Raw genomic sequence first — 144,179 nt, 5'->3', positions numbered from 1 at the left:
CTGTACGCAATGAAATCTTCCAGTGCAGATCCAATAATTCGTCGCATTGAAAATGATTAGTTCCCACGATTCAGTGTTCCCGACTCGATCATGTTTGATAATGCTTCAAATTTCACACCACACCAATGGCGTGCATTCCTTGTTCGCCATGGGATCAAACCAATTTTGATATCCCGATTCCTGCCCCAATCGAATCCGACAGAAGGAATCTTCAAAGAATTTAACAGATTTAGAAGGACGTTCATTCCGAAGAATCAATCTAACTGGATAGACTTCATAACACCTTTCGAACATTATCGTAAGCCACCTTCCCCATCTATCGACCAGATGCACGCCTCATGTCAAGATCAAAGGAAAGGAATGAGTTGACAGACTCTCTTACAAAGTTACAAGATAACGGATCGGGCCTCAATGCAAAAATCAGGCAAGCTTTATTATAATTGAAAAACGATTGCTAACCTCCAAAAAAGGCACTTGGTAAGAAAGTAAACAAAGTTATAGATTATTAGTTATTAGTCAGGACTCACTTTCCACCATCCCTGTTGTTAAAGAAGAATCGTAAGTGGCAACACCTTTATGAAGGACCTTTTATGATAATCAGGAAATCCAACATAGGTAGCTATTTGTTATCTGACAACGTCACGAACAAAATCAAAGGATTCTTCCACTTTCATGAATTAAGAAAATTTTATAACGACAGAAATGAAGTTCAATTAAGCTGTAAGAAGATTCAAAGGCATTGGACATCAAGATTAACCGATGAGTGACAAGAACTAAACTGAGCCAACTACGAACGTTAACTGGTGCTAAAAGGAAACATTATGTATTAAAACAACATGTCTGAAAAATAAAATACAGAATAGGCTGTAGACAAGTAATTATTTTAATAAACTTTATGCAAGCAGGAAAACATGCCCCAGAGACGATTTCCAGTCTTAGTTATAAGTTACTAAGTAAGGAAAATGGTGTACTCGAGAGGTATTACCTCCGAGATACTAAAATGAGGAAAGAGGAAGGAGCGAATAATACACTTCTCTCGCCAAATAGTAAAATGAAAATGATGATTGTATGCTCTTAGTATTAGTAAGTGAAATTTAATCGAGGACAAATCAGTGACATGTTTTGAAAGAAAATACTTAACGTCCAGACAAGGAAGGAAATTAGTGCGAAAAGATTCGATTCCATGAGGTTATTGCTTAATTTAAAACACAAAGTTAATAAGGCACCACCCGTTAGCACAAAGCAGTCGTTAAATTTAACTTGTCAGTTCCAGCACAGTGCTGCTCCAGCGAGAGAATAACATCTCTTTTGAAGTAAGCAGATACCCAAATTAAGTATGAATAGATAGATAAGGCAGCGCAATCATTTTTTTAAAAAAAAATCTGACGCTAACCAAAAGTAAAAGAGTGATGGAATTAAAAGAAAGCTAATTTTATAATACAAAATAAGATGAGGCCAAGTTATAAACAAACCGAGGAAAAGAATCCACGTGTAACATGGTTTATTATGGCTACTTCACGGTACCATGTAGCATCAGCGGTAACTGCAAACTTGTAAGCTGGCAGCAAATAGAATGAGAATCTCGCCCAAGCTTTACAGATCGCCACAGCAGCAAACAACAACGATCTACTGAGAGGCTTGTATAAATATACAAATGACTATTGATACCCAAATACGTAATGCATAAACTTGATTTAGTCTAAGAAATGAACAAGGAGTAGTAAGCAAGCGGCAGCAAGTTTCATATTGAGTAAATATACTTGAGGTGATAAATTTATTTTAATTGCGTACCGCAATGTTAATTGTTTTCTCTGTGATTATGTGAATGATGAACCACATTCCTAAGGGCAAATCCTTTGAGATACTTGATCCTATACACTCCCCAGGTTCAACTCGTAGAAATGGACTTGTGCTTGACAAGTGGGGCACTACTTACGAAAACGAGTAGGTTCGCGACTCGTAAATTGCTTTTGCATTGTGTGATGTAAATTAATCTTCGACCCACGTTGAGGAATAATTTAAATTTCGTCGACGATCCGCGAGTAGGCCCGCGTTGCCCACTATTCTTTTTCCACTGTTTGTATTTCTACACGAAAGCAAGAGGCGGATTTATTGTTTCCAAGTCTGTTCTCGAATTTGTTTTAAAGACAAGCAAACACGAAACGAACTTTGAAATAAACGAGGCCCTACTCACAAGTCACTAAGTAAGATGAGCATTACAAACGTATTGGACGTTCAAAATGAATAAACAAGCATGATAAAGATTACTATGAAAGAAATTAATTTGTAAAGGAGATTGGAATAAAGTTAGTCAAAGAAAATGACTTTTGAATGTGACCATAGACTCAAATGGTAAAAGGACGAATTAAGAAACAGTTCTTCTGATTCAAAGTGGCCAATTAAATTCATCCTAGATTTTAAGTAAACTCTAGTAAATATTAGTACGTAAGGCAACTTGTAGACACCGTGAAATGTTATGAAGTGAGAATGTCAACGAATACAACGTCCACGCACATGCTCAACACAGTGCAAGTAAAGCTATAAGTTCGAAGATTTTCAGTGGCATTATTCTGCTGTACAATACTTGTGAAAAAGTTCATCGATGCGTGCGACGAGTCACATTCCGTGTCATTCCACACAGGGCAGAAAAGAACCACAAAGCCATGATCCGACGAACAAAAGCGACGCACGGCACATCAAACGCGATATCACTGCACCGTAAGTATAAGCTATGGTAACGTGCCCGCGCAGACTGAATAATAAGACCGTTCGCAAAACTGGAGGCCGAAAGCCACCGTGTAACGAAATAATTCAAACATTCCACCGCTAACAGCCGTTGCTGTGCGCTACACCCTGTAGCAAAAACATTGTCACCCAGTACTGAAAACATTTTTGTATATACCATGAACATTCTGAGAGACTCTGAGATAGAGAAATTAGCGTAATTAGTCGAGTGACTGATCATTTACAGAAATAAGTCACAAGATCACCACAGAACACTGGTGAAATGCAAGGTCACGATTCAAATGAAAATAAGAACACAGTAAAATGTCAAAGGATCCGGTCGTTTCTATATCCCATCCAATATATATATAAAATTAGTTTTTTGTCCTAGTCTAACATAAGACATTTATCTGTTTCGTATGTGAAATAATTCGGAGAGCCACTCTCCAGCCCGGAAAGTGAAAGGTACAAACTTCCTTGCCAAAGCCGTCAGCAGTGGCCGCTCTACAATCCAAGTCTATGATAAATAGTGTATGTGTGACAGAAATAAATGCATAATTAAATGCGACCGAACTAATGAAGCTCGACAAAACGACAAAGGAGTAAACTGATGAGAGGATGAAAATATAATTAATACAATTAAAAACAAAGTTATGTACCAGCTGTGATTGCCAGATTACTTTTGCCGTGACGAGAGATGAAGTATGATTTTTTTTTCTTGTAACATTTGTAAATATGTATACCTATAGCTTTAATTTTAAGAATCATCAAGAAAAACTAGAACCATGCAAAGACTGAAAGAAATACACACTGATCAACGGTCAGTAGTTGCAAATTGTAACGTCAGTTCTTTTATTATAGAATGAATATGAAATAAAAACTTTTTCTGTTACCTGTATGTTACATCCGAAAATTACAAATATTGTTCAAATGGTTCAAATGGCTCTGAGCACTATAGGACTTAACATCTGAGGTCATCAGTCCCCTAGAACTTAGAACTAGTTAAACCTAACTAACCTAAGGACATCACACACATCCATGCCCGAGGCAGGATTCGAACCTGCGACCGTAGCAGTCTCAATAAATATTCCAGTGGCATGAGGATGAGAGTAATACTTTCGGTATTCATTCCCTCCTTATGGGAGGCAGTGTAAAATTGGTTATTTTCGCCACACAAACATTAGTATACGTTCAATAGTAAACTCTTGATGGCCTGAAATTATAAAACAATAGCAGTGTAAAGGAAATGGACCGTCGCATAGCCGCTCTGGGGTGGTGGCTGTAAATCTCTATGTACACGTATCGATCAATGATATAAAAAGAATTCTGTTTTTTCAAAACAAATGTGTCCTTGAGCGCTTCAGCTTTTACTGTTCCTATTGCATATAAGGCGGACACGGACTTGCTGCGTTCCGCAATCTCTGTTTTATAATTTGTGCAAAATGGTGTGTTAATGTGCTAATTGACTTCTCAAACAGAAAACAAATAGTTTTATGAATTTTATTACGAGCAGTCACCATGAAGAGGACATTAATCTCAAGTATTGTCTGTGATGTGCAAGGCTTCTGTTAATACGCACCAGCTATTCTAACTGTAACATAAAAAGGTACGTAGCACTAAAAATGTGTGTTATATATGATGAGTGCTTATTTAGACAAATTATCCTTATGTATCTCCATCTCCTCATTACTTGAATGTTAACCGTTTTGTACCATTTTATCTCCAGAAATTAAGGTCACGCTGACCGACCGAACGCAGCATTGAGGCAGGAGAAACATTATCGTTTTCCTATCATTTCCGAAACAATTCTTTACAATTGTGTAGTGTTGATTTCTTTTAAAGTCAGTAAATCTTTTGGTCCCATAGTGTCGACCCAAGTATGACTGCCTCGCGGTCATGAAAACGCATGGAAATGATAATGTTGCTTCCAACAAATTTCAAATAATTTAATCTGATATATATCACTACAGACTGAAGGTCCATTCCTTCCACTTTATCCCAGTATGCGATGAGAAATTTGCCGACATCGAAAAATGGAAGGAGGCAATGAAAATGGAGCTGACAAAGTTTAAGTCTGTCGTTATTTGATGGATTCTGTTAGTGATATACCCTCATGGAATTCATTTCCTGCGCGTGGTGACTAATACTGAAGAAATTTTGGATAATATCATTATCACGACGCTGTGAAATAAAAACCTCGTCTTTTGCGCAAATTTTCTCACTGTTCTGAATGAGGTGTAAACATTTTACCCTTCCATTCATTTTATGAAAGTTGGCAAGATTTCGTGACCACTGTCGAGGTAAATCTTCTGTGTTGTTTGGCCGTGGTATGTGTCTTCTACACAACTGACATTCAGACCATTCGCAGTGGGATCCTCTTCTGGGTCTTGTGATGTTCATTGTAAGCAACACACCTCAAAGGATAACGTGGTTTTCTCTTATAAAAGGGAGATTTCTTGTATTTGTGCTGAATCATTGAGGGGTATTAAAGAAATTTGTGAGCTCCCTTAGGTCGACCATCGTCACTGTGTAGAAAGCGAGTTATACCGACCTTTTGCTGAGGATGAATTATTGGGTAAAATCTCTTGCTGTTAGAAACAGTTGAGCGTCGCCATTAAATTCTTTGCACTCCTCGAGCACCGTGGCTGCGTATTCACTTCCTTTCGGCGGGAAGTCACAAAGCCGGAAACAATCGGTCTTTCAAATCTCCATCGCTTCAAGGAAGCTTTTCCCACACGTGACGGTTTTCTTGGCCACCAGCCATACGTTGTTGAAATCAGTGTCTTGGTTCTGATTCTCCTGATGTGCCGCCACCGTACATTTCACACTTTGTATAATACTATTGTAGAGTTTGTTCGTCTTTCTTAGTATATTATTTTCCATTTCGTACCGTATGTCATGTGTACATTCTGCCACAGGCACACATCATTTCATAGACTTCTCGGAGCACGAATTTTATCTCAGATCACCACTTCCTCAGCACAAGCGCGAGAAACTGCCTTTTATAAGAGAACGTGATACTAGTGTTTAACAGTATTCAGCTAACCATACACCACAAGATCCTGAAGACGGTCCCAGCAGACGCGTCGAATCGTCGATTTTGTAGAAGAAATGTGATGCGGCCTAAAAACCCAAAAGCTTACCATTGTTTTACAGCGTTCTTCAACACAAAGAATATCAAAGTCTTACGTAGCAACTGTGTGAATATTGCTCCAAACGTAATTTTTATAACCTCTCTACACGCGTATAATTTTTTATCGTCATCCTCAATCGTGAATAGAGTGTAGCCATGTAGAAACTTTTTCGCATTGTAAAAGAATCACCTGTTATTTTGAAAGTATTCGTTTAGAAACAAAACTCTCGTTAATTTGATCGGCGCCTGAGTATTTTCATCAATAACGAACGCTACCATTTTGCATATTTCAATAGCCAACAAGTTTAACGATGTGTGAACAGTTCCTCTCCATTATTCATAGAGTACTGATGTTACACCATGTTATTATAGGCTGAATTGGAACCACTGTCGCTAATTGGAGGACTCCATTTCCCGTAATGCGCTCCATCTACATAATGCGGTAACAGGCAGCTTCACACCAATATTTTGAATTTTCATTCGTAATCACTCCGAGAGGTGGAATGTAAATATACGTTCGTCTCCCTCTCAGTCTCTCTCTCTCTCTCTCTCTCTCTCTCTCTCTCTCTTACACACACACACACACACACACACACACACACACACACAGAGAGAGAGAGAGAGTTTTTCCTCAACAAGAGGACATTCGCAGAGAGAGAGAGAACATGTAGCTCATCCACATTCTGAGTGGGCGCTAATAACCCTAGGGTTGAGCACAGTAAACCCATAAAAGAACTCTAGTACTATCAGCATTCTATTTCAGCTACACAGGAATTACTTCCTCCCTTTTCAATTTGCTTCATGTTTCACTTTAGGCTTCTGCACATGAACTAAGTTCCATACTAATATTTAATTGACTAGAATATTCCTGACAGTTTGAAATTTGATTTTTGCGACAACTATTTAAACTAAAATGTACTTACAGAATGAGGACGTTGCAGTACTTCTAAGAGTAAAAGACTGGTGGAAATGGTAAGAATTAGGGACAGGTTGTAAGCGCTTTCCATGTGAATTAGTATACCTTTGTAAGAATATTCCGTCGCATTGTCTACACCAGCACATGACGTATTACTATGAGACGCGTTGTACGTGGTGCTGTTCTGTGTCCGCTACTGTCCAACCAGAGCACGACATAGTTTATATCAGCCACTCACCTGTCTACAGTACATGGGTTGCAATCACTCAGTGTTCACACTGCAACAAGTCGTAGCTGCTAGTGTTACCTACGTAGCTAGCAAGGCGAGTTTCGAACATCATTCCACAATCTCAGAAATTTATTCACGTAAGTGTTTCCATGAAATAACCAACTACATTGTACATTTGGAAACTTCGCGCTTTACTTTATTACCACTTTTCGCACCATACAGATATCTTATCTAAATCATTTTGCAATTCATTCTGGTCATCTGATAATATTACAAAACGGTAAATGACAGCATCATCTGCAAACAGTCTAATGCGGGTAATGATACTGTCTCCTCCGTCGTTAATATAGGTCAGGAACGCCGGTTATTACTTCTGTTTTACTCGGTGACTTTCCGTCTGTTACTACGAACAGTGACCTCTCTGACAGGAAATAACTAATCCAGTCGCACAAAGGAGGCGATATTCCATAGGCACGCAGTTTGGTTAGAAGACGCTTGTGAGGAAGGGTGTCGAAAGCCTTCTGGAACTGTAAAAATATGGAATCTACCTCTTCGGGTTTTCTGCCAGACTTCGAGACAGTTCCGTTGTGGATATTATTTCAAGCATGCTGCATTGAAGAACGCACTATATTTCGAACTTCTGCAAAACTATGCCAGTCTTGGGGATTTCGCGTTCTTTTAAATTTGGCATGCCTTTTTCGCTTCTGTCGATAGCACTCATTACTTCATGAGTATAAAGAGCTAGTTGTATTTCTCAAGAACGATATTTTCCAAATCCGTCCAGACTACGAGTCGTCCGCAGCTCGTGGTCTTGTGGTAGCGTTCTCGCTTCCCGCGCCCGGGTTCCCGGGTTCGATTCCCGGCGGGATCAGGGATTTTCTCTGCCTCGTGATGACTGGGTGTTGTGTGATGTCCTTAGGTTAGTTAGGTTTAAGTATCTCTACGTTCTAGGGGACTAATGACCATAGATGTTAAGTCACATACTGCTCAGAGCCATTTGAACTATTTCACTACGAGTCAATAAATCGTTTTCTTCGAGATACTTCATAATGTTCGATTACAGTATATGTTCCAACACCCCATTTGTTTCGTCTTCTTTTGTGAAGGAATTTAGGAAAATCGTGTTTAATAACTATCCTTTAGTGGCATATCGCGCAGTGAAGGTATTGAGTGTGTCTTGCCTCTGGTGTGCTTTATGTATGACCAGAACCTCTTTGGGTTTTCCGCCAGATTTCAAGACAGAGTTTCGTTGTGGAAGTTATTTCAAACATTCCACATTGAAGTACGTACTATATTTCGAACTTCTGCAAAGCTATGCCAGTCTTGGGGATTTCGCGTTCTTTTAAATTTGGCATGCTTTTTTCGCTGCTTCTGCAACAGCGATCTGACCTGTTTTGTATTCCATGGGGGATCAGTACCATCACTTATTAATTTAAGTGGTATATGTCTCTCAATTGTTTTCGATACTATCTCTCTGAAATCATTCCACAGCTTTTCTACGCTTACATGATCAGATCTGAAGGAGTGCAGACTGTCTCTTAAAAAGGCGTTAAAAACGTTTTATCAGCATTTTAACTAGATGTACTTTGCGTTTCTTTTTGATGGTTGTAGGAGTTACGGTATTCAGCCTAGTAGCTACTTCCTTGTGGTCGTTAATCCATGTATTCGTCACTATACTCACTATTTGTCCAGAATTATTTGTTGCTAAGAGGTCAAGTATGTTTTCTCAACCATTAACGCATCGAGTGGGCTCGTGAACTAATAGTTCAAAATAATTTTCTGAGAAATCATTCAGCACAATTTCGGATGACGTTTCATGACTGCCACCGGCTTTAAACGTATAATTTCTCCAGCATATCGAGAGTAGATTAATGTCACCACCGATTAATATCACATGAGTGGGGTACCTATTTGAAATGAGAATCAAATTTTCTTTGAACTGTTCAGCAACTGTATCTTCTTAGTCGTTGGGGTAGGTAAAACGACCCAATTAATAATTTAGTCCGATTGTCAGGTATTACCTCTATGCATACTACACTCCTGGAAATTGAAATAAGAACACCGTGAATTCATTGTCCCAGGAAGGGGAAACTTTATTGACACATTCCTGGGGTCAGATACATCACATGATCACACTGACAGAACCACAAGCACATAGACACAGGCAACAGAGCATGCACAATGTCGGCACTAGTACAGTGTATATCCACCTTTCGCAGCAATGCAGGCTGCTATTCTCCCATGGAGACGATCGTAGAGATGCTGGATGTAGTCCTGTGGAACGGCTTGCCATGCCATTTCCACCTGGCGCTTCAGTTGGACCAGCGTTCGTGCTGGACGTGCAGACCGCGTGAGACGACGCTTCATCCAGTCCCAAACATGCTCAATGGGGGACAGATCCGGAGATCTTGCTGGCCAGGGTAGTTGACTTACACCTTCTAGAGCACGTTGGGTGGCACGGGATACATGTGGACGTGCATTGTCCTGTTGGAACAGCAAGTTCCCTTGCCGGTCTAGGAATGGTAGAACGATGGGTTCGATGACGGTTTGGATGTACCATGCACTATTCAGTGTCCCCTCGACAATCACCAGAGGTGTACGGCCAGTGTAGGAGATCGCTCCCCACACCATGATGCCGGGTGTTGGCCCTGTGTGCCTCGGTCGTATGCAGTCCTGATTGTGGCGCTCACCTGCACGGCGCCAAACACGCATACGACCATCATTGGCACCAAGGCAGAAGTGACTCTCATCGCTGAAGACGACACGTCTCCATTCGTCCCTCCATTTAAGCCTGTCGCGACACCACTGGAGGCGGGCTGCACGATGTTGGGGCGTGAGCGGAAGACGGCCCAACGGTGTGCGGGACCGTAGCCCAGCTTCATGGAGACGGTTGCGAATGGTTCTCGCGGATACCCCAGGAGCAACAGTGTCCCTAATTTGCTGGGAAGTGGCGGTGCGGTCCCCTACGGCACTGCGCAGGATCCTACGGTCTTGGCGTGCATCCGTGCGTCGCTGCGGTCCGGTCCCAGGTCGACGGGCAGGTGCACCTTCCGCCGACCACTGGCCCAACATCGATGTACTGTGGAGACCTCACAACCCACGTGTTGAGCAATTCGGCGGTACGTCCACCCGGCCTCCCGCATGCCCACTATACGCCCTCGCTCAAAGTCCGTCAACTGCACATACTGTTCACGTCCACGCTGTCGCGGCATGCTACCAGTGTTAAAGACTGCGATGGAGCTCCGTATGCCACGGCAAACTGGCTGACACTGACGGCGGCGGTGCACAAATGCTGCGCAGCTAGCGCCATTCGACGGCCAACACCGCGGTTCCTGGTGTGTCCGCTGTGCCGTGCGTGTGATCATTGCTTGTACAGCCCTCTCGCAGTGTCCGGAGGAAGTATGGTGGGCCTGACACATCGGTGTCAATGTGTTCTTTTTTCCATTTCCAGGAGTGTATTTCGAAGGAAGGAACTATCTACTTCAATTTCACTTCAAAGCAAACTACTTCTGACAGCAATAAATATTCCACCACCTATTGTATTTAATCTATCCTTTCTGTACACTGTTAGATAGTAAGAAAAAAATTTCTGCAGAAACTGTTTCCGGCTGTAGCCAGCTTTTGGCACCTATAGCTATTTGAGTTTCAGTGCTTTCTATTAGGGCTTTGAGCTCTGGTTCCTTCCCAACATAGTTACGACAATTTACAACTACAATACCGATAGTTTCAAAGACTAACTTACTATATTTTACCTGCCCTCATTTAGACAGACGCCCTTTCTGTTGTTCCCTGTGGCCCTCTAGCCTAAAAAACCGCCCAGTCCCTTCGACACAGCCTCTGCCGCTAGTTTAGCCACTTCCTGTGTGTAGTGGACTCTTGACCTATTAAGCGGAATCCGGAAACCCACAACCCGATGGCGCATCCAGGTCTGAGACTTCGTCATCCGCAGATAACACCCCAAACCTGTTCATCCAACGAACTGGGGGAGGCCCTACGATTGTCCCCTCTGAATGTTTTTCGCTGCCTGCCAGAGTTTGGAATGATATCCCACTCAACAATGGGTGTGGGATCAACCACAGTGCAGGCAGTGCCCAGGGCAGCCATAGCAGTGGACCGAATGGGGGACCCATGGTACATGATCGACGCCTCTCGCATCTCTATATCAGCCCCCTACAGTGATGCCTCTTGGCAGTAGCCTCAAGCTGTGTGACGGAAGCCAACACAGCCTGCAGCTGTGAATGAAGGGTGGCAACTCAGCTTGCATCTGTACACAGCAATCACGGTTCCTATCTATTACTACAGTCGCTCCCGCTGAAGCTTATGAAAATATAGAACAAACGAATGGCGTACTCGGCTTATTAACAGCAGGAATTCGAAGTGCTCTCTCACTAACGGTCTGAGCTACACTAACCAAAACAAAGAAAAGCCTGTACGATGCGAGGGTCGATATAAGGGTCGACAGCAATGGCAGTACTGTAGTCTACAGTGTTATTAAAATAAAAGCTGGTGCCTAGCACGCACTCGAATATGCACTAAATTACCAAAATAATCTAGTAACTTCACAGGTACCTGTAAATAAATAAGTCGCTCGTAGTGGAAGCTCGTAAAAATATACAACAAACGAATGGTGTACTCACCTTCTTAGCAGCAGGAACACGAAGTGCTCTGTCACACAAATGATATCTACCTTTACCTCCATGAGCTTCCCCTGCACCGAAGTTATGCTTAATTTTCCTTCTAAGAACAACCTCCATAGTTGAAGCTACAAGCATTGGCAGTCCTGTGATGATTGTAGCCCTTTCTTCAGTGTATGGTTTCATGAGCTGTAATCCCAGTTATTGAAGAAAAAGTAGTCGCATATTAGGTTGTTTCTTATTCCAGTCTGGGAAGTTCCACAAAAATAGTGTATAACTATTTACTGTTGCTATGTCCACAAAAGCATAGAATACAGAGAGCAGCCACCTTCTTGTAGCTCTCTTAGCTCAGTATTTTCTCATCATTTGATCTATCTTGTTAACGCCACCTTCAGTCTGATTATAACATAAATTTATAATTGTTTTGTTCTTAGTGTCAGTAGGCGAACCAACAGCAGCGTCATAATGTCGAGATGATAGAAAGAGCAGATTTAGTATGGGTTTCTCACGAGGGATGTAAGAAACAATTGTGATTGGAATGTTTTCAGTACTAGCATCATTGAAAGCAAATTTGCTATTATATAGTTTTCGTCTTGAGATATTTTTCAGTTCTTGAGGTATATGTTTCCTATTAGCTTGCAATGTTCCCAGCTTGTCATTCCTTCATAGATATTCAGCCAATCCAATTGGAAGTGTAACATCTATCTGTGGTGACATTTTGCCGTGAATTATGTACAGGAACCACCAGGCGTTTGACCACAGCAGAGGCGGAAGTTGATTGTTGTGTACCATCATTTCTTTTCCCAACATAAGGCTCCATGCTGATAACGTCTCTGGTTTTAGCGTCTGTGAGCATGCATATAGGTATACCGCATGTATCAGGCTATTCCATCATGAAGACCTTGAAGGGACACCTGCCACGGAACGATGACAACATTTCACCAATAACAGTGTGAATCCCTACAGAATAATATTTTGGCAGTAATTCATTCATTTTATCTAGAACTTCTCGTACTGCAGCAAACTTGTCACGTTTCCTGCGATCGATTCGCAACAATCAGTCATCAAATCTTATTATGTTAGGAAGCTGCTGGAATTTGGTTCGGCTCATGGAAGCAGTGTAAACAAACCTCCCAGAAGTGTAGGACTGTAAATCTGCAACATACGACTTACTCTCGTTTTCCTTCCCCCTAATAACAAGTAGCCCTATATATGCCACAAGTTCAAGCCTGTCTTTCTTGGTTATTTTTTGCCTCAGTACCTCTTCATTGGTATGCTTTATTATGATGTTGAGAATTTCTGGAGACAATAACTTTTCAAATTCTCTTATTGTTCCTATTTTACCTTCGTCTTTTACGCATTCTCTTTCTGCCACTACGTTTTGTGCTACTCGTCTTCTAATTTGCGGAGGTTTGGAGCTATAAATTTTTCCAGTGCCTCTAATATACTTCTCACTAACCTCTCAAGCTGCGCCGTTATCAGTTTCAGTTGCCCAAAGTTCATCTTCTGCATCTATAGGTTCTCTATCACTGTCCACATTCCAGTGCACAACATATTCCTCTTCACACTCTACATTGTCAATTTCATTAAATTAAATTTGAAAATCTGTAGATTCCTCCAAAATCTGTGGTATTTTTATGTGTCAGTAAGTGATTGTTGATACATTTCCGACCACAGTTGTATCTAACACTGGACTAAGTACCTCTGAACAGGAAACAATAAAGAACCAAAGGCAAATGAATCATTGTTGAGGGCATTGTTGCTGCCAATCCAGATACGATCGATGTGGGAAGGGAGGGGGGACTTTATGACCACCTCACTTTAATTTAAATTTTCCGAAAACTGTAAGACAGTTATAGAATCTGAAAGAAGATTTTGCTAAGGACGATAAATATTTTTTTACAAAATTTTAAAAAAATTTAGTAACTGAATAGATTTCAGAACTTTCCAAAGGTGGGCATAAAATACTCCTCCCTGGGTTTTTCGTGGGTTAAGATGTTTTTAGGTGCTAATGGTACAGGGATTGAACTTAGCAACTAATGGTTCAGACAGGTAATGTTCTTTAGTAATGCTCTTGAAATATCCATCCAGTATATCCACTCGATAGAAATTAAATTTAAATCTTCCCCCTGACCACAGTCGCATAGGGGGAAATGTTGGAATCAACTGTCAATTAAAACCATATACAAAATAATCTCTGAGAAGCCCTGTCTGCAGCTGAGTGCACAATACTAATTTCGGCGTTATAACGGCGTAAACTCTTTCCCTCACACTCTTTTATTCACACTCGTTCATGATAACATTCCTTATCTTGTGGATAAAGCCTTCCAATAGTACTAACCTGTGTTTCTCTTTGCCGTCGTAAATGACTTTTTTTCCCAAGAACGTCAGCTATTTCATTTCCTGGTATCTTGAGAGTAGTTTTCCAGGCAATAAAATTATGCAGTGTGGTCTGTTTCCAGTCATAAAATACATACTGTTCACTATTAAGCAGTCTTCAATAGAGCGTTGGCTCCATCACTGTTACTGTGGCATCTATAGCTTCTTAACACTCATCTTTCTTTCTAATTTCCTTTTCCTTATGTTACGTTCAGCTGATGACTACGTTACACTCATTCGATAAATTAACGCATACCGAAAGGCTTACTGTGGAAGCTGATAAAAAGGACTTATCACTACTTATCAGTTTGAGGTGTTCTATGTACTACGTCAGTGGATGGCGATGGAGAGGATTCAGAAGACACTCGCTACATTAGTACTGTTTAAATAATCTATTCATAATGCAAACGCATTTTAAGGAAGTGAGTTCCTATTCTGTGCTGAATGGGTTGTCAGATTACTGTGCAAAGCTAGTTACATTACATAACTTAGCTTCATGTGCAATTAAGAAGCCTAAAAGAGAACAATGGGACTCATTCATGACGAATCACTGAAAATTTTAAGGAATATTTAGAATACGTTGACTTTGGGAAAGTTTATATTGCATCTAATGATACCCACAAATGTAACATATTGCTTGATGTATTTGTAACCATTTTTGAAAATAATTTCCCTAAAATTCAATACAGGACAGTCATTAAAGAAAGCTTGAAACACTGTTGGTGTCAGAGTACATTCACAATGAAGTAGGGGCATTTGCACAATAATCAGAGCAAGTAAAGATCCAGAAATATTTACATATTACAAATGGCACGGTAACAATATAACAAATTTGTAAGAAATCCTGGAGTATGCACACCTCGTCTGAAATTGACATATCTGATAATAAAATAAAACTAAAGAGGATTATTTAGGAAAGGCTTAAGGAAACAAGCTACAAGAGATGGCATTACGTCTACGAAGGAGAATGGAATTATTGTAGATGACAGTTCAGGTGTGGCTGATATTATTATTAATTACTCTTTAAAAATAGGTGAGTAAAGAATTCAGAAGAGAAAGCAAAACAGTTCACCAAACAGGACATCAGTGAAAAAAGAATTAATCTAACTTTGCCACCTGAAATATGAAAGATTATTATGATCCTTTAAAGCAAAAGTTTCTACGAGCTGATAATATCTACACTAACATACTATAGTAATTTGGCACTGTAATATGTAATACTCTTAGTCACTTATGTCAAGTTTCATCACATCAAGAAATTTTCCCAAATGAATTGAAATATGTAATTGATAGGTCACAATATAAGAAGGGTAGCTCCACATTGTGAATAACTACCACGCTGTGTCACTCCTTAAATCATTTTCTGAAATTTCAGGGAAGGTAAAATTTCAGAGAAGGAAGTGACTGACAAGTGTAGCAATCAGATACTTGCCCCACACAGCCTGGATTTCAGAAGGCTACTCTCATGAGACAGTTATTTTTACATTTACTTACATCTTTGACTGATAAAATGTCACCAGTTGGACACTTCTTTGGCTTACCGAAGGTATTTGATTGTGTAAGACATTAATTATAATAGTGAAGTTCACTTCTTATGGAGTTCATCGTTCAGCTCATGCATGGTTAGCTTCATATTTAAGCAACAGATCACAGAAAGTTACAATAGGCTTTAGACTTATACAATAGGGATATCACACCATCTGCACAGGGAGCAATTAAAATTGGATTACCACTACGTTCGGTCAAACGTCTATTATTGTCCTGTTGATGATGTCCATTTTATGTTAATCAGGTGGCAGACTGAGTCGTGTTTGCAGATGATGGATGTGTTCTTGTGAAGCTGACCAACGAATGATCAACAGAGAAAATAGTAAAAGGTCTTTTATGTGGAAGTAAGAGTTTGGTTTTTTTACAAATGACCAAGATTTAAATTTTGAAATACAGTTAATTCAGTTTGGTACTGTCAGAAATATTCTATCTTCTGTTACTGTAATACACCAACAAGAAATAGGAAACATGATAGAAAGTTCCTAGGAGTGCTTATATGTTATGTTTTAAACTGGGAAAGCTATGTAGTGATCTGCTAATACGTTTAAGTTCACTTTCTTTTGCCATAAGACTAACGGCCGAATTTGGGTTTATAGAAGTCAGCAAGTTAACAGACTTTCATTCACTGATGTCTCTGGCGACAATATCCTGAGGGAACACCCCATTTAAGTCAAAAGTATTCATTGCAGAAAAGTAAGTGATTAGAGTTAGAGTTCACATACATACATGATGCAGGTATTTCTTTCACGACATACTAGTCGCCATCCAAGGAAAAGGAAAAGGGGCAACTAGTGTAGGCAAGTAACGATGAGTCACACAGCATGGAGGCCGCAGATGCTGTGCCATGCAAAAACAGTATTAGATTTGAACTAGATACAGATTTGTGCTGTATTCATTCCTGATGTAAGCACTTCATCTATGGGGCTGTGGTCCACCTTCCACATAAATGCGTTATTGAATCTTGCCATACCACAGACTTTAAGTGCAAGCTGTGGTGGAGTAGCCTACAGGCATGTGCAATGACTTCAAAATCCAAGATCCCTTCCTCCTCCATCTCCCACCAATACGCCCACTTTCCTCTCTCAGCCAATATCAGTGTAATATTTTTGTGGGCATTGAAATGAAATCACACTATAGTCCCAGAGCAACCATCTTGGCAGTGCTCAAAGTTACCTGAACTATATGACTTCTTTTGTACAACTTTCAAAAGTATTTATCAAACAAGTTATGTAAGAGGTACGTCTAGCAGTATTTCTACATCTAAAAAACGCAAAAAAATCACACACACACACACACACACACACACACACACACACACACACACACACAGACATACACAAATAGGTGCACCAATATGATTTTTATTTCGCATGGAAACACAGTCATGGTAAATTTTTTGAATGGGGCTGTTGCCTTTGAGCTGTCATAATTTTTATGTTATTGTCATAGAATCCAGATTTCGATCTTAGGTTACAAAAACTTATACATCAAAAGTCTGAAGTGTTTCGAGTCATAAATAACTTTTTGTACTTGAAAATGGCCTAAGGCTGATATCTTTATTTATAACAAGAATAAAAATTATTGTATTTAAATGGAGGTTGTGTCATTAAAAAAACATACAATAATATCTATGCCACGCACTTGTTTTGGCACTGGGCTGTAGGATGAAATTCCAGGACCAATAGACTGAGTTTAGTTACAAATTGTAAGAAATGTCCATTTACTTAAATAACAACTTTGAAAAGACAAAAATATCACTTAATACGTAGTTACTTAGAGAATTTTAGCAAAACAGCTTTCAGTCACGAAACTTAACTTAGGCTGAAATATTTAAATTTTACACCTATAATTAAGCTGCAAAATAATTAATAAGCACAAGCAAGATGAATAATCTCAACAACTATAAAAACAACACTCACAATCAATTTAACTCAACATATTTAGAAACAGCTTAATAACTGTTAAAACACCATGCTTACAAACCAGAGCATTTTTAAAATTCAGATTAATGTTAGTGAAACGAATATTTAGAACTGAACTTCTGAACGATTACAGAAGATAACAAATATTTAACACAACATTGAAATTCAAACTTCTAAGTCTGATAACTTGCTTTGATGATTCTGGCTTTTTGAAATGGCTCTGAGCACTATGCGACTTAACTTCTGAGGTCATCAATCGACCAGAACTTAGAACTAATTAAACCTAACTAACCTAAGGACATCACACACATCCATTCCCGAGGCAGAATTCAAACCCCTGACCGTAGCGGTCGCCCGGTTCCAGACTGAAGCGCCTAGAACCGCAAGGCCACTTAGACCGGCGATGATTCTGGACTTAGATCCCAGACAGTCTTACTAAATATTGTAGGTTACTAGACATCCACCTGGTCCCACTGCACGTACAATGACGTACATCATAATTTTGGCTAAAAAGTCAGTCGTCATCCATGCATATAGTTTATATCAAAATTAGCCATTACGCAGACGTTTACTGTAAGAGCTCAGTATTAGACACAATACACAACAACAGTCAACAGCATCAATTTAACATACACCCCTCTGGAGCCCTAACAGCTTTAATATTTCAAAAACCTCTTTCAAAGCCATAAAGCTGACCACACCAAGTAATACATTCAAATCACTACTTACTGACCACTGCGAAAACATACATAAATGAATTTAGATAAGTATAAACAATAACTTTTTCAGAATAGTTGCAACCATTGAAAAACAACGAAAGCTCCATTCACTGCGGCTTGTAATCCGCTTACTAACTGCCAGCTCATTTAACAAGCAAGTAACAAAGGATCACAGCGAACTAAGACAGTTCAGTCACTCTGGCCAAACCAGGTCAGAATTAGGGAGAACCCCAGTTTATAGTTCCTGATCGAAATTCAGTCTTTCTGACACATACTCATCACATTTACTTGCAGATCCTGCTAATGCACCGTGTCCAAAATTTCAGAATACTCAGTCACATCTGCGTACTCAACACTGCGTGGGACGTTCCACCCTGCACTCCTTGTAGTCTGCCAGGCAGGAAACTGGGCTGCCTCCACTGCTGACGCCCATCGCCTCGTGTTTCACTGTCAACAAGCCCGAACTTGGCTCACATCCAGCCTCTCCGACACCGCACAGAACCGTGATATATTACTCTCTCTCCAGGGAGAGCAGACTTAGTCTGCCTGGCGACTCATCGACCCAGAGTGGTGCCAACCCGAGCCTCAAATTAATCTAAACTGTTCATTGATGCCTGTCAAGAGTCACTATGTGCTTTCCAAATCCGAAATATCTTCAATAACATATCAGCAATGTAAAATCAATGTAATGTTTGTATCAAATGTTATTTCTTTCAAATTTAATATCTAAATTGCTGTACGCTGCTTGTTCCCTCACTTTGTCGCAAGACGACGTGAAATGGTGCTACAAGGCAGAGATGGTTATTTGATACCTCGAAAATAAAGTCTTTGCACCCAAATAAAATTATCCATCACAATAAGTAATGATTGAAAATACTAAACACATGCAGGCTGCTTATTATAATTTCAGTGTAATTATAAGTCTCTCATTATAAGTGAAAAGCCAGACTTGGCAACAAAATAAAACTGTGTTCATTCTCAGCATATTAAAGCCTTTTCTGAGAAAACAGGCATGACACTACTGTTGTCAATTGATTGTTCTATTACATTAAAAATTACATATTGACACTAGTGACAGAGCTTACAAATTAAGCAGCACTTCTTTAGGATAGAAATTTGATTCTTGTACCACAATTTGCAACCACAAACCCCTTTGAATCAAATATTTGCACATCTGAAAAGTAGGAAACTTGTCTTGAAATAAATAGTTGTAGCTCGGTCATAAGTTGAACTGAGAAGTATTAATACAATTTTAATACACTAATGTACATGTAAGGTATGCACATATGTCAATGTTCACTTTTACAAGCTGCCTTATTAAGTACATATCGTACCGCAAGTGTGACAAATACAGGAGATAGCTCACGTACAAAAACCGCCCCTGCTGTGATCCAAATGGAGCTGTGGCCTACTCAACAACAGTATGATACACCGCACAGGACCGAAATTAGAGAGCTGCTGTGCAGGGACACCAACGGTTACCAGGTAAACCTGTGGAGGCCGCTGAGAGCGGCATGAGTCGAAAAAAAACAGTTTACTGATTAAATGATGCAATCTTTTCCTTCTCATTAACTTATTACATATCTAAAAAATCCCCAATAATTTTTTTCTATGTGCACTTACTGGCCACTACGTCGAATTGCACCTGCAGAACACGCTGCAGGTACGTGAGCCCTTCCCAGTAGTTATACGGCTATGCATTACACATAACTGGTGTCTGGACCCTACAAAGTTACATGTCTGTGCTTTACTTAAACAAAAACGTGCGGCAGCTCCCACTCAAAAAACAAATCAACCTGAGAATTTACAAGAAGGCTGTCGCCTGTGCAGATCACCTCCACAGTAATTCATAGGTTTATACACAGTTCCCGAACGGAGACGAGACGTGTCTTATTTCCATATAAAACACAGTAATACCGCTTTACATACAGTGAACAAAAATTATATATGGTTGTAACAACAAGAACCCTCAATGTGCGGCATTGTGCTCAAAGACAAGAAATGTGGAAGCAAATGGATATTATACCATAAATCACCCTTAATCAAGCCATTTACAACAGATGTACGTAGTTTTACATACTGTGCTCTAATGAGCAAAAAACATTTATTTCTTTACATATTAAATCCATAGCGCTATTATTGCGACAACACGTTTAACACTGAAACTCTTAGTCACGAATATTTACGTAGTTTTACGTACTGTGCTCTAATAAGGAAACATTAGATTTATTTTTTACACACGTGCCTCGTTTGTATATAATTGTCATGTCACCTATAATTTTCTTTGTAGGGTGGCTTGGAAAGGGACACAGGTCTCTGAAATTAACAGCCACCAACAAATAAAGAAAAGATACTTCTCAATGCCACTTATGATGCAGCTACAACCATTTATTTCTTTTATAATGTTCTCTTTTCTATCCACATGACATCTTCGCATGAGATCCAACTTAAAATGAGCAAGTTTCATAATGAAAAGATTTTTTAGGACCTGAAGATGGCAGTAAAGTCTGCCGCAAACGGATGTTTTAAACAAAGAAATACTTATGCAATCTTTTCTTCAGAATGTTTTTAGCAAGTAAAACAGATCGCTCCTTCTGTATTTTCAAAATGAGAAAATTCAGTCGATATGTGTCAAAGGCATACGTGCAAGGGAAAGGTTAGTTGTAAATAATTTGCTATGATTGAATTTATTATGCAGGTACGAGCTCGTAACTAATGTTTATAATCCAGCTTTAATGCAGAGTCAGCAGCAGTAATAACAGAGTTGTGAGATATCACGGTGTGCCAAGAGTAGCAGGCACACAATGTTAGGAAGCGCTAGGGTAGTAAATTACCGTGCGGCGATTCCGTGGTGCTTCCTGAGGAAGCTCTAAGAGTTGTGATATATGGCGTCCAAATCCGTATCGTTTCACTGCTCTCACATCTGAGCTCGAAAATAATCTCCGCGGTATGGCTCCATTACCTTCAGGCTGAGTATCTATACAGCCTGTAAAAGGTACTGTAAATACCATCAACACGTGACAAACAGTTCCCTATCCAGAGGTCAGATTTCCTTTAAGTATAAATTTACAAACAGATGAATATGCTTCCGTTGCTGCTGATGTGATATTCTGTCTGAAAACTTGTTTGATGTAGCTCTCCAAGCAAGCTTATCCACTACAACTCTCATCACCTCTACATAACTCCTTCTTCTGCCTGTCAGCTCTTATCCCCAGCCCCTCTCCACCACACTTCCCTCCATAACCAAACTGGCGATTTCTTGATACCTCCGGATGTATCCTATCAATCGATATCTTCTTTTGGGCAGAGTTTACCATAAATATCTTTTCCCTCAGTTCGATTTAGTTCCTCCTCATTAATTATGCGATTTACCGTTTAATATTCAGTATTCGTCTGCAGCGTCAAATCTGAAAATCTTAGAGTCCCTTTTTGTCTCACCTTTTGATCGTCCGCGTGTCACTTCCACACCTGACTAAGTTTCAGAGACTTCCTTAGACGGAAACTTTTATTTCACGTTCATAAATTTATCTTTTTCAAAACTGTCCTATTTTTGTTGCTATAGTCAGTTTGCGTTTTATCTCGTGTCAACTTTGTCCATCATCAATTGTTTTGCGGAATTCATCTACTACGTCTAGTGTCTCATTTCCTAATATAGTTTTCCTGCTTTGTTTGATTTAATTTGACTACTAAACTATCAAACATACGTTACCATCCCTCTCACAATTGTCTCTGGTTCACAACTGCTTCCCTTTCATGTGGTTCGACACTTACAACACTGACAAAGTCGTAAATAACCTTTGGCTCCCTGTATGTTATTCCAACTACCTCCAGATTTTCAGAGAATGTAGTCCAGCGAGCATCGTAAGCATACTTACATACAGCTGCTATAAACATTAGTTTGTCTTCCTCTAACCTATTTTCTAAGATACGTTTTAGGAACAGCGTTGCCTCGTACGTTTCTGCATTCCTCTTGAACCCCTAACCGATCTTCTCCAAGGCCTACATCTTTTCCCATTATTCTGTAAATAATTAATTATTTTCTTAATATGCAGACCTCTCAGCACACGTCTGGAATTGTTACATTGTTAATGAAATCTAAGGAAACCTTACTTGTCTCATACACTTTACACACCAGGTGGAACGGTTTCGTCATGTTTGGCTCTCTGACGGACTCTGTAATTCTGCGGGGATGTCATCTACTCGTTTCGACTTGGGTATTACAGTGTTCTGTTGGTAATTTTCGCAACGTCCTATCTCCATTTCGTCTTCGGGTCCTGTAATATTGCCTTGAAGTTCACTGCCCTCGTACTGCCTTTCCATACATTCCCTCTGCCTATCAGTATTCACATCGTATCTTAGTACTGGCTTCCGTGAGAGCTGTTTCTCCTCCTGAAATGTCTCTTACATTTTCTTCCCATACTCACTCATGCTTATACAGTCTGGCATTTGTCCTCTACGATTACCTGGTTACTCATTATGCGCTTTTGCTATATGATTAATACATAAAATCTTTCGTGTAAAGTGAGATGTTGGAACAGTTATTCTTCTACTTCTTCTTCTTATTATTATTATTATCATATTTATGCCCTATTAGGGAAATTCGATGTTCTACAAAGTAGTTTCAGAGCTTTTTTGGTTTCCTTCGTCCCCACATCACTTTCATTCCCTCAGAATCGGCTCTTTGCTGCTCGTCACATCACATGTTCCGGTGGTCTTGTGTTTTTTGTCTTTTAAAATTTTTTTCTGGTTGGCATTTCAGGTTGTGTCATTCTTGATTCCTTCATAACTCCCCAGAACCATGTTGTCGCTTCCATTTTAGGTTTAATGCCACTTTCGTAGAAAAACACAACCTTTGTAGTTAATCTGGTTGGTTTCTTTCTTTTAATATGCCCACACAATTTTGCCTTTGGGGTACAAATCCATTTCTTTCTTTGCTTTTAGTCTCTATTTTTCTTCTGCATCTAAACTTACGGTATTTAGTTCCTGTTCTCTGTTTTCGATTCCATCATAATAACACTTCCTGTATAAAGCGTTCGTTTCGACCCCATTTTGTTGCAACTTATTTCGTAACCAGCGTTTTTCAGGCCAGCCTCCTGAATGGTTTCGCCTGTATATTTTAACTGACCTCTCTCCCACGTTTCCCATATACAGTTTTAACAGTCTGGTGGATGGATGTTACAAGACACATGTCTTACTTCACCAAATGATATGCCAACACCTACTCTTTCTGCAGCTTCTTTGAGAATTTATATTTGTTATTGTACAATTTGAATGTCCCTAGGTCACCTCCAAAAACTGAGCAGTCTGTCCTAATATTTGTTGTTCCACATTTGATTAGCTTGGTAATTTTAAGCTCGCAATGTAATTTTGGACCCTATTTGATTACTTTTTCTCAGAGGCAGCTGAAAAGTAGAGAGGTGACTCTATCACCTTCTTCCACTGTTTTTATTTCAAAATGTTTCGAAATTTCTCCCTTCAATTGCCTTTGAATTTTGTACCATTCAGTGTTTCACTAATAATCCCAGTTTTTTTGTGTTCCAAGCCTTGTTCTTTGTAACAATGGGAGAGAGACTTATCATCCACTGACTCATAAGCATTTTTAAAATATAGAAAGGTACAAACTACTTTCTTACGTTAAATTTCTTTATGTTTGAAAATTAGTTTCAGAACGGAATTGTGTTCTGGGAAAATGTCTTTGGTCTAAAACACACTTGGGCGCCAGATGCCGTTTGTGACACATTAGTAGAGTATCGTGATACGTAGTTAGCTTTTACTGCATGCTTTTACAGTCTAACTCTTAAACTACTTTAGTAAGTGTATATTAAGGAAGTGTAGTTTCACGATTCAGTTAACAGTGAGGCGTAAACTGACGTAGACTATAGCACAGTTGTAAGCTGTTTTGAACACCTAGCGACAGTTGCTGACAGCTCAGTCAGGTTCCACCTATCGTTTTTGATACGTCGGGAGAGTAACAAGTTGTCTAGCCATATACCACAAGAGTTTGCAAAAAACATCGTCCAGACGGTTAAAGGATTGCAAAAGTCGACAAGCGCGAGAATTGTCGCATAATGAACGTAACACCTCGCGCATTCAAGTTGCTGACAAGAATAATATAGAGAAGAATGGCAAAGAAAATTGAGGGTTTGTTAGACAACCATCCGTTTGGCTTAAGGAAAGGTAAAGGCACCAGCGAGGCAGTTCTTTCCTTGCAGTTGACACTGGAAGGACGACTGAAGAATGAAGACACTTTCATAGCACTTGTTGAGATATAAAAAGCATTTAACAGCGTAAAAGTTCTGATAAGTTCTTTGAAATTCAAATACTGATAAAAAGATTTTCAGTAATTCTGAAAATTTGAAATCCAAAACTTCTGAAAATTTTTCAAAATTCTGAAAAATTTGAAATCTTGAAAAAAGTAGTGTAGAGCTATATGTACAAGAACTAAAGGGGACGGGAAGAGTGGACGAATAAAAACGTAGAGTAAGACAGGGATGTAGTCTTTCGCCCCCTACTCTTTCGCTTCTACACCGAAGAAGCAATGACTTAATTTAAAGAAAGGTTCAAGACTGACATTAAAATTCAAGATGAGAAGATATCAATGATAAGTTGCGTTGATTAAATTGCTGTCCTCAGCGAAAGTGTATAAGATTTACAGGATGAGTTGAATAGAAGCAAGTGGCTAACGGGTATAGAATATCGAGAGTAAATCGAAAAAAATGTGAAAGTAACGAGAAGTAGCAGAAATGAGAACAAAGCGAAAACCTGGACGTCAAAATTGGTTACCACGGAATATAGTAAGTAAAAGAATTCTGTTTTATAGACATCAAAAAAATCCTATGACGAATGAAGCAAAGAGGATATAAAAAATAGCCTAGCACGAAAATAAAAGTTATTCCTGGCCAATGGAAGTCCGCTAGTGACATACATAGGCTTTAAACAGAGAAAAAAATTTCTGGGCATGTACTTTCGAGCACAGCGTTGTATGATAGTGAAACATGCACTGTGGGAGAAGCGGAACAGAAGAGAATCGAAGAGTTTGAAATGTGGTGCTACAGAATAATGTTGAGAATTGGGTGGACTGATTAAGGTAAGGAACGAGATGGTTCTTCAGAGTAGGAGGGAAAAGGAATATAGGGAAAACACTGACAAGAAGAAAGGACAGGTAAGAATACATGTATGAAGACATCAAGGACTATCTTCTATGGTAGTAGTGGGACTTGTAGCTGATTCGACTTTAACCTGCCGAGAAACGACTGACATGTCAATGGATTCATTGTATATATTACTGACAGGCAGTCTTATGCGGTAGCTGTGAACATGTTTCCTGAAAACTATGTTGAGCAGATAGTTTGGAAACATGCAATGGAGTTATTTTTGACCTTGTAGTTACAAACAGACCTGACCTTATCGGCAGTGTCAGTAACAGAAGAGATTAGTGATCGTGACGATGGTTACTTAAGTTCATTAATCCATCGAAAATGATGGGAGAACATTTAACTGGAAAAATGGAGATCAGCGGTTACTCAGTGAGTGAACATCATTTACTTACAGTATGGTGGGCAGTGAGAAGTTATGGAAACTTTAAACTGACTGTGATTAGCGCTTTGAAGTAGTATTTGTGGAATAAGTGGAAGGACCTCACCCTAAGTTAATAACAAAATTAAGAAAATGCTGAGGAAACGTAGATAGTTGCACTCCCAGGTCAAAAAAGAATTTAAATGTCGACAGACAGAAGTTAGCACAAAATCGTGCGTCCAGACTAAGACTGATGCATGACGCATGGAAATTCCGTAGACAACATCTTAGTGAAGGACTTTACTGAGAAACCACATAAAAATCTATTATTACTAAGCTGGTCGAAGGGTTCTCTCCAGTCACTCGTCGACCTATCTGGCGTGGCAATAAAGACAGCAAAACCAAAGCTGAAGTTTTAAATTTGGGCGTGTAATCCCATTCGCGCAGTGGGATCATACGGACATCATTTGACTTTATGGCATCCCTCTCGTTGAGAAGCAAACGAAAAAGTGGAAAACGAAAAAGTCGCAAGGTCAGAGCGGAATCCTGTTTCGGTTTTATTGAGAGAGCGCTCCTTCGGATGCATTTATCGTGAATCAGTAGCCCAGCGCAATGTACCAAGCGACTAGAAATGAAGGTTCCTGACTCCTGAATATAAGAACGATAAAAGAACCGAGCCGCAAATTTAAAGTCCCATACCCTTAACAATGGTATGCTGAAGAATTCTTGAAAATGTTCTATGTTCGGATGTATTAAATGACACAGAACAGCTTCTGTCCACATTTCAGAACGGATTTACAAATCATCGCTCATGCGAAATTCAGCTCGCGTTTTCTCACTCGCTCGACACCTTGCGAACCATGGATGAAGAGTAACACGCAGGTATCGTATTTCCAAATTTCTGGGAAAACACGAGGCCCCTCTGCAGGCCGTTAACAAAGATCTGAGCAAACGGAACAGGTTTCTAGATGTGTTAGTGGCTCAAACACTTTCAGATATTACAAATCAGTAAGTTGTGGCAGACGCTGAGTGTTCATCAGAAGCAAGGGTATCGTTCTGAGTGTCCCATGGAACTATGACTGGACAGTGACGGAAAATGGTAGATGTGATATATCTGTATAGACAAACAAATGACTACAGTTTCAGAAAAACTGGATGATTTACTCAAGAGAAGAAACTTCACAAATTGAGCAAATCAATAACGCGATGGGTCTACGTCTAGCCCATACGCAAGTAATTACTCGGCTTCCCATTGATTGACAGAGTTCTTGGATTTCCTGAAGGATTAAATTCTGTCCAAATAGCGCATTAGATCGTCAAAATTGAGAGCTGTTTACGGTCTCCACCCGTAATACTTCAAACGTTCTCAATGGGGGAGAGATACGAAGACTTTGCTGGCCAAGGGAGGGTTGGGCATCTAGGAGAACAAGTGGCTGAAACTTCCTCTGTTTGTGGGTTGGCTTTACCTTGATGAAATGTAAGCTCAGGATGCCTTGCTATGAAAGGCAATAAAATGGGCATAGAAAATCTACGACGTACGGCTGTGCTGTAAAGATGCCGCAGATGACAACCAAAGGAGTCCTGCTACGAAAAAAATCGCAACCCAGACCGCAACTCCTGGTTGTCGCGGCGTAGGGCGAGCGACAGTCAACTTCTTATACCACCGGTGTCTGGGACGTCTCCAGACAGGTCTGCAGCCTCTAATCTGATTGAATTGAGCCTTCAGCGATGAATCTCGCTGCGAAATGACCCTGATGGCCATGAGCGATGTTCCTCAAGAGGAGAGCCAACAATTGCATCCATCAATATCACGCCGAATAATTACTTGTATAATTGTCAGCAGTGGACCACCGTGTTACTTACTTGCTCAATTTGTAAATCTCTTAGTACTGAATAAATCATCCAATAATTCTGAATTTGTATTCATTTGTTTTTCTGTAATGTACATTATATCTATTAATGTCCGTGCCATTCCAATAATTCTTTCGTGGTGGGTCGTCTTTGGCTTGTCTTTCCCTTAGAGTGTACATAAATAAGCTGTTGGATAAGGTGAGCGGTTATCTACGACTCATTGTTGATGACGCTATATGATACGGAAAAGCGCCGTGTTCGAGCGACTGTAGGGGCATACAAGTTGACTTACACATAATCTCTTCTTGATGTGGTAAAAGGAAGCTAACTCTAAGTGAATGGAAAATGTAAGTTAATGCAAATGAGTAGGTAAAACAATCCTGTAACGTTTGAATACTGTGTTAGTGTGGTTCGTATGAGATAGTTAGGCCATTAAATAAGTAGGCGTAAGTCAGGAAAGCAATATACAATAGAAGGAGCATGCAAGATTAGTAGAAGGGAAGATGCATTACCCCTCACATTAATATCTGACACAACTAATACCTGTAACTCTACGTCATAAGTTATTCTATAATCCGTTCTCAAAACTAAGTTCATTTGAGAATAAGAAGTTCTTGAAGAATGTCTGAATAAAAATTGTACGGTAATTCGAAGTATTCTTGCTCTCTAAAAGGTCTTTTGAAAACTCTTAACCATTATTCACATGGGAAATTTTTTCTATAAGCTGGTTAATGAACTATCCAGCTAGAAAAGCCTTCATTAACAGACCCAAGTGGTCTATCATCATCATGAGCAACGTATCACTACTAATTCCAGTATATTCATGATGGGATGTGAGCCTCTATGAATTGTGGAGCACTGCTGGTAGGGGCAGAACGTGTGGACACAGCATCCATCAACAGTGTTTTTCATCTCATGGCCATTCCCAGAATTCTGCCGTAATTGCATCCAGCTACTTGCACTAAGGCCATTCTGGTAATACCACCATGCTTACGCAATCGTACTTGTTATATTTCGCCAACATCACTATCAGCACTTCCTTATCTCCAAGCCGGCCGGAGTGGTCGTGAGGTTCTAGACGCTACAGTCAGGAGCCGAGCGACCGCTCCGGTCGCAGGTTCGAATCCTGCCTCAGGCATGGATGTATGTGATGTTCTTAGGTTAGTTTGGTTTACTTAGTTCTAAGTTCTAGGTTACTGATGACCTCAGAAGTTAAGTCGCATAGTGCTCAGAGCCATTTGAGCCTTATCTCCAAGTCATTCTGGAAATAGCGTGTAGTCACGCTCACTGTGCCCCCAGCCCACAATGTCAAAGCTTGGCACCCATGAAAGTATCTGACTTGCCTAAATACCGTTAATTTGTCAACTCTGTTCGTATTACCGACCTACAAAAATTCGTTTAAAGACTCACTCACCAGTCTCATTGCTAGATTCCATTTTAAGCTGCATATTTTTGATGATGGGATACTGGAACAAGTAGGTAGCATATTCCTCTACAAATAATTAACAAGTAGCAGTTTCTTGTAAAGTATAAATAACAAATTAGAAATACACATTTGTTCAACATGAATTTTACGTTTAACACTGTCCCAAACCATAAAAATTGGAAATATAGTCCACTCCTGCTTCAAATCCCAGTTACGTATTGTTACCAAAAATAGCTGCATTGTTGGAAACAAGAATAGTTCGTTCAGGATACCAGAATTTCTTACGGTCAACAATAGAACGCTGCATTGTAACGTGCATGCTTCGTCTGTTGTACCATTACTTCATACTGTTCCCACCAGATGTCAGATCCAAAGAAAACGAAATCTACCCTGGAAGAAAATATAATTGTCCGTTTCTAAGTACAATGCTTCTTTTATGACGCAACAGGTTCGTAAATTAATTATTTTCCACAGCCATAATGCTTCTCAAATGCCGCAATATTCTTCGCAACCATTCTTTACGTCAATGATACTTGTCAAGTGTTACAGATTTTAATGGCTGCCAAAATATGTCTGAGAAGTAAAGAAAATTCAAGTTCATTTTCACATACACACGTAGTGCCATATTAGTGTCCAAAACTCTAAAGTCTGTCCTCCAATGCTACTTTTCGATGCAAAATAACAGCTGAAATTTTAGAAGGTAGGCCTAACGAGCCTATATCACAAAACTCACCTGATCTGTTACAACTGCAGAGAAGACGTTTTAGCTGAAATATTACACCAAGCAGGCAAGCACGCAAGCAAATAGAGAATCTGACTGTGACTAATTAGTCCTTCTCGTGATACGAGCTACAACAATCCTCAGACTAATTATTTCTGCATTTAAATTTTACGAGAGTTGAAGGTACTGCACCAAGTTGTTCACAAAAAAAAAAAAACTGTCGATGTATGAGTAATGACATAGGCCTACTGGAGCCTACGTACAATAACAGTTTTCGACGACGTATGCAATCAGAATTGTGGAGGCAATTCTCTCTAAAAGTTACATAGGCTGCGTTTCCTATATTATTTTCCACATCTTAGATGTCACAATGTTTTAATATATCTCACCTCGCTGTGTGCTTTCTTTCCCCAAAACAATCCAACCCTTTTAAAATATCTGTAAAATACGTCATCAACGCAAAAAAACGCGGTGTTTGCATAAATTATCTAGGGCCGACTTGAAGTTAATCACAAGAAAAACCGCTGTAAGGCTCAAATCAATTACATTACCACATCTGTGATGTCACAATATGCTAAAATGTGTCAGAAAATTCAAAATGTGCAGCTACATTTTGAGAACCTATGCTCACATAAATAATAACTGTAACTAACTGCATATACTGTTAATTAAAGGACCATCACACGCACGCACACACGCATAACACAGTTGTCTAATTACGGAAGCAAGAAATTAAGTAACCGATGATGTGTATTATTACGAAGTAACATTTAAACTGCCGAACAACATGAACTGTTTATTAACACAGTCTCACGGAGAGTCGTCCGTCTCCGTAGCGTAACGGTAGCGTTACTGCCTACCACCCAAGGGGTCCGCGTTCGATTCCCCGTAGGTGGATGGGTGTGGTATGTCCTTCGTTATCACTGACATGCAAGTTACCGAAGTGGCGTCAATTGAAAAGAGTTGCAATACAGCGGCCGAACCCCGAAGTGGAAATCCCGACCAATAAATGCCATACGATCATCTCATTTTTTCATTTTGGCAGAGAGTCAACCAAATTATGGTAACGATGAGAGATGTGACATATCCAAAGACAATGTCAGAGTCGAAAACTCAGAAATAAATGAAATGGTGTACCATTTACTGTGAGACATGTCACACATGCAGGCAGAGTGAAGCTACATATTAAATACTACTGAATCTAAATTGTCTTTATAGTACATTAAAATACGTGCTTATTCATAGTTATATAGTAGTTAAATAATGTTCTATTATTTATAAGATTTCGCACGTATTACCAGCATAATGATGCATCAAATAGATATAATGCATAATGCCTACCACCTGACGTAAGACATTCTCTTCAAGCAAAATACTGTATAGTATTTCCGAAAATGCCGAAAACCATGTCAAAAATGTGCGAACGAACAGTTACAGCGTACACTTTGATGCTGGCAACCATTTTCAAATCATTGTAAAGTAGTCAGAGATGGTATTTCCGAAAATGCAAAATCCATGTGAAAAATGTGCAAACGACATTTTTGACATGGTTTTTGCATTTGCGGATGAACAGCTTTTGCTATGTCAACGAGTGAATTAAATAAGTGAAATTTGCAACTCCGGTAGGTTTTTCGTTGTACTGATTAATAGAAGTTGTTGGCCCACAGGTATCCAGCATGATGGAAGTTCGTGTAGAAGGAGGGTTGATGACCACAACTGTCCAGTTTTCTATGGAAGTGAAAGTGTCGATACTGATTCTTCCGAAATGGTAAACTTTCATCTGCTATTAGGGAGGAAGAGGATGCCAACTGACGAATGCTTTGGTTTGGAGAATGTGGAAAATCGTCTGACAACATGAGTTACACCGGTATATTCCTTGGCAAGAAGAATTTAAATGTCCCTGCCGCCATTAGAGTTAAAATATGTGAACAAATGGACTGTCAGTGAAGGTCAATGATGTTAAAGGAGGAGACGTTTGGTCATTTTCATATTACTTACGTAGTAATATTTCCAAGTTCGTCAATGTTAGACACAGTGTCAGGGCAAAGCTACCGTTTCTGATAAATGGGAATGACAACGTGGCGGCAAGGGGAATATTAGGAAAAGTCGGCAAGAAAGTACTGGCTCGGAGTACTATGGGACTTAACATCTGTGGTCATCAGTCCTCTAGAACCTGAACTACTCAAAACTAACTAACCTAAGGACATCACACACATCCATGTCCGACGCAGAATTCGAACCTGTGACCGTAGCAGTCGCGTAGTTCCAGACTGTAGCGCTTAGAACCGCTTCGCCACTCCGTCCGGCTAACAAGAAAGTACTGGAAATCATTTCGGAGAAATATAGAAATCCTGTGGGTTTATGATATCAAGTAAAATTAGCCGACGTTATAATGGATTTTCTAATGAAAGAGCTGCCTGAAATAGTGGAACATATCAATGTACACGAGTTTACCTTTTGGGTTTAGACATAATGGAACCACGTCTTCTACTTAGGAGGCTAGTAGAAAAATATCTGCGTGATTGTAGACAACGAGAAGGCAGTGAGGACAGACTGTTTAACGTGGTTAAGCTCCGATTTATAGAAAAGATAGATAAGAAACTTATATGCCAAACCACGAGCCCCGGAGTGAAAAAAAAGTGTTGGTAACCACCTTATGGATTTTATGAAGTGTCGAACGATCAGAATATGGAAAATTTTTACATCGTCCTTGGCTAAAGTACGTGGTATTCGTAGGCTGGAGACCAGCTACAGAACAAGTTGTGTGTTTCATCTTGTGCAATGCTGTTTAAGAACATTAAACACCTACAAACAGTATTTACAAATTGCTCCACTCTACTCTGTGCCAAAGCTTCCATGCAGTGTCAGTTAACAAATAACTTACAGAACAGCTACTGTGTAGAGCTTAACAACTTTCTGCAGTTTGTCTACTGGGGTAATAAGAAAACACGCAAATTTGCTGGTGTACAAGTTAGCCTTTCAGAAACTCAAACCCAAGAAAAGCTTATAACCTACATTCTGTTTGCATATAGCTAACATTATCTACCTATAAACTACGTTAGGATTCTTAATATAACTTCTTCAAAGATGTTGCACGGAAGTGCTATATTAAAGCAAGGGAGCCATACTTCTCCCAATCTAGGACAATATTCTAAACAATGCCAACGTGAATAGATAATGTCAGAGTAGGACAGATTGCTACCAGCACTGCTATTCCACAGGTCTTAAGAAAAAGGCTGCATGTATTGAACAGACTTAACCCATCCCAATTACGATGCAGGAAGTGTGTAACGTGCACGAAAACCGAAAGTGGAAATGGAGGTGATCGAAGCCAAAAAAAAAAAAGAAAAACGAAAACAGGAGCATATGCCTACAACTGCCACAAAGGCGGAATGTAAACTGCAGTAGGAAAAAGAAGAAGCTATTGCAGACGTGCAAGCAATTCTTAGACGTGCCTTTCAACACAGAGTATGGAGAAAATGGTGGGTATTGCATGGTATCAGCATTTACTGTAAACAGCGATAGATTTACTACATAAAAGACACACAAAAATCTGTCTAAAAATCTCTATTTCCACATTTATTTGCTAAAAAAGAATGGTTACTTTATATTGAATTGCAATGCACTGGATGTTGTACACCTACCATCAGAAAAACCGTTTTCAGATATTAGAACCAGCAGAATATCAACCTTTCTACATCTAGATCTACATACATACTCCGCAATCCACCATACGGTGCGTGGCGGAGGGTAACTAGCGCCGCAACTAGCATCTTCTCTCCCTGTTCCACTCCCAAACAGAATGAGGGAAAAGTGCCTATATGCCTCTGTACGAGTCCTAATCTCTCTTATGTTATCTTTGTGGTCTTTTCGCGAAATATAAGTTCGTGGCAGTAAAATTGTACTGCAGTCAGCCTCAAATGCTGGTTCTCTAAATTTCCTGAGTAGCGATTCATGAAAAGAGCACCTCCTCTCCCCCAGAGACTCCCACCCGAGTTCCTGAAGCATTTCCGTAACACTCGCGTGATGATCAAATCTACGAGTAATAAATCTCGCAGCCCGCTTCTGAATTGCTTCTATGTCCTTCCTCAATCCGACCTGACAAGGATCCCAAACGCTCGAGTAGTACTCAAGAATAGGTCGTATTAGTGTTTTATAAACGGTCTCCGTTACAGATGAACCACATCTTCCCAAAATTCTACCAATGAACCGAAGACGACTATCTTCCTTCCCCACAACTGCCATTACATGCTTGTCACATTTCATATCGCTCTGCAATGTTACGCCCAAATATTTAATCGACATGACTGTGTCAAGCGCTACACTATTAATAGAGTATTCAAACATTATGGGATTCTTTTTCCTATTCATCTGCATTAATTTACATTTATCTATATTTATAGTTAGATGCCATTCTTCACACCAATCACAAATCCTGTCCAAGTCATCTTGTATCCTCCTACAGTCACTCAACGACGACACCTTCCCTTACACCACAGCATCATCAGCAAATAGCCGTACATTGATATTCACCCTATCCAAAAGACCATTTCTGTAGATGGAAAAAAACAGCAGACCTACCACACTTTCCTGGGGCACTGCAGATGATACCCTCACCTCCGATGAACACTCACCATCGAGGACAACGTACTTGGTTCTATTACTTAAGAAGTCTTCGAGCCACTCACATATTTGGGAACCAATCCCACATGCTCGTACCTTAGTTAGGAATCTGCAGTGGGGCTCCTAGTCAAACGCTTTTCGAAAGTCAAGGAATATGGCAACCGTCTGATATCCTTCATCCATGGTTCGCAAGATATCATGTGAAAAAAGGGCAAGTTGCGTTTCGCAGGAGCGATGCTTTCTGAAGCCTTGCTGATGCATGGACAGCAACTTCTTTGTCTCAAGGAAATTCATTATATTCGAACTGAGAATATTTTCGAAAATCCTGCAACAAATTGATGTTGAGGGTATTGGTCTGTAATTTTGAGGATCCGTCCTTCTACCATTCTTATACACAGGCGTCACCTACGCTTTTTACCAGTTGCCCGGGACTTTACGTTGGGCAAGAGATTCGCGATAAATGCAAGCTAAGTAAGGAGCCAATGCAGTAGAGTACTCTCTGTAAAACCGAATTGGAATCCCATCAGGACCTGGCGATTTATTTATTTTCAACCCATTCAGCTGCTTCATAACCCCGGAGATGTCTATCACTATGTCCTTCACACGGGAATCTGTACGAGACTCAAACGGCGGTATGTTTGTACGATCCTCCTGCGTGAAAGATTTCTCAAATGCTAAATTTAAAATTTCAGCTTTCGTTTTGCTGTCACCCTTTGCCAGGCTAGAATGAACAGTGAGTGACTGGATGGAAGCCTTCGACCTGCTTACCGAATTTACGCAAGACCACAATTTCCTTGGATTTTCAGCAAGATCTTTTGCTAAGGTATGAAGGTGGTAGTGGTTGTATGCTTCGCGCATCGCTCTTTTTACAGCAGCAAGAATCTCTACTAACTTTCACCTGTCCTCGTTCTCCCGATCTTTCTTGAACCGCGAGTGCAACTGTCTTTGCTTCCTGAGCATTCTCCGAATTGCGCTGTTAAACCACGGTGGGTCTTTACCGTCCGTAACCCACTTTTTCGGCACATACTTCTCCAGTGCGTGATTTACAATGTGTTTATAATTTGCCCATAATTCTTCCACGTCCATCGTAGCGGAAGTAAATGAAGTCGATTCATTTACTACGTGGGATGCTAACAACTGCTTATCTGCTATTTCTAGTAAGAATACTCTCCTAGCCTTCTTGACCGACTTTTTAACTTTCGTAACCATAGCCGTAATAACATCACGATCACTAATCCCTGACTCAACGCTGACACCGTGGATTAGGTCTGGTCTGTTAGTGGCTACCTGACCTAAAATATTTCCATACGCGTTGGCTGTCGATTTAGATGCTCAAGACAGTTCTCGGATAATGTGTTCAAAAGTAATTCACACGACGGCTTGTCTGTAAAACCTGTAATGAATCCATAGACATCCCAGTCTATACTAGGTAGGCTAAAGTCGCTTCCGACTAATGTAGCAAGATCCGGGTACTTCTGCGATGCAGAGTGCAGACACCCTTTGAATGATTCTAGAACTGTCACGGTGGAACCTGGTGGCCAGTAATAACACCCAACGATTAACTTTATTTCCCATAGCCCTGTTAAAGTTGTCCACATAACTTCTCGATCACACTCTACTTCGACCTCAGTAGATACAATATATTTGTCAACAGTAATGAAGACACCCCCTCCTACGGTGTCTAATCTGTCTTTCCGATACACGTTCCAACCCTCACTAAATATTTCAGAACTTCCTATCTCAGGCTTCAGCCAGGTCTCAGTCCCGAGAATAATTTGCGCGCCACACGCTTCGTGGAGGGCAGTAAATTCAGTAACTTTATACCGAACACTCTGAAAATTTACTGCTAATATCTTGATAGCTGAAGTGTCTTTACACTGAGCGCATCCTGATTTCCCTGCCTGCACGTCCACTGGTGAGTTTTCATCAGGACGCCTCGCACTACTGCCTAGCCTACAAAAAACCGCATGTGCATGCCACAAGTACTCTGCTACCGTAGTAGCCACTTCCTTTGTGTAGTGCAACCCTGACCTGTCTAGGGGCATCCTACAATTCCCCACCCAATAGCGCAAGTCGAGAAACCTGCAGCCAAGGCCGTCACAGAGTCAACGAAGCCTCTGGTTGAGACCCTCCACTCGGCTCCAAACCAAAGGACCCCGTTTCACTCTGAGTCCTTTTGATGGTAATTCGTTTGGAAAATCCGTAAACGTAAAGTTCTGTACCCATATTCCGCCAAGACTGTGCAACACTGAAGCTGATATTCTGCACCCAGGAGCTTGTGGCATGGGAGTAGTGGGGTGGTGCACTTGACCAGATGCAATTCCTGGGACGACATTGGAGAAGTCATGACGCTGATTTCAGCCAAATACGAAAAGCGCAATTGCATGAGCTTGGCAGGATTTCTGGAAAGGCATCGGTGCGTACTGCTGGATGCAATGTTGGTAGAATTCTGAGAGCGTCATTGGTGATGAAAAAGTGGTGATCGGTGCTACATCAGCATACTCTGGCTGTACTGGCAGTGCCTCACTACTGACGTGCAGTTCGAAAGTCACCATCTATCATAACACATTAAAAATCTAAGTTATTCGTAAGCTGCTATTTGTGCATGTATTTGAAATTTAAACGACGTGACGAACTGCTCAGTCATGGACCTGCATTGAAATGCAGCGCCTGTACGTAATGCAACTACGGAAAGCTATTTTACCTGACCTGGCATCGAATATAAGACTGATTTTAACTGCTGACTCGGCATAAAGAGACGGGTATTATACCGTTTTATCTGGCATCAGTAAATGTGAGTTTGACATTACGTGGCGAAAATCTGTGTACTGGTCTAGGACTCCTATACATAAACTTTTATCCCATTTAACTAATCAAGAAATTTGTTGAACGAGATTTTATTTACAATTAACAAACACAGAAAAGGTAAAAAGTTGTGTGCTGGGTGGTGATATGAAAGTAGCACATGATCATATTGTTAACAATCAAATGTTAGTTATCAAATTTTCTCACCAGAAGCGAGCAAAAACTGAAATTATGAGACATCTGAATAACTTCTGTCTTCTTGTGGCTGGAGCATAGCACTTATGAGCGCTGTTCTCTCGCCACAAATGCACATTACGTACAGGTTTCCTTCAGCAGCACTGAAATGTGCACGTGTTCGAACTAAAATTGTCATGACGAATAGTACAGTGCTGAGTGTAAATCGAATCTTGCACCGATCGTTGTCTGACTACACACGTCATCTATCAAATTGTCCCTCGCCGTCCCTTAGAAGTGGCACTTTCGAATTTTGAAATAACGTGACAAGTCGCATACCTTTACTGTTGTCATTGGAGAGGCGTTACACAATTAGAATTATATTCCACCAGTATTTACGTGTGCTCATCGTTGAGCTTCAAAAAATACTTATGCTGGACCATGATTCAAACCCAATCACACAAACTAATGGCTCTGAGGAGTATGAGACTTAACTTCTGAGGTCATCAGTCCCCTTGAACTTATAACTTCTTAAACCTAACTAACCTAAGGACATCACACACATCCATGCCCAAGGCAGGCTTCGAACTTGCGACCGTAGCGGTCGCGCAGTTCCAGACTGTAGCGCCTAGAACCGCTCGGCCACTCCGGCCTGCCAACCACATAACTTCGTGGAAACATTGAATAGCTTGGAATATTAAGCAAACAACGAATTGATGGAACTGTACCCTCATGAAGGTGTAAGATTCTGCGAATGGGAAGATCCGAGTAAGAATCCCAGTCCAGAACCAGCATATTCAACATCTGAATTCAAATAAAAGGATAAGCATGTTCTTCCCGATCTCACATGGCCTTTTGTTTACTAACTGAAATAAATTTGCTAATGTAAGATAAGTTACTAGTGAGGAACATTCTACTTGCCGCTGTTTTCGCCTCTGTCGTGGCACAATCTGATGTCTAGGCGTTAGCAAAGCGACATCATGATTAACGTGCATTTGGAATCACGTTGCAGTTCTTCTCTTTACAGAACCATAGGTGAAATACATTTGTTAGTGACTATCACAAATCATCACCAGAGTTTGGAATCTAACCAGGGCCTTATGTATCTCAACACAGCATTAATCTACAAGACCACCAAACCCGACGGGTGGGAGGGCCATGATTTTATCGTAACACAAGTGTGCTACACGTGATGAAAATTCTGACACCCTGACTGCCTTAAGTCGATTACAGTCTCTTCAATTCGTTGGCTTCCTTGTTAGATCATATCGCCGTAAACCAACAGCCCTGCCTACCCAATGCCTAGGTTAGACTGGGTATTTTAATCACCGAAATAAAATCATATACTTTCGTATACACAAACTGTCGACACTGTAGGATGCGAAGAGTTCCACAGGAAGTGCGGCCTACCATTGAACTTATGGACTGCACAACCTGTTCGCGGCAAGCGTCGTTCAGAGCAAAAGAAAAGCTGAACCATGTTTTTTCCGTGATTTAGTAAACCATATCTTGTCTGCCTTCTAACATAATCAGTTAGTTGGAAGCTGAGATGTAATTTATTTTATAACCTGCTAGTAATATCAAAATCTTAGAAAAAAATTTGATCGCAGCTGCATGTCCTGAGAACAATTTCTGTTCCACCAGCCTACGGCCGCCTGACGCACATTGGTATTCAGAAGATCATTTCATATTGCCTTACAGCGTGAAATATTTTCGAAATACCGTGCTTACACCATGCCCTAACAACTACGTTGTAAGCAGTGTTCACATAGCACATGGCGTAGGGTGTACTAAATATGCAACTGCGGACAAAATTTGCCAAATGGTGCATAAATTAGTCGCGATTTTGTTTGGTTTTTCGATACGCAAATTGCTATAAATGTATTTGTGAACTCTCAGTTTATATTCGCGGTTCTAGTACAAGCGATGACATTTTGAACGTTGCACATTTGAATGTTATAATTAGTGTTGGTTGTAGGTTATAAAACGGAGTTTTAAAGGAATAGAGTTTAATACTGATGACATTTTTTTTCCATTTGGATTTAATGAACGGGTGAAGGAAGTGGAAGAAGCTCTACAATATTGTCGAGTCCCAAGCATCCTCACATCCCTTGAAAGGCTGATGTGTTCCTTGAGTACGATTAAAGCTTGCAATTCAAACATTCGGTGTAAATAGCCCGGAATTTGTCAGACGATTAGTATACACTGTGTGTAAGCAAATGTTTATATACCAACCGAAACACCATGAATTAAGAGCATGGGAAATTAATTGGATGGTCCAGGACGTCATAGGTGCCGTCATTTTATTTTTCTCTTAATCTCTGGGTTATCCGAACATTCATATGAGAGTTATCAAGAAGATTTTATTACAATGGATTGTTATGTCAGAAATAAATAACACAATAACCTAGCTCTCATTCTAACGGAGTGGATATGGTCCCACTGCAGCATTATGTGGAGCTTATACAGTTGCTGCCAATTATTGTTGCCCAACATCCACAACTTTTGCACATTGATAACCGTAGCAGAAGTTAAGTTTCAAAGAAGTAATTAATGTGAATAATACTAATCAAAACAATATTTAACTCATAAGTATGGCTATGCCATATAAATAATTATTTATTTACACACGTATTACTAATTATGTTGCATACTGAGTGGCACAATTAAATGGGTCTCAAACTGGAGTTTAGCCTTTTATAGATGAATCGAAAATACCACACCAGGTTAAATTCAAAAGACAAATTTTTAAAGTTAGCATTAGATTAGATAATGGGACTCGACGAACGCAAATCTGTAATGTTCTGCTGTAAATGCTATTACAATGACAAGAGTATTCATTATTGTGGTAAGTAAGTTAAATCAGTAGATATTTCAAAAAAAAACGTAGAATCGTCTCCCGACAACTGAAATAAGGGTCGCATTCAGGTTCTATGAGTAGGATTACTTTATAAATCAATATAATGCAATAATTTTATTACTTTTCTGAATTTTCCTGAGTTGTGGTCATTTGAATGAATGGGTACTCCACTATAGTACTTCATTCACTGTTCTGAATTTTACTGATCTGTAGGTGTTGCACTTTGATTTAAGTTAACTTAACGCGGGGTAGCGCCGTCACAAATAATGACCGAGGATAGGAAGACGTTAATGTCCTGTTGCACACATGTCAAAACTAATGTTTACATATCAGTTATATTGTCTCAAAGGTCTAATACACTAACGTGACAAAAGCCATAGGGTACCTCCAAGTTTCATTACGGACCTTCTTTAGCTCCACGTAGTACTACATATCGACGTCGCCTGGATTGAACAAATCGTTGGAAATACCCTGCACAAGTAGTGAGCCGTGCTGTACCTACATCCGTCCTTAACTGCGAATGTGTTGCTGATGCAGCATTTTAAACACCAACTGATCTCTCGATTGTTTCCCATATATGTTCTATGGGAAACATGTCGGCCGATCAGGGTGGCCAGATAATTTGCTCAAACTGTCCAGAATGTTCTTCAAACCAATCGCGAATAGTTGTGGACCGGTGACATCGCTCATTGTCATCAGTAAAAATTTCGTCAACGTTTTGGGGTATGAAATCCACGCCCACAAGTACCCGAACCTGACAATTTCCAGTCAATGATCGGTTCATTGGGATCAGAGGATCCAGTCCATTCCCAGTATAAACAGCCCACACCGTCATGGAGCCATCACTAGCTCGCACACTGCCTTCTTGACAACTTGTTTCCATCGCTTCGTGGGGTCTGTGTCACACTCGATGCCTACCATCAGCTATTAAAAACTAAAATCGGGGCTCATCTGACCAGCTGAAATTTTTTCAGTCATCCATGATCCAACAGAAGCTGTTCGCGAGTCCAGGAGAGGCACTTCAGACGCTGTTGTGCTGTTAACAAAGTCACTAACGTCGGTCGTCTGCTGCCATAGCCCATTAACGCCTAATTTTGCTGCTCTGTCCTACGCTCGTTGCACGTTCCACGTTGATCCCTACGATTATTTCACGCGGTGTTGTTTGCCTGTTAGCACTGACTACCCTGCCCAAACGCCGCTGCTCTAGGTCGGACATTGTGTTGTCCTTGGTGAGAGGTAATGTCTGAGATTTGGTATTCTTGGCACACTCTTGACACTATCGATCTTAGAATATTGTATTCCCGAACGTTTTCCGAAATGGACTGGCCGATGCGCTAGTTACAACTACCATTTCGCATTCAAAATCTGTTAATTCCCGTCGTGCGACCATAATCACTTTCGACACCTGCTTCCATCAATCACCTGAATACAAATGAGAGATCGGCCAATGCTCTACTCTTTGATACCTTGTATAAACTATACTACCGCCATCTATATATGTGCTTATCACTGTCCACTTTTATCATCTTAGTGTAAATGAGTATCTGGGTGGACTACATTTTATTTGTCTAAGAGGAGGCAACTTACATCTGCTGACTGTATTGTTTCAAAAAGCAAAATAAATCATGTCATTTAGCGGATTACAATTCTCTCATTAAGTTTCCTTTAGTTTACGTCTATGGTCACAAACGTTTTGTTAACAGATTACCAGTTTCGGTCTGTAATGACCATCATCAGATCTGTTTATAAAACAGCTCTGATAGTGGCCGTTTGAGACCAAAACCGGTTTGTGACCGTAGACGTCAATTAAGGGAAACTTATTGTATATAGGTGTCACTGTTTTATTCGCGATAATTTCGCAGCTTGTCTGACAATTCTCCCAATTACGCTAAAATGAGGAACTTTCATTTCCTGCACTTAGATGGTAGCTGACAAGTCTTGAGTACCAATGTGTCTACAGCAACACAAACGTTGATGTTTATTTTTTACTATTAGCTAACGCTCTGTGAGTTTTACCGATAATATACTGCAATTTTTCAGATTCCTTTCTGTCTGCTGCTCACTTACGAAACACTGGCTGTATCTGAGATTATGTTTGTCGTAGCACCAAACTGCCGAAAGTTAAGAAGTTGGGCGCCATCAATAATTTACAGTCACAGAGATATGGATAAACTAGCCTTACCATAACAATGGATCATTGTAAAACTTTTACGTAAGAGCTTTCTTCTTTGACAATTACCATATCACAGTTACGTCTTGGAAACACAATTAGGCATTAAATACATAATAACAAAGTTAAATATAACTTAGAAAATTTTGCTTAGATTTACAGCATTCGGTACAGCATTTTAAATACTGAGGTAATTGCAATTATCAGGTGAAATCGATATATATCTCAGTGATGGATTCTGTAGATCCACAGAATTAAGCCTGCCCTCATGTTGGTTTCCAATAATCCCCGTGGGCTAGCAAGATTTATGTAGCAACACAGGAGTGATATTTTGAGAGCCATAGCAAAAATATGTTCCTGCTGTGGGAAAAGCAGAAGCTTGGAAACTTCACAAGGCTTGCTTGACAAGGCTTTGACCGTCGATTTACTCTCTGTAATGGAGATGAATTACCCTTCCTAATACATTTCAAATCTTCGTTTAGTTTTTATGAAATATTCTGAACAATAATTATGTAAGAAGTGATAAGGAGAAAAATTAATTTTTTCAGTTGAAAGGATGTCATTTTACTCGCAAATTACAATAATTTCTCTCAAGTTCCGCCCTGTTAGCCAGCTGCTGTTCTTTCCGACTTAGCTGCTACTTCCGCACTGACAGGATGTTGCTGTCATCGATGCCTCCCTAGCTCTGTGATAACGCGTTCGTTTGCTCATGCGGATGCAACTTTTGCCATAGGGGCGAATATCGCTAGAAAAGTGGTAAATGAAAAGTCACTTATTTTTCCTCCTTCCCTGATGGAACTGAAAAGCGTCAAAATGAAATTCAGCAAGGCAATCTTAAGAAAATCTGAGTTCGTAATGTTGTTTTCGTATAGACTAATAGACAACAATTGATAATCATAAGCTGAATCGTGGAATTACTACTATAATTACTACAGTTTTATTTGTGCTACTCGAATTTATTCGTTTTTACTAAATTCTGTGTCGTATATTTCCACTATTTTTTCGATGATGATTTGAAAAGGTAGAAGCATTGTAGTTTCGCCTCACGCAGTGCTCACCTTTAGCTTTGCTTGTCACTTAATTCTTAGAGTAAAAGTTGAAGTCCCAGTCTGTAAAGCTGATAACAAGGAGCCACTAATGTAGATGAAATTCTGGAGGTAAATCTGGTGATTTATCACTGTGACGATAAAGCAGTTCACGTTGGAACATGTTACGTAATTGCAGAATGAGTATACGCACTACAGCTACAATAAAGCCATGAATGTATTGTCTCGGTTAGCTTATAATGGTATCCTGTTGCTTCATTTGTTGGCTCGATTCTCTTAACTGAAAATGTCAGTAAGCGTTTCATAATGCTGGGAATCTGATGCATTTATAATGACGCATGAGAAGGTTGTAAAAGTGAGTACTTTTTGCTTTTGGGTTCTAGCCACAGAGCTGTTGGCAAATAGTTACTCGTTTGACGTATGATGCTAAAAGGTGTTTACAACTCCCCTGCAACTATGCTTCTTATTATTGTGTGAGTAGCCATGCTTTGGGAATACCAAGTTACTTCGGAAAATATGATCTGTAAGTTCCTATAAACGAATTATTGGAGAAGGAGTACTTTTCGGTCAGTTTATTATTCATAGTAGAAAAGTGATGTCTCTTTAAGAACGAAACCACCTGTAAGAGCTTTAGTGAATTAAACGACCTAGGAGCTGAGGGTACGCAAATAGGAAGCATCCATTTTTGTAGATTCATTCATGACATATGCTACTTTTGTCGCCTGACCTCTAGTTGGTGTTGTGGTTGCCCGTGACGTCAAGTGAAGTAATATTCACAGTGAGGAAATAATTTGAACTTCATAGAGTAGTGGTTTTAGGGTGATACGAGGTGCCAATGAAATAGTACTTGCTGCGCTGACTGTCAAAAATTCGAAGATAACAAAGAAATTCAGGGGCCGTTTTGACCACGCGGAGTCGTTATAACTCGTCGAGGATAAAAGAGAGGTCCCAGCTCCCAGAGAGACCCAGGACTGAGTAATTACCTTCGGTAGTTTTCCGGTCGCATGAGATGGAATCTTGAGATCTGTAGAGAATCGAAGCTCATTTGAAGTGCACACAGACGACAAGACTGTAAGTTATGTTTCCTTGTGTGGAATCATAATTTATGAGAAATGAACGCTATGGAGACTGGGTATGGGCGGATTAGCGGTGGTGTATGTGGTAAATGAGGGTGGATAGTATGTCACTCTTGTTTATCGCCTCCACGATAAGGAGACTGTCGGCTAAAAAGAAAATATCAACAGCAATTAGTAACCGCAGGGAATATTGCTGTGATTAGTTACGATTTGATAGTGTTCCGTTTGGCTTACAAAGGTGTTGATGCATTTGATACACTGCCAAAAAATATATTCAACGGCAGAAATTTAGTTTGTTATGAACTGCAGACAGCGATCACTGTTAAAAATCTGGGTGGTCTGAATGAATCCCAAGCATTTTTCCGCACTGTTTTCCCTTTTATACCATGGCATTCACAACACTGAGTATTTTAGAAATTTCTGATTTAGTTGAGGAAATACTGTCACTGGACCGTTCATTACAATGAGCGATAAAACACTTTCTTACTTACTTTTTTGCGAATCAGTCAAATGTAACAATTACTTCTTGATAATTCTTATATAAATATCCTGGTAACCTACGGACTACTACGAAAATAGTGACATCTATGGCATGAAAGACTATCCAATTAATTACCCATGCTCTTAATTTATGTGCTTCAGTTGGCTTATGCACATTGGCTTACAATTTGTCGGCTGTTCCCGCCGCCTCTTTGAAGCGCAAACTTTACTCCTGGGTTGCTAGTCCGCTGAAGATTCACATCGGCCACTCCGACGTATTCGTTCCCGTTGAGAGGATTAAGAGCACTTGGAGACATTGTACAATTTGTCTGGGGACCTGTGATAAGTGAATTATTTACTGGAGTGAAACAGAATCATCCACATAAATTCAAAGTGTATCTTCTTGGTATTTGAAATAAGCATTCTGAACGATTTTCACTTAAGGTGTATCACTTGTCAAATGCATCTTTTTAGTCGAGAAGGATCATTTCACGCAGAAACTTCAACTAACTGTGTATCTTCTTTGCGAGTTATCTGACTTAATCAGCGGTACGACCACAGTTGCTCGCTAGGTCTGCCCTGTAGAGCCAATGTTGCATTGGTTCTCGGTTTCTGCCTTGCCGGAGACCAGCCTTTTTATGTCTTACGTCACAAGGGATACAATCTTGAGGCTTTCTAATGTGGCAAATAATTCATGTCACGAAGCGAGAAAACATGCCGACGCGGTTTCTGTTGAAAGCTCCGTTTTCTGACCCGTAATCGGAGCAATTCATAACTTTCAAATCTGTAACGTTCAAGATGTCATTGCAAGAATAACACTAGCGCCACAACCAAAAAATGACAACTGTTAAATACACTTACAACAATCTGCATACCAAAACTTCAAATAAAATCGTCACTAATTTATGCATGAGTCCCCTTTTTCCGCGAAAATTAAGACTGCAGCGGTGAACTACCTTCTTAGTATTACCTGCGTTATATGCTACGTGAGCACTGGTTAGAATGTTGTTGTTACTGCGTGTTGTACACACAGGCAGCCACGACCTCTTTCAGGAAAATGTTTTGCCAAGATTTTGATAATTGTTTAGCCCAGATTTTTATTATTACTGGCAGGTTAGAATAATGTAAATTAAATCTGAGATACCTAGAAATTGATAATGTTCGCAGAGAGAAAAGTTAGGATTTACTAAATTACGAAAATAAGTCGGGTTCCATAACATAGTTTTCTTTTGCATTGTGCGAAGTGTACCACGAACAGGCAGTGGACTCAATTCGCTTTCTACAGTTTTGGTAGTTTGCGTATATGGTCGTTATGCGATTCTGTTTGATCGATTATAAAATCAAGTCTAATTTACGCCCTTGTTACGGAATGAATGTACTGAACAAGTTCTAACTGATTGCAGGCAGTTAGGCTGTCAGAATTTTCATTAGGTGTAACAAACATACGTTACGACAAAATTATGACACTGCCACATGTCGCGTTTGATAGGCTGCTGTATTAATGCTGGGTTGTAAAAGTGACGTCTTGGTTCGATTCCCATCTCTGGAGACGGTCTGTGATGATTACAAACAAATCCTCTTCATATTTGGTTCGGCAAGGAATAAACACACCATTCTAGCGACGTTCCGTATTCATATTAGCACGATGTCGCTTCGTTACCGAATAGACTTATGGTTGGGAGATATGCCGAAAGTCCGTCAACAGAAATGTTTCTAACACTGGCAAACTTCATTTCACTTAACGACCCAATTACCGCTTAAGGAAACAGGGCGCTTGTTTCATCATCTATTTGAGCTTGATATGTTGAAAATAATACTGCTTTGGACTGGGATTCTAACTCACATCTTCTCGTTGGCGGCATCTGATCTCTTGTTGTTTCATTAAGATTTCGTACTCCTGTAGGCTTCAACGAGATATGCGTGTCTGGGTTCGAATCCAGGTCTGGACCAACAGTTTCCGTTGTTTTTTGAAGCTCAAACATGAGCATACCTCACTGCTGGTGGAAAATAATTTTGATTTTTAACGTCTCTCTATTGACAACAGTAAACATAAGTGACGGCTTCCACTCTCGAGGAGACACAGGTCTTTTCGCCATATCTTTTGATATTCAGGTAGGCCTCTCCTAACTATTGATGAGAGAGAATTCTATAGTTGACGTTCATTTGCGTACTGTCAACGACGATATGTTCCGGATTCGGTTCTCAATCGTTACGTTGTTTGTAATTGAGACATGCGCTCATCAGACTTTTGATGAAATAAACTTGTTTTTAATTTCTATTTGTGACTAGGAAACAACGGCGGTAGGTGCTGGGCTCGAATCCCGGGAAGGCAGAAATTATTCATGTGTCTTGTCATTTCGGTATCTGACATTTGACTGCTCTTTGTTCACAATGCGATTAGTTACTAGATTCGAAGCTCTGCCAAAACAGAATTTTATGTCATGCCACTTCAGTTTTGTTACTTGTGACTCTAAACCTCTTTAATATCTTACGTGGTTAGTTAAGAGGAACTATAGCTGCTGGACAGGAGTCCCAGTCAGTTAAAGAGTAAAGAGACTTCAATCATGTAATATCAAAATCATATTTTCTAAATGGTACTGGGTAGCAACGCAACTCAGTCTGCATTCGAATTTAGGTCAGACATGAAAACTTTACTTAGACAAGACTGTCTATAGAACAAAACTCTACGCCATCGCTTTTAAAGTTCATGCAGATACAGCCCTACTTTCTCCGAAATAATATAGCTGTTTCATGGCACTTAGTATTAGAAAACAAGAGCGATAAGTCTCTTCGAATTGCACATACATCTGCGTGCCATCAGGAATACTGTAAAATTACTAGTGGTGCATTGTTGATGGTGATGACGGACCGCTTCTTTCTGTTAAACACGTTTCTTTCTGACAGGTTAGTTGATTACCCATCTCTCAGAAAACCAGTTACCAAGGTAATGGCGCCTAAGAGGTGTTCGAGAAACTTTTAGAAAGCACGAGTGATTAGAATTATCATTTAATTTTTAATGAGGCATGCTTGAAAATTTCTTCTTCGCGAATAAATTTAGTTTTGCGTAAGGATTACGAAATGCTTTATGTCGTAGAATTAAGGGCACTAGTTGTTTCAGATAATAATAATAGTGGTAACATTTTAGATAAGTTATTTATTTTAAATTTAAAAAAAATATGAATTTACAAGCGTCTCACATGTAGTAGATTGTTTTCTGATATTTGTAGTATCATGGCATATGATAAAACCAACAGTAACTGACATACAGAGCACTGTTCTCTAATGATCGCTTGTGGTAACCGTTTTGTATAGTGAAACTACTCTAGCAAACTGTGATTATGGTACCTTCAAGATATATGTGTTATATGTGCTGCACGCAAATAAAGGGAAACACTATTCAAGACATTCGGATACTTTTGAGTTTGATAGTATATTATATTCACCTATCAGCCTACAAGTTCTCCTTGTCATCAGTGCAGGAGAAACTGAGATATAATTTTGTGTGGGAGAAGCAGAAGCGAAGTTCCTCTGTTACTGTAAAACTAAGTCCTGTCTTCATCTTTTCTAGGGAGTGCATCAATACTATGTCTTAATCGGGTGAAATTTAATCCATTCGCCCAATTATTGCCTAAAAAGTGTAATTTCTTTCGAAGTTTTAGGACCAGCTGATTTCAGAACTTCTGCATTACTGCCGTGTTCACTAGATGCTTTGTTATTTTTTAGCCTTTTAATTGTATTGGTAGTTTCATTTTCATTTATTGCTCGTCAACCTGCATTGGTCTCTATGTGATTATAAATTAAAAATCTTTCTGTGATCCCATAGCAACTCAGAAGTTTTTCAAAGGTATTTGGAAAGTTCTCTGCAGTTTTCTGGTTGTTAAGTTCCAAATGTCTATCTGTCTTCATCAAGAAGAGATTTTGGGACTGATAGATATTTGGCTTCGTTTTAGATGTTTCAGAAAAGTCTTCTTTACGGTCTTCCTCGGCTTCATGGAACTGACTATTTTCATATTGCCTGTTTGTATAATTAAATCTGAAGCTTCTTTTCTAGTTTCCAGCAAGAATTTAATGTGCATGTTTTGATTTCTTACTATATGATGACAATCTTTATTCCAGCAAAGACGTTATTTCCCCCTTTGTAAAGAAATTTGATTTTGAGTTGATTTAATGAACATATGTTTGAGTTCACTAGTACGGCGTTTTGGAACTGCTGTTTTCACGATTCAAGGATATTGCCATTATTATGTCGTTCAAGGTACACCTCAATTATACAACTAGGAATGTGTTCTGAACACTGCCACCTGGCTGAAAACGAGAGAAGGTTTCATTAATAATATCTTCTTCAGTTGCCTTATGAAATGCCCTGATGGAGTGTATTTTTAATAATTATTTTGTCTGTTTTACTTTTGATCGGCCTGTAGATATCCAAATTCATCGTGTTCTTGTTTGACAATTTTGTTTCTTGGTTGGCTTAAATTTCAGTATGTTGTTTTTTGAGTGTTTCTCCTAATTTGTTGCGCTTGTCTGAATGTTCTGATTTTGGGCACCGGATGGCTATAAATCAACTGTTCCCTCTGCTTTGCGACCTTGATACAATGATGTTTCGTGAACTTCACGAAAACTAATAATCACAGTTGCCGTCTCTATAAGTACACTCAAAGATACGAATTTACAAAACAACTCAAATTTGGCAAGGGGCATTGTACTATTGCAAGTTGTTTAACTGTTTGTGAAGAGATGATTCAGTTATTTTTGCTCCTGCAGATGCAAGTAGTTGAGCTTTAGTTAATGTAGCTTACACTGCTGGTAAATTTTGAGGGCGGTGGTATTTGATCTCAGCTACCAAGTTAATATAAGGTAACGGTTTTTCTGCGGCTGTGGACTCCTACTCCATATTTAGTAGATACTTGCGCTACTTTTAAATTGTCGTTACCGCACTTGACATGTTTTGTGTCTCTCAACCCATCTCTTTATGGATTATCGAGTGCAGAAAAAGAGAACAGTACAGGCCTATTCTCGACTTCATATCTCGACAAATAAAATATTTCACATGGAAACTCTTCAGGGAAAGGCGAGATTTAAAGCAGATGATTATACGAATGTGGTAGAACATCCCTCATTAAACAAAACTATTTGAAAGTGTCGTTAACAGCATGAGAGGGAGTATAAAAATGTTTGATTAATGGAACGATCGAGAAATTTCCAAGTTATTCACTAACATAACTGTCAACTGTGACGGAAACAGAGCAGTGAATTTTTGACAACCAAAGAAACAAGCAGGATCTGGAAGACGATTAGCAAAATTAGCTTCTTAACTGGATATGGGAAATGTGATGGAGCAAAAAGCTATAAATACTTAAATTCAAAATACCTGAGAAATCCTGTAACACAAATGTGACAAAATAGGCAACACCACCGTTGAGAAGGGAGACATTCAACCTACAACGTAATTAATTCTTTGATTATATATCCCTGCTATTTTAGTTGACTAAATTTAAATATGTAGTGCTTCGCAACACATTTTGAGTAAACGTAGCAAGGGATATATGTCCTGATGATGCTAAACAAGACCTAACACTATAATCATGATTTCGTTCGAATCACTGTCGCTTCGTACAACATTGAAGAAAAGTACGAGTAATTGTAAGCAATACTCAGAATAATATGAGTACTTTGCATATAGTCGTTGACTGTATTCTGTTATAATTCTGCTCAAATAATAAACTAAAGCGAAGTCTCGTTCCTAATTTCCTTAAAACTCTACCGAAAAATTCAGTAATTACCGCTTGTGGTTTCTACCAGTTATTCACTAGATCAGCAATATACGCGGCGGTATTTTTAATTCCCTCGCCATGTAGAATATTTAGTCGGCACACACAGTCGCTGTTTTATTTTTACTGTATAATTTTAATGTCCTACTCTTCACTACCCAAATATCGTTACATTCCAATATATCGCTGCGGTTTCCTCTCACCGGCAAAAACACTGTGTTTTATTTTCGTCCTGTATTTTTTCAGTCGGAATGCTGTTCTGAATACGGACGGAGAAACATTTTCATGCAATCTAGTACAACTTCCACAATCAAGGGCGCCCATATTCTAGGGCAAGGGGGGGGGGTGGATGCGTCCCTCCACCCTTTTATCTCTCACAGAAAGGAAAAAAATTAAATTATCGTGTGCCATAATAGTGTGACCAGGTATTTTTCATTCAAGAAAATGATTTAAAAATCGATATTAGACAGGTTTTTAACAGGGTTGTAACTAGTCCAGCCCCGCACCCCTTTCCAAAGACATTACGTTAGTTTAAAAGTCAGAGATTTTTACACCTTTAAAAATGAAAATGAAGAAAATAGAGAAATAAATTTAAGATGTAAAAGAAATTTCTAAGGTTATTCTCGGTACTCTTTGACAGTTAGTTACATTAAAACCATACTATTGATTCCAAAGAATCGTACTCACTTTTATGTTTGAAGTGAGTATTATGCGAAATTACTGTGATATTCGATAGGATATTATACTGTTCGTTTGTATCCTCATCGGTGATCAAGATGTCTTCTTACAAGACATTATTTGATTGCAAAGCCCATACATACGAGTAGTCGAGTTTTCGAGAAGAAATATGCCCGCTTAGAGACTGATCGTATTAGATACCAGGGTAACCATGAGCTCTTTCGCACCAAACTTCTTTTCTAAGAAACTGTCTTTGTTCTGGTCGTACCGATTTGTTATGCAACATATCAGGTTTACTCTCATTCTCTTTGAAGAAAAGTAACACATGTGGACACATATTTGATAAAAACTCTAATACACAGACATACAGAAAGCAGAGCAAACGCTCTCCGAATGTGGACGTGACTGTATACAGTCGAGTGCAGTGCTATATTACACGTTCAAATCAATGCATTTGGGCTAGGTGGTGGCAGCTGTGTTACATGTACAGTCAATTTTAGAACATAAAATGAGATTTTATGTCATGATCGCATATATACCGGGTGATTAAAAAGTCAGTATAAATTTGAAAACCTAATAAACCACAGAATAATGTAGATTGGGAGGTAAAAATTGACACATATGCTTGGAATGACATGGGGTTTTATTAAAACCATGCTCATCGTTTGGTGATGATCGTGTGCTCAGGCTTCACTTTCGTCATGCTTGGCCTCCCAGGTCCCCAGACCTCATTCCGTGCGATTTTTGGCTTTGGGGTTACCTGAAGTCGCAAGTGTATCGTGATCGACCGACATCTCTAGGGATGCTTGAAGACAGCATCCGACGCCAATGCCTCACCATAACTCCGGAGATGCTTTAAAGTGCTGTTTGCAACATTATTCCCCGACTACAGCTATTGTTGAGGAATGATGGTGGACATATTGAGCATTTCCTGTAAAGAACATCATCTTTACTTTGTCTTACTTCGTTGTGCTAATTATTGCTGTTCTGATCAGATGAAGCGCCATCTGCCGAACATTTTGTGAATGTTTCTATTTTTTTGGTTCTAATAAAACCCCATGTCATTCCAAGCGTGTGTGTCAATTTTTATCTCTCTATCTACATTATTCCGTCATTTATTCAGTTTTCAAATTAATACTGACTTTTGGATCACCCGATAGATCTGACATCAAATCAGTAGAATAGAGAAAAATGACGAAGGAATAGATATAAATTGACCAAATATAGACCCCAATGCGGTGACATTGAGGAAGTACTTTGCTATCTTCTCGTTTGCGCCGAACAGTTTGTATATCGGAACAAGTATGTTGCAACAGGAGGAATCCAGGAAAACGTGAACATCGAAACGAAGGGAATAAGGGAGGCAGTCAATTTTTTCCTACTAAGTCAGCATTCTGCCGTATGACTATTGAGGTTCTAGTAATTCCGGATGCATCAATCACATGACATAGCCTGCTTTCTACTTGTATACAGATACTTTTCGGTATGTGTTTTAAAGCACTGTGTACCTGCGATCGTTACGGTAAACCTGTCGGTCATCAGGGGACTTCCATCTCATGTATAAAGAAACTTAACACATTCCTCTAAAGGAGCTTTGATTTTAAGCGATAGCCCCTGTCGCATCTTCCGTGTAAAATCGAGACTGCAGGGTCATAACTGACTTAGCGGTAAGAGCTTGTGATGCCCTGCAATCACTGTACACTTTTGCCTCACTGATGTGCTGTTTACAGAGTTAGTGACGGAATGGCTTGTAATTTTCACATGTCGGACGCTGCTGCTATGCATTTATCTGTTACCTTGTAGGATGTAACCCCCGCTACTATCTATCATTTTATGTAGTCCTGATGGAGACATAGTATAATTTCTGAATCGTGATCAGATGCGAACAGTAGACACTATATGTCTCTGCAAAGCTATATTGTGCTCGCATCATGCAAAGCAAATGAATTACGCTTCGATATGATAGTTCAGCGTATAGAAGCTGAAAAGAAGGATGTTTGTCTGATAGACCGGAAATGTACTCGATCTTACATTATACCCTGTTTTGAAGTGCAGAACGTTGTAGTCTTAGGAGTGTATGTGTAAGGTGTCAGGCAAATCCCACACCTTCCATGAAAACCCTAACATGATAAGCAAATCCAGTAGTATGTCACATAGCTCCGAATAAATCGTGACATTAAATTAAACAAAGTAATACGAGTAACGAGTGAGCAAATGGAATACCACAGACTAACACAAGAATGCCTAAATGCATGTCGTACCTTCCCACCATGAGACCGACGCAGTTCCGAGGGGAGAAACGAGAACAGAAGCCGAGAGCAGAACCCTGTTAAGCTAGAAGGCCCTACGATAAGGGACGGACTGGACACCCACGTCGCCAGCTAACCAGTAGCGCCACACAACCCGCACGTTTTAGCGTGAGACTGTTTCGCGTCTCTGTTACGTCAAGGACCACCCCCCAGGCCATGTTAAAAGCTAGAGCCCTCCAGAAAAACAGTATAGATCTTACGATAACACAAAAAGGGCCACTACCAGCCGCAAGTTTTAGCGTGAGACTTTTTCGCGTGTCTGTTACATTAGGACCACCCCCCCAGCCCATGTTAAAAGATAGAGCCCTCCAGAAGAACAGAATAGATCTTACAATAACGCTAAAAGGACCACACCAGATGCAGGCTTTAGCGTGAGACTTTTTCGCATGTCTGTTACATTAGGACCACCCCCCCAGCCCATGTTAAAAGATAGAGCCCTCCAGAAGAACAGAATAGATCTTACAATAACGCTAAAAGGACCACACCAGATGCAGGCTTTAGCGTGAGACTTTTTCGCGTCTCTGTTTCGTTGCAAACTTTAAAAACATTGCCCCACCACGAAAAGTATAACGTTTCTCATTGGATAGACATAATGTTTGTAGGCGGAGCTTAAGGTTAACATTGAGACCCTGATTGATCAGATGAAAACACAGCCAGATAGTTTTTTTTTTTTAAACCAACTTCGGTAAATGGGAGTAAGGAGAAGAAGGGGAGTTGTTTCCGAGAGGGCGAGCTGGACAGAGCTGCGCCGGCCGCCGCCCCCTTGACGAACACCGACAAGGTAATGAACGCACGCGATGCCGCATAACAGCGCATAAAGCTTCATTTAGAATTGCACAAGTCTCATCTGTTACACCCCCTTTTTGCGTAATACTAGTGTCGATCGTTAATTAAAACTCATGGTGTTCACACTTACCACTTGAAAAAAAGATCTGAAACGCGATGATTTTTCTCTTATATAGCGGTTGAGAAGCCACATCAGCCACTGTAATTTACGACAAGTTAGATAGGTAATTAAAGATAATTGAGAGTCACTATAGACCATTTTGATAATTTTCTCTTTCGCGAAACTTAATTTAAACCTAGATTATAGATGTGATATGGCATAGGTCATCCTTCGATCCCTTGTGGAACTTGGAAACCCGTTCAGGGAATATTCGTTCACTTTTTGGTTGAACGTAGTAGGTTTTTACCATAATGTATTAAAACATCTCCTTTTATCAATAGTGCAGTTTATAAACAATGTTTTGTGAGTAGAATAAAATTTCTAATAGTAAACTTAACTACTTTTTCGACGTTATTTTACCAGCTAACTAAAAATAGGAAAGCATTGAATCCCTTCCACTAAATTTAGTTAGTATTAAGTTTCTTTTACAGGGAGTGCAGTGGAGCTGACGCTGAAATCATTAAGTATTTGGTTATATCATCGCTAGTCTCACTGAACTCTTCTGAATTCTACATGTCATGTGTGGTCTGGTGTCTCCTTACCAGCAACAGGTCCCAGGTTCAAACTAGTCAATTCCCTAAAAAACACGCTCAGAGAGTCGTTGCGCGAAGGTGGCAGGGAGACACGATATAGAACAAACAGAATCCACCATGAATGTTTAGATATGTTCTGTATATAGCAAATACCTTCCGGGTACAGATTCTAGACTCTAGAACAATAATTTAGAGTTGATAGCTTCGTTGATTTAGGTAAAAATGTGTCCAACTCAATTCGTCTCGAACTCCATCGCATATAAAAATGGTTCAAATGGCTCTGAGCACTATGGGACTTAACTTCTGAGGTCATCAGTCCCCTAGAACTTAGAACTACTTAAACCTAACTAACCGAAAGACATCACACACATCCATGCCTGAGGCAAGATTCGAACCTGCGGCCGTAGCGGTCGCGCGGTTCCAGACTGTAGCGCCTAGAACCGCTCGGCCACACCGGCCGTCTCCATCGCATATAAAAATAAGTCTTTTCTTGTTCTTCTTAACTGTATGCTATTAAATTACGCACTTTGAAATCTGTTACTATACATCAATAAGGAGTGCTAAGCTCCGGGACATGGTCACATCTCAAGAAATCTCGTGCAATTGGATGGGTTGTGACTTGGAAAGCTGTATTCCTTCACAAGACGTGGAGTGTAGCGCTCTTCTTCAGATCAGTTGGAGATTAATTCTCTAACGGTGCTGCAGGGAGGGTTGGTCAACGACTGTGTGAGGTTGGTCGTTTACCCTAAGACGGAGAGTATGCTCTGTGTCTCCCATACACTGAGACATGGATCGTAAATTAAGTACTATGCTGTAGGTATTAGAAATGTGTAGAGTGCAGTCTAGTATACTTTGATGATTTAAGTGTTCGAGAATTAACTGTGAATGGGCGTACTGAGTAGTCATCTATCCATGTTCGCAATAATACGCCCAAAGTAGAGAAGGGGTGGTTAACCTATGATACTGAAATTATAAATTTAGGATATCATGATTACACACTATTTTATTTTTCTTTTCACTATCTTTTTATACCGATAAATTCTATTATGATTCAAAGATAACCTAAACACACCATTACATTTTATACAACAATTACACATGAGAAACTCCGCCCAGTGGGCATGGCTTTACATTGGTGATTCTCTATCTTATGGTCTCTTAATTTGATAACGCTATAGTGCACTTTCTGGATAGGATGATGGATCTTTTGCTATATCTCACACTTCGACTCTTACACCCGTCATCACGAAAATTTACTCCAGACCGAGCGGTACAAAAAGGAACATGCATAACTCACTGCCTCTGAACCTATCTTGCTACTCTCCCATGCAAACCACACATAATTAAATTACATGGAATACATCACCCTGGCAACATAGAATACATCACAAAGAATAGTCACAACGTTAGAATAACTTCACTATCAGCTTTCCCACTTCAATTAGTATTCATCCCAGTTTCACACGACACTGCCCCACTTCGTAACTTTTCTTTCCTACTACGAACTCTGGAGGATATATGCACGTCTTCCTGTGCAATGCAAGCCAAGTGGCGTTGCTGGACAGACGGCTGACTCCCCTTGCTTCTCTCTCAGAGTATTAGAGTTTGGATCTAGCGTCACACGGAAACATAACACGCAAAATAATATTAAGATCATATTCGTCACAGACGCGAGTCTGATACCTTGGACGAGTACTTCCCTTCATCCTTTGTCTCACACACAGATTGAGACTCACACAGTACTCACCACATGGAAGTGCTCGTCTCTAATTTCAAGTCCTGCTTACGCCATTTCTTAAATATTTCCAACTTATAGTACACACGCCAGTAATTCAACTTAACTTTAGCACTCGGAAGTATTCCAACCTAGTACTAGCAGTCGCAAGTATTTCAACTTATTGCTACATGTGGTTTCATTGTGTCCGTTCGTCACTTCCGAAGATTACTACGATCCTCTTGATATTACATGCCTGTCATTTAATTCTCCCCCAAAAAGTTCCTGAAATAGAGAAATGATTATTCCAAACTAATCTTAAGTATTTTAGATGCATACCATTCTTTCCACTCTTTTGTCTTTACGGCGCACACCTAAGACAGATCTTGCCAACACGAGACCCAGCGCCAGAGTGCTGAAACATGGCCGTTTTTCACGTCATCTCGCACCTCCGCCGAGGTGGGGGAGCACCATGCTACCGTATTGGTCAGCCACATTTCAGGCGCTCAAAGCTCAGGTAAATTTCATCTCTTTGGTTCCACAGAAGGTGACCAAAGGACCGTCTCAAAGATGATCATATATTTCACATCCACTGTCTGCGGTTTAGCAGACGACAATACATTCATTCATTTCACAGATCTCACCAAATTCGATGTAGGGATTTATTTTGTGGGAGTGCACATGTGATCAATTAAATAAATAAATTGTCCTTCTTTCGTATCCGGCTTCGGTGTATTTAGTGAAATTGAGTTATTATTACAAAAAATATGTTGTTTTGACAAGAATAACAAAGAGTGTTGTACCCATTTTCAATGTCGGGCGGTACTGAACCCTTTCAAACAATGTCAACGAATCGTAGTTGGAAGCTATGTAAAATGGAAGAAACCCATAGATCAATCGTTGTTAAAATATGTGGCACATTTGGGGTCATTGGTAGAATACTAGGGAAATGCAGTCAGTCTAGAAAAGAGGTTGGTTACGAAATATCCGTGCGCCCTACTCTAAATTACTGCTCAATCGTATGGGACCCAAAGGAAACAGGACTATTGGGGAATACCGAACGTACACATAGAAGGGAACCTCGGACGGTCACAGGTTTCTCTGACCCGTGAAAGAGTGTCACTGAGATGTTGAAAGAACTGAACTGGATGACGCTTGAGGTAGACGCAAACTGTCAAGAGATAAACTAATTTAAGTTTCAAGATACAGTGTTAAATTATGAAATTAGTAATATACAACAACTCCCAACGTATCGCTTCCGTAGATATCTCAAGCAAGAGACTGGGCTATTTACAGCACTCACAGAGGCTTTCAAACATTTTCCTTACGTTCTCGACGCGACTCCAACGGGAAAAAGTCTTAATGACGCTCAAGTACGATCTGCCATGCTTTCATTTGCAGAGTATGGATGTGCACGGCAAGGGCAAACGTTTTGCGATTGCCCACGAGATGTTTCTCTAACCCTATCTAAACCACGAGGGTAAGTCAAATGAAAACCTTAAATATTTTTTAAAATATTGTTTATTGTGCAGAAGTGGTACAAAGTTGTATCACTTTCAACATAATCTCCCCCACGCTCAATGCAAGTCCACCAGCGCTTACAAAATGCATAAGTCCCTTTAGAAAAAAATTCTTTTGGTAGTAACCACTCACGCACCGCGTGGCGTACCTCTTCATCAGAACGGAACTTCTTTCCTCCCATTGCGTCTATGAGTGGTCCAAACATATGGAAATCACTTGGGGCAGGGTCTGGTGAGTATGGTGGATGAGGAAGACACTCAAAATGCAGGTCTGTGATTGTTGCAACTGTTGTACGGGTAGTGTGGGGCCTTGCATCGTCATGTTGCAAAAGGACACCTGCTGACAGCAATCCACGTCGCTTTGATTTGATTACAGACCGCAGATGATTGTTTTGGGAGATCTGTGTATGATATACCGGTGACAGTGCTCCCGCATGCAGTACTCCAAAATGACGCGTTTTTCGTCCCAAAAGAGAGTCAGCATACCCTTCTCTGCTGACGGTTCTGTTCTAAACTTCTTTGGTTTTGGTGATGAGGAATGGCGCCATTTCTTGCTCGCTCTCTTCGTTTCCGGTTGGTGGAAGTGAAAGCAGGTTACGTTCTAAAATGGTTCAAATGGCTCTGAGCACTATTGGACTTAACTTCTGAGGTCATCCGTCCTCTAGAACTTAGAACTACTAAACCTAACTAAACTAAGGACATCACACACACCCATGCCCGAGGCAGGATTCGAACCTGAGACCGTAGCAGTCGCGCGGTTCCAGACTGTAGCGCCTACTACCGCTCGGCCACCCCAGCCGGCCCAGGTTTCGTCTCCAGTAACGATTCATGCAAGGAAGCCATCACCTTCTTGTTCAAATCGCCGAAGAACTTCTTTACAAGCATCATCACGTCGTTCTCTCATTTCAGGAGTCATCTGCCTTGGCACCCATTATCCAGACACTTTGACAAACTAGACCACATCATGCAAAATATGGTGTGCTGACCCATGAATAATCTGTAAACATGCTGCAGTGTCATTCAGAGTCACTCGGCGGTTTTCCTTCACTATGGTTCAACTGCTGCAATGTTCTGTGGAGTCACAACTCTTTTGTGCCTGACCTGGACGAGGAGCATCTTCCACTGAAGTCACACCATTTGCGAACTTCCTACTCCATTAGTAGACTTGCTGCTGTCACAAACATGCATCACCGTACTGAACCCTCATTCGTCGATGAATTTCAATAGGTTTCACACCTTCACTACGCAAAAACCTAATAACAGAATGCTGTTTTTCCCTGGTGCAAGTCGCAAGTGTTGCGGCCATCTTTATACTGATACTGCGACGGTATGTGTGCATCTGCAGTATGCTGCCACCTACAGGCAATTCTGCACGTTGTTTGTAGCACGCTTACCAACTTACGAGATAACGTCGCGAAATATTGATTTGTTACTACAAATTTAAGGTTTTAATTTGACTCACCCTCGTATATTTAGGACACCTAAAGTATTTCACGCCGAACATAGTGAAGAAGTGTACCCAGCGACGTGTGTCTCTTAGCCTCTAGGCAGATCAGCACTAAGCAGGTCACTGAATTCCTGGCCAACACGCGTTCTCCGGCAGAGTGAACGGAGCCGGCTGTGTCCACAATGCTGCCAGACCTGCCGTTGCTATGATCTGGCCTGACGCGTCGCCCATGGCACTGCAGTAGCCGGCACAGCAGAGAGCGTTTCTGGGCCCTGTCTGCTCACGCAGTACTTCCTCCAGCAGCATAGTCTCAGGAACACTTGGCCAACCTGCATACGCTGAATGCAGTAGAGCCATATCTATTATCAACATTGTCCATACGTCGTTAGAGTTTAACTACAGAGCTTTACATTTTCATGAGTTTGACCGTTGTTGAAAGCCAGTTATGCCTTAGTTAGTAGGTAGAAATTAGCAATCAGAATGCTGTCCTCCAGACTGAAAGAAACGGGGAACCACTTTAAATGTCTCATCACCCGCAAACGTCTCCTTAAGAAAAAGTTAAAAAATATATCGGCTCAACCACTTGTTTATAGTGTAAAACACTAAGATTGACGCGTTTCAGAAGTCAGACTTTCATCATCAGAATAACAAAAAGTGAAAGAACCTGTGGAAACTCGCTAAAACGGAACATGCACCAGGCACAATAACAATGATAGTATAAAACATCGTGGCTACTTCCCTCGTTGCCGCCGTGTCTTCCAAGCTGGATTTCCACATAGTCGTCAAAATATAAAAAAGTCTATAACGGTGTCGCCTATTGTGTTCAACATCCAACCACATGGCTCGCTACTCTATCGTCGTAAACCGGCCGTGCGTCTTCGTTGATACCACACACCACGTAGCCAAACACGACGCCGGCCGGAGTGGCCGTGCGGTTCTAGGCGCTACAGTCTGGAGGCGAGCGACCGCTACGGTCGCAGGTTCGAATCCTGCCTCGGGCATGGATGTGTTTGATGTCCTTAGGTTAGTTAGGTTTAATTAGTTCTAAGTTCTAGGTGACTAATGACCTCAGAAGTTAAGTCGCATAGTCCTCAGCGCCATTTGAACCAAATACGACACTGAAACGCGAGTGAGCTCACCCACAAGTAAACAAGGAAGTCACAGAGACGTCTATAGAAACAGATAACGTATGCGTGTTCCAAGGACCTCATGAATTAATTGATGGTATCGTACTAATTGCTAAAAATGTAGTTACAAAAGGAAACCAGTGAAATGTTTTAAAAAGTTATTTGTATCACCAGTTAGCTGTTCATTCAGTGTTTCTGATTGTCCACGCCATGTATCGTAATTTCCAGCTGTTCTAGTAGATCCAGCTTTTTGCCTTTGTCCTGTCTGTGCAAGATAACGAGATCCTGATCTATTCCCAACATGGGGTGTCTCGTTTCGCTAATATGCGTGGCTACAGCTGACTTTTTGAAACTATTAAGCCGAAAAGAATCGCTATGTTCTTTGTAACGTACTTTAAAGGACCTACCAGTTTGTCCTACATAGCTTGCCTTGCACGTGTTACACTGAATTTTATAGACCCCAGCTCTCTCATATTTATCGCTTTCCTGCTGGAAATTATTTCTTGGTTTAAACGGCAGCGTATTGCTGGTCTGAAAAACTGTATCAACTTTAAAAGGTTTGAAAACGTTAGGCACTTTTTGCGAAATATCACCGAAGTATGGAATTGTGACTCCCGTAATATTATTTGCGGTATTCTTCCTTGAATTCGCACGCTATTTCTGTCGTATTAATTTATTGACAACGTTTTGGTGATATCCGTTAGCTCTGGCTAGTTGTTTTAGGATGTTTAGCTCAGTCATTCTGTCTTCTTCATTCATAGGGGCTCTAAAGGCTCGATCTATCAAAGATCTAAACTCAGAAAGTTTCTAGCTGTTAGGATGTCAGGAATTATTTTGTATCAACACATCACTTGTGGTTGATTTCCTAAATATTTTAAAAACATGCCTACCATTTTGTTTCCTAATACTTAGGTCGAGAAATTATGGAAGAAGTGAAAAATGGTGAACTGTAATTTCTCGACCTAAGCATTAGGAAACAAAATGGTAGGCATATTTTTATAATTGACATTGGCATTCACAACCACGACCTCTCATCCAGTATGGATAAAATCAAAGTCTTCTTATGTTTCAGATATATTGCTTAGCTGAAAAAATTATTTCTACGATTTCCGTCCCAAACTGATATGACAACTATTGGAATCAAGGCTAGTGTACAAGCCTGACAATAAATGCGACACAGCGATCGTAGAGGTGACGGTGACCCACGCTCTTCAGTGCTTCTAAATAATAACTGCCCCAGCTGCCTCTAATAACGTTTTCTTAGGCAAGCACCGACTATACACGGGAAATGCAGCTTACATGGATGTAATAAATGAACAATTAAATAGTGAGAAGTTGAATGGAACTAAAATACTAAGAAGCCAACAAAGTGACGTCAACAGCTGGGACTCACTGAATACACAGCTCCCCGTCAGATTGTAGAAGTTAAGCAACGTTGGGCGTGGCCGGTGTTTAGATGGCTAACAGCCTGGGTTTGCCACGCATTGTTGGCAGATTACCCTTTGCCTTTCCAGGAAAAGGAAGGAGAAAAAGGTTGCGTGAATATCCTGAACAACAGACTTTGTGCTAATATCCTAGTTTAAATTTCACTTTATACAAAGTGTGTCATGGAGTGAGAGCATGTGAAAATATTGAAAAGTATTCCATTGAATGTGGATGTTACGCTCATCGGCGTCATTGGTGCTATTCAAGACGAATAGTCTGTGTCCCTTCTCTCTTCATCATACAACGCAAAGTTGACTAAACAATGCACGCATACAGACACACTCTGCACCCGCATATTACAGTCATCTACACGTATAAGATGCACTTACAACACGCCTCTCACACCTCGCGAAGGAAAGGCGCCAGTGCGCCCGAAGGACAGCAAATACCTCTCCAATTAGGTGGCTGTGGCTGCCCTTCCGGGTGTACTAGCCAACCATAGCATTCCACTTTGCCGCTAACACAGTTACGTAGTTAAGTTGAAACTATACGTTGTGTTTTAAATTAAAAGACAAAAATTTTGTAATACTTATGGATTTCTACGTAAAGGTTAAGGAATTAACGCTTTAATGCTTGATTTATAACATTCACACATTCGCATACCCTGAGTCAGTGGCACTTATTATGTCTAAAATGACATTTTAAACAAAAGCAAGTGCAAGTGCTTTATTGGGTATTGTTGTTGTTGTTGTTGTGGTCTTTAGTCCTGAGACTGGTTTGATGCAGCTCTCCATGCTACTCTATCCTGTGCAAGCTTCTTCATCTCCCAGTACCTACTGCAACCTACATCCTTCTGAATCTCCTTAGTGTATTCATCTCTTGGTCTCCCTCTACGATTTTTACCTTCCACGCTGCCCTCCAATACTAAATTTGTGATCCCTTGATGCCTCAGAACATGTCCTATCAACCGATCCCTTCTTCTGGTCGAGTTGTGCCACAAACTTCTCTTTTCCCCAATCCTATTCAATACTTCCTCATTAGTTATGTGATTTACCCATCTAATCTTCAGCATTCTTCTGTAGCACCACATTTCTAAAGCTTCTATTCTCTTCTTGTCCAAACTATTTATTGTCCATTTTCCATACATGGCTACACTCCATACAAATACTTTCAAAAACGACCTCCTGACACTTAAATCTATACTCGATTTTAGCATATTTCTCTTCTTCAGCAACGCTTATCTTGCCATTGCCAGTCTACATTTTATATCCTCTCTACTTCGACCATCATCAGTTATTTTCTCTCGAAATAGCAAAACTCCTTTACTACTTTAAGTGTCTCATTTCCTAATCTAATTCCCTCAGCATTACCCAATTTAATTCTACTACATTCCATTATCCTCGTTTTGCTTTTGTTGATACTCATCTTATATACTCCTCTCAAGACACTGTCCATTCCATTGGGTATTATTGTACACAAATGTCTCTTCTTTTATCAGTATAAGGCAGATGAGATCATTTTTAATAATTTTACTAAGATTAAAAGTGTATATTTTTGGACCCTGAGTAGCTTACGTTGAATAAAGTACATCATGAAAGCAAAGCTGAAATTTAAGTAACCACTATTATTTTTCACAAATTGTTGATGATTATGGCATTGACAAAGAACCAAATCAATAACATAAAAACCTTCACAGTTTTTGCAGTTGTTGCACACCACACTGCCATGGTTCTGGCACATATGTCTTGTACACTTGCAGCACACTGTCCGTTTCCCTGTCCTTTGAAGCAGGACGCAATGAACAATTTCTCCTCTGATGGCTCATCATACTGTGGCTGTTGCCATTCCTGTTTTGTGTTTGAGGAATAGTAATGAGCTTCTCCATATCCAGGTTTACAGATTTCTGTACACAACGATTGCAAGACCTGCTGATCATAAACGGTTGGTTCAAGTCCAACAGAAAAAGCTTCCTGGCTCGGATATCCCAGCTTTTATCTACTTAAATATGGACCAAAATTCCCCAGAAGGCGAAGACTTCTTCTTTAGTTACGAGCTCATTTTTCGTGGTACACCATCTGTTCTTACCTCTAGGTTTGTGCACCTCACAATTTTATCCACAATGGGTAAAGGAATATATAAGTCCCAAGCATTTTTGAGGTGTAGGTATTTGTGCTCCTTGCTGGTCCTAGTATAAATCTTCCCAATTAGAGTGGAGAGGTTTTATCTTCACATATTGGGAAGGGGTTGTGGCGTGGGGAGTGGTGTGCAGGTGGGCGACTTTATTCCATAGAATACCATAAGGAGCAATACATATGTTAGAAGATTCACTGAGTTCTGTCCAGATGCATTATTACCTACATATGCATCATCATCAGCATCAGCATCATCATCATAACCACTACTTCTTCGTGCAAAGAGTTGTATGCTGATGCCTGAGGAACACCTTCGTGGTTTTCATGTAAAGCAGAACTTATATCTGACAGGATATCACCATCTCCAGGTACCCATTATGTAACAACCGAATAAAAATTTGCGCTAGAAAAATGGACGTCGTCATCTTTCCCGCTCCTGTTTTTACATGTGCATTCCGACACTGTATCTGAAAAAGAATAGTATGAAGAAATAACTTAAATACACTCCTCTCCTATGAGTTGTTGTTCATGATATTGTTTAGTGTTAGAAATGACATTTACCTTTCTTCCAAATGAGTATCGAATATCAGACACAACACTGCTCCATAGCGAAGTCCTGTCGTGTTCCGAGAGGGAGTGTGAAGGACGCTTAGCTACTGTAATAGGGGTCTTACCTCAGTAGGCTCCTTGTTGAGATGGAGATAGCGTATGCTGCCTCTAGAATTTCAACTATTACTGGCCTAAAAGCTGTAAGTGGTATGGAGTACGGAACTCGATGACAATAAGTAAGGAATCAGAGTTGAAATTGTTAGAAGTACCCTCCACTGTATAACTTCAGAACGCTCCTCTGTCACTGGCTGTCAACCCAGCTACTCATTATTGGCCCATCGGCAGGTGTAAGAAGATATCTCGGCAGCAACAGCTGACATGGAGTGTTGTGTACATAGTTCCGTGTAGTCAGCGTGTACACAACTTTCCCACTAGAGCGCGCCCCGCTCAGCACAACAGCACAGGCGAAGCGCTCGTCCGTCTCCGCACTACGAGATGGCGCTGTCTTAGAGACGGACCAAATTCTGCTTCAGCCGATCCGTGTATTAATATGTAACGCAGCCAATGAGATTGCTGCTAACGTACAACCTTTTCTCCTCATGGATCAGACTCGCGCAGTGATACATGAACGCGCAAAGTATTATAACGAGTATACAGACCTCCAATTACACAGTCTGCATTAGTCTGTAGTCAAGTTTCAGTCTGCGCCTAATAAGATTATCATATTCCTGTTCATAGCCAGGAGGAGAAATGTATAGACACTTTGTCAAGTATCAGAGATTTGTGAGAATAAGATTAATGTACCAGGACCAAAGGAACTTCAGATTGTCAATTGTGAACAGCATCCAGAACCGCCGGCCGCGGTGGTCTCGTGGTTCTAGGCGCGCAGTCCGGAACCGTGCGACTGCTACGGTCGCAGGTTCGAATCCTGCCTCGGGCATGGATGTGTGTGATGTCCTTACGTTAGTTAGGTTTAAGTAGTTCTACGTTCTAGGGGACTAATCACCACAGCAGTTGAGTCCCATAGTGCTCAGAGCCATTTGAACCATCCAGAACCAAATTAGGTAATATCTATGCTTTTTATTATTTTAATAAATGTGTGTGAAAATTAATCAATTTCTGTTTAAAGTTGATCACCGTCAATCTGCTACTCAAAGCGTGCAAGTGGCGTTACTATCGTCTGACCTAACGGCAGAAGATAAACACGCTACGATAATACCACGAGACATATTGGTGACACTCGCCTACTTCGTTAGAGCGACAAGTCAAATAATCTGATGGTGTGTGTACCGAAGGTCTTACAGTATGCACACCACACCAAGGGAGTCGAAAATATCTCGGCAACAACAGCTGACACCGAGGTAGTCGGAAATATCTAAGTCCAGCTTCCAGTGACATCTGATATAGAGAAAATGTCTACTAGTGGCTGTGGTGGCCTACTCTATCTCACTTCCCGAACTTTGTGAGCCACTGGTCCCCTAAAAAGTGCTCTTCCAACCTTATTAGGTTAGGTCTTGCAGCTCTGTACTACTGCCGGTTTTGGCCTTCGGTCAGTCACACAGTCAAGAGTGTACCCTTTCATGTTTGTTGCCAGGTAATGTGAGGACCACTTGTGCTGCTACCTCGTTCGAACAGTGTGGCAATGTTGGCCAGCCACAGTGGAGCAGTACCTAGCTTTTCATTTAAGTGTATGGTGCATGGAAATGTGGTCTGAAAAAGTCCTACAACATTTCTGTATTGCTACTTGTAACCATCTACTGCCATCTTCCTCTGTCTCACATAACACAGTCGTGTGCTATGTGACAACTGAATGGAGTTGTAAGCTGTAATAATGCATTTTATGCAATCACAAAAACGAATATGTGTGACAGTAATGTATTCCAACAAAAAGTAACTGATTACAACCCTATCCTATTTAATGATGTGCTGGCATAAACTGTCGCCAGCACACTGATCGGCAAAGATGTAGCACGAAGATGTATAGTAGGCGCTCGATCAAATGCGCCTATCACTGAGAGGGGCCAGACACCCACCGACAAGCAACAGGCCGCCAACGCCTTCTCGACAGCATGTACACTCCTGGAAATTGAAATAAGAACACCGTGAATTCATTGTCCCAGGAAGGGGAAACTTTATTGACACATTCCTGGGGTCAGATACATCACATGATCACACTGACAGAACCACAGGTACATAGACACAGGCAACAGAGCATGCACAATGTCGGCACTAGTACAGTGTATATCCACCTTTCGCAGCAATGCAGGCTGCTATTCTCCCATGGAGACGATCGTAGAGATGCTGGATGTAGTCCTGTGGAACGGCTTGCCATGCCATTTCCACCTGGCGCCTCAGTTGGACCAGCGTTCGTGCTGGACGTGCAGACCGCGTGAGACGACGCTTCATCCAGTCCCAAACATGCTCAATGGGGGACAGATCCGGAGATCTTGCTGGCCAGGGTAGTTGACTTACACCTTCTAGAGCACGTTGGGTGGCACGGGATACATGCGGACGTGCATTGTCCTGTTGGAACAGCAAGTTCCCTTGCCGGTCTAGGAATGGTAGAACGATGGGTTCGATGACGGTTTGGATGTACCGTGCACTATTCAGTGTCCCCTCGACGGTCACCAGAGGTGTACGGCCAGTGTAGGAGATCGTTCCCCACACCATGATGCCGGGTGTTGGCCCTGTGTGCCTCGGTCGTATGCAGTCCTGATTGTGGCGCTCACCTGCACGGCGCCAAATACGCATGCGACCATCATTGGCACCAAGGCAGAAGCGACTCTCATCGCTGAAGACGACACGTCTCCATTCGTCCCTCCATTCACGCCTGTCGCGACACCACTGGAGGTGGGCTGCACGATGTTGGGGCGTGAGCGGAAGACGGCCTAACGGTGTGCGGGACCGTAGCCCAGCTTCATGGAGACGGTTGCGAATGGTCCTCGCCGATACCCCAGGAGCAACAGTGTCCCTAATTTGCTGGGAAGTGGCGGTGCGGTCTCCTACGGCACTGCGTAGGATCCTACGGTCTTGGCGTGCATCCGTGCGTCGCTGTGGTCCGGTCCCAGGTCGACGGGCACGTGCACCTTCCGCCGACCACTGGTGACAACATCGATGTACTGTGGAGACCTCACGCCCCACGTGTTGAGCAATTCGGCCGTACGTCCACCCGGCCTCCCGCATGCCCACTATACGCCCTCGCACAAAGTCCGTCAACTGCACATACGGTTCACGTCCACGCTGTCGCGGCATGCTACCAGTGTTAAAGACTGCGATGGAGCTCCGTATGCCACGGCAAACTGGCTGACACTGAAGGCGGCGGTGCACAAATGCTGGGCAGCTAGCGCCATTCGACGGCCAACGCCGCGGTTCCTGGTGTGTCCGCTGTGCCGTGCGTTTTATCATTGCTTGTACAGCCCTCTCGCAGTGTCCGGAGCAAGTATGGTGGGTCTGACACACCGGTGTCAATGTGTTCTTTTTTCCATTTCCAGGAGTGTATTTAGGCCGCCGACGCTGACTGGAGGGCCTCAGTCATTGAGCTGATTCCTGTTTGGCGTCTCTCATTCATTTGCAAATGACTCACTCAGACCACGACAGTGCATAGTGACCAGATCGAGACTAGCAGCGAGACTAAAGTTTATAATAGCAAGATTACCGATGCTGTCTGCAAGAGGACTATTAGTAATGACCTTGTACCACTATCCTCTATTCGAGTTAAGTAGGAGCTCCTTGTAAATAAAGAACAGTATAAATCCACTTGTGCTTATGTGTGCCACTCATAACAGCATCCTCTTCCTTGCTCTCTAAGGCACGAGAGTCTACAGTGGTGCTGAGGATTCCACAATGGCGATGAGGTTTCTACAAACGACACTGCAACATAAACCACATGGCCCATCGGACCAGGTTATGTAAATGTGTAGTGTAAAGAAGAAAATTAAGCCGACACTCATAAGAAAATGACACAAACTGCCAATAATACAATCAGTATCTTATTAAATATTGGAGGAGAGCGTATCTGATGTGTGGGGAATCAAATTTAAGTCTTTGGAGGAGCAATTATTAATCGGTCCCTGACCATTGGACCCAGGGTATGCATCCTAGGCTTAAAACTGTAGCTAACTGTAGTTAAGAGTATGTGAATATTTGGCAGAGTACACTTTAAGTCACCTAACTTCATAACAAAACCAATATCAAAGTCTCTACTATGAGTAACAGGAAACGATCGCAAGTTATGCTAAATCACTGTACTTCATAGTGAAGTAACCTAACATCCGTGTCATCAAGTTGCATAAGCATGAAACCGTCTATGTCCTCTCATGGTGCTCAAACACTATCACCTGTAAAATACATAAACAGATCGACTGAGCTGCAACACAAAAATTGGATTCAACTCCCAGCAGATGCCTTCCCAGTTTCATTATCTACTGCCCACGCCAAAAGACGTTGAGTTATCACTGAGAAGGAGTCAGAGATGCTACTTACTAATGTCATTCGGCGTCCTCAACATCCGACAGAATTTTCCCAGTTTCATTATCTACTGTCACGCGAATAGACGTTATCACTGTGAAGGAGTCAGAGATGCTACTTACTGATGTCAGTCGGTGTCCTCAACACCGGACAGAATTCGATAGCCGTCTCAATGCGGGACTTTATTCGGCCAGTGGGTCCGAGTTACGATGCATTCGGAAGTGACTGTGAAGCGATGTTGGACTTCATGGGAACTTGAGGGCGCTCATACTTGTCGGCAACGTTCCGATCCACTATATAAAGCTACTATGAGGTGGGGCCACCATACCATGTACCAACACGTCTTAATCCCATCACATCTGCTCCTACCTTTTCAGAATGAGTAACGGACTCCCTGACATTTTCCGTGTCATCCCGTACCTTTGGCCAGTGATTAGCAGCAGCCACAACTGGGAGTTACCGCCCTGCGCGCAGGCTGTCGTTAACACCACAACACTAAAGGTTGCATGTCAAGTAGTGCTGTGGCAGGGCTACTGCATTTTGTTCAGCAACGAATCACGGTTATATGTTATACCAGGTGACGCTCATCAACGAGTATGGCAGTGACCTAGGGAGAGTTCTTATTCTTCGAATGTTTCTGAGTGGCACAGCAGTGTCACTCCTGATATGATAATTTGGGAGCCAGCACTACAGGCTAACAGGCTAGTTTTTCATGAACTCTCAAGCTGCTTCCATCCTTTTCTTTTCATCATTGCTTGTAATTTTTAGGCAGCGTACAATCAATGGTTTAACTGATAACAGTTACTGTTGGATCACTGACTATACGATTTATTACGGTAGTTATTTCTCGTTTAAAACTAATGTAAATGTACTTAGTATTAGCACCGCCCGGTACGCCAAAATACAACACTGCTCACTTCACACTGATATTTTAAGACTATTAGAATATGGTACGAATAATTACAAGTGATAACATTGAAAAATCCTTAAAATATGCTGTTCAAGAAAAAAATAGGGGAATGAAGTCAAAAAATCAATTATTAACCGCATTTGCTCTTCCATATAGAACTGTAGCAATTATTGTCAAGGTAATCCTTAAACCTCGAAATACAAAAGATAGGTGAGGAGGGTAGTAGTTAACGCCAACTTTTACGAAATATTGTAATCTATTCAGATACTTCATATTTTAAAATTATAAAAAGTTATTGCTTTTAATGAATTATTCTACCAGATTCCATATACAGTATGTTTTAAACTTTTCATCTAAATTTAACGGGAAAATATAAGTCACAGTACCGGAATTAACTTCCGCAGTGAATGTCGTATTTAGTATTTCAAGGTGCAGGTCGTTAATTAGACATTAACATGTCTTCAGGAAGTAATTGAAGTGTGAATGTCACCAACAATGAAAGAAATTTGCAGTTTGTATATTTTTGTGGTGGTCATAAAGCTGATAGATTACAATTTTTTAAGAATACTGATATTGCTAACAGTATGTTAAGAGGTATTTTCAGACCCTACTTACACATCAGTACCCCTTTAAAAAGCATGTTGCTAACATAATTCGAAGTCTGTTAATCAATATTTTTAAACTTTTTAGGGTAATCATAAAGTCCCCCCCCCCCACCCTCTGGCAATGCACGTGATGGCAGATGCCTTCGAATTGCTAAAGTGAATCAATAGGCACGTTTTAATCCAAAAATGCTAAACTACCTCTTCATAAACACAAATGCATGTACATAATGAAAATGTTAAGAAATTATATTATTTGCATGACACCTGTGGTTAAAGAGTAATTTATAAAAAAAGTACCCAGGTCTTTATTTATTCCAATCTTTCATTAGCACATCTCCTTCTTCCACCTCTCTCAGTCTATCTCCTACACTCCCCCCTTCCCCTCACCCGTCTCTCAGTCTACCTGATCCAACCACCTACCCTCTGTCAGTCTTCTCCACCCCATTCTCCTGACTATCTCCTCCTCCTTATCGCTGTCCAACTCCTTCTCCCCCTTTTTCTGTCTTTCTCCTGCTTTCTCCTACCCCTACCCATCTTCTCCTCCAGCCTATTGCTATTCATCTCCTCCCTGCTCTCTCTGGCCATTCCCTCCTCCTTCTTCTCAATGTCCATCTCCTGCTCTCCCCTCTCAGTCTTTTCTCCTTTGTCTGTCCATTTCCTTCTCTCCCTCTCTCTGTCCATCTCCTCCTCACACTCTGTCTCCTCCTCCTCTCATATCTGTGTCCCTCTTTGTCTTCCTCTTTTCTGAGTATCTCCTCCTTCTCGCTTTATCCACCTCCTCCATCCCCCTTTGTGTGTATTCAACTCCTCGTCCCCCCTTACTCTTTCCATGTGATCACCCTCACCTCAGTAGGAGGCTGTTGGTTCTCACTTTTGCTGAGAACTCGTCTACCAGTCGCGATGCTCTTATGGAACGTGTTCGTTACTTCTTCACACTGCTGAAAGAGCACAACCACTAGGCTGATACATGCACTATCTGTAGCCAAGCAAAACACTGCTCTAAGCTAGGGTAAGATAGTATGGGCGCCTCCAACAATGCTGTTTTTAAAAACTGAAATTCATTTTCTGCAGAGGCAGCCCACACCTACGGTGTCTTCTTGTTAGCCAGGCGACACTTCTATGGAGTCGCCAATGTACTTACACTAATAAATCGTTCGTAGAAATTTGCTACACAGGGAAATCCGTACAATATTTCCTAGTGGTTGGTGCAGGAAACTTCACGATGGCCTCAATTTTCTCAGAGTTGATTGTATTCCTTCAGCCGAAATTATTTGCCTAAGAAATTTGATTTGTGAGGACTAAAAGAAGGCTTGATGATATTCACGCCACTTCTATGTTCTTTAAAGACACAGAGAGCCACCAACGAGATCTGATTATTCTCCTTCCATGTCGATCTGTTATACGCAGATCCCCGGCATTGCTCAAGACCTCTTCTTTGAGTGAGATATTCAGAATACTACTATAACCCCGAATAAATGATGCCAGAGATACATTGAGCCTGAAACGGGTGCATCGTAAACTGATAGCATCGCCAAGACACAGCGAAGGCGGTGAACTTCCTGCAATCTGAATGCAAGATGTTTTGCCAGAAATTCGACCTCAGGTCGATGGGGGAAAAGACCTAACACTGAGGAAATTCCTCGGTTTTTCTATGGCGAACAGTCTCGGGCTCAGTAATTGTATTTATTTGACTTAAATCGAGAACTAATTGGAAGGATTTGTCTAGATTTTCTATGAAGCGTAACGAGATGTTATAAGTAGACATGTCAGGCTCAGCCATCACTTTGTCCAACATTCTGTTGATATCAAGGAACAGCCTATAAGGGTATATTCGTACGTGCGTAATCGGACTGGGAAGCCTCAAGAATTTTGTGTGCTCCTAGATTTTGAATTGATACGTGAATCTATTTATCGCAGTCATCTTTGGTGAAAGTATTTCCGAATTGTCTATATATATCTCATGTAACTGCTTTTTTTCCTTCTCTCCAGTACTACGAAGACTGTAGCACTTTTCGTCAGTTACATTTAAATATTTATATCCATGTGTTTTGCGTCAAGTACGTACAATGCACGATAGTATCAAAGTGGAATTACTTCCTCTTCCTGTTGGTGACATTCGTAGCTAGGTTTCAGACAGCTTGGCGGAAGTTTATCCTAAACCGCGTGTCCTTCAAACTTGACGACACGTGGATCACCCTGCCGAAGTGTAACCTCACCTACCTCCAGATCGAAATTGGCTTCACGTTGATTGAAAAAATCTATGCGAAAATATCAAGTCGATACTGAGATGGGGCAATACGAGATAGTCGGCTTCTAATGGATGGCCCTGATACATTATTTCCATTCTTGTTTGTAAGCGCATGTCAGTGTGCTTTCCTATTAGCACCCCCTTAATTCAGATTTTGCTTCAACTCATTACTAAACAAGTCTATTCTGTCATGCATAGTTTGTACGCAGCCGATACTTGACTACCACTGTCGAAAAATGTTTGACAACGAGTGTTTTCTCATGATGATGTTTAACGCGGATGTGTGCCTTTCATTACAGTTGATTGCTCGAAATGGTTCAAATGGCTCTGAGCACTATGGGACTAAACATCGGAGCTTACAACTACTTAAACCTAACTAACCTAAGGACATCACACACATCCATGCCCGAGGCAGTATTCGAAACTGCGACCGTAGCCGTCCAGCGTTTCCGGACTGAAACGCTTAGAACCGCTCTTCCACCGCGGCCGGCGGTTGACTGCTCTCACCGACAATATCTGTCAGATATCTTCATTCTCTAATAAGTTTATGCGGTTCAATCCGATCAATAGGGTGAGTGAGTTTCGAGCCATGTCCTTGCCAGCAAACCTTTACTATTGCTATGCAATCCCAGCCGTCCACTCTGTCGTGACGTACGGTCCACTAACTCCTACTATTTCCATCTGTCCACCGCGTTCTCTCCAATTACAGTAGAACTACTAGCGTTCGGTGCTACACGCATTCCTGTTGTCATTTCTAAAACTGTTATGCCTTTCATACTGTGCACCATTAAATTAAGGCTGGTTCCTTCCAAAGCCACTGCCTCAGTTAATGTGTGTGTGAAATCTTATGGGACTTAACTGCGAAGGTCTTCTGTCCCTAAGCTTACACACTACTTAACCTAAATTATCCTAGGCACAGACACACACATCCATGCCCGAGGGAGGACTCGAACCTCCGCCGGCACCAGCCGCACAGTCCATGACTGCAGCGCCTTAGACCGCTCGGCTAATTCCTCGCGCCACTGCCTCAGTTATTATGTCCCTTATTTCAATGTCTGTCTTCTGTTTACGTGGGTACGCATTAGTAGATTTTGTACCATGTGCCACATGGGTGAAATAAAATATGACTTGTTTGTTATGAAGTGAGAGCTTCATGTAGCAAACTCGGATCATTTCTGATACGCTACATGCTCTGTCCAGAAATATTTTTAATAAGGATTCAAATAGTTTCAGTGGGGTTTTGAAACCAAATGTTTTTAAATCCCGACGCAGCATGTTTTTCCGTATGGTCCGGTCATGCGTCCAGCACGGCCGATAACTGCTGAAACCCGCGTCCCTTAATTCTTTGTGGATACGGCAGGAAGGTGCTGTGTCCCCTATCTTTTCAGTCGCCGAATCTTCGATGTGCCCCCATATAAATTCAAGTTTGTACGCTGGTTGTCCAATCTGGATGCAACGTCTTGTAAAACTGGACGCTGAAACGTTTGGGATAATTCTGAAGATTCTCAAGTGAAAAGAAGTGCTTTTGATCATATGATGGCATAGACCTCAACGCACACGTCCTCTTCACTCAAAATTGCGCACGTATTTCCTTGTCTTCAGATCCGCACTGCACCGTTTACTAGTGCTCTCTGTACAGTTATCCTCATATTCAGTCAAGGATTCGGTACAACGCCTAACGCGTTCTGCACCTTGGGACCACGCTGTCTGGCTAGTACTGACTCATCGCTTCTGCCGCCAGACGCATTGCTCACAATCATAGTGTCGGTCATCGCTACAGATGGTGCAACGTTGTCCACTGAAACCTCTGGCACACGTCTACGACCACACTGCACGTTATCATAATCTCTTCGTTCAGTAACGGCTATACAATACTGCGATCCCTTTAGCTCATGGAAGATGTGCTTTTGTTCCGCACTAATGTCCTCCTGTTTTTCATCAATTTCTATTCCGTTGTACTCTGTTGCAAAGTTTATTGGCTATTTTCTCTTTGGTTTCCCGAACAATCTGTCTGCCCTGTTCTTGTACTTCAGCTATCAGCTTTGGGTCTTTGCCGCTGAGCTACGAACGACTTTGGCATGTTTCTCCGTTAGACCAACACGCTTTTGTGCCTGTACCGCATTTAACCTTGCCACACGAGATTCTTTCTTTGCCTCGATAGAAATAGTTTTCGTTTCGGCTGCTACGCCTTTCACTTCGTTCAAAACATCAGTCACCTTGCTGACCATCTCTCCAATTTCCGTCGTAAATTTTTCCATTTATCTTCTGACCATCTCCTTTTCTAAACGTCTTACCTGTTCTTTTCCCTCCTCTTCCTATCGCCTAGCCTGTTCTTTTCTCCCGTCTCGTATTCCTCTTTCCTTCCTTTGTCTTGCCTTTTCAATCTCTCTTCGGTCCTCGTCAATGGTCCTTTTCCTTCTTTCGAGTCTCCTCTGAGACGCTAAACATTTTTAAAAGCATGTCTATTTTTGACTCAGGCTCTGTGTTGCTTGTCGGTGATGCCCCTCATGAATTACACTCGCTACGACCAGGAGTTGGTGGGACTGATCCCTTATATGAAGTGAAAATATTTGTGTATACTACCTCGTTAACTTTTCTGTGAACAATGACATCATTGTCAAAACTATTATCCACAGAGCCGACTTGCAAATTTCGGCGTGGAACTTTTCCTCTGGGGCTGTTCGCAATACTGCTGTGTCGCTCGGCACAATAATTAATTTCGTCCTGTGACGTGTCAGATTTGCTTTCCCTCTGTGATTCTATATTTTCCACAGAATGCAACTCTCACATTCAACCTTTCAAAATGGTTCAAATGGCTCTGAGCACTATGGGACTTAACATCTATGGTCATCAGTCCCCTATCACTGAGAACTACTTAAACCTAACTAACCTAAGGACATCACACAAACCCCAGCCATCACGAGGCAGAGAAAATCACTGACCCCGCCGGGAATCGAACCCGGGAACCCAGGCGTGAGCAGCGAGAACGCTACCGCACGACCACGAGATGCGGGCACATTCAACCTTACCCCCGCTTCTTGTTGACATACAAAAATCATACACACGAAGTTCGTAACGTAATCATAACCCTTGAAACCTGTCTAACATGAATGAACACGTACACAAAAAAGATATCAGTGTAACCCTACGGAATAAACACAACGCCGTAGACAATGCAACTGCGTGAATCACAGAGTGATGCAGAAACTACAACCCACATAAAATAACTAGAATTAAATCACATTTTTAGTATATTAAGGCCAGCGATACACACTAACTATTCTACGTCACTACTGATAAAACTGGGTCTCAGTTAATTGAAATCAGAACGTGCCTATAACAAGAAAGAGTGAAACAAAGTACTTCGTGCACAATTCATACGTTACTGGCACTGACTTTGCACCAGTAACTAATACAGTGTACATTGTTTCACTGTGGGTCGGACTATAAAAATTATTATTATATTGAGATTCTCCTCATTACAAACGTAATAAATTACTCAGAATTTACTATTCAAAGAATAAAAGTTCTTAAACTATATTTTCAAAGTATTCCTCTAGGTGTTAGGACCTTATGTGTCCTCTTCGTCTGCGCCCATTCTCCTCATTATGTGCAGTACATTTTGGAGCCAAGTGGTCATAGGTCTTCCTCTTCTTCTTCTCCCCTCCGGTTCCCACTCCAATATCATGTCCATTTTCTTCCACTGTTCGTTCATCTAGATATTCTTCTCTGTCTTCATTTAATAATTTTTGGAAACATTCTTCCCATTCGTTTTGTGCTATCATTTGGAGACTGGGTTTTGCTTTTTGTACCATGTTGAAGCCCTTTTAATACTGACCATTCTTATTTTGCTCTCCCAAATTCTAATTTGCTGTTAACCTTGCCACATGTTCTTTCCCATGCTCCATTTTTTTCGAGTCTTGTTTTTTCCATCACTTCATTCTTTTTTCCTTGTATATTCTTCTTCTTTCTTCTGATTTATCATTAAACCACTGAAGGAACGCATTTCGTTTTTCTCTAACGAGGACCCCTATTTCCTCGGACCACCACGCTGCTGCCCGGCTGTGTGTCTATATTTTGGTAGTTTTCGACACAATGTTTTGTGACTACATCACGGAGGATCCGACTTTCCGTGATCCTGGTTAAGGGTCACCAACAACTGAATGAAGTATTTGGTTTGTCAAAATTGAGGTTGCAGCTGCAGCACCAGCAGTGGTAGTAGTAATAGTATTTGTAGTAGAAAAATTAAACAAACTTCTGCGGTCAAACGAACCAATTGACCGCCTCAAGACTGATACCTTCAACTACTTCGGCAAAGCAAGCTGCGATCTTGCTGTCAACTCGAATTACAGACTGAGATAAAATGTGACAGCTGACAGAAACGTACCACTGGAAAAAAAGGAAATGCATCTACAAGTTGGCTCTACCAGGTAAGTGCACTTTCTCACAAATGATATAAATTAGAATAAAATGAACAACCTCTCCAAAATAATGGCACAGACACTATTTTATTGTTAATATGCAAAGCTGGAGTGTAACGAATTCACATTTATTTTCCTTAATTGGTAAAAAACACAAAAATATGAGTAAAAAAATTCATAATTCTGTTTGGCAAATTAGTCTTATGTATATGTACATATATGATGAACATTATTAACAGAGCAAACTGAAGGGATGGATTCCTAACTGGAAATGGAGGAAAAAAGGTCGTATGGAACAGTGTTCGGAAAAGCATCGTTGCCATGGTAGAAAGCGCTGACGAATGAATGACACTTCCTCTGGCCATGTACCGTGAGTTGCTGATGTATTGGAGGCTGTGTAATTGACACAACATACTGTAAGCAGCAGTATGACCCGGTATATGTGTCTGGAACAAGCCGAGATGGTGTTTGTGTACGACCACGCAGACTGTAAGATGACTTCAGAATGCTGACACCAATGCCATGACGACAACCTTTGGTTTCCTTTAGCGTGCCACATTTTCCCATTTGTTTGCGTGAAAAATTGAGACAACTTCCATCCATAATGAGGGAATTGTTCAAAAAATTGTTCAAATGGCTCTGAGCACTATGGGACTTAACATCTGAGGTCATCAGTCCCCTAGAACTTAGAACTACTTAAACCTAACTAACCTAAGGACATCACACACATCCATACCCGAGGCAGGATTCGAACCTGCGGTTCGAGACTACAGCGCCTAGAATCGCATGGCCACCGCGGCCGGTAGGGAATTGTTCAGCTATGAAAGAGTTTAACATAGTTTTGTCCATCACAAAGCTAAGAACAAATATTTTCTGATAAAAACTTATTGTGCGACACTGTGCCGTAAAATGACAAACATATTTTGTTATTATGATAATTTATTAATATCATAATTTATCTGACTCCTTAAATAAGTTAATTTTAACGATCTCTTTTGTCTCCTTTGGCAGAGTGCTGTACAAATTTAATCCTCGATAAAAATAGTCTTTTATTCTTACGTTTATTCTTTGCAGATAAATGTAACTTCAGTCTCAAAGTCGTTTCATGGTCACGAAAAGAATCTTTTACGTAGAGGATTTCCAGGTTATGTTGAAAGACAACCATCTAAAACGTTAATCAGTATTCTTATGTAAACTGAACATGCCCTGTAAGTAAATATCTTATGAGCATTATCCGCAGTGTGTGTGTGTGTGTGTGTGTTTGTGTGTGTGTGTGTATGTTGTTTGATGGTTTGGCCAGCTCCGGATTTTACCCGTTCTGTACACTTCCACATATAACCTTTGGTTAGGTAATATCTGTGAGTTTTTACATGTGTATCAATTGGTGAAGAAAGAAGAGATTATCTTGTGTAGTCCTTACCATTATATCGAATCTCTTAGCCAGTTCCAGAGGAGTCTGCTCGTTTTCTTTTCGACTAATTGAAGCACTTCCGTCCTGATGGCACCGATAACATATGCCAGAAGTATCGGCCGAGTTCTATATTCTAGCAATAGGCATTTTGAGCAGTCCACCTCCCACAGCACTAAAAAAGCTCTCCGGAGCCTAAGGCCGAGTTTCGCCACCTTGCATCTTCGAATTCTCAGTTGTAGCGAGATTCTCTATCTGTAAGACCTACAGTTCCTCCAGAAAGTAATCTAAGATGTACTTATTTCGGTTAGCGCAGCCAAAATGTGTTACTGGAGGTGAAATGTGTTGCGGTTAGTTTCATTAGTGATCGGGAGTGTCATTTCAGTTTTGGTGACCTGATTTAGTTAATACTTGCGAGTAAACGGTGTGAACAAGCGATCCGTTTCGTCTGATATGCAGACGATAACGTGCACTCGTCAATAGTCTCTTAGTTAAATAATCCCATGGTGCGTTACCTTAAATGATGGCGTATTGAATTATTTCTGAAAAAAAATACGTGTCGTTCCTGATTTCTTTTTTCCGTTTCGTGTCCAAAGTACAGTTGGTCAGCGTACTGAGTGTGAAGTATTGCAGTCTAAACCTGACAGCCCTTCTGAAATCACTGATATCAGAAGTCAGTCGAGAAAAAGTGGTGAGCGGATATCTTTGTGTAGTACGGGAACGTATTTTGGCTTGAAGTACGATCGTGTGTACATATCCTTACCATGCGTCGCACGTAAGTTTTGCCTAGCAACCTGTAGACTCCTCCGCCCTTTCAGTGGTCATTTGGTGGAAGAATATAAGACAGCATGCATGTTAAGAGTAACATGATTCATTGCGTACAGGATCGTCTTCCGTTTCCCCGCTTTTCCAGGCATCCCTTCCATGCCCCAGAAGCATGAGCTGGTTTCAGTTACGAGTAGGTTCCACCACAATAAAAAGGCTGCACCAAGAGTCTGTCGTTCTATTTCATCTGTTCCATTTAAAGGCTGGCTGCAGCCTCGACACTAAATATGTTAATGAATGGTATTCGGCTACAGAAAGTCCTTTTCTCCCTGCAGACAGCATTCCTTTAAGCAAAGAATAATGGAATGGGCAGTGAGATGCAGTAACGCACCGTATAATGAGAGACGATCGATTTCTTGCCGGTTCGATGCAAGGGATCGTTGTCACTACGCATAAATCTAAAAGACGAATTCATTTTTAGTCACTCATCCCTATCGACTCCAGAGACAGAAAAAGAACGGACAGCTGCCGTTGTACATTACTGCTTGGGAAATGTAGTCCCGTGGCGTAGATGAAATCCTTAATGGCTTGGACAGGAGTTTACAATGAGGTCGATTACTAACTGAGGGGAATACGTTATAATGTGTGTGTGGATGAGTGAGCGTGTGAATGAACTGACTGTTGTTGTCATGATACTCGTATCATAGTGCGAACCGTTAGCCAGATCTGTGCAGAGCCACGACCACCGAGTGTGTGTGAAACGCAGCGGCAGACACACAAGCGCGCTCGCCACCAGGAGATCCGCCCCTGGCCGTCCTCATAAGCATGTCCTCGTGCCACGGATGCGAATCATCTCTCGCTGCCTCCGGCGCGTCGCCCCTGCTGTGGACACAGTGCGGTCGCCGGGAAATGGACTTCCTACGTGTGCAAACAGGGCCGCAAAGGAGCCCGCCACCGGACTGTCCTCTCACGATGGACCACTCTCAGCGCACGTCCACCCACACTCCCTATTAAACACACACCACGTACGATGCTAGAGCAAACATCATGCAGATTACTGTAAGTTGCTGCTACAACGTATTTCTCTACACGCATTACTCAATTAAAGATCGCCGCCACGTTTTCTGTCCTCGTATGAAAACTAATATCACGAACTACATTACAAAGAGATATTGGCTAGTACCCACGCCCTTCCGCCTCCCCCCCTACCCCCTCGCCCACCATCTGTTGTCCGTCACTCCCCCGCATTATTGCCAACTTTAGCGCCTAGATAAACTGTAGTCTTTTCCTGGAACACTTTGGAATGTCTTTAAAGCGATGAATGATTAATCATATTTTGTCAGTTTGTGTCCGTGTCCGTGTGTGTGTGTGTGTGTGTGTGTGTGTGTGAGGTTAGTGTTGTTTAACGTCCCGTCGACAACGAGGTCATTAGAGACTGAGCACAAGCTCGGGTTAGGGAAGGATGGAGAAGGAAATCGGCCGTGCCCTTTCAAAGGAACCATCACGGCATTTGCCTGAAACGATTTAGGGAAATCACGGAAAACCTAAATCAGGATGGCTGGAGACGGGATTGAACCGTCGTCCTCCCGAGTCCAGTGTGCTAACCACTGCACCACCTCGCTCCGTCGTGTGTGTGTGTGTGTGTGTGTGTGTGTGTGTCAGAACAGAATAAATGATGAAGGAATTCGTGGTCCATCGCAAGTGCTACCCACAACTTCTTCTCAGAAAAGAGAGCTAACTATCCACAGTGAGGCTGCGCACTTGTTACAAAACATTCTTCCCCTGCATTACTCCTCTCGATTGCGGGACTTGGTTGACAGGAACACTGCAAGCCCATTTAAAATAGAACAAGTTCGGATGTGTGCACAGTACTTATTGTTTGTAAATCACTTCATTATTGTACACCTTACCTCTGAAACGGTATAAATTAGATGATTTCAGGCTGTTAATGCTTTGTGTCTTTAACCAGTCTAATAATAATAACAAATAATAACAATAAAATTTTGTACAGCACTGTAGTAACCCTTATGTAGTTGCAGTGCCAGGCTGACAATTAATTCATTTATTGATTTCGAAGCGAGTAATGAAGCAATATCTGGACCACTGAAGGTACTATCTACAGCACTGTAGTAACCCTTATGTAGTTGCAGTGCCATGCTGACAATTAATTCATTTATTGATGTCGAAGCGAGTAATGAAGCAATTTCTGGACCACTGAAGGTACTATCTACACGTTGGAGAAATTTTATTGAAAAATTTAGCATTTGTTACGTATTTGTTTCACTTTTATCAGCAGCAATGTAGGGGACAAAGTACAATATACGTCTTTAGCGGCTGGACTATGTGAGGAACCTGTAACTCCACCAATTATGCTACTTATTGAGAAAAAGTAATTATTGAAAACTTATATAATCAGTATTATAGTTGGGGTGTGGATGTTAAGGACGCACCGAAATCACAATAGTAATCCGTTGTAGTTGCCACACAACTCTTTATTCAGTCACAAAGCATTATCAAATCACAATAACAATAATAAAGGCGATTACCTTATAAAGCCAGATCACTTGTGTTAATGACGAACAAATTTCTTTAACTAGAACAAGACCCATAAAAACATGAAAATGGCATACAGACGCTCATGTGGTCCTGAAATGTAATTTTTGTCCGAAAAAGGAGAGCAGTCGACTCAGATGAGTGTGTTGCACAGTTTACAAACGTCTCTCACTGCTATTTAAATTCAAATGGTTCAAATGGCTCTGATTAGTGTGGGACTTAACACCTGAGGTCATCAGTCGCCTAGAACGTAAAACTAATTAAACCTACCTAAGCTAAGGACATCACACACATCTATGCCCGAGGCAGGATTCGAACCTACGACCTTAGCGGTCGCTCGGCTCCAGACTGTAGCGCCTGGAACCGCACGGTCACTCCAGTCAGCGAAATTTAAGTATAACTAGTTAAACTAACTCAGATAAACTTCATTACATAGATGGAACTAATATCCACAAGATTCCTATCAGAACTCCTAATCAGCAAAAGAATACATTAAGTGTCAGAAGACGTATCTTATAAGATTTCGCTAACTTTCCTAAATAAAACACTATTTCTAAATTCTTTACTACAATAAAGATCACTTCCACGACTGAGGAGGTGTTTTAATTTGACAAAACAAATTTTCAAGTTTATTTAACTCAGTTGATTAATCAACAATGTTGTTAAAATCATTACTACTAGAACAGGACCATATGACATTAGCCCCTAAAATGGGGCCGCTTCAATACTACGTGTGAATTAGTGATGGACGCGGGGAAACCAAAGGATTTTAATCAATACAAGAGATCTATGAGACAGAAAATGAAATAGAAATGTACTCAACTTTGCACAGCAATTGAATTTCAGATACCATAACTCTTGACGGGAAGGATGGTATCACAAGACAGTAACAACATAACCAGAGATCTGTAGGGGGGGGGGGAGGAGGGGGGGGGGGGGGGGTAGCACCACTCTGCCACCGTGGTACTCTGCTACCAGTTTGTTCGCGTGAACCACTGCTAATTATATGCAACACAAAACACATCAGCGGCGCACAGTATTCTGAGGCACAAGATAGACAATCTTGTCTAGAGAACAGCTAATCAATACTTTCAATGAAATCAGCCTCCGTGAGTTACTTGGCCAGTCACGGCCCTTAAAACCTGATTCACCAATTCGCAAAATCACCTCTAAAATAATGTCCTAAAGTTAAAATGACAAGAATTTTATCGGCACACATTTAAATAGTCTTACAAAACTGTGATAATAGTAATGATCTTTTGCAAATAATTTAGTTTCGTGACTGAAATAGAAACGAATCGTTTACTTTTCACCCCTCAGAAAGTTTCATTTTACCACTCAGGGAGTAATTAACACCACATTGGAAACCACTGAGATAGAATGATTCACAGGGAAGATCTTTGTAGGCGTCCCAAAAAAGAAGAACACTGACAACGCTTAGTCTGTAGTCCGGAAGGTCAAATTGATCAGTTTTCAAGGAGGAAGCCATATCCGGAAGCACACGGCTTGGGCGCTGGTGAGCATCAATATCTGAGAACAAACGGTTTTGACGGTGTGTTCGTTTTGGTGTCTGACTACGGAAGATACGCAACCCGGTAGCCATCCGTGCACTTGGGATGGACGACCAGAGTGTAATAATATTATTGCGCATGAGTTACATTCCTCTACACAGTGATTGGGCGCATCCTATCCTGGAGCTTGTGTGGCCTACCAATTCGGTAGCGTTGTTGACAGCAGTGCGACATGTACCGGAACACAGCTGAGGACATCACCTACGTGGTTCTTGCGTGCGGCAATGCGGATTGCGATGGGAGGCTGTTGCAAGATGGAAAGCGGAATGTTTTCTAAACAGGCGTACCCCACATCATTCCACGTTCGCAGTCTTTGAGAGACACCCAGAAAAGCCGGAAAGTTGCACGTAGGTGTTTTCTACCTGAGGTGTGCCCATACTACAGTAAAGCAGCAGCACTTTGCCCTCGGTACTTGCGAATACTTATATTGCTACCGCTTTGCCAGGTCAATCGCCCAGCCACAGATCCTTAGTACTAGTCGTGCGGAGCTCGGGCATTTCGCTAGCTATTACACAAATTCATTATTAGTCAACTAAGAACAATGCGCAGACCATCACAATCATAAGTTCAGACAGAATATGAAGAAAATCAGTTCGTCTTCAGAAGTACCAAAGGTGAAAGGAATGCTACTGAACTGTTAGGAATAATTGCAGAAAGACACCCGCAAAAATGCAGAGAAGCTTGAACAGGTTTTGTGGATTTGAAAAAAGCTATTATAGGGTTTGTTAGATTAAAATTTTGGATGTCCTAAAGTAGACTGTAGTTAACTGACAAGCAAGATTAATAAGCAATTTACACTCCTGGAAATGGAAAAAAAGAACACATTGACACCGGTGTGTCAGACCCACCATACTTGCTCCGGACACTGCGAGAGGGCTTTACAAGCAATCATCACACGCACGGCACAGCGGACACACCAGGAACCGCGGTGTTGGCCGTCGAATGGCGCTAGCTGCGCAGCATTTGTGCACCGCCGCCGTCAGTGTCAGCCAGTTTGCCGTGGCATACGGAGCTCCATCGCAGTCTTTAACACTGGTAGCATGCCGCGACAGCGTGGACGTGAACCGTATGTGCAGTTGACGGACTTTGAGCGAGGGCGTATAGTGGGCATGCGGGAGGCCGGGTGGACGTACCGCCGAATTGCTCAACACGTGGGGCGTGAGGTCTCCACAGTACATCGATGTTGTCGCCAGTGGTCGGCGGAAGGTGCACGTGCCCGTCGACCTGGGACCGGACCGCAGCGACGCACGGATGCACGCCAAGACCGTAGGGTCCTACGCAGTACCGTAGGGGACCACACAACCACTTCCCAGCAAATTAGGGACACTGTTGCTCCTGGGGTATCGGCGAGGACCATTCGCAACCGTCTCCATGAAGCTGGGCTACGGTCCCGCACATCGTTAGGCCGTCTTCCGCTCACGCCCCAACATCGTGCAGCCCGCCTCCAGTGGTGTCGCGACAGGCGTGAATGGAGGGACGAATGGAGACGTGTCGTCTTCAGCGATTAGAGTCGCTTCTGCCTTGGTGCCAATGATGGTCGTATGCGTGTTTGGCGCCGTGCAGGTGAGCGCCACAATCAGGACTGCATACGACCGAGGCACACAGGGCCAACACCCGGCATCATGGTGTGGGGAGCGATCTCCTACACTGGCCGTACACCTCTGGTGATCGTCGAGGGGACACTGAATAGTGCACGGTACATCCAAACCGTCATCGAACCCATCGTTCTACCATTCCTAGCCCGGCAAGGGAACTTGCTGTTCCAACAGGACAATGCACGTCCGCATGTATCCCGTGCCACCCAACGTGCTCTACGAGGTGTAAGTCAACTACCCTGGCCAGCAAGATCTCCGGATCTGTCCCCCATTGAGCATGTTTGGGACTGGATGAAGCGTCGTCTCACGCGGTCTGCACGTCCAGCACGAACGCTGGTCCAACTGAGGCGCCAGGTGGAAATGGCATGGCAAGCCGTTCCACAGGACTAAATCCAGCATCTCTACGATCGTCTCCATGGGAGAATAGCAGCCTGCATTGCTGCGAATGGTGGATATACACTGTACTAGTGCCGACATTGTGCATGTTCTGTTGCCTTTGTCTATGTGCCTGTGGTTCTGTCAGTGTGATCATGTGATGTATCTGACCCCAGGAAAGTGTCAATAAAGTTTCCCCTTCCTGGGACAATGAATTCACCTTGTTCTTATTTCAGTTTCCAGGAGTGTACATATCTCACAAAAAAGAAGAAGATTAAGAGAGAAACAAGGGCTTAAAACTGGGTGGTTCGACGAGAATTTTGATTTTCATCTTTTAAGTCTAATATTTATTTGTATGATGTAGCTACAAACTGCTACCAACAAAAGAGTGATTGAACAGCAAAACTGATAATCAAACGCACTGTATAAGATATGCTCATGACGATTGTAGCGGTTCAGTTACATATGCTTTTTTCCCACCGTTAAAAAATATTAATTTCATCATAAAGCTAGGAAGATGAATAGCAAACTGTTGCTGAGTGATAGGAGAAGGGTGACAGGTAGGGAAAAAATTATTTTATTAATGTTTTTTAATAAAATACTTCCATCTAATCTGAAATGGATTTGCGAGTGACCACCCACCATTGAATATCGGGAAATGTAACACCGGGGAAATTGAGATGCATGGAACTATAGTTTAAGAAGCACGGCGTCCACAACCCTTTTTGTATGTGAACAAACACGAAAACTGCGACACATCGAAACAGTTAGTGCTTGCATTGTATTGCTTATGGACTAAATGGTTTGTAATACTTATGATGCAGCAGTTTCCATCGGTAATTTTTAAAGACCGTAACGAAGTTATTTGTTTCAGGGGCAGTGCCTGCAGTTTGTCTTTTGAAATCAGTAGAAAGTGGTCTGATTTTACGTCCTCAACTAGTATGAAAGTATTCTCATTTCGTACTCAGTAATCGTGCGCAGCGTTTCTTTCTTTCTTTCATCTTTTTTTTTTACATTCGAAAGTGAGACGTACTTCAACTTTTTGATTTATCATTTAGTATTCTTTGGCTATGTTCGAAGCCCTTGTAACGGCGGAATATTGTTGAATGCAATCAAATGCTAAATATAGGGTCCCAATTATGATTCATATACTGGCAACTTAAACTGCCCAGGAGTATTCTACTTTAGCCCCGTATTGTGCTGGTTCATGTGATCATAATTATTATTGAGCTCTAGAATTCGAGATCTGAAGACATCAATTAATTCTCAAAAAGTGCAGGTCCCATTTTACAGAAGGCGAGTTACCACACGTGCTATTATTAAGTGTAAATGAAAAGGGAATTAACAAGTTATAAAAGCTGAACACCAACTATAAGAAAAATGTAATGAAGGTGATGAGCATTACAAGGGAGAAAAGAAGGTAAAAGCAGAATAATACTGAGGCGTTAGTAGGACAAGGTAATAACTTCAGGCACCTAGGATGCAAAATAACGAGTACCATGAGATGTAATTAAGAAATAAAAACAAACATAGCTTTTGTAAAATAAATGTTTTACAAAAATGAAGGAAGTTCTGTGGAGCATTAAATAGACTGTTAAGGAAAATATTTGTCACATATCGAGTATTACCCTGTACGATGCATTAACATGAACATTACGCCGTTGACAGAAAAAAAGTGTACAGTGCTTTGAGACTTTTACCTGAAGAAGTACGGAATGTGTGGAAAGGAATTGGAAAATCAGGTGGTTGCGGTACACAGGGTGAATGAGGAAATGTAAATCGGTAAACATTTATGAGAACGAAATGAAACTGGTTATGGTGTTGGATGAGAAGGGACTACATAGGAAAGGATGCATCAGAAGGAAGGTAACTACGTCGAGGACCAGGGGAAAGAAAGGATAACAATTTATTGACTACATAAAAATAAATGCGTCATACGCAGCTAGAAAAATAACAGTGGTAATTCGGGATCGTTCTGAATCTGCAGTGATGGGCCCTCCAAATGGGCACAACACATCACCATCATCATGATCATCATTAGCAGAAGCAGCGTGCTGCCATTTATTTCACACTCCATAATTTGACAAATGTAGTACAGCTGTGACAAAATACAAATTGATAAAAATGTGCAACGAAGATAAGTGATTTCTCAGCAAGTAGTGCTTCACTGTTAAGCAAAAGCAAGTGCACATTTCAAAAAGTGTTTATAATTACATGAAAGCCCCCATCTTTAATATAAACACGTTTTCCACCAACAGTAAGGCACTTATCACAACGTATAATTACCTTCTGTATTCCAATGTCCTAAATATCTGTCGCCTAATTTGATAAGCGCTACAGAATATCTATTTAAATGTAATGGCGTTGACCTATTTTTGAAGAGCAGAAACGTGTTTATCACCAGAGGTTAAGTCAGAACTACATGGAAAATGATGAAATTGTTCTCAGCCAAACGAGATATTGTGTTCCTTGAACCCTGTGTGGCCAAGCATTCCCATCGAGCAAAACGGCATAAGAAGTCAGCCTCATTCTGCCAACGGCCTTGTCAAAGAGGGCGGAGGAGCGGATAGAGGTTCAGGGCACTCTCTTGTCCTAGGGGTGGGAAATTGCCCCTAAAGGCGGAAGAATCAGCAATGATAAACGACATGAGAAAGCATAAGGCAATGGAAACCACTGCATTAAAGACACGTGACGTGTATCCACAGGACATGTGGCCTGTAGTTGAAGAAGTGTCATGATGATCTCTCCATTGGCAAAAGATTCCGGAATAGTCCCCCATTCGGATCTCCGGGAGGGGACTGCCAAGGGGGAGGTTACCATGAGAAGAAGATTGAATAATCAACGAAAGGATAATGTTCCACGAGTCGGGGCGTAGAATGTCAGAAGCTTGAGCGTGATAGGGAAACTAGAAAATCTGAAAAGGAAAATGCAAAGGCTCAATCTTGATATAGTAGGGGTCAGTGAAGTGAAGTGGAAGGAAGACAACGATTTCTGGTCAGATGAGTATAACAGGTGTAGGATTCGTTATGAATAGGAAGGTAGGGCAGAGGGTGTATTACTGTGAACAGTTCAGTGACCGGGTTGTTCTAATCAGAATCGACAGCAGACCAACACCGACAACGATACTTCAGGTATACATGCCGAAGTCCAAGCTGAAGATGAACAGATAGAGAAAGTGTATGAGGATATTGAAAGGGTAATGCAGTATGTAAAGAGGGACGAAAATCTAATAGTCACAGGCGACTGGAATGCAGTTGTAGGGGATGGAGTAGAAGAAACGGTTACAGGAGAATAGGGGCTTCGGACAAGGAATGAAAGAGGAGAAAGACTAATTGAGTTCTGTAACAAGTTTCAGCTAGTAATAGCGAATACCCTGTTCAAGAATCACAAGAGGAGGAGGTGTACTTGGAAAAGGCCGGGAGATACGGGAAGATTTCAATTAGATTACATCATGGTCAGACAGAGATTCCGAAATCAGATACGGGATTGTAAGGCGAACCCAGGAGCAGATATAGACTCAGATCACAATATAGTAGTGATGAAGAGTAGGCTGAAGTTCATGACCTTAGTCTGGAAGAATCAATACGCTAAGAAGTGGGATAAGGGAAGTTCTAAGGAATGACGAGCTACGTTTGAAGTTCTCTAACGCTATAGATACAGCAATAAGGAATAGCGCAGTAGGCAACACAGTTGAAGAGGAATGGACGTCTCTAAAAAGGGCCATCACAGAAGTTGGGAAGGAAAACATAGGTACAAAGAAGGTAGCTGCGAAGAAACCATGGGTAACAGATGAAATACTTCAGTTGATTGATGAAAGGAGGAAGTACAAACATGTTCCGGGAAAATCAGGAATACCGAAATACAAGTCGCTGAGGATAGATATAAATAGGAAGTGCAGGGAAGTTAAGACGAAATGGCTGCAGGAAAAATGTGAAGACATCGAAAAAGATATGATTGTCGGAAGGACAGACTCAGCATACAGGATAACAAAACAACATTTGGTGACATTAAAAGCAACGGTGGTAACATTAAGAGTGCAACGGGAATTCCACTCTTAAATGCAGAGGAGAGAGCAGATAGGTGGAAAGAATACATTGAAAGCCTCTATGAGGGTGAAGATTTGTCTGATGTGATAGAAGAAGAAACAGGAGTCGATTTAGAAGATATAGGGCATCCAGTATTAGAATCGGAATTTAAAAGAGCTTTGGAGGACTTACGGTCAAGTAAGGAGTTTCTAAATTCATTAGGGGAAGTGGCAACAAAACGGCTATTCACGTTGGTGTGTAGAATATATGAGTCTGGCGACACACCATCTGACTTTCGGAAAAGCATCATCCACACAGTTCCGAAGACGGCGAGAGCTGACAAGTGCGAGAATTATAGCACAATCAGCTTAACAGCTCATGCATAGAAGCTGCTTACAAGAATAATATACAGAAGAATGGAAAAGAAAATTGAGAATGTGCTAGGTGACGGTCAGTTTGGCTTTAGGAAAAGTAAGGGGACGAGAGAGGCAATTCTGACGTTACGGTAATAATGGAAGCAAGGCTAAAGAAAAATCAAGACACGTTCATAGGATTTGTCGACCTGGAAAAAGCGCTCGACAATATAAAATGGTGCAAGCTGTTCAAGATTCTGAAAAAAGTAGGGGTAAGATATAGGGAGAGACGGGTCATATACAATATGTACAACAACCAAGAGGGAATAATAAGAGTGGACGATCAGGAACGAAGTGCTCGTATTAAGAAGGGAGTAAAACAAGGCTGTAGGCTTTCGCCCCTACTCTTTAATCTGTACATCGAGGATGCAATGATGGAAATAACAGAAAAGTTCAGGAGTGGACTTAAAATACAAGGTGAAAGGACATCAATGATACGATTCGATGATAACATTGCTATCCTGAGTGAAAGTGAAGAAGAATTAAATGATCTGCTGAACGGAATGAACAGTCTATTGAGTACACAGTATGGTTTGAGAGTAAATCGGAGACAGACGAAGGTAATGAGAAGTAGTAGAAATGAGAACAGCGAGAAACTTATCATCAGGATTGATGTTCACGAAGTCAATGAAGTTAAGGAATTCTGCTACCTAGACAGTAAAATAACCAATGACGGACGGAGCAAGGAGGACATCAAAAGCAGACTCGCTATGGCAAAAAAGGCTTTTCTGGCCAAGAGAAGTCTACTAATATCAAATACCGGCCTTAATTTGAAGAAGAAATTTATGAGGAAGTACGTCTGGAGTACAGCATTGTATGGTAGTGAAACATGGATTGTGGGAAAAATGGAACAGAAGAGAATCGAAGCATTTGAGATGTAGTGCTATAGACTAATGTTGAAAATTAGGTGGACTGATAAGGTAAGGAATTAGGAGGTGGTACGCAGAATCGGAGAGGAAAGGAATATGTGGAAAAGACTGATAAGGACAAGGGACAGGATGATAGGACATCTGCTAAGACATGAGGGAATGACTTCCATGGTACTAGAGGGAGCTGTAGAGGGCAAAAACTGTAGAGGAAGACAGAGATTGGAATACGTCAAGCAAATAATTGAGGGCGTAGGTTGCAAGTGCTACTCTGAGATGAAGAGGTTAGCACAGGCGAGGAATTCGTGGCGGGCTGCATCAAACCAGTCAGTAGACTGATGACCAAAAAACAAAAAAAGGATAAAGGGTATCCTGTAAGCAGGCCATTCTCTTAACAGTAGAAATATTGCCTTTCGCATAATGTGCCAGCGCCAGGTAACATACATCGAAGAAATTTAAAGCATACATAGGAAGAGTTGCTACGTTACAGATCGAAGTTAACTGAAAGAAATACCCATTGAGACGAACAGAAATGACACTTGTATTAGAAGATCATAATTATACTGAAGTTACTGATGCTTATGATTCCCTGATGATTACAGGCGGGACGTGGTTTTTAAGAAGGTTGCAATGAACATGGACAGCACTGCATGTTCTGCATCGTGCTCCCATGCTGGTAAGGAGTTGTCGCTTTTGAGCGTTCCATTCCAGCAACAGTGCGGGTCACAACTGATGGATTACGTTTTACTAAATTTCTGACATTTGAAAGTAAAACACTAACAGGCACTGAGAACCATGGCAGCTGAAAGTTTAGACAAGAGTTATGATAGTAATTGATGTTTATGTGCAAATAATATTTATGGGCAAGTCACCGGTCTCATAGGTTTCATTCGCTTCTTAATGAAGTCTCAACAAACTGTACTTTGTACAATAAAAGTTTACGAACAAACTGTATGTTATGAAAGAATTAATATTTAAATTACTGTCATTAATATCAATTTACATGCTTCATTTAGAAGTTAGTGACATTATGATATTTCTGACAGTTTTGAAATTCGTAAGTGCAATTCGAATGAGAACGTAAAGCACAGATACTAGATGGACGAGACATCGAAATTATGACCTATTCAACACTTCAAAGTCCCCGTTATCATCACTTTCATTAAATGCATTCTGAGTCTTAAGGTTGAGATACAACTGTCTTTCCACTTCAGGCATGGAGTCTAATAGTTTCGAGTCTAGTAGTTTTGTAAAATCTTTGTGTTTCGAGGTTAATGTTTTTGGCACTAGATTTTGACAGGCACCTACAAATGCAATGCACCTATAATTGGAAAATGATAATTGTGATTTTCCTTGACATGACTTACACAAGCAAGAATATATGCTTTATGCTTTTGGTCCATATGGAAGTCAGTGTCACAGAAATCAGCGAAACGGGATTTCGTGATTGTTAATGTACACAGTGTGGAATTAAAGTACAGATAAAACTGGTTCACCATAAGCTCAACAGTTGTCAGGTGCAGGGATACATGCTACAAACTCTAAATCAGCCATAGTATGTTTTAGGTCCTTAGGGTTCTCGCCGCCTCTATTTATTTACACTACTGTCCATTAAAATTGCTACACCAAGATGAAAGGTTGCTGATAAATGGGTGTTCATTGGATAAATATATTACGCTTTCACGCAGTTAGGGTGCATAGTTCCTGAGAAATCAGTACCCAGAACAACCACCTTGGGCCGTAATAACGACCTTGATACACCTGGGCATTGAGTCCAACAGAGCTTGGATGGCGTGTACAGGTACAGCTGCCCACTCAGCTTCAACACGATACCACAGTTCATCAAGAGTAGCGACTGGCGTATTGTGACGAGCTAGTTGCTCGGTCACCATTGACCAGACGTTTTGAGTTGGTGAGAGATCTGGAGAATGTGCTGGTCAGGGCAGCAGTCGGACATTTTCTGTATCCACAAGGGCCCGTACAGGACCTGCAACATGTGGTCGTGCATTATCCTGCTGAAATGTGGGGTTCGCAGGGATCGAATGAAGGGCAGAGCCACGGGTCGTAACACATATGAAATGTAACGTCCAGTGTTCCAAGCGCCATCAATGCTAACAAAAGGTGACCGACACGTGTGTGCAATGGTACCCCATACCATCACACCGGGTGATACGCCAGTGTGACGATGACGAATACACGCTTCCAACGTGCGTTCACCGCGATGTCGCCAAAACGAGTGCGACCAACATAACGCTGTAAACAGAACCTGGGTTCATAAGAGAAAGTGATGTTTTGCCATTCGTGCACCCAGGTTCGTCGTTGAGTACACCATCGCAGGCGCTCCTGCCTGTGATGCAGCGCCGAGTGTAACAGCAGCCATGGTCTCCGAGCTGATAGTCCACGCTGCTGCAACCGTCGTCCAATTGTTCGTGCAGACTGTTGTTGTCTTGCAAACGTCCCCATGTGTTGACCAAGGGATCGAGAGTGGCTGCACGATCCTTTACAGCCATGTGGATAGGACACTGTCATCTTATCCAGTACGGCGTTCCGTATTACAGTCCTGAACCCACCGATTCCGTAATCTGCTTACAGTCATTGATCTCGACCAAAGTGAGCAGCATTGTCGCGATACGATAAACCGCAATCGCGATAGGCTACAATTTGACCATTATAAAAGTCGGAAACGTGATGGTACGTATTTCTCCTCCTTACACGAGGCATCACAACAACGTTTCACCAGGCAACGCCGGTCAACTGCTTTTTGTGTAAGATAAATCGGTTGGAAACTTTCCTCATGCCAGCAAGTTGTAAGTGTCGCCACCGGCGCCAACCTTGTCTGAATGCTCTGAAAAGTTAATCATTTGCATATCACAGCATCGTCTTCCTCTAGGTTAAATTTCGCATCTGTAGGACGTCATCTTCGTGGTGTGGCAATTTTAATGGCCAATAGTGTATTTCACACTTTCATGAATTCGGCTTTATAGCCATTTTAAAGTGCAAGTTGAATAGCCGACGTGTCTAAATAACCTGTCACCGACGACATTATGTGACATTTTAACTTGCTCTCGAGATGGGCTGTAAAGTAGAAATAAATGAATAGGAATTTACTGCGAAAAGAGGAAATTTCTTTCAAAAAGGTCTTCGTGACTACGGTCCTGCACGTAGAAAAATTGATGAACAGCTGGACGGTCTTTGGTGGATGAGCACGTGCTGCTTTCTATCCGTTTGCCAAACGCATCGCAAATGTGCTGGACGGGATTCAAAAGAGGAGAATGGACAGACCAGCCCATTCATCGAACAGCTTCTCTTTCAAGAACTCCTTCACTTCAGCTGTTCGATAGGATCACCGACTGCCACCCATAAAAACGAAGTCAGAGCCAAAAGCTCGTAAAAAATATCTCGTGTGTGGATGGAGTACAGTGTCACAACAACGTTAACACGCGAGTGCACCGCATTCAAAGATTTGAATGCCCATGCAATATTACGCATCTCTGTAACATCTACACCACTAACAGAATGTTGTTCGACAATGTTCCTGGGTGTATTACGTGTTACCAGCTGTCGTCATATCGGGGTACGTCCTGAATCACTGCCCAGAATGAATCTGCCCTAAACCGATAAGAACACTAAACTCCACCCCTCCCTTGTCGAACTTCCGTTTCCTTGGAATCGTCTCAAACTGTGCCACCGATAAGATAGTGCCACCGCCACGCAGTTGCCGTGCCACTGTGGATCGCGACTCTGCGTGCCTTTCAGACCTGTTAAATGTTGTTTAAACTGCACCCGCTGTTGTTTGACGTGGGTCCCTTCATGGCTGTTGCAAATTGCAGCAGATATTTGCTGTTGTAGCCCACCGTAGTCGACCACCTACTACTTTTCCGGCAGCAGTGTCTGTGATTCGCGAAGCCCCACATGCAGTGAAACAGTGCTGTAAACTACACTAAACTCCTAGGCTACACTCATCTAAACTTTATCTTTCTTCCAGTTTCCCGAAGATCGTCTCCATGTGAAATCGCTCAAATGTTGTCTGTGGGCCATGTTGTAATGAAGAACACCACCACAGTGCACAGACGTTGTTTTTCCCCGTGCCTTTAGCTACAGCTCTTTGCGCAGTCAGTCCCATTTGGCGCTATAGTCACGCTAACCTCTCACCATGTAAGGGCCAGCTTTCCGTGCACGAAAGGGAAGGGAATTCTCTGACCACATGCCCCTACTTTCATTCATTTCCACCGAGATGATAGTACGTATATTATGTTACATTATCTATGTCATCCTTAAGTTTTGAAGAGCAATGTACTCAATTCTAAGGAATAAAGCTCACGGTGCACGAGGCGAGAAATGCAGAATGGATGCAGGTACTGTAGGACAACGCATATGCGAATTTCTGGTCATTCTGAGGAATGTATGTTCTACCATCGACGGGTATTATCCATTATTCCTCTGGACATGGGCTTTACCCTATACAAGTGAACCGAATACGGCCTCAAGACGACTGTAACTGCAGAGAAATTGTAACATTGGGCCATAAACATTGAAGAGCCAAGGAAACTGGTATACCGGTCTAGTATCGTGTAGGGCCCCCGGGAGCACACAGAAGTGCCACAACACTACGTGGCATAGACTAACGTCTGAAGTAGTGTGGAGGGAACAGACACCATGAATCCTACAGGGCTATCCATAACTCCGTAAGAGTACGAGGGACTATAGATGTCTTCTAAACAGCACGTTGCAAGGCATCCCACATATGCTCAATAATGTTCATTTCTGGGGAGTTTGGGGGCCAGCGCAAGTGTTTAAACTCAGAAGAGTACTTCTGGAGCCACACTGTATCAATTCTGGATGTGAGGGGAGTCTCATTGTCCGTCGGAGTCCACAATGGGCACGAATGGATGCAGGTTAGCAGACAGGATGCTTACGTACGTGTTCCGTATCACCTGTATCCAGAGAAGAAATGCTATGCAGTGCAGTGTCAGAAAGAAAGAGAAAAGAAAGGAACAGTCCGAATACAGTGATAGTGCTACAGTACTTCAGCGTCTAGTGAATCCCGTGTACAACATGCACAAGTCCTCAGCATTGAGGAATTCGGATGTTATTGTTCTAGCTCTGGGGCAGATGCAAAAAGAAGCCCGTAGAGCCTTGAGGAAGTGAGGACCTACAGTAGTAATCGTTCAGGGGTTTGACGGTTTTTTCAATCAAGAATCAGCATCCAAAACATAATAATAATCAGCATCAACATAATCATGATACAAAACTATTACGTTTGCTGCCTATTTTTTAAAATATAGCTCTTAATTTCCTTGTAAATTCCTCTCATGGTGGAAATTAAACCATATTTTCGAAAAGAGGTAAGATTTATCAGTTTATGAATTGAAATTAGCTGTCAGTAACTCAATGAACATGTGAATGGCGATATGATTCAGGAACTGAGAGTAGTCTGTACACACATTCTCGGAACAGCTCTGTAATAGTGCTAGACTGAGCAAAAGTGCAAAGCGTACGCAGTCTGGAGGCCATGAATCATCGTGAACTGGCCGAAGGGAAACTGTGTGAGAAGGCACCATTCATCGCCTGTTGAAAAGATAATGAAACGTCCGCACCGTCAGGATTCATTATTCATTGAGAGTGGTTGTCAATCAACCGGCCCTCAGTACAGCGACTGCAGGGCGTCCTTTGGGAAGTGTAATTAAGATAGACGTGGACGCTTTTAGATTGGCAGAGGAGGCGTGAAACGTGTCAGGTCTCTCCGTGACTAATGACACACGGCCGCAAACAGCTTCGGTAATGTGGCCACTTAGTGACCAATACGAGTATCGAGCGAACGATGCTCATCACAGGACCCTTTTGTTAAAACCTGACAGTACCCTTACGAGACACAATAATTAGGCAAAAATGTCGTACAGTCAAGGTAAAAGATTTGGTCATATGGGATCCTACCGAAGTAGTTATTCAATTTTCTAGGTGAACTAGAACTCCACCAACAACTTTCGGAGGTGGCAGTATGGACCAAAACGTGAAAAAACGTGGTGTAAGCTTGGGATTTTTACGTATCTTTAGAGTTTTGAGCACTTTTTAGTCTTCGCCACTGTCTGATACGTCTCTTGCTGAAAGCTGTTTGCCTCCCTTGTTTTGAAAGATGACAGTATGGACAAAAATCAGAAATAATTCCAGGCAACATGGGTTACGAGCAACTGTGGAACATCTCTTACACTGAACAATTGCTATTACCTCTTAAGGTATGAATTTTGGAGCCCTTGTTTACAGGATATGTTCGTCTAATTTTGGTCCATACTACCACCAACCAAAACACGGAAAGCAAAGGGCTTGCAGTGAAAGAGATGTTTCCCAGTATAGGAGATGAAAAAGTACTCATAGCTCCTAACACATGCATTATAAGATGCATTATAAAACCCATGTTTAGCAGATATTTTTATCTTGGTTTACTTACCTGTGGAAGTGTGCGAGGAGTTCTGATTCACCCAGTGTAGGCTATTCCCCTCCCACTATTCTTACGTCGTTTTATCCTGTGGTCACAACCAACAGGGCGATAGGTGCCTGAAACGTATTTCCATTTGGTTTGTTTAATTTCTTCTCAGGTAGATATCCGAGGATATTTAATTTATCAACATGACATCGGCGCAGTACCTTCTAAAATCATTCCTTTTAAATCATAATTGCATGGCGATGTATATTTCATCATGTGTACTAAAAATCAGTACCACTTGTCAAAAGGATAGAGAAGACATATTTCCTGAACGTTGAAACGGTTGAAAATGGATTTGGAAGTTCAGAATAATGCTAAATATCTTGTGGTGACATATCGCGTCGAGCACGGCCAAGTCAAACAGCAAGGGGCAAAACTTAACATGTTGTAAGCTGTGTTACTATCGACAGTGGTATGACGTAATCAGTCGTACTTCTTTCGCCACGCTGGTTCTGTGGAAAATTCGGAACTGAGTTCGCCTTTTCCGTCAGGAGTCACTGGGCCGTATGAATAAAGTGAAGCAGACGCTTTTCCTTCGAATTCCGGAGCTTAAGCTTCGGAACTGATGAATAAAACACGATGCAAGAGCTCTGGCTTGTGGGGACAAAATGGGGAAAGAAGCTTTTCATTCTCATTTAGCTCTGATTTTGGCATTACATAAACTGCATGTACAAAGAGAAGCTCTGACTTACTTTTGGAAGCAATAGCTTCCAAAACGTGAAAGCTGGTCAGTAGCAGACTCACGTTTGCGGAGTGTAGATATGGGTCAATTAGCAGCATTTGAAGCTCTGAAAAATTCTACAGACCACGCCGTGATCCATCTGGAGAATATTATAAGACGCTAAATCTCCTCAACGAAGAAAATTTTGAGTGGATTGGAAATCATTTTCTTCCGCACACGGGGAATGAAGAGGCGGAACACTAAGGTCAGAACAGAGGATGAAGATTTTCCTTCGGTACTTAGCTGATCCAGGATTCCAATACGGCATAGCACATTAAGTGAAGACTTGTCAAACCACCCTTAATAAAACACAGAATAGTGTTTCCAGAAAGATAATGGAAAAAGAGGACCTGTGGATCAAAGTTACGTCGTCACCATATGACGTGATTGTGACAGAGATTAGATTAGATTAGATTACATTAATACTTGTTCCATAAATCATGAATACTACACTTGGTAATGATGTGGAACGTATTAAGTTAATAAAAGATGTCTGTACAAGATATTACATTGCACAAAATATTGCATGTTTTTTTCCCTTAATTTATATCTAAAAATTCAGTCAATGAGTAGAAGGAGTTGTCATCTAGAAATTCTTTTAATTTATTTTTAAATGTTAGTTGGTTATCTGTCAGGCTTGCGATGCTGTTTGGTAGGTGACCAAAGACTTTTGTGGCAGCATAATTTACCCCTTTCTGTGCCAAAGTCAGATTTAACCCTGCATAGTGAAGATCATCTTTTCTCCTGGTGTTATAGCTATGCACACTGCTATTACTTTTGAACTGGGTTGGATTATTACCAACAAATTTCATAAGTGAATATATATACTGTGAGGTCACTGTGAGGATCCCTAGATCCTTAAATAGATGTTTTCAGGATGACTGTGGGTGGGCTCCAGCAATTATTCTGATTACACGTTTTTGAGCAATGAATACTTTTCTACTCAACGATGAATTGCCCCAGAATATGACACCATACGAAAGTAGTGAGTGAAAGTAGGCATAGTAAGCTAATTTACTGAGATTCTTATCACCAAAATTTGCAATAACCCTAATAGCATACATAGCTGAACTCAGACGTTTCAGCAAACCATCAATGTGTTGCTTCCAGTTTAACCTCTCATCAATGGACACACTTAAAATTTTTGAAAATTCTACCTTAGCTACAGATTGCTGTTCAAAGTCTACATTTATTACTGCAGTTGTGCCATTTACTGTACAGAACTCTATGTACTCTGTTTTATCAAAATTTAAAGAGAGAACGTTTGCTGAGAACCGCTTAATAATTTTGTGAAAAACATCATTTACAATTAAATCACTTAGTTCTTAGTTTTTGGATGTTAGTACTATACTTGTTCACTTATTTAAACTTTCTGTACTCTTCCAGTTAAGTATGAATTAAACCATTTGTGCACTGCCCCACTCAAACCATAATGATTCAGCTCATCTAAAAGAATTCCATGATTTACACAGTCAAAGGCCTTTGAGAGATCACAAAAAATACCAGTGGGTGATGTCCAGTTATTCAGAGCGTTTAATATTTGATCAGTGACGAGTAAAACATAAATTTCCAAGTGATACTGGTGTGACTGACTGTACATACGTGAGAATTCCGGAACCTATGTAGTATGGCAACGAATATATCAATAGAAAGGTTTGCGCTAGTATAAATATGTTGGGTAAGTGCAGTATAATGAAACTCTTCACTAGCGTGACACTAGATGGCAGGAGTACGTACATGACAATCGAATGTGAGGAAAGTGTCCGGTAATTACTACGTGAATTTGAGAACACTGGTCTTTCGGGTAATGAAGGCTATGGCCTAGAGCGCCGTTTGATTATCCCCTAACGTAATGCAACAGACTAGACTCACAAATCATTCAACAAACTGTTAAAAAAAGAGAAATTGCCATACAGCGTTGTTTGGACAGCTGAAGGGTCATTTTCCTATTTTGCTACATGCATGTACATTTGCCTTACAAATGTCCCAATAACTGTAACTTGCTTCTGGGAAACACCTACAGGATAAATGTTTTGAAGATACTGCACATATGATTACCATAGACAGGAACCAAATTGGAATTTCTCTCAACGAATAAAGCATTATAAGTAGCTCAATATAGCCTGTAAAAAAAGCAGTTGTGTGTAGCTTCTAAACTTGTTATACCGCAATATTTCTCAAATAAAGCACGATTAATGCAATAAATAATAGAACGTTTGCCAACGTTTAGTGTTAGATACTATTTCTAATAATAATAATAATAATAATAATAGTGGTTACAATAGAGTACAATACAAACGCCTCCCGAAAAGACCTTGAGGCCCAACGGTACTGACCGGTCGCCGTGTCATCCTCAGACCTTAGGCATGACCGTAGGGGATACGAGGAGGCATGTTGTCAGCACACCCTCCCCCCCCCCCCCCCCCTCTATCGTTCAACATTTCCCAAACGCTAACGGTCACATCTCTTCATGCGAGGCCAGGATATTCGTTGTTGAGATCATATCCCCTCTAATCGCACCACAAATTTGTGAGCAATTTGCAGATGTTTATCAAATATGAATTAGGAAACTTTTCGTCGAATGATAGGGCAACAGTGAGTGATTAAACAATTTATTCGCGGAGGGTGCGCGTAATAACATGTGAAATCAACGAAAAAAATCGGTATCGTCATTCTTAGTCATCAGCAACCGTTTACATGTTATTTTGTTATTTTAAAAATTATAAAGTATATCTTGAATTTTTGTAGCGTGACCGTTTAATCTGAAAAAGAAATGCAGCAATAGCAAATTTCAGCGTGAAACCTGAAGTAACTTTAACTGCTAATAAGAGCGTGGTTGATTCTGGCAATGGTTAGGAAGTGTGTTGCTTACGAACCCTAGAAACGAAATAAATTGCAAGTATTATCCTCTCAAAGTATCGTTTTTCACTTAAAACTAAGGAACTTGAATATCCGTAAAGAAAAGAGACATTTTCGCTTGAAGCAACGCTGTCAGGTATCGCATAAAGTGTGATCTCCGTGTCAACGTCCCTTACCTACCGCCGCGAAGAAAACTATAACAAACTAGAATAAGGAAAGTTTAGCACGAGGGAGGTTACGAAGTGATGCGTCGCACAACCCTTCTACATTTTATGTTTCTGGAGAAGTTGACAGTCCAAAAGGCTGAATATTGTGCTCACTAACTTCAGGTACTGTTCAGTAAGACATACGGGTTAATTCCATTGTTAGTTTTCGTTGTCTAATGATGCGTAATCTGGTGAACAGGTCATATTTTCTTGTAAAAGAAGGCAATCGGTACACAACAACGATCGAATACGCCTTGCGCCTTTTCACAACTTCTAAATGTCGAACCGCACGGTGGCATTCAGCAGGACAGTGTACCAATCTGCCAGACGCTGCCAAAATTAAACTTTGTCAACGAAGTGTACTGGCGGGGGTGGATACCAGATGCAGCGAACACTACAGTCTTCTACCTTACAACGAGTAACGCTTTTTCTCTACTGAAGTCTGTAGTATACGTGACCACAAGGTCCCGATCATTGGAACAATAGTAGCATCACTGAGCGGAAGAAGCTTCAATAAGCTAAAAATTTTCAGGAATCGATCTCAGTTATCACTACAGTTTCTTTACATTGACCATTTTAAACGTGATACGTGACTGTTGTATATAGCTTAATATGAACTGTTGTTTTCAAATCAGCTAGTTCACAGATGGCCAACATTCATGACACTGCTCTTGCACGCATGCATATTCGTTGTCGGAACCTGAGAAGGGGGAAGAGAGGGGAAACTATAAACATACAGCACTGAGATGCCATGCAGTCGCGCTACATACGACTTGCTTTCATGTTTTGTGTTTCCCAACAGTGCACATTTAAAGGAAACAAGTTTTCAGTATTATTTGTTTATTTTGGAGCGCTGAAGACATAATATAGCTTTTAACCAGTGCAAACTGTCTCATACGGACGGCACAGACAATTTTATTCATTTTCGCCTTCAGATTGTCACACAATCATGACTTACTTAGTTTCATATTAGAAAAAAGCATTTTAAACTAAAATGTTGACCACAATATTTTATCATGTTGGCAACCTGATTATGCGTGGAAACTTTTACCAAGGGGAGCAAGGTAGACCTACCGCACAGCTTTAAAGTGGAAGAATTTTTCTTTTAAGCTGGAATTACACTGCCAATCAGTCAGTTCCATCCGTATATGTATAGCTGTGCTTTCGAAAGAAACATCCAACTGTCTCAAAAACTACTCGAAAATAGATGTGAGACTATAGTATCCCCAATACGTTTAGAAAACAATTCTTGCAATTCTTCCATGACCACAATGAGCTCTTCTAATCTCGCGTTTTCTTTAACGTCAGCGTTCTCAGGATAGTGGGCGGTGCTTTTTGTTAGATTTTTTCTCTTCCACAAAGCGAGTTTCTTTTTAAACGCATCATAAATAAGTTGTTTCTCACTTTGCAAAGTCTTACTGTGGGCAGTATTCAGTCAAGTCCAACGGAAACGCGAGGTCAGAAATCCATTCCAAATGTTGCAATTTTCATTCCTGCTATCCTTTTTCCTTCATAAATTCAGCAATAGTGGTCTTAAATCAAAACTTCGTGTCAGGTATATCCCTTGAATCGACCAATGTACTATATTGTAATGGACAACGTCTCCATGCTCTTTGTTCAAACCATCAAAAACTGTTGTAACTGACAGTGTAACAACGACAGCTAAAATTAGCTACAACGTCATCGTGCGCTCCATGACTGTAAATTTACCACAAAGTGCTTTTCATTGTGCAAAACAATGAATGCCACCTGTTGGTCGTTGTATTTTTTGCTCCTTCAGTGACAAATAAATCTTTACTATCGTTCTGTATGGTGCTCTAATGTCATTCTATAGAATATTTTCGGTACTTGTCAAACATGCGACTACGTAACAGATATCGAGAATTTTCATCCTTCTCCGTCACTCCCATTCAATTTTAAAAGCAATTAACTATAGATAACTAGACTGCTCTTTACGTGGCGACAGCCACTGAACCTGTCAACTTCATTTACATCACGAACAATTAGCAAAGAGGAAGCAGCGCAAACACCATGATTCTACCGAACTGCCAAGTGGAAAATGCCCCACCACAGTGCTGACTGAAACGTCGTGCTGTATCGAGTACTTTCAAGAATGACTGAGCAAAGCACAGGAAGACCAAGCCTCGGCCGACAAATGGGCAGCTTTGGTTTTGGTTACAAGCTAGTTGGTTAAATTGTAGTACGTTACAGACCAATACTTGGTTCTGTGTGCGTGTGGAGGGGGGTGGGGAGGGGTGAGAGGATGGCGGTGGGAGAGAATGGGGGACAGGGAGTCTGTCGAGCACGTACCCTACATGTTTACTCTATCAACACAAACACGGTTAGACTCTGAATGCTTTGCACTGAGGTCCACATTCCACATTAACTTCCTTCTCGTCTATCAATTAATTCTACCTTCTTGTTGGCCGGCCGCGGTGGTCTCGCGGTTCTAGGCGCGCAGTCCGGAACCGTGAGACTGCTACGGTCGCAGGTTCGAATCCTGCCTCGGGCATGGCTGTGTGTGATGTCCTTAGGTTGGTTAGGTTTAAGTAGTTCTAAGTTCTAGGGGACGGATGACCAGAGGAGTTGAGTCCCATAGTGCTCAGAGCCATTTGAACCATTTGAACCTTCTTGTTGTGGTCTTCAGTGCTGAGACTGGTTTGATGCAGCTCTCCATGCTACTCTATCCTGTGCAAGCTTCTTCATCTCCCAGTACTTACTGCAACCTACACCATTCTGAATCTGCTTAGTGTATTCATCTCTTGGTCTCCCTCTACGATTTTTACACTCCACACTGCCCTCTAATGCTAAATTTGTGATCCCTTGATGCCTTAGAACGTGTCCTACCCACTTGTACCTTCTTCTTGTCAAGTTGCGCCACAAACTCCTCTTCTCCCCTATTCTAGTTAATACCTCCTCCTTAGTTACGTGATCCACCCATCTAATCTTCAGCATTCGTCTGTAGCACCACATTTCGAAAGCTTCTATTCTCTTCTTGTCCAAACTATTTATCGTCCATGTTTCACTTCCATACATGGCTACACTCCATACAAATACTTTCAGAAACGACTTCCTGTTAACTCGATTTTAACAAATTCTTCTTCTTCAGAAACGCTTTTGTTGCCATTACCAGTCTACATTTTATATCCTCTCTACTTCGACCATCATCAGTTATTTTCCTCCCCAAATAGCAAAACTCTTTTACTACTTTAACTGTCTCATTTCCTAATGTAATTCCCTCAGCATCACCCAACTTGATTCAACTAAATTCCATTATCCTTGTTTTGCTTTTGTTGATGTTCATCTTATATCCTCCTTTCAAGACACTGCCCATTCCGTTCATCTTCCAAGTCCTTTGCTGTCTCTGACAGAATTACAATGTCATCGGCAAACCTCAAAGTTTTTATTTCTTCTCTATGGATTTTAATACCTACTCCAAATTTTTCTTTCGTGTCCTTTACTGCTTGCTCAATATACAGATTGAATAACATCGGAGAGAGGCTACAACCCTGTCTCACTCCCTTCCCAAAAACTGCTTCCCTTTCATGCCCCTCGACTCTTATAACTGCCATCTGTACAAATTGTAAATAGTCTTTCGCTCCCTGTATTTTACCCCTGCCACCTTTAGAATCTGAAAGAGAGTATTCCAGCCAACATTGTCAAAAGCTTTCTCTAAGTCCACAAATGCTAGAATCGTAGGTTTGCCTTTCCTTAATCTTTCTTCTAAGATAAGGCGTGAGGTCAGTATTGCCTCACGTGTTCCTACATTTCTACGGAATACAAACTGATTAGTGCATTTAATTAATTTCATACTTGTCCTTGGCTGCAAGATAAACAACGGCTCTCCACCAGTTCTCCAGGAAGCCTACTTCCACATCACTGTGGATAAACCTCTGGTGAAAACGTCCATAAATCTTTAATGGAGACATCACTGACAGTAACAGCTTGAATCAGGTCTTGAGATAATCTCAGATACCCAGATGCTTAAGGCAGTCACTCCCTGTCAGCAGTAAATCCATGTTTGACTACCAGTCTCACACAGACTTTTAACTGTGGCTGCATGTGCAGTAAAAGTGTACAGCTACAGGCGTAACAACAGTGCACTCGTTATTCTCGTTAACATACTTAAGAACTGCTGCACTTGTTACAGACGATTACTTTCAGTGTCTGATGACATTTTCCTTTCTGTGCTCTATTTGTTCATTATACGTTTTTGGTGGCTGTGTATTTACAATGAATATAAACTTGTATTTTCTCTAGTGTATTCTTAACTTTGTCTTCCTTTCTTCTGGGTAACATCTGTAGAAACTTTTCAGTAGTGAATCCATGCGATTTGTCTCTTTTAGATGCGGTCCCCCGGCAGAATAATTTTCTTGTTATTTTAAACTTCCTGTCAAAGATAAATATGTAAAACAGCGTGTGCTAGTCTGCCGATTAGTGTGCAGTAGTTTCCTCTGTTTCCAGTAATTACTACTTTGATAACCAACTAAGTAATGAGCTAACACTACCGAAAGCCAGCTGCTAACGTTATGAAACGGGACGCTGACGATGAGTGGGAGAGGACGCTCTGACTTTTTATGTAATGCATGAATACTGCATGTTCCTTAGTATGGGATGTGTTACCTCATTGGTTGGTTAGCGTATAATGATGCAAGATATTCGAAACACAGAAAAATAGGGGTAAGCAACAGGGAAAGATGGGTAACATGCTATGCGTTCAAGAACCAATGGCGAACTTTAAGAGTGGAAGAAAAAGAACAAAGTGCCCGGATTCAAAAGGGTTTAAGACAGGGATGTAGTTTTCATATCTACTGTGAACATCGAAGAACCTACGAAAGAATTAAAAGAAAGGATTAATGGTGAAATAAAAATTCAAGGTGACAGGACATCAATGTTAAGATTCGCTGATGACACTGCTATCGTTAGCGAAAGTGATGAAGAATTATAGGATCTGTTAAATGAAATGAACTGTCTAATAAGAACAGAAAACAGACTAAGAGTAAACCGAAGAAAGTCGAAAGTAATGAGAGCTAGCAGAAATGAGAACGGCTACAAACTTAAACTAATAATTGATCACCATTAAGTGGATGAGGTTGAGGAGTTCTGCTACCAAGGAAACAAAATAGAAAATGACGGTCTGAGCACAGAGGACATCAAAAGCAAACTACCACAGGCACAATGCCATTAATGACCAAGAGAAGTCTACTAGTATCAAGCAGATGTTTTAATTTGAGGGAGCATTTTCTGAAAATATACGGTTGGAGCACAACATTATGTGGCAATGAGACATGCACTATGGGAAAACCGGAAGTGAAGAGAACAGAAGCGTCCGAGATGTGGTGCTAAAGGAGAACGTTGAAAAATCAGGTAAAGTGATAAGGTGACGATTGAGGAGGCTTTGCGCACAATCGACGAAGAAAGAATTGTACAGAAAACAGACAAGAAAATGGGACAAGATGACAGGACATCTGTTAACACATCAGGGAGTAACTTCCATAGTACTAGAGGGAGATGTTGTGGGTAAAGGCTGTAGAGGAACACAGAGATTGAGATACGTCCAGAAAAAAAACTGAGAACGTAGGTTGCGAGTGCTACTCTGAGATGAAAAGATTGACATGGGAGAGGAATTTGATGCTTGCCCCATTAAATCACTCAAAAGACTGATTACTCAAAAGAAGAGACAGAAAAAGAAAAAAAGAGAATGGATAAAAGTAATTTCCAAACTCGTAGTATCACTCTTTTATACGACTGAACTGTTTGGGAAAAATGATGGGTGGAACGGGGCTCTACGGAAGGGAAAGGGGGAACACATGGTTTCAAAAATTTTTGTTTTTCGTGTAGTAAACGTAAAATTATTTTTGTCTGGACATGAATTGCTAATCGTATTATTATAAACCAAACTACACTCCTGGAAATTGAAATAAGAACACCGTGAATTCATTGTCCCAGGAAGGGGAAACTTTATTGACACATTCCTGGGGTCAGATACATCACATGATCACACTGACAGAACCACAGGCACATAGACACAGGCAACAGAGCATGCACAATGTCGGCACTAGTACAGTGTATATCCACCTTTCGCAGCAATGCAGGCTGCTATTCTCCCATGGAGACGATCGTAGAGATGCTAGATGTAGTCCTGTGGAATGGCTTGCCATGCCATTTCCACCTGGAGCCTCAGTTGGACCAGCGTTCGTGCTGGACGTCCAGACCGCGTGAGACGACGCTTCATCCAGTCCCAAACATGCTCAATGGGGGACAGATCCGGAGATCTTGCTGACCAGGGTAGTTGACTTACACCTTCTAGAGCACGTTGGGTGGCACGGGATACATGCGGACGTGCATTGTCCTGTTGGAACAGCAAGTTCCCTTGCCGGTCTAGGAATGGTAGAACGATGGGTTCGATGACGGTTTGGATGTACCATGCACTATTCAGTGTCCCCTCGACGATCACCAGATGTGTACGGCCAGTGCAGGAGATCGCTCCCCACACCATGATGCCGGGGCCCTGTGTGCCTCGTTCATATGCAGTCCTGATTGAGGCGCTCACCTGCACCGCGCCAAACACGCATACGACCATCATTGGCACCAAGGCAGAAGCGACTCTCATCGCTGAAGATGACACGTCTCCATTCGTCCCTCCATTCACGCCTGTCGCGACACCACTGGAGGCGGGCTGCACGATGTTGGGGCGTGAGCGGAAGACGGCCTAACGGTGTGCAGGACCGTAGCCCAGCTTCATGGAGACGGTTGCTAATGGTCCTCGCCGATACCCCAGGAGCAACAGTGTCCCTAATTTGCTGGGAAGTGGCGGTGCGGTCCCCTACGGCACTGCGTAGGATCCTACGGTCTTGGCGTGCATCCGTGCGTCGCTGCGGTCCGGTCCCAGGTCGACGGGCACGTGCACCTTCCGCCGACCACTGGCGACAACATCGATGTACTGTGGAGACCTCACGCCCCACGTGTTGAGCAATTCGGCGGTACGTCCACCTGGCCTCCCGCATGCCCACTATACGCCCTCGCTCAAAGTCCGTCAACTGCACATACGGTTCACGTCCACGCTGTCGCGGCATGCTACCAGTGTTAAAGACTACGATGGAGCTCCGTATGCCACGGCAAACTGGCTGACACTGACGGCGGCGGTGCACAAATGCTGCGCAGCTAGCGCCATTCGACGGCCATCACCGCAGTTCCTGGTGTGTCCGCTGTGCCGTGCGTGTGATCATTGCTTGTACAGTCCTCTCGCAGTGTCCGGAGTAAGTATGGTGGGTCTGACACACCGGTGTCAATGTGTTCTTTTTTCCATTTCTAGGAGTGTAGTTCTCCCTATCCGGAGAGTTTGGTAGAGAAATTGAAATATGCGCTGTTTGTGCGAAGTAAAGAATTTCTATTGCCGTTTAATGCGCAGTGGATATATGCGGAAGGTCTGTATGAAACTTTTTCCGTCATAATACCTATGTTCTGAAGGAGTAGCCTTTATCTTGCTCAGATCTATTACTCATTCACTGTGTGACGATACTTACTCGTCTATCCATCTGTTTGTTGAAATAATCAGAAATTGTCACATTCATTAAATTCTCGCCTTTTATCTGTCATTATTATTAATACTCAGCCTCATTTCCATAGGAGACGAAATGCACTTTGGACAAGCAATTTAAGACTAAAATAAACTGCAATAGAAGACGACATTATGACTGTAATGAAAATGTCCCCAATGTTGACAGCAAATGTAGCCAGGCGACTAGATGGTGCGTGGATCAAGGAAGTTTATGCCGCATTCCAAGAGATAATGTAAGGCCGAGACAATGACCTAGTATAAGGCGAGTAAACGATATGGAAAGAACATGCAGACCAACATAGCAGACTACAGCTGAAAACACTAATGCATGGTAAGTCTAGAAGAGGCACTTACTGAGCAGTGAATCTTAAATTGTGAATCATGATGACAAAGTACATGTCAGAAGTAAATTTTATCTGCCACCGAAGGATGTAAATGAGGTAGAATAGTATTAATTCAGACTGCAAAATATTCAGTTCCTGTACCTTATTTTTAACAGATGTTTATTAGTTCGCTTTCTTGTCTGTTCAGTATAATTTTTGCAGTTGATTTTAAAGCTACCTCCAAATGCGCTATATTCCCTAAACTTTCAGCAAAGCTCAGATCTTGATGACATCTTCTTCTTTCGATGAATCTGTTTTATGTGGTCATTCCACTTAAGATCGCTCTGGATTGTTTCAGCTAGATGTTTTACGGCAGACGCTGTCTCCAGCTGTATTTCATCAATATTGTAGTTCTACAGTAGTGGATTTCTTTCCCTAGGTATACGTTGAGGGTCAACTGCTATAGCCTGCAACATTCATCAGTTCTTTGCAGGTCGTTTATCAAATTCTCACTATCTTCTGGTGCTGCTACTTTGGTATGGACAACTGGATCATCTGCAAATAACTTAAAGAGAATCTTACGCTTTTTACTAGATCATATATATATATATATATATATATATATATATATATATATATATATATATATATATATATATATTGTAAACAGCAAACAGCAACGGTCTTATCACACTTCACTGTGCTACTCCGGATATTACCTTTACATCTGTCGATTTAGTTCCGTTAAGAGCGACGTGATCATTTCTATCTGCAAGAAAGTCCAGAAACCAATCGCAAGTCTGCTCCGATACTCTGTAAGCTCGTATCTTCTTCATTAAACGGCAATGATGGACGGTGCCAAATGCTTTACTGAAATCAAGGAACACGGCATCAACCTGAGCGCGCCGTTGTCCACTGCGCTGTGGATCTCATGGGGGAACAGGGCGAGCTGGGTTTTGTAGGATCTCTGTTTGCGAAACCGTTGTTGATTTTTATAGAGGAGATGTTCATTTTCCAACAACGTCATAATTCTTTAGCATAAAACATGTTCCATAATTCTACAACAGAACGTCAACAATTGTGTGCATCTGTCTTATGGCCTTTCTTAAAAACCCGAATGGCCTGCGCTCTTCCCCAGACATTAGGCACCCTTCGTTGCTCAGGCGATCTACGAGAATAACTGCTAGAAGGGGAGCAAGTTCTTTCTCACAATCGTTATAAAATCTTATAGGTATCTTCTCTGGTCTTGACGCATTTCCACTACTAAGAGATTGTAGCTGCTTTTCAATTCCGCGATCTGTTATCTCAATCTCTGCCATTTCGACGTTCGTACGACAATTGAAAGGAGGGACACTGTTACAATCTTCCGTGATGAAACAACTTCGGAAGACAGAATTCAGTATTTCTACCTTCCCTCTGTTCTCTGTTATCTTTCGTTTCGGTGCCGGTGTGGTCGCTGACAGAATTAATTCGCTTCCGTGGAATGTAATTTAATTTAGTAAGATATATGTATTGGAAATAAAGAGTAAAAACATCCAGATATGCTATAACATTTTAGAAGCGGAAAACAAATGAGAGATTTGTGACAGTGCAGTAATTGTGGTATAAAATTGAGGAATATGAAAACACCTCCTAGAAGGCTTATATGGTATTCATAATCAAAGCTGAGACACGGATAAATTAAATGGGATCTAGTGCGGTGGGCATCGCAGACAATAATGGGATAAGCAAGAGATCCTTACTCGATTGACCATGGTGAGAATGGGCGACACGGATTCCATGGAGACATACATTGATGGTAGACGTTTGTGTTGCGTGCATAACCTAAACAGAGGTACAGATCTAAAAAATACTGTGTTATATTCAGGATGAGGTAGTCAGTATTAGTGCCAGCGAAACACTTTTGCGTTACTGGTATTGGCAAACATGGACACTATGATACTCAGGGCTATGTATATCGACGGTTGTCGAATGAAGATGTCTTGAGCGAACACAGTAATTTTCTTAAGTTATTGATGACCTTCGAGGCCAGTTAATTATGCTCGCGTCCACACTTTCGTTATACAGGACCTGGACTGAAATTGGAAATATCAGAAACACAACGCATTGCCATTCCTTAATATGGTATGGGGAACACCCTGGCATTCAAAACAGTTCCAGTGGACTCGGACGATACTGAAAGAACATGCAGAGCAACGTAAATGCGTGGGTAAGTCTAGAAGAGGCACTTACCGAGCAGTGAATCTTAAATTGTAAATCATGCTGACAATAAAGAATTTTCACCAGTAAATTTTATCTGCCACTGAAGGATTTAAATGAGGTAGAATAATATTAACTCAGACTGCAAAAAATTCAGTTCCAGCGCGTTATTTTTAACACACGTTTATTAGGCCGCTTTCTTGCCTGTTCAGTATAATTTCTGCAGTTGATTTTAAATCTACCTCCAAATGAGCTACATTCCTTAAACTTTCAACAAAGATTAGATCTTTCCTATTTGGCGTGTGGTGGATGGTGCCTTTTGTACCACTTCCACTTCGCCATTTTCCAGTTCCAGCTGTGAATGGTTTGCGGGAAGAACGATTGCTGTTAATCAATGAGCTCGAAGGTCTACAGTTTTTACCTTCATATTCCTCTTGCGAGATATAAAAAGAAGCAGTACACTGGTTGACTCGGGTGATGAGAAACTGAAATGAACCTGAAATTTACATGTCCCTATTGAAAATGTTTGAAACTGATTGTAAAATTTCAAACATGCAAAAGCAAATCAAACCAAAAGGTACAAAATAATTTCTTCTAGACCCATATGGATTCCTAACGTCACACAGATACTCCTGAAGCTTCCTCATTCTGAATTTTTAATAGCGATGAGAAAATTATCGAAAATGCAGGACGTATGCAATATACAATAGATACAAGCACCCCACATTTTTCGTTATAAACTCGCAAGTATTTTGTCGATCCACTATCAAATAGCACGTGGGAGGGAGACAAAAAATAATCAGATGCAACCCCAAATTTCTACCTTCTTACAGTAGCTCTGAATTGTGAGTGGCTTTGCGAAGCAGCTGCACCAAGATGAAAGCTGCAAAGGACAGTGTGCTGATGCTTTGTGACCCCATTAGAATCTTATTATGAAAGCATACCCATGAAAAGATGAATCACTCACAAAACGCTTCCCTGTCAACTAAGACTTTGGTACCATTATGTCATCGTATATCTAGCGTAGCGACCATAATAATACGATATAAGGACACATACAAGAACATACATAGACATTCATCCAATATCAATGAACTGCAGCTGTTATGGTTATGCCTCTGATTTTCTCTGTGCAGCCCTCTTATACCGAAGGAGCTACAATAAGGCTCCCTTGGTCATTGCACTGGAGAACTGTACTCCTGTTTTCTCTCAGATAAGAAACTTATAACTGGCATAGCTATCATAGAGCAGGTTAGGGTTTGTACAGAGGCATGTCGACAACCATTTTTACTCGATCAGTACGTGAGTGAGCGGAACAGAAATGAAAAAAATCGATAATAGTGTTATGACATAGCCCACACCATTACTCTACAGCGCTTTGTGGAATATGTATTTAGTATCTTGATGTAGGCTCTTATTTATAGGACGCCTGCGACACCAGCAAGCTACAGCGATTTGCGGAGGATTGACGTATGGTGGGAGCTGAATATAAATAAATGTAACCATTAAAGGTAAATAGTAAAAGAGACCCGCAACAGCACTATTGCGTCATTGTCTGTAAAACACTAGAAACAGTATTAACCGTTAAATTCTGGATGCCAGGAACAGCATGGTTGTGACTTTCTTCTTGTATGTTAGTGTTCTTTTTTAGCTCGTTGTACATTGCGAGTGAAACGTAGAGGGCTAGTGAGCCTTCTAACTAACGGGACAGTGCTGTCACAATGTGATGGGATTTGATGTGATTTAGGAGGGCTCTGTAAGTTGCCTGGGGACATAATGAACAAGCCTTACACGTCAATATCAGGTAGAATAAAATGCCGTATGTCGAAGACTGGGAGATTTGTATATTGTGAGAATATGGAGGCTAAAAAATACTCTGACAAAATGAGGTTTGAGAGGATAATCTCTTTACCACTTTTTATAAGTTTATGAGCAAATGTATCACTCCCTCAAGCATGCGTGTCACGAAGTGGCAGCAAATTGAAAATCTGGGCCAATACAAAAGGTTTTACCAAGCGACATTGAGCAACAGAAGTTCCGTCTTCTATTTCTTCCGTAAATATAGATTCGCAGAGGAAATAAAGGCAATATTACAGCTATGTTGTACATTGTATATTTTTTGACGGAGGAAGAAAGAGTATATGGACAAAAGAGGTGTCATCCTGTAACGAGCAGCCCTTGTATATTAATAGTGGTTAATGGCCCACCTCCTGTTAAAAGTCGCTGTGGTGGTTGTAAAGAAGTGATAGTACAAAAAAATAAAACTTTTTCATTTCTTTTCATATAAAATGTGCACTTGATTTAGCTCAACCAGGGGTAATGAGGGGGCAACTCCTTTTTCTCTTTGTTTGCAAGTACTTAACTGACGACGCTAAAGCAGCTGCATACTAGGTTTGCCCGTACTCAGGTATTACAATATGGTCTCCTTCAAAGTACTCGCCCTGAGACCCGATACACTTCTGCCAACGCCGTTTCCACTCTGGATAACATTGCTGAAATTCTTCAGTTGTGATGTTGTTCAGTTGCCGTGTCGTTTCCGCCTTGATAGCTTCCACATCTCCCAAGTGCCACCCCCGAAGCACCATTTTGCATTTCGGGAACATGAAGAGGTCATACACGGTTAAATCGGGTGAATAAGATGGATGTTCTGTCACGGTGATTGAGCTTCGGGCCAAAAACTCAGGCACAACGAGCGACGTGTGAGCGGGCAAATTGTCGTGATGAAGGATCCACCTGCCCCCTTTTGCCAACTCCGCTCGAACTTGGGCCACACGAGCTCTGAGACGTGTCAGAACTTCAACGTAAAAATTTCCGTTCACTCTCCGCCCGGGAGGGACAAATTCCTTGTGAACGGTGCCCCTAGAATCAAAGAAAACAATCAACATTGTCTTCACATTGGACCTTGATTTTTGCGACTTTTTTGTTCTCGGTTCTCCTGCTAGTTTCCATTCCTTGCTTCGAGATTTGAGCTCCACATCGAATTCTTAAAACCAGGGGTCGTCTCCAGTGATGACTCGATTGAGAAAGTCCCCTCGTTCCTCTGCTTTCAACCAGTCCTCACAGCACTCAACCCTCTTTGCTTTCTGTTCTGGCGTCAAGAGCTTCGGTACAATTTTCGCACACAATTTCTTCATTTCAAGTTTTTGTGTCAAGATTTCGTGAACAATTGTTTTGGGGATTTGCAGCTCGTCAGCAGTCATTCTGACTGTCAATCTACGGTCTTTAAGAAAACAAGCCCGAATTCGTTCAACATTTGCATCGTAACTCGATGTCGACGGGCGTCCTGGGCGAGGGTCATCGTTCACATCTTCTCGGCCATCTCGGAACCTTTTTAATCACCTGTTCACGGTTGGTTCCTTCAGAGAACCTGTTTCAAACACTCAAAAATCTCATGGCATTCTTGCCTAGTTTTGCAAGAATCTTGATGTTGACGCGTTGTTCCTCAATCAGAGAGATCTCCATGCCGACGGCAGGTGAAAAAGGGTAACTGTCAACAAGCTGCCGCACACTCCCACCTTCATGCAGAGTGCTCTGACTCGAACTGAGCGTTGATGGGATTGGTTACAGTAGTAGTCCCACCTGCCGACTTCTTCATAGTCGGACTAAATTTACATTGTTCAGCTGTAGATATAAGTTCTGTGAATTAAGTTTTGGCATTCCTATACAGCTGAAAAATTTCGTCTGACGGGCAGCCAGACATTCTTTCCGCAAACTCATTCACTATTGGTACTGGCTAGAGATTAAGGGCAAAATTTTAACATGCTGGACCATTCCTAGGAGTGACGCCGTATTTATGTGATAATTACAACAGTATGAGTGTTGTGAGAGTAAAACACACTGTTCGTCCACCTGATCCATCTCACTTAAAAGTTTCTGTAATCACGTTATTTCCTCTCCATTTCTGTTAATTTCCAAGGTCGAACACTTTAAGCAAGGTGATAGTGTTACTGTTGCTTCTTAATTTGTATTACATTACAAAACTTCAAAAAATGAAGCACTTTCAACGTATGAGACCTCCAGCCCGCTACATCTCAAACTAGTTTGTCACGATTTGTTTTTTTTTTTCCTTTTTAAATGCGGCGAGCGATTTTACTAGTTGATGGATCTAAATTTTAGCGCATGGGTAGTTCCAACCAGGTCACACGTCGGTGAAATGGGAGCAAATTCTCGAATAAGTTTTGTTAAATTTAGAGTTAGCGTCACTGTTTCCTCCAGTACCAACTGCAGCAACAGCATCATCGAAAGCCAAGAGGTTCTAGCTAGCTGCACACAACGAACCTCTGTCTGTACATTGCTTATGTTATTTCATGCGGAGCAGCACTTTATCATCTAATACACGCAACTGCACCTTTGTGTGCCGAAGACAGGGTGTCTTCTGCACTGTGTTGGGAATCACAGTGCAGACAACAGGAAGTTATTGTTTTCAAGTACAGTGCATAGCTCTGTTATGCGTATCACGCAGGTAACGACGCACTTGTGGAGCATACTAACGAAGCAGCATGTACCTTTCTCTTTAAAACGTTCCAGCCGTTAGTTTAGATTTTAAAGAATAGTTTAAAGACTGGAAGTTTAAGTTGACGTGCACTACCATTAGGTTCTTCTTCTTTTAGTGTTCAACCCTGAGGTTGGTTTGCAGCAGAGCGCCATTCCTCTCTTCTGTCTGCTTTCCTCTTCATTTCCACATATGTGTTACATCCAACGTCATTCATGATCTGTTGCATGTATGATATCCTTGGTCGCCCCCGCCGATTCCTTCCCTCAATAACTCCTTCTGCTATTGTTCCAATGATATTGTTGTGTCGTAGGATGTGCCCTACAAGTTTGTCTCTTCTTGTTTGGATGTGCCTCCACAGAGATCTGGTTTCCTGTACTCTTCTAAGCACCTCTTCATTTGTTACTTTGTCTGTCCAGCTGATCTTCATCATCCTTCTATAGCACCACATCTCCAGGGCCTCTAGCCGTCTTCTCTCTGCTCTTCCAACTGTCCAAGTTTCACATCCATATAGGGCCACACTCCAAACGAAACCTTTCATGATGCGTTTCCTTATTTTCAGACTGATGTTGTTGCTGGTGAGTAAGTTCCTTCTCCGATTAAATGCAATTTTGGCCTTTTGTATTCTGGTCGCAATTTCTTTCCGGCTTCTACCACCCCTTGTGATTTTGCTTCCCAGGTAAGTAAATTCCTGTATCACTTCCAGCTCCTCTCTTCCAATTCTAATTCTCGGAGGTTCATATTCTGCTCCTGTACTGCATACCATCACTTTAGTCTTTTTCTTGTTTATTCTCATTCCATACTGATTGTATAGAATTTTTTCCGTTGTTCTGAGGACTTCCTCTAGATCTTCTTCTGTCTCCGTGACTATAGCAATATCATCTGCATAACGTACCACGTCTATCTTCTGCCCATTAATTTTGATTTAGGTTATGATACATTTAAGGCTCCATATTTAAGTGAATCTTCTGGCAAAGGTAAATATTAGCGGGATACGATGAGGTGGGGGGGGGGGGGGGTGGAGCGGACGGGATCGATAAAACTGTAGCGAGCTGCCTAAAAACTGTAAATAGCGCCATTGTGGATGGCGATAGTTTTAAGCCACACATTTACACGTATTTTCTTGAAAATCGATAAAATTACATGTCAAACTTATGTTAATGTGTTTTGTCTTTTAAAAAAATCTGCGAAATTAGTCACGAAACTCATCTTCTTAAAATACGTGAGGAAACTGCAGATGTGCGTCTTGTTAAAATGTCGCAAAATTTAGCCATGGAACACATATTAAAGTGCGTAAATAGCATCGTATGTTGCATCAAATGACGTTGGTACAATAACATGACAATTATTTGCGAAGACTAGGCCAGTAGCGCTTGGTGCTATCTGATGATAAATATTTTTAAAGTCCCCTAAATTTATTGATGCTGCTGCTGATTTTGTAAGGTCCATGTAGGGCAAGATACAGGGAATACCGATGATCGAAGGAGCAGCGGTTGGGGACGGGCCATTAGGAGCAGACTAGTGGAGAGAGACACTATTTTTGTGTCATAGATTAGCATTATTAAAGTAGTAGAAGCATTTGTGCAGTAACCAATAGCGAGTGAACATAAACGTAAGTCACTGGCTATACAGCCACCTTTATAAAAAAAATTATAATAGTTATCAAGACAGCTACGGCCCTTTAGTTGTAATGACCATGACAGTTATTGCCCATTACAACTAAAGGGCCGTAGCTGTCTTGATAACTACCGTTATTACGTCCCAAATAAACAAAACATTGGCAGTGAGCAGTGTATCTACATAAGAGTCATTAAATCAGTCTAAGGCAACTGACTGGTTTGTTTACTTAAGAAGAATGATACCCCTCCTCCCTCCCCCCGCCACCCCTTTTGACGGATGCTAACAAATATTTCGAATTCCAGCTACTCTCGACACTGCATTCGTCACAGTTCATTCTTAGTTCAGTTTTGGTCACTCTCCCTTCCACACCCATCATTTCATTTTTCCTGAATTAACACATTTATGTGCTAAAACTATACACACAATATAAAACCATACAGAAATTGTTGAAAGATATCCTATTCACCTACCTTGACGCATGAAGCCTAATAGCATATAAAGGATAGTCACTTACTATCAGTGTCCTATGAGAGTGGAATCCAGTGATTGATTTCCCATACACCCTGAATGTTTGAGGATCATAAATCGATGCCACAAGGTTCAACAAGATGGCGCCGATGCAACGAGGCACACTCCAGTAGCTTCACACAAAGAGTGATAACGCGTAAGACAATAGCGAGGAAGACGTGTATTGCACCTGGACTCAAGAAAAGCATTTTAGATACTGTGGGGGTACTCAAAGCTCCAAGTACAAGATTAATATTCACCAAAAGCAACAGGAACATCATATCTCGTCTCATGTTCCCCGAATAAGTGAAAGATATTTTACTGTTCAGGAGATGATTCCATCTTCGAAATCGCAGCACGACGAAAAAATAATGCATGGTCCTATAATGACGTTCATTCAAGTAAGTATGGTCGATATGTAAGCTTTCATTTCCTACACACAAGCACATGGCCTGATACCTACTTCAGGACTCATCACAACCAGGCAATATCAATCTAACGTCCCCATGACAACTAAATTTCTGCATCGCAAAGAAACTGATATGGTCGCATCCAATTCCTCATTTATTGTAGAATATGGAAGATCGTATCGTCCTCCACAATACAAAGACGGTCATTTGTCCAAAATATAGAGCCAATGACAAGCATTCATCTGACTCCAAACACAATACACCTTCCAATGTGATGTAGGCAACAGTGAATTCTCCGTCAGTCAAGAAAGATCACTTGGTCTGCCACACGCCAACGATTCCCATTGGTCGGAAGCAAACTGATTCCCGAAGGACATAAAACTGCGCCAGTGTCCAAGTTACTCCATTGCTTGTATCGATTAATCAAAACTGATTATACACTCCTGGAAATGGTAAAAAGAACACATTGACACCGGTGTGTCAGATCCACCATACTTGCCCCGGACACTGCGAGAGGGCTGTACAAGCAATGATCACACGCACGGCGCAGCGGACACACCAGGAACCGCGGTGTTGGCCGTCGAAGGGCGCTAGCTGCGCAGCATTTGTGCACCGCCGCCGTCAGTGTCAGCCAGTTTGCCGTGCCATACGGAGCTCCATCGCAGTCTTTAACACTGGTAGCATGCCGCGACAGCGTGGACGTGAACCGTATGTGCAGTTGACGGACTTTGAGCGAGGGCGTATAGTGGGCATGCGGGAGGCCGGGTGGACGTACCGCCGAATTGCTCAACACGTGGGGCATGAGGTCTCCACAGTACATCGATGTTGTCGCCAGTGGTCTGTGGAAGGTGCACGTGCCCGTCGACCTGGGACCGGACCGCAGCGACGCACGGATGCACGCCAAGACCGTAGGATCCTACGCAGTGCGGTAGGGGACCGCACCGCCACTTCCCAGCAAATTAGGGACACTGTTGCTCCTGGGGTATCGGCGAGGACCATTCGCAACCGTCTCCATGAAGCTGGGCTACGGTCCCGCACACCGTTAGGCCGTCTTCCGCTCACGCCCCAACATCGTGCAGCCCGCCTCCAGTGGTGTCGCGACAGGCGCGAATGGAGGGACGAATGGAGACGTGTCGTCTTCAGCGATGAGAGTCGCTTCTGCCTTGGTGCCAATAATGGTCGTATGCGTGTTTGGCGCCGTGCAGGTGAGCGCCGCAATCAGGACTGCATACGATCGAGGCACACAGGGCCAACACCCGGCATCATGGTGTGGGGAGCGATCTCCTACACTGGCCGTACACTTCTGGTGATCGTCGAGGGGACACTGAATAGTGCACGGTACATCCAAACCGTCATCGAACCCATCGTTCTACCATTCCTAGACCGGCAAGGGAACTTGCCGTTCCAACAGGACAATGCACGTCCGCATGTATCCCGTGCCACCCAACGTGCTCTAGAAGGTGTAAGTCAACTACCCTGGCCAGCAAGATCTCCGGATCTGTCCCCCATTGAGCATGTTTGGGACCGGTTGAAGCGTCGTCTCACGCAGTCTGCACGTCCAGCACGAACGCTGGTCCAACTGAGGCGCCCATTTGGAAATGGCATTGCAAGCCGTTCCACAGGACTACATCCAGCATCTCTACGATCGTCTCCATGGGAGAATAGCAGCCTGTATTGCTGCGAAAGGTGGATATACACTGTACTAGTGCCGACATTGTGCATGCTCTGTTGCCTATGTCTATGTGCCTGTGGTTCTGTCAGTGTGATCATGTGATGTATCTGACCCCAGGAATGTGTCAATAAAGTTTCCCCTTCCTGGGACAATGAATTCACTGTGTTCTTTTTTCAATTTCCAGGAGTGTAGAAGAACCGCGTTCAGTATGCAAACATAAATATCGTGATCTACTTGCAACAAAATATAATAGGAAGAAATAGAAGTGCTAAACGAACTGGCAACTAAAGCAGTGGTTCTTAATCATCCTGAGACCTCTATCCATCGAATAGAACATATGTCGTTCCGTACTCTGAACGAAGTTTTGAACCTATTTACACATTATATTGGAAAAACTTACGTTCCTGTTTTCAAAATGATAACTGTGTATTAATACTTAATATAATGTAAATGAAACTAACATGTTTTTTTACGTTTCAGATTAAATAAAGCAATAATTAGTCACTGGAATGTCTGATTGTGGTTATTTCTTACAATTTATTTCATGTTTGCTTTGGTGTTCGCCATAACTCATGTACCAAGTTTATTTATTTTTTCACTTTTTATTGCTATCATAGTCGAAGGTCTAGTTTCGAAAGTTGTGGTGAAGGCCACAGTAATAATAGCTCATAACCACCAAAGTTACGCCGAAGATAATACCACTGTTTCATGAAAATCTGCTTATTTTTGTATTACCTTTCGACCTCAAAGATATTCTACTTCGAATTCCACTATCTGAAAATATTAATTTATTCACAAAAACTGGTCTTAGAACCCAGACATGTACTTGTTAATTTTCCAAATCAATAGTTTCTGATAGAATTTTGCTATTGGCGACGGGTGACAGCAACCACCGCTGGAGGAACAGCACAGGAAAGTAATAGAAAAGAACAACTAGCCTTGAGTTCTCTAGGTAAAATAAGTTTTTATAAAGAGTTCGAATCACCAGTTTTTACTCGTGACACTGAGATTACGTCTTACAACATGACGACCATTTAAAATCCAATGGCGGCTCAGTTAACAACCATCTTGCATCTTGAAAATTGTTGAAAGAGACAGTGGAGCAAGTTAAAAGTATTATTAACACTCCATAATGGAGACTTCAGTATTGTAGAGATGAAAACGATGAAGTTGGGCTTCACAGCAACCAGGAAGATGGATGATATATGCTCCAAGTATGACAACTGAATACTGAGAAAAAACTAGTAAACGTAACAGTGACTGCTTTAAAAAGATATATAATTTACATTTACATGGACACTCTGCAAATCCCACTTACGTGCATGTCAGAGGGTTCATCAAACTATGTTCATAATAATTCTCTATTATTCCATTCCCCAACAGCGAGCGGAATAAAGGAACACTTATATCTTTCAGTGCAAGCTCTGATTCTATTGTGATGATCGTTTCTCCCTATATAGGTCGGTGGAAACAAAATATTTTCGCATTCGAAGGAGTAAGTCGGTGATTGAAATTTCGTGGGAACCTTCCGCCGCAACGAGAAACGGATTTGTTTTAATGATATCCACCCAAATCCTGTATCATCTCCATGACACTCTCTCCCCTGATTCTCTTGTGTGCAGTAACTTCTTCAGCAACCCTGCATCTACAGTATTCCGATTGCTATTGCGCAGAGAAGGCATTGATTATGTCCTGCCACTAGCATACTTTGTATACGATCAAAAGCTCTTTGGATTTTCTGTCTGTTTCTAGACAAAGCTTCTTTGTGGAAACTGCTATAAGCATCTCGCGTTGAAGTCCGCATTCAGTCTCTAGGATGTGTGAAAGATAGCCACTCTTGAGGATTTTGCATTCGAACTTGGCTTTCTTTTTTTGTCGAGCGAATTTTTATCTGATTTTTTGAATGAATATGCTTTTCGTTTATTTTCCTAGATTTGGGAGTTAAGGTTTTCAGTCTCGCTACGTCAAACCTGTTTTCACTAACTCCTGTATACGTTTTGATGCTCATTATTAACTCAGAAGTATTTGTTGCTAAGTCGTTAATTGTTTTTTCACAACCGTTGCCTATTCGAATGGGCTCATGAATAAACAGCTAGAAGTAATTTTCAGAGAAAGCATGTTACATAATCTGGGGTGACGTTTCATGCGTCCCTCTGGAATTAAAAATATATTTTCGCCTACATATCTGGGATAAATTGGTGTCACCATCAACTATAATTGCATGAGTCAGGTAGATGTTTCAAATTAGACTCATGTTTTCTCTGAACCTTTCAGCAATTGTATCGTTTTAGTTGAGGGATCGGTAAAAGGCTCCAGTTATTATTTTGTTCCGGTTGCCAAGATAGACCTCTCACAGGAACTACCCACTTCAATTTCACTACATGGTAACAGCAACAAACACCTCACTGCCAACTGTACTTAACCCTCATTTTTGAACACCGTTAGGTTCTTCGAAAAAATTTCCGCTGAGCTTATCTCTGGCTTTAGCTAGTTTTCAGTGCCTATAACTATTTGAGCACTTGGAGCTCTGATACTTTCCGACAAAGCTACGAGAATTTACAACTGTTATACCGATGGTTTCAAGATCTAGATTCTTCTTGTGTTAGACCTGCACCCTTTGAGACTGAAGCCCTTTTTGTCTCTCCGTGAGAGCTCTAACCTAAAAAACCTCCCAGCCCTAGCCACAAAGCTCCCGCTATCCGTGTAGTCATCTCCTGCGTATAATGGATTCCTGATTTATTTAGCGGAACCAAACCCCATCACCCTCTGCCGCAAGTCGAGGAATCTGCAGCCTACCCCGTCGCAGAACCATCTGAGCCTCTGAATCAGACCCTCCACTCGGATCTGTACCAGAGGTTCACGATCACTCCTACAGATGATGCTGTAAATGGTGAGCACTGATTTCATCTCGCAAACAAGACTGGCAGCCTTAACCACTTCTAATAGCCCCTCGAAACCAGAGCGTATCTCTTCCAAACCAAAATGGCACACATCTTTGGTAGCAACATGGGCTACCACCTGATGCTTTCTCTCCTTGGCCGGCCGCGGTGGTCGAACGGTTCTAGGCGCTACAGTCTGGAACAGCGCGAGCGCCACGGTCGCATGTTCGAATCCTGCCACGGTAATGGGTGTGTGTGATGTCCTCAGGTTAGTTAGGTTTAAGTAGTCCTAAGTTCTAGGGGACTTATGACCTCAGAAGCCCGGAGCCCATTTCTCTCCTTGGCAACCATATCCCTGAGGACATTCATAACGAGCCTAACAGTGGAGCTCCTAATTAGCGATAATCTCACGTTATGTGACTGCCTGAAAGTTGGAGGCTGAGATGTCTCCTCTGAACCAGGATAAATGACTGCATCTGGCTGAGGGACAGTGTCAGCCACATGCAGCAACTGGCTACTATTTGTCTGACTGACTGGGGAGACCTACACCCCCTCCCCCCAACCAGGAAATCTTTTACAGCCTGCCTTGCCCACAGGCGTCCTCCCACTAACCCACAGGTGAGGGACCAACCTCAATGCAAGTAGTAACTTGGGTGGTCGCTGGTGTGGGCCAATCAGTGGACTAGTGGATCGTGTTGGACGTCGGTTGGATCCCTACAGCTGCCCCATTGCAGCTTCAGGTTGTGTAACTGAAGCCAGTGCGTTCTGGAGCTGAGGCGAAGTGTCACCAACTCAGCTCGCTTCAGCAATTACAGTCCCTAACAGTACTACGGACAGGAGGAAACTCCACTACACAAACAAACAAAGGACTGTCGACACACACTGAAGAAATGTAACGCGCACATGGACAAAAACGCAAGTAATGCGTCTAATAAATTAGATTAACACTCACAGATTCAGAAACTAAAATACCAAAGAAGCAGGCGAGCCTAAACAATTCGCTTCTCATTAGGGATTTGGAATACATCAAAAATTGGTTTACTCTCCTACACAAACGAAAACGTGAGGACAGTGTCTATTAAATATTAACTTAACACAGAGGAATTCAAAAACAACTACCCTATGTGATCAAAAGTATCCATAAACCTGGCTGAAAATGACATACAAGTTCGTGGCGCCCCCCATCGGTAATTCTGGAATTCAATATGGTGTTGGCCCACCCTTAGCCTTCAGTCAGGTGCGGAATGGCAGCCCATTCTTCACGGAGTGCTGCACTGAGGAGAGGTATCGATGTCAGTCGGTGAGGTCTGGCACTACGTCGGCGTTCCAAAACATCGGAAAGGTGTTCTGTAGGATTCAGGACTGGACTGTGTGCAGGCCAGTTCATTACGGCGGTGTTATTGTTGTGTAACCACTCCACCACAGGCCGTGAATTATGAACTGGTGCTCGATGGTGCTGAAAGATGCAATCACCATTCCCCAATTGCTCTTCAACAACGGGAAGTAAGAAGATGCTTAAAACATCAGTGTAGGCCTATGCTGTCATAGAGCCACGCAAAACAACAAGGGGTGCAAGCCCCCTTCATGGAAAAGACGACCACACAGTAACATCACTGCCTCCGAATTTTACTGCTGGCCCTACACACGCTGGCAGTTGGCGACGTTCACAGGGCATTCGCCATACCCACACCCTGCCATCGGATCGTTACTTTGTGCACCGTCATTCGTCACTCCAGACAATGGTGTTCCACTGTTCAATCGGCCAATGTTTACGCTCCTTACACCAAGCGAGGCATCGTTTGCCTTCTACCGGCGTGATGTGTGGCTTATCAGCAACCGCTCGACCATGAAATCCGAATTTTCTGACCTCCCGCATAACTGTAATACTACTTGCAGTGGGTCCTGATGCAGTTTGGAATTCCTGTGTGATGCTCTGGAGAGATGTCTGCCTATTACACATTACGACCCTCTTCATCTGACGGCGGTCTCTGTCAGTAAACCGACGAGGTCGCCCTGTACGTGTCCCTTTTGTGTTTTTGTGTTGTACCTGTCCCTTCACGTTTCCACTTCCCTATCATATCAGACACAGTGGACCTATGGATGTTTAGGAGTGTGGAAATCTCGCATACAGACGTATGACAGAAGTGACACCCAATCACGTGACGACGTTCGTAGTCCGCGAGTTTCGCGGAGCGCCCCATTCTGCTCTCTCACTCCGTCTATTGACTACTAATGTCGCTGATACGGAGTACCTGGAAGCAGGTGGCAACACAATGCACCTAACATGAAAAACGTATGTTTTTGTGGGTGCCCTGATACTTTTGACCACATACTGTACCAAAGCACACAGATGAAACTACACTCCTGGAATTGGAAAAAAGAACACATTGACACCGGTGTGTCAGACCCATCATACTTGCTCCGGACACTGCGAGAGGGCTGTACAAGCAATGATCACACGCACGGCACAGCGGACACACCAGGAACCGCGGTGTTGGCCGTCGAATGGCGATAGCTGCGCAGCATTTGTGCACCGCCGCCGTCAGTGTCAGCTAGTTTGCCGTGGCTTACGGAGCTCCATCGCAGTCCTTAACACTGGTAGCATGCCGCGACAGCATGGACGTGAACCGTATGTGCAGTTGACGGACTTTGAGCGAGGGCGTATAGTGAGCATGCGGGAGGCCGGGTGGACGTACCGCCGAATTGCTCAACACGTGGGGCATGAGGTCTCCACAGTACATCGATGTTGTCGCCAGTGGTCGGTGGAAGGTGCACGTGCCCGTCGACCTGGGACCGGACCGCAGCGACGCACGGATGCACGCCAAGACCATAGGATCCTACGCAGTGCGGTAGGGGACCGCACCGCCACTTCCCAGCAAATTAGGGACACTGTTGCTCCTGGGGTATCGGCGAGGACCATTCGCAACCGTCTCCATGAAGCTGGGCTACGGTCCCGCACACCGTTAGGCCGTCTTCCGCTGACGCCCCAACATCGTGCAACCCGCCTCCAGTGGTGTCGCGGCAGGCGTGAATGGAGGGACGAATGGAGACGTGTCGTCTTCAGCGATGAGAGTCGCTTCTGCCTTGGTGCCAATGATGGTCGTATGCGTGTTTGGCGCGGTGCAGGTGAGCGCCACAATCAGGGCTGCATACGACCGAGGCACACAGGGCCAACACCCGGCATCATGGTGTGGGGAGCGATCTCCTACACTGGCCGTACACCTCTGGTGATCGTCGAGGGGACACTGAATAGTGCACGGTACATCCAAACCGTCATCGAACCCATCGTTCTACCATTCCTAGACCGGCAAGGGAACTTGCTGTTCCAACAGGACAATGCACGTCCGCATGTATCCTGTGCCACCCAACGTGCTCTAGAAGGTGTTAGTCAACTACCCTGGCCAGCAAGATCTCCGGATCTTTCCCCCATTGACCATGTTTGGGACTGGATGAAGCGTCGTCTAACGCGGTCTGCACGTCCAGCACGAACGCTGGTCCAACTGAGGCGCCAGGTGGAAATGGCATGGCAAGCCGTTCCACAGGACTACATCCAGCATCTCTACGATCGTCTCCATGGGAGAATAGCAGCCTGCATTGCTGCGAAAGGTGGATATACACTGTACTAGTGCCGACATTGTGCATGCTCTGTTGCCTGTGTCTATGTGCCTGTGGTTCTGTCAATGTGATCATGTGATGTATCTGACCCCAGGAATGTGTCAATAAAGTTTCCCCTTCCTGGGACAATGAATTCACGGTGTTCTTATTTCAATTTCCAGGAGTGTATATAACTCGTTCATGATTCCTTTTCAATTCATCACAGCCACCGTTACGTCCTCTTTGGTTTTCTGGGTTCTAAGTCTACCGGCATGCGATACTGGGTGACTTACCAGATATTTTTTGCCAGCCAGTAACATGAAGCAAATTATAACACTCAGTTAATATAAAAAACGTTTCTGATTGTTCGCATTCTTTTACCATTCGGCAATATATTCTTTAGTTTTAAATTAATAGTTTGGCGCGAATAAGAGGAGCAATGTAGCTGGCCTGTACGATGTTTCGGGACATCATCACGCAATTCATGTTCTTAAAATTTTTGTACAGGATTTTTATGGACGCTCGTAAGCAATTACGTGTTGAAGACCTTTTATTGTAAGAGGATAATGGACGGATTGAAACCAGTTGTAGATTCCTTCTCCCCCTCTGGTAGTAAGTTTATTGGAGGCCCATCTCCGGCAACCAATATCGGCGGTAACTCTGTTAGGCAGGTACGCTTCACGGCCTGCAAGCACAGCTGCGTGGCAGAATCAGGTTACGTCATCAGGGGTAGTTGGCACGTAATTCGATTATTACATTGCTGCGTCGTCAGACGACAACACAGCCAAAGATCACACTATTATCTCAATGCGTCACGCTTTAAGTGACGGAAACTCTGCAAGATAGGCACTCGCGTTTCCTAGGTAGCTAAAAAATCAGTCGATTGTGAAATTAAGTCCAAACCTATACGCAGTTCGTATAGGACGTAGTAGAAGAACGAGAGTGGCTGCACGTTATCCTTCTTATGACACTGGAACTATATTTATTTCATCTGAGTGAAGTGGTTGCACTGAAGAGGCTTACAAGTTCCATGAGATACGTGGGATGGTTGAAGCTATTGCAACGTTTTCCCGTCTGGTAATCCTGGAATCCTACGCCTATGCTAGGGAACTGCGTACCCCAATTACCAAAATAATTAAAATCCCTATTTTAGTGGAGGACATTAAAGATTTAATACTGTGAATTTATTGTTAACAGTCGAATGAATAGTGAAATCCGTTTTCACGCGATAGTTTACATACAATGCGTGCAGAGAAATCAGGGTGTAGCTTATGAATCTGTTACATTTTTCACGGTTAACTCCCTTCTTTCTGTTGTTCCTCCTGCGACAACTACAACATCCTGCATCAACGATGTTTGTCTTTTTGGTGGTAAGTGGGGATGTATCTTGAGGTTATTCACCTATTACAGCGACGACTATCACAACCTACTGAACATGCTCATTATAACATTTAACATTATAACATTTGTCTTTGTCTATTTTACTTATTTTACTACTTACATATTCGTCTCCTCCTTCAGCGTAACTTTCATTCTCACAGTAAAATATCCGGAGACACTCCTCGTCTGGTATTTTTGTTCTCCCGATTTTCAGCAATTCTGAGAGTTAAAATAAAGGAAATATATTAGTCAGGTCTTTGACAAGTATAAATTATGATTATTACTCCAATTTTTGTTATTATTATAATAGGAATTTTTACATAGGCGTACAAAACTTCACAATATATGAAACGGCGTAAAAATATTTACGGAAAATTATAGAGGGGTGTATGAAGTCCCAACATATTCAGATTAGTTTGGGTCTACTACTCGTTAGTTCTCTACCTTCCTAAAAATTAGATGGAATGTTTAATAACGAAGAGTAGCCAGCTAATAGAAATACACTACATTTTGGAAATAGTGGAACACCAAGACCGAGCGATGTGATCACAATGATATTTGTGATAATAATGGAAACTGAAGAAATGAATTAAAATTTGTACCGCAGCTGGGACTCTAACCCGGGTCTTCTTGCTTACTAGCCACATATGCTGACGCGGGTTCGAGTTCCGGCCGCGACACAAATTTTAATTCATTTCTTCGGCTCCCAACATTACCGTAGATAACGATTAGACTTCAATGTCTCAAGGAAAATTTAAAAATTATTTCCACCAGTTAGGGACATGGCACTACACGAATGACTAGCATTGCAGTCCTGCACATGCAGTGTGAGTGTGTAAATTGAGGACGGAGTAGCACCATCACGTACTGTAATCAGAGCCGTTAGACATTGTGGTACGGAGTCAATAGCGCTTGAATATGTTGCTGAGAAATACTCTGTCCTGCGGTTTTCGGGCATGTCCACAAAAAATTCACAAGTTATCGACTGACCTTTCCTAGACATGTCGGCCAAATGGGCAGGCCAGAAAAGCAGTGCTAGCCGTTGTTCTTCAAAGAAGGCTTGTACATTCCTCCGGGAATTGTCATGCTGAAATATGTAATGTGGAACGGCCTGCAGGAGAGGCAGTACACCGGCTGTGAAACCTCTCTGCTATATCCGTACCTGTTCATATTTCCCCCGATACGCAGGAGACGAGAATGGTGCCGCAAACAATTACACATGGTGTTTATCAGCTAAGCCGCTCAATTGAACAGTCGGTGAGGTTGCGCTCACCAAGGCGCCGTCGAAGGCGTATGCTGTCATCACCGTAGGACAAATTGAGGAGCCATTCGTCCGAGAAAACTGCATTTTTGCGCTCAGCACGCCAGTGTCTGCGTTCACGTGCCCATGACAGCCTGTGGCGTTGGTAACGCCACGTAGAACTCTGTACGAAAATCACTGGCTGTGCTGTGTGCAATCTGCGGCTGGTTGTCATTGTTGGAATATTCGCTATTGTAGTGTTGGGCAGCTGGATGTGAACAGTGTGTAGCGTTGTGCAGTTGGAGGTGAGCCGCCAGCACTTGTGGATGTGGGGAGAAAGATGGCAGAATTTTGAGAACGGACGATCTGGACATGTGTCCGTCAGAAAAATGAAATTCGTAAGACTGGATGTCATGAATATATAATGACTTTTGAACACTATTAAGATAAATACATTGTTTGTTCTCTATCAAAATCTTTCATTTGCTAACTATGCCGATCAGTAGTTAGTGCCTTCAGTAGTTAGGATCCTTTATTTGAATGGCAGTATTGGCGCTAGCTGTATTGCAGTAGTTCGAGTGACGAAGACTTTTGTGAGGTAAGTGATTCATGAAAGGTATAGGTTATTCTTAGTCAGGGCCATTCTTTTGTAGGGATTATTGAAAGTCAGATTGCGTTGCGCTAAAAGATATATTTTGTGTCAGTTCATTGTTGATCAGAATAAGTAACGAGAGAAATGTCTGAGTACATTCAGTTTTGCTCAGTTATTAGAAAATCAAATAACGTAGACGTTTTCCAGCACTGTCCTTTATAAATTTTTTCCTAAGGGGATGTTTCAGAGTCAACGCAATAGTACGGGTGCAACCTGTCCAGCCCACAGAATACGGCATCGAATTCGCCACCGACATGTCCATTGCAGTGCTGCAGTGTTGCGCAAACACTCTGGACGAAACTATTCTGTCCGTTAAGGCCAAGAGGGCCAGAAGCCGGTCATTTCGCGTTGTGACCACATTGTGTCGTCCGCTATCCAGTCAGCGTTGTCTACTGCCCTTTTGCTTTCCATCGGTTCCACGAACGCCTTACTGTTGAAGCAACGTGCCCTAAACGATCCGCAACGCCACGGAATGACAGATACGGCTGCCAGAAACCTATCGTTCTTCCTATTTTAAATGCACTGAAAGGCCGATAATTCACCGTGTTAAGTCGGCGACGTGTAGTGGGATTTGGTTACACGTTTCCCCCTCGCATGACGTCTCCGAACCGACTGATCGTTGCGTGATACTGATTTGTTCAGTCATACAAGAGAGGGGGCTGTTCAGAATACGTACGCGCCATCTCTCGGCCATTTAAATCACTTATCATGGTTCTACTGTTTTACACGTCGTCCTATCGAGGGATGTTGTAGGTCATTGATTCTGAGTGTTTCACTTTTTACAAACACTGGTTAAAAGAAAAATGGGTGGAGACTACAGTACCACACAAAATATTTGCCACACTAACGTCATGTCTGAAATGAAATCGAGTTCCATAGAATTAGCGTTTGATGTTTTTGTTCTAATCGACTGGTAAGTAACATAATCAGATATAACGTGTTCGACAGTGCCAGCCATTAAAATCACAAGATTAAATGCCAGAAATGTCAAATTGGCATGAAGTGTGGTAAATATTTGGATATGCAGATAATGAGCATTACAGCACATCTACGCGAAGTACGTAGAAGTAATACCATTTATATTTTGTATGCGAAGAAATTTAACACAGCAGTTTTTCTCATTCAGAAATGGCATTAGTAATTAATGCAGCCTATTCACCTGCTGACAGTGGCTCACTGAGCTTTGTGCCTCACTATATCATTCCAGGGTCAATGGCCTCCACTTCTGTGGCGACCACACCTTTGTGTCAAACATCAATAAATGTTTAATTCAGTCAGAGATGTCTAATTAGTCGTCTACTACTCGCTTTACTTCTCCACCAGCACTCTCAGCAGACAACCAAATGAAGAACATTCTGAGCTTTACATAGACACTTTCATTGTCGCTGATGAGGTCACTAGCGGCGTCCACACACATTAAAGCGGTGTAATAGGTACACTGTCGGCGTACACTTACATCAATTCATCATGGAATCTTGCAGCATCGTCACTTACTGAAAACGAATTACCTACTGTATCAACGCAATGTCCCATTTCAAACGAACACAAAAATAATTTTCGGAAATTTGTCCCTACAAGGCGATAATAAAACTTCAGTCGATGACTCGTATGATTAGTAAGTACTCCAAAGATAATGTCACAAAACTGTGCACTTCCTTCTTGAAGACAGCAGGGAGGCGAGTATCAAACCTGGCATTCGGCAATCTTCCCCAAAAGATCAATCTAGTCACTAGGCACCCATTACAAACAGCAATACAGAACACTCAAAACAATGGTGTTTGAAGAAACGGGGCAATGGAACACCTGGAATGGTAGGTGAGTCACTGGTGTCGAGATTTCATCACTGAAAATTGCAGGATTTGTCTGGAGTTTGATGGGTGACCTGGGTGAGTGTGCAGAAGGCATCTTTCATTCATAGAGACCCCAACCATCTGCTATCATTTATCGGTGTGGAAACCCCCCACAGTGGGTAGTTTGAAGCTTATGCAGCAGTGGAACAGGGTGCTGAATCAAACCATATGTCAACATGTCGGGCAAGTATTCATTTTCAAAGACCATAACGCTTCACCGTACAGAACTTCAACCAGCAGGAAGGAACCACACGAATAAATAGCCTGCGGTATTTGCGAACATTTACATGTCTGCTGTCATAGAACGCTGTGTTCTAAACGTTCATTCACAGAAATTTCTTCCTCAAATTAAAGCCCGCTTTCACCTTCAATTTCAGTTTCACTCTTGAAACTTTCTTTTACTTCCGTCATTGTTTCTTCGACGTATAACAGTAAGGGCTAAAGAATACATTCCTTTTTAACCCGTGCACTTCGTTCTTCGCCTTCCACTATTACACTGTTGGCCATTAAAATTGCTACACCAAGAAGAAATATACTGTACTAGAACTGACATGTGATTACATTTTCACGCAATTTGGGTGCATAGATCCTGAGAAATCAGTACCCAGAACAACCACCTCTGGCCGTGATAACGTCCTTGATGGGACTAGGCATTGAGTCAAACAGAGCTGCGATGGTGCGTACAGGTACAGCTGCACATACAGCTTCAACACGATATCAGAGTTCATCAAGAGTAGTGACTGGCGTGTTGTGACGAGCCAGTGGCTCGGCCACCATTGACCAGACGTTTTCAGATGCTGAGAGATCTGCAGAATGTGCTGGCCAGGGCAGCAGTCGAACATTGTCTGTATCCAGAAAGGCCCGTAAATGAACTGCAACATGCTGAAATGTAGGGTTTCGCAGGGATCGAATGAAGGGTAGAGCCACGGGTCGTAACACATCTGAAATGTAACGTCCACTGTTCCAAGTGCCGTCAGTTCGAACAAGAGATGACCGAGACCTGTGACCAATGGCACCCCATACCATCACGCCGGTTGATACGCCAGTATGGCGACGACGAATACACGCATCCAATATGCGTTCACCGCGATGTCGCCAAACACGGATGCGATCATCATGATGCTACACACAGAACCTGGATTCATCCGAAAAAATGAGGTTTTGCCATTCGTGCACCCATGTTCGTCGTTGAGTACACCATCGCAGACGCTCCTGCCTGTGATGCAGCGTCAAGGTTAACCGCAGCCATGGTCTCCGAGATGATAGTCCATGCTGTTGCAAACGTCGTCGAACTGTTCGTGCAGATGGTTGTTGTCTTGCAAACGTCCCCATTTGTTGACTCAGGGATCGAGACGTGTCTGCACGATCCATTAAAGCCATGCAGATAAGATGCCTGTCATCTCGACTGCTAGTGATACTAGGTCGTTGGGAACCAGCACGGTGTTCCGTATTACCCTCCTGAATCCACCGATTCCATATTCTGCTAACAGTCATTGGATCTCGACCAACGCGAGCAGCAATGTCGCGATACGATAAACCGCAATCGCGATAGGCTACAATCCGACCTTTATCAAAGTCGGAAACGTGGTGGTACGCATTTCTCCTCCTTACACGAGACATCACTACAACGTTTCACCAGGCAACGCCGGTCAACTGCTGTTTGTGTATGAGAAATGAGTTGGAAACTTTCCTCATGTTAGCACGTTGTAAGTGTCGCCACCGGCGCCAGTCTTGTGTAAATGCTCTGAAAAGCTAATTATTTGCATATCACAGCATCTATTTCCTGTCGGTTAAATTTCGCGTCTGTAGCATGTCATCTTCGTGGTGTAGCAATTTTAATGGCCAGTAGTGTATTATTCCCTCTTGGCATAGTGTGTATCACCCGTCCTTCCCTATAGCTTACCTCTATTTTTCTCAGCATTCTTGTCCTCTTAATGTTACCACCTTTGCTCTTAACATCAACGAAGGCTTTTTTCACTTTTCTACATATTAAGTCTTTCCTACCGACGGTCATTTCTTTTTCGTATTTTTCATATTTTTCATGCAGTCAGTTCACCATGTCTTCACTGCGCTTCCTATTTACTTCACTTCTAAGCGACTTGTATTTCGGTATTCCTCAATTTCATCGAACATTTTTGTACTTCCTTCTTATACCGTCAACTAAAGTATTTCTTCTGTTGCCCATGGTTTCTTCGTAATTACCTTCTTTGTACCTGCCTACAGCGCTATTTCTTATTGCAATATCTGTAACCGCAGAGAACTTCAAGTGTATCTCTTCATTCCCTAATACCTCGATATCCCACTTCTTTGCACATTGATTCTTCCTGACCAGTCTCTTCAGCATCACCCTGCCCTTCATCGCTTCTAAATTGGCACCTGTGTCTACATCTGCTCCTGAGTATGCCTTAAAATTCAGTATCTGATTTCAAAATCTCTGTTTGACCATGATGTAATGTAAGTGAAATCTCCTCATATCGCCCATCCTCTTTCAAGTGTACATCCTCCTCTTTGTATCTCTTGAACAAAGTATTGGCTACTACCAGTTGAAATTTATTGCAGAACTCAATTATTCTTTGTATTAAAGGGTTCATAAATATTTTAGATACGCTATAACGGAGACAGGATGTGTTGTAGCTCTCCAAAAGAATAGAGGAATAAACAGAACATATGTATCTCGTATGGGCTGTCCCAAACCACAGGAGGATGAACTAATACCTACAGTCATTTAAAACATTAACATCAAAATTATTTTCTCCACTTCATAGAAAAAAATTCTCAATCTATGAGGACCACAACCGTTCTGAACTGGAGCGCAGTGAGCTGACATTATGTCATGTTTTCTCATTCATTGCTACTGTGTTAAGGTCATTTTCTGGTTTCCTGATTTTCCAGGTGAGACAACATGCATGCCATTTTATGGCAGGATGATTTTACTGACCATACTTGTACTTGGTGCACAACACTTTCTGTTCTGTATATTGGTTTTGGCATAGGTTCACTTTTACCTTTCTAGTCATAGCTTGTTTGAAAGTTTTTATTTATTAACCCTATTCCCATGGCTTGGGTTCCTTATACATTCGACTCATATTTTGATCACACTTTCTTTTCCCCCATCCCTGTGTCCACATATTCCTCCCTCTGATTGTATCTGCAGCTCGTGGTCTAGTGGCTAGCGTAGCTTTCTCTGGGTCCTAGGGTTCCGGGTTCGATTCCCAGCCAGGTTGGAGAGTTTCTCTGCCAAGGGACTGAGTGTTCGTGTTGCCCTCATCATTTCACCATCATAATGATCATTCGTGACATTGGCTAGATAGTACTGTGTAAGAATTGGACTGTGTAAAAATTGGGACTTTGTATGGACGCTGATGACTGCACAGCTGGAATCTCCACAATCCAAACATCATCATCTTCATCATCATCATCATCATCATTCCTCTGATTGTCCACCTTCTTGTCCCGTATCTATCTATCTTCTACTCCAAATTTTCTATATCCTCCTCTGTCATTCTTTGTTTATTTCCTCCATCTGACCATGTCTTCCTCCCCACTCATCCTGACCATGTTTGTGAGAAGACAGTGTATTCTAGAACAGTATCTCACCTCAGCATTTTTGCATAACCAAAAATTTGGGTTTCATAAGTGTTCCTCTACTGAGAGTGCCCATTGACTCACCAGATTTTGCAAACATTAAATAATTAAATACTGCCAATTGGTACTTCCTGTGACATATCTAGGACATTTGACTGTATGAAACACGGTATTCTCCTGCATAAATAGAAGTTCTGTGTGATTATTAGCATAGCCAACCAATGGATAATGTTACATCTAACCAAAAGAATGCAGAAAACTGTACTCAGCAATGAGACCAATATAATCTGGGGACATATCATGCAGAGGGTCACCCAGGGCTCGGTCTCAGCTTCACTACTGATCCTCTGCCTAATATACAACATCTAGGGCTACTAGGCATGATGTGTTGCAAGTGTATCACATGTCTAGGAAATAATAAATAGACTGAAAACTTCAAAATTCTTTGGTCTGTATACTAACGAGAATTCAAATTAGAAACAGCACATTTTGAACTTGTAAGACAACTTAGATCAGCCTCACTTCCAGTTAGAATAATTGTATATCTTTGGGAGGGACAAATCGGTAAGTTGACATATTTTTCATGTTTTCATTCAATAATGTCGTAAGGAATAATGTTCTGGCGTAAGTAATTTTTAAGAAAAATAGTCTTCATTGCAGGAAAACGCGCTATAAGAGTAATATGTGATGTGCACACATGCTCATCTTGTAGACATTTATTTGAGTTCAGCATTCTGACTGTTTCTTCACAGTACATTTATTTCTACATGAAGTGTGTTGTAAATAATCCACTACAGTTCAAAAGGAACTATGGTGTACATAATTAAAATACCAAAAGGAAAAATGGCATTTATTACTCAACATTAAGGTTGTCTTTAGCACAAGAAGAGACGCACAATGGTGTAAAAGAGCTTTTTATCACTTAACCCAGAGACATAAAATGTCTAAAACACAGAAAAGCAAAATTTGGAAATTAATTTAAGAAGTTCCTCCGTGAAAACTCGTATTTTGTAGAAGAATTTCTACTACTATAATGTGTAGAAGAAGGTGGGGATAACTCACTAACTCACAGCATCTGTATACCTTTTTATTATCTTTTTTTTTAAATCCTTATAAATGTCCAGAACATAACCATAAGTGCAAATTAATTTCTGAGGTGAATGTAAAATGGCACATTCCCATCATTGTGATGTATTGTATAAAATGAGCCATGAAAATGACACTAACTAGCTATCTACACTCCTCTCCCTCTCTCTTTCCATCTTTGCCTCCCACTCTTCCTTTCCCACCAGCCACTACCTCTCTACATCCTCCACTTAAGAATCTCTCTTCGTCTCTCTTTCTAACCAACTCTTCCTCTCCTCTCCCCTGTTCTGTTCATCCCACTGTATACCCATCTCAGCCAGTCTCCAGGCATGCTCATCAACATGTGTAACCCGTGCAATAGACTTCAATGAAGCAACCAGTGCTACTTCCATAACATGGCTGTAATACAGGACAGGCTACACATTAATGGCATGAAAATCATTTATTTGCCCCTTACATACAGCCTACCATGCAAACTATACAGATAAAGCAAGCTCATACTACTCCAACTCAGCATAGCTGTCATGCAGGGCAGCCTACATGTCAGAGCCCCTGACATGTAGGCTGCCACACAACATGCCTGTCGTTCAGGGCAGCCTACATATGCCTCAATCTATGCCCCTATTCAGGCTAGGATTTTACAAATTATATACTGCTGTTTCTGTGAACCTGTTGTTTCTGTACCAAATATAACTGATATCGATCCATGTTCTTAGGAGTAAATCACAGGCCTACACTCATATATTCTGCTTTATATATATATATATATATATATATATATATATATATATATATATATATATATGTGTGTGTGTGTGTGTGTGTGTGTGTGTGTGTGTGTGTGTGTGTGTGTGTGTGTGTGTGTGTGTCTTGACTGACAGAGGCCGCCAACAGTTAAAGAGGGTCGTAACATGTATTAGCAGACATAAATCCAGATCATCACACAGGAATTCCAAAATACATCAGCATTCACTGCAAGTACAATGACAGTTAGGCGGGAGGTAGAAAACTAGGATTTCATGGTCGAGCAGCTGCTCATAAGCCACACATCACCGCCAGTAAATGCCAAACGGCGACTCACTTGGCGCAAGGAGCGTAAACACTGTACGATTGAACACTGTAACAGCGTTGTGTGAAGCGACGAATCAGGGCACACAAAATGGCGATCTGACAGCAGGGTGTAGGTATGGTGAACTCCCAGTGAACGTCATCTGGGAGCGTCTGTAGTGTAAACAGTAAAATTCGGAGGTGGTGGTGTGGTCGTGTTTCCCATGGAGGGGGGTTGGCTCTATCACAGCACTAGCCTACATTGATGTTTTAAGCACCTTCTTGCTTCCAGCTGTTGAAGAGCAGTTCAGGGCTGGTGATTGAATCTTTCAACACGATCGAGCACCTGTTCATAAAGCATGGCCTGTGGCGGAGTGGTTACACGACAACAATATCCCCGTAATGGACTGGCCTGCACAGAGTCCTCGCCTGAATCCTATTAAACACGTTTGGGATGTCTCGAAACACCGACTTCGTGCGAGGCCTTACAGACTGACATCGATACCTCTCCTCAGTTCAGCACTCAATGAAGAATGGGCTGCCATTCCCCAAGAGACATTCCAGCACCTCGCTGAAGGTTTGCCTGCGAGAGTGGAAGGTTTCATCAATGCTAAGGGTGGGGCAACACCTTATTGATTTCCAGTATTACCGATGGAGGGCGCCACGAACTTCTAAGTCATTTTCAGCCAGGTGTCGGGATACTTTTGATTATATAGTGTATTTGTAGTATTTTTTCGTTGTATTTACATTATTTGAAAAGCTAATTAACGCCTGTGTGGTTGCTAACACCATTTTTCAATGGCAACGGTTTTTCGTACTACTATATATCTCGATGTGTGATGAATTTCGCACCTGGCTCCACATTATGAGGGTTATATTTTCTGTACCTCACATGCCCAACTTTATGTGGCTTCATATTGTGTTTCATTGCAAGTATTGGTGGAAATTGTTGTCGACAGTGCATACATTTATCCTGAGACGTCTTTTATATCGTATTTCCTTCTTTATAGAACTGCTGCATGTAATTATCACGTACTGAAATAAGCCAATAAATTAATTTGCGACCAAGACCTTCAAGGATTCATTTTACCCTCCACACTGCCCTCCAATGCTAAATTTGTGATCCCTTGATGCCTCAGAACATGCCCCACTAACCGGTACCTTCTTATTGTCAAGTTGTGCCACAAACTCCTTCTCCCCTATTCTATTCAATACCTACTCCCATTAGTTATGTGATCTACCCACCGAATCTTCAGCATTCTTCTGAAGCACCACATTTCGAAAGCGTCTATTCTCTTCTCGTCCAAACTATTTATCTTCCATGTTTCACTTCCATACAAGGCGACACTCCATACAAATACTTTCAGAAACGACTTCCTGACACGTTACATGTTACATGTATTTGTATTAAATAAACTCGCATAACTTTTTATCTACAACACATAGCCTTCAATAAACAATGTAAAACGATCTTTTGTGAATCATTATAATCTATTCAAACTTGACAAGTCGCCTGTACAACAGATCTAACCATCTGTAAACTGTATTTAATTAAACGAATAAATTACATTTCACGTTTCACTTTACATGGTGCCATCATTTCGAGTCCGAGGGAAAACAGCAATGCCAACTTTGAGAACATCCCACATCTCCCGCCCGAAAGAAATCCAAAGCTGTTCACACAAGACATTCGTGGCATCGGTTTCTGTCAGACGAGGAGATGAAGGAGTAAGTGCGGCTGCAGATCCGTCGGCAGCCGACCGCATTCTACAGAACCGTAATTGATTGCCTAGGCTCCCTGTGGGGTAAACGTCGTAAAGCGTGTGGTGACTGCTTTTGTTCAAATGGCTCTGAGCACTATGTGACTTAACATCTGTGGTCATCAGTCCCCTAGAACTTAGAACTACTTAAACCTATCTAACCTAAGGACATCACACACATCCATGCCCGAGGCAGGATTCGAACCTGCGACCGTAGCAGTCACGCGGTTCCAGACTGCAGCGCCTAGAACCGCACGGCCACATCGGCCGGCCAACTGCTTTTGTATGAAACCGTTCCAATGTCCTGTTGTGGCTGTGCTCGGGTCTCAATCGTCTGCTACTGACAGCTTTAGGACATCAACTACCACGCCTTAAATTGTACCACCGTTAATTTGTAGCATAGTCACAATTAATGTTATTTGTAATTGTGTTGCCACATTTCTGTTATATTGCCAGTCTCTCAGACAAGTCTTTAATAATGATACTCTGCAATGGCTATCTTTAAGGAACTGTAGAGGGGAAACCTTTTTCTGCTGCCGAGAATTTTTTTGCTGAATTTGTGGCAGTATTCAGTTACTAAGTTCACGGCAGGAAATATCCCATTAATTGTATATTGTCCTTCTAATGGCCTGAATGAATTACAGCGAAGCCAAAGGCTGTATGGGTCGTTCATTAAATTTTTGCTACTTATATTTACTTTTGCTGTATTATCAGTTTCAAAATTTTTTAGGCCCAAAATCATTTTTAGCAATGAAAAACTATCTCAAAATGAAACTTATGAATAACACATAAGGAGGTGTCGAAAAAACTTGATTTTATTCTATAACATAAATAGCATACTATCATTTGAAAATATCTTTATGATACCTATATTTCGATGGTTAGCAAGCTTATATGAACAACTTACTCGCAAATTTTTTAAACAATATCAAGTATACGACAAAGAAAAAATCGAATATTGATGCCTACGCTATTTGCGAATTATTTCTGACTTACAAAATTTATTAATGCTAACCTAAGTAGTGTGGTATAAGACCGATTCTACTGATTTTCGAAAGAGCGAGAAATACGACAGTATGAAGGCAGGCAAGACAGTAATACAATGAACTATATTATGGTAATTTCATGAATCACGTGCAGCGATGCGAAACAAGAACCTCTTGCTCGAAATAATACTACGAATATTCATATGAGGGACTTTTTTTCGTTTTGTACTAAGCTGTAGCCAGAGAGTTTCATGAAGATGAAATCTGTGTAGCGCAAGAATATGATCTCAGTGAATGCTAGTTCCATACAACAGAGTAATGTGGCAATGACAAAACAATCATCTAGGTCAGCGTGAACTTGACGGAAACTTAGCTCCTCGTAATTCAGACGCCGTGGTACGTGAGCTGCTGCCAAGGCGCGCCTTCTTACAGTACTGTTTCCACCGGGCCCTTAAGTTCCGCTGCAGACGCAAACAACAATTTGAGTCCCTCCACGCCACAGTATATTTTAAACTTAACGCTGCGACAAGTGGGTCACGCGCATGTACCCCAAATCCGACTAACAATATTAGTATCACGTGAGTAATGGAGACATTTGTTTTCCAAGGATATTGCGTCTGGTGTGCTTTTTTGTACTACACAGCAACTGACTACTACAAAGCAACCGTTGGTTTCCAGAATAACAATATTGCACGAACTAACAAATACTACTTTATTTAAGCAGTGTACATAAATTCGTTGCCTATTTCCTTCTCTCTCTCTTCTTCATTTCTTTCACTTGAGGCAATACTGGTCAGCAGACTGGAAAGCTGGGGCAGATTGATTGAACTGAGTTAAAACTGCAAAATTTTATATATTTATAAGGAAAATAAAATTAAAAAGCTTTAAGGAAATTACGAAATCGCAATATTGTTAACAGATCGCTCCTCAGAGCGTTTCAAACTCAAAAATTCGACTCGAATAATTAACAACAGCTTAAGAAGTTCAAAATATATCGCTAACTTTCTTATTTACATTGATGGTGACAGACAGCAGTTCGAAATTAGATAGAAATGAACTGGCTGAGTGCAAATAACTTGGATCCAAGTTACTCGCATTTAGCGAATTTATAATACTACGTCAAAATACGGCTCACAATGAATTTAAGAACTGCCGTTAAAACACCATGCATAAAAACCATAGAATTCCTGGAATAGTGCTTTATGGTAGTAAAACTAATATTTAAAAGGGAACATGGTAATGATTAAGGCAATTGACAGTTATATCACATGCTCCTAAACATCAAGCTTTTGTGAAATTAGCTACACTGTAAAAAAAAAAAAAAAAAAAAATAGCTTCATAGCTTCAATGGCCCACCAGGCTTTGATACCGGTCATTCTTGCTCAAACTTGGCTGCAATTAAACATCCACCTAGTACCATTACACGTGCGGACTGTTTACAGCACAAGACTGTTTTTTACAACAACAGCCTGCCTGGGTGGCCGAGAGGTTCTAGGCGCTTCAGTCCGTAACAACGCGCGCTACTGCTACGGTCGCAGGTTCGAATCCTGCCTAGGCCATGACTGTGTGTAATGTCCTTAGGTTAGTTAGGTTTAAGTAGTTCTAAGTTCCAGGGGACTGATGACCTCAGATGTTAAGTTCCCTGGTGCTCAGAGCCATTTGAACACAATAACATAAGTTTACATGAATTTAAGCAAATATGCACTGCAGCAAATAATCTGATTACAAGCGGCCATCTAACAATATAACTACTACAGCTTCCAGATATCTGAAATAGTAGAATCACTGTGGCTATACAATGGCAGAATTAATTCAACTTACCTGGCGGAAGCACAATCTTGCTACGCAGATGCTAGTCACATTTACCTGAGATCTTCGCCGTAACGTGCCGTGTCCAAAACGTCGAAAGTCACACCCATAACTGCACATTCAACACCAGCTGGTCTTACATTCCAAAATGCCAAGTGTGTACTCTGCCCAGTATCACACGGCTCTTGCGCTCAAAAACGCCTATCTCGGCTCACTGCCCATTCCTTCCACCCCCCGTCTCTGAAAGCGACCCCCCCCACACACACATATCCCCTCATCACCACCCCTTTCCGAGTCGTGAAGCATCACACCATAGGCAGTGGGAGCATACACCATCCGTATCCAGCAACAAATCGACCCAGAATGTCTCTAACGTTGATACGTAAACTAACAGAGTGCCCCAAACTGTTCATATTCGTATTCTGTGTTAGTTTATTGTGGCAGTGTCACGAGGTGTATTACCTGAGACTATGTTTGTGGTCTAATCAATATGGCTACTAGCGCACTCACTAGATATAAGATATATAATATCCAGGAGCCTAATGCGGAGAAAATGCTCGAGAAAAGGTTAACGAACGATTGTACAAATGTAAATGTGTCTACTATGAGAATGAAACACTACCAGTGGGGATAATTAAACGTAGAACAATTACCATACATAAGAAGTCGTAGTTAATTGACTTCTTCGTATACTACAAACATACAATTTCCATTGCTACTATTCTAAAGCCTTTGTTGCTGTGATTTTCCGTCTTAAACTTTATAAATAACAGACACACGAATAGCCTCCTATTTTGGTCTGTTTTCCGTCTAATGTAAGCAAGTCATTTTATTTGTTCTTTGTAAATTAAATAACTATTTTCTTTAACTTAACATATAGTTCATGTATTGCAAATAATGTCACTATCATTTACCAACGATGTATAAAGTTTGTTGTAAGCGTTTCAGGCTATTACATTGGGAAGCGATTTCTTTGCTCACTTTAGATTCAGACGCCATTCACGCAATGTTACGTGCAGATTTGCACGCTACGAAAGTCGAAACTTGCAGTCTAAATTTCTTTCACGAAGCCTGATTAAGGTTTTTATAATCTAGAGCAAATCATTTCTTTGTATTATACTCCATGCTATCTCGGTCCGACACACTAGACTTACAGTACGTGCTCGCCAGCAAAGACTCTTAACCTGAGAACTACAAAGGCAGATAATAAAATATTCCAAATTCGACAATCAGTAGGATAAGTTATTGAAGACTGACGATATTTTAATATGTTTTTCCACCCAGTTGAGTTCACTTTGATGTATCTTTACTCCGAACAAATTGTCCAGGCCCCTTTGTGGTCGAGAGGTTCTAGGCGCTTCAGTCTGGTACCTCACGACCGCTACCGTCGCAGGTTCTAATCCTGTTTAAGTAGTTTTAAGTTCTAGGGGGACTGATGACCTCAGATGTTAAGTCCCATAGTGCTCAGAGGGGCCATTTGAACAATTTTTTTTTTTAACAAATTGTTTTCGGGGGAACTAAGTACACCCATTACTTTTCAATGATTTCGCATGTTTTCTTTTGAAAGGGATACATTACAAAATGAAATGCCTTGTGCGTTCAGATTATAGAAACTTCCTGTTAATAAGCCAGGCTTCGATGTTTCTGCTCAATATTGTTAGAAAAACATTAAAATCCAATATTAACCAACGTGAAGGACAAGACCACTTAGGATTAGGAACTGAAAACCAGAGAAGCAGTATTGGCACAACTATTGACTTTAGGAAAAAGAATTAGGACGAATCGATCTAGAGATGGTTTTTGTCAAAGCGAAGTGGAAGGTACTCTTTGTAGAACTGAATAATATTGGAATAGATTCGCGAAATTAATTCTTAATCTACACAAAGATATGAGTACAGAAAGAAATCAGTGATATTGAGAAAGAGGGTAAATTCAT

Source organism: Schistocerca gregaria, chromosome 7 (assembly GCF_023897955.1).
Source record: "Schistocerca gregaria isolate iqSchGreg1 chromosome 7, iqSchGreg1.2, whole genome shotgun sequence".
Lineage (NCBI taxonomy): Eukaryota > Metazoa > Arthropoda > Insecta > Orthoptera > Acrididae > Schistocerca > Schistocerca gregaria.
Note: the sequence above shows the minus strand (reverse complement) of the source record.